The sequence below is a fragment of the Mercenaria mercenaria genome, chromosome 14, assembly GCF_021730395.1.
Source record: "Mercenaria mercenaria strain notata chromosome 14, MADL_Memer_1, whole genome shotgun sequence".
NCBI lineage: Eukaryota > Metazoa > Mollusca > Bivalvia > Venerida > Veneridae > Mercenaria > Mercenaria mercenaria.
In genome coordinates, this window is record NC_069374.1 from 27089868 (window position 1) to 27234046 (window position 144179).

At 35.1% G+C, this 144179-nt stretch overlaps 5 protein-coding genes across 8 annotated transcripts; 2 read left to right on the forward strand and 3 right to left on the reverse strand.

The window, feature by feature from the left end:
- Positions 1–8236: 8236 nt before the first annotated feature.
- Positions 8237–10019, reverse strand: LOC128548419 (protein tilB homolog). The gene is made up of 2 exons (XM_053523111.1): positions 9857–10019; positions 8237–8370 (listed from the first exon to the last, which is right to left on the reverse strand). Exons 1-2 carry the CDS (start codon positions 9994–9996, stop codon positions 8253–8255), a joined length of 258 nt encoding a protein of 85 aa, XP_053379086.1. The 5' UTR covers positions 9997–10019; the 3' UTR covers positions 8237–8252.
- Positions 10020–10045: 26 nt separating this feature from the next.
- LOC123527104 (uncharacterized) lies at positions 10046–30308 on the reverse strand. The gene is made up of 7 exons (XM_053522552.1): positions 30154–30308; positions 27136–27280; positions 24779–24872; positions 17354–17478; positions 14216–14358; positions 10381–10426; positions 10046–10054 (listed from the first exon to the last, which is right to left on the reverse strand). Exons 1-7 carry the CDS (start codon positions 30162–30164, stop codon positions 10046–10048), a joined length of 573 nt encoding a protein of 190 aa, XP_053378527.1. The 5' UTR covers positions 30165–30308.
- Positions 30309–30841: 533 nt separating this feature from the next.
- LOC123527105 (protein immune deficiency-like) lies at positions 30842–44078 on the forward strand. Its single transcript, XM_053523109.1, has 7 exons — positions 30842–30860; positions 31645–31759; positions 32481–32604; positions 34086–34159; positions 37861–38044; positions 42393–42464; positions 43551–44078. Coding segments are annotated over exons 1-7 (768 nt in total). The 5' UTR covers positions 30842–30858; the 3' UTR covers positions 43748–44078.
- A 7582-nt stretch (positions 44079–51660) lies between these two features.
- LOC123527106 (DIS3-like exonuclease 2) lies at positions 51661–103138 on the reverse strand. 3 transcript variants are annotated; one of them, XM_053523114.1, is made up of 31 exons: positions 103053–103138; positions 96434–97174; positions 93597–93697; positions 87505–87585; positions 86868–86957; positions 85785–85961; positions 85216–85311; positions 84044–84133; positions 82172–82295; positions 81565–81668; positions 78989–79468; positions 77751–77819; positions 77035–77088; positions 75944–76045; positions 71820–72294; positions 70753–70840; positions 68107–68206; positions 67001–67154; positions 66181–66293; positions 65185–65292; positions 64059–64127; positions 63436–63543; positions 62901–63037; positions 60852–60975; positions 60333–60392; positions 59147–59233; positions 58289–58436; positions 57587–57717; positions 56451–56555; positions 55416–55580; positions 51661–53765 (listed from the first exon to the last, which is right to left on the reverse strand). In XM_053523114.1, the coding sequence occupies exons 2-31, from the start codon at positions 97155–97157 to the stop codon at positions 53727–53729; spliced, it is 4503 nt and encodes a 1500-aa protein (XP_053379089.1). In that variant the 5' UTR covers positions 97158–97174; positions 103053–103138; the 3' UTR covers positions 51661–53726. The 3 variants fall into 3 exon arrangements, with proteins under 3 accessions (XP_053379089.1, XP_053379087.1, XP_053379088.1); XM_053523112.1 differs by having other exon boundaries at positions 86847–86957; XM_053523113.1 differs by having other exon boundaries at positions 86847–86957; positions 102978–103105.
- LOC123527107 (integrin-linked kinase-associated serine/threonine phosphatase 2C-like) lies at positions 103137–118101 on the forward strand. 2 transcript variants are annotated; one of them, XM_053523115.1, is made up of 11 exons: positions 103137–103236; positions 105887–105943; positions 107145–107408; positions 108001–108118; positions 110476–110582; positions 112525–112618; positions 113361–113448; positions 114348–114469; positions 115226–115345; positions 116271–116352; positions 116743–118101. In XM_053523115.1, exons 2-11 carry the CDS (start codon positions 105913–105915, stop codon positions 116890–116892), a joined length of 1176 nt encoding a protein of 391 aa, XP_053379090.1. In that variant the 5' UTR covers positions 103137–103236; positions 105887–105912; the 3' UTR covers positions 116893–118101. The 2 variants fall into 2 exon arrangements, with proteins under 2 accessions (XP_053379090.1, XP_053379091.1); XM_053523116.1 differs by having other exon boundaries at positions 103138–103194.
- Positions 118102–144179: the final 26078 nt, after the last annotated feature.

Consider the following 144179-nt stretch of genomic DNA (forward strand, 5'->3'; position numbering starts at 1 on the left):
AAGGTCTGCGATTTGAACACAGTTTAAAGTGTCAGATTCGGCAACAGTCACATGTATTAATTGAAGCTAGTCAAGCGCTATTCTGGGACAGTTAATACCGTTCAAAGTTGCTCATCTAAGAAAATAATGAGAAAGCGTATCCAAGTTAAAAGCTAGTGACTTATTAAATAACATATTTTTATGCTTTATGTTTTTGTCGTTTGGTCTCACAATGGTCAAACGTCATAAAATGATTGCCTGTGGTCAGTATATGACCCCCACCCCCCATTGTTTAGGGGTTCAGTAGGTCTAATGTCAAGGTCACAACGACATTGAGATTGAAAATAATAACTAAAGATCGATTTGACCTACAGTTGTCAAATTTTATAGTGTGCCAAAGTCATAGTGACCTTGGGTCTAAATATGGAATATACCATCATAGGCAGGGGGATGCAACCATGTTTTATAAACGTGTCTTATTTAACGACATGAATCTTGTATTACCCAGGTTATTTTTCAAATGTAGTTGAACGGTGGCGGAGAGACGAGCGGCGTCAAACGTGGGGTCAAGGTCACTTACTAAACTGGAAAAATTTGTCCGCTCAATAACTTGGGATGGATTCGCTTTGTACTTTCGTTTACGTTGAGATACTGAAATGAAACTTGTTCTATAGGTAGCTTATATAAAGACTAAGGTTGAGATGGCATATGGGGAAAGTGGGGTCAAGGTCACTGTTACTAAAAATGGAACAAGAGCACTTTTCGACCTTGCTTCTGATCACTGTGAACTGGATAAAGAGCAAAACAATATACCCCTCTTCTTCGTAGTTGCAAAAACTGAAAAAGTTCCATGCCAGGATGCAGGATGTCAATTCTGACCAGTAATTTCAGAAGAGGAAATGTTTAATAAAAATACTGATGCAAGACGATGGTTGACGGAACATCCGCCTGTACTAACAGTTCACCTTGAACAAAGTCCAGGTGACCTAAAAACCTAAACAACCTCTTCTCATGAATGCTTTGTGAATCTTTGCTAAACTTGGTTTGTAGTAGTCTGTATGGATTTTTATAAATTTGTTCAAATGACTCTGCTTGGCCCCTTTAAGTGACGACTAGAGCTGAAAGGATAAAAAACTTTAAAAAAAACTTTCTTCCATAAACAGCTTGATGTAACTTCATAATCCGTGAGTCATATGTATTCAAGGTCACATGGTCATGGTCTGTTAAGCAATTTATGGCGATCTTGTTCCATTTTACAGTTGATAATTATTATTAATCATGGGGCAAATCATGAAGTACATTTTGTAGAGAAATAATTTTATTTGCGTAAAAATAATATAGATGCATTACCAGAATGCCATTTTATAAGTAACAAATATCACATTTTGTTCTTAACATACAATAAATAAAAAGAAATAGAAATATATACAAATAAAATGACTGGTTTCTAAGACAAAAATGTCCTAAATGCTATGTTTCTTTCCAGATTTCCCTTTACTTGAATTACTGAAGTTTTCTGATTTTTCTCTCAAAATATTGCCCAATTATTTAAGCCAACAGATAAACACTTATGTATCAAAATGCATAACTGCCTTAAAAATGAAAAATAAAGCATTCATGGATGAAAAGTAAAGCTCTACAAATATCCATAGAAGGCAGCAATGTTTTGTAAATACACATACCAATTACATACAAGGGAGATAATTGAAAATTTATCCTGTACTCTCCAACGACAGACATCTATTATAATGACACCAAGCTCCTGTATCTTTCCGTAAGTAAACGCAAAGTGCCTTGTGTGGACACGGACAGTTGTTTGCATTTTTTTTTTTAACAAAACAATAATATTTGAAACAGATTCAAGATAGTGCCGATGGTTTCCACATATTGCAATATCCTTTCATTGTCATCTGTCAATACTAAATGCAGTGGTTTTTGAATTAAAGTGAGGAAAACATAAACTATTTGAGCTGCGCCATTAGAAAACCAGTGGCTTTGCGACCAGCATGGATCCAGACCAGCCTGCGCATCAGCGCAGTCTGGCCAGGATCCATGCTGTTCGCTAAGAGTTTCTCCAATAGGCATTAAAAGCGAACAGCATGGATCCTGACCAGACTGCGTGGATGCGCAGGCTGGTCTGGATCCATGCTGGTTTCAAAGCCACTATGTTGGTTTTCCCATGGCACAGCTCATTTAGAGTGAGTTATCTGAAGCTTTTGCTGTGGTTTCATCTTATTTTCGGTGTTCCATTGTGGAATGGAGCACAAACATTTAAGCATAATAGAAACATTTTGCTGCAAAACAAACTGTGATTAAATGAGAAACATGTCAAAAAATCAAAATCAAGACCAGCAAATAATTGTTAAAATATAATTTTACAAACCTTTCAGTTCACATTATATTTTTATCATTTTAAAAAGTAAGAATTGATGTAAAAATTTCACCATCATTCTGTCATTCCAGAGTTCTTTCAATTTTTTGAATGACTTTACATAGCATATGTAACAACTGTTAAAAATATATAATAACTTTCCATGTAAATGTGGTTTGTATTATTGTCTCATATTTAGTTTGTGTAGCCTATTTTAAACAAGTTTATTTGTTTATTTGGGTTTTACGGCGCACCAACAAAGTATAGGTTATATGGCGCCAAACAGGACTACACATTTTGGTTCCACATCTCATTTACATCGAAATAAAAACACGAGTTATGGAATCAAAATATGTATACCTGCTGGAGTTACAGCAAAACCAAGTGTTAAGACCCTATTAATCGCCTTTTACGATCATGCAAGGGTAATGCAGTGGTTCCAATCCTTTTCATACACAGGTCGTCCCAGAACCACATGGGGCTATTTTAAACAAAGGTATTTGGAGACTTGAGGACAACCATATAAATACTAATTTCTGTCACACAAAAGAAAACAACTGTAAATAATGAAAACTTGGACAGACTATCAAATAATCAAGGAGTAATTATTAATAAGTATTAAACAGCTGGACGGATGATCAATTAGTAAAGGAAATATCTACAACAAATACTCTAAACAAATACCGTAAAACAGTTATTATTCACAAGAACTTTATTTTCACAAGTATTTACGATTTTCAACTCTAAAAATTTCCAAATAAAATTTGACAATTTTATAACAGTTTACATTTGGTAAATCCATACTGAATTTCCCGTTCCACTTTTCACAACATTGCAAGTTCAACACTTTACCAATAAAAAAACCCCTAGAAAATCCGTGCAAATTCATGAAATAAAATTTCCACAAATTTTAAGTATTTTACAGTACACAACATTACTATTAACATTAACATAAAAATATACATATTTCAAATACAAAAAGACAGACAGTATGTACCTGACATACAAATGTTATTGCAAAAAAATGTGATAAAATAGATGGAGACAATATGCATACAGAAAATAACAACTGTGCAGAGATAAAAATAAAAATCTACAGATAAAATAAAAACCTGACAAATCAAGCTAAATTTATCACTCAAAATAAAGAATTATATAAATGCAAAAGTAGTTAATTTTAGTCAAAAATTCTAACAAATGACCTAACTTGGCCTTAGTCGCTCACCTGAGGAGGACATTGACCTTTTGACAGAGTCTGGTTAAATATATATTACACAGATTATAAAAGCTTTTACTAGTTTTGCTGTGAGGACCGCAAAACAAGTAGCCGTTACAGCAAACTTGAGAAACTTTTCCAGGACCTCAAAACAGGTAACTGTTATTATAGCAAACTTGAGAATCTTGTTCATAAAGTTCATGAGAAGAAATTAAGGTGAAGATCCATCAAGTGGTTCATGAAATCAAGTCATTTAAAGAATTATTCTACTTTTAGCTATGGCAGCCCCCAAAAGGGGTTAAATTGAACCACACGAAAAAAAAAAAAGAGAGATGACCGTACAACTATGATACACACCAAATTTGGTAAAGATCTATTGAGTATTTCATAAGAAGTAGTTGTTTAAAGGTTTTCCTACTTCTAGCTCTGGCAGTCCCTAAAAGGGGCCAAGCGAAACTATTTGAATAAACTTGATAGAATACTATACAAGGATTAAATTTCTAGCTCTCGAGCCAAGCTGAACTTAACATAAATGATTATAAAATGATACTACAGTCCGAATTTGGTGAAAATCCATCATCTGGTTCATGAGAAAAAGTTGTTTAAACGTTTTTCTATAGTTAGGTCTTGCTGCTCCTAACGAGCCAAAACCATCTGAACGAAATTAAGATTGGACCATACAAGGATGCTTTAGACCAAGTGTGGTGGTTTATCAAAAGAAGTAATTTAAGGAATTTTCTATTTTTACCTCTGGTGGTGACCTAAAAGGGGCCAAGCAGTACTATCTGAACAAATTTGATAGTGGACTATACAAGGATGCTAAGATCAAATTTGGTGTTAATCAGTTTGATCAATGTTGGTAGGTGGATATTTTAAGTAAAAATGTTGACAACGGGCAACAGACAGCAGAAAATGGACGACAGATCAACCACCTGTACTACTAGCTCATATCTGACCATAGTTCATGTGAGCTAAAAACGTAAATGCACTAAAGGAATAAAACCATAATTACAACCATAATTTAAAGCTGCACATCTCCAAATGTATGTCAATTTTTATGAAATTTAGAAAATGCTTTAATTATATAGTAATTATGATAGAAATATGTATGAAAGTGATTTTACATGATTCAACAAGTTTTTACCTAAATAACCCTTTTTATTGATAAAAATATTCTAAATTCATTAAAACGGAAACTTGATATAATATACATAATTCTGATATTACATATAAAATTCTCACATAATGTATATAACAGAAGGAATTTATCTGTATCTTATATCATACACATTAAAATGTTTACTCAAACAAAACTGGCTTATCGTTTTTAATATCCTGTATCTATTGCTCTCTTTTTAATGGAAAGGCAGTTAGAAGATCAATTTTTCAATGAAATGTTGCTATTCAAAAACACAAATAAAGTCTAGTTTAAAGTTACCTTTTAGTACTAAATAAGTAAATAGTGAAACAAGAGATCACAGAGTGATCTTGGCGCCCACCAATGTGCCATTTTTGAGTGTTCCAAATTTCAAGACTTACTGACTAGCTCAAGGTCAAATTTCATTTCCGTACACAACACGAAAGCTGTAGCTTGAAAAATGTGAAAGTAGGTCACTAGATTAATTTCAAGGACAAAGTTCTTTGTACACGAAACTATGCATGTGCATCAAGTTTGAAGGCTGTAGTTTGAGAAATTTGAAAGTAGGTCACTAGGTCAATCTTAAGGTCAAAGTTTATTTCGGTACACAAAACTATGCAAGTGGTCCAAATTTGAAGGCTGTAGCTTGAAAACTGTGGAAGTAGGTCACTAGGTCAATGTCAAGGTCAAAGTTTGTTTCGGTACACAATCCTATGCACGTGGTCTAAATTTGAAGCCTGTAGCTACAGAAATGTGAAAGTAGGTCACTAGGTCAATCTTAAGGTCAAAGTTCATTTCGGTACACAAAACTATGCAAGTGGTCCAAATTTGAAGGCTGTAGCTCAAGAAATGTGAAAGTAGGTCACTAGGTCAAAATCAAGGTCAAATTTTATTTCGGAACAAAGAACTACGCATGTGGTCCAAATTTGAAGCCTGTACCTTCAAAAATGTGAAAGTAGGTCACTAGGTCAATGTAAAGGTCAAAGTTTGTTTCGGTACACAAAACTAGGCAGGTGGTCCAAATTTGAAGGCTGTAGCTTGAGAAATGTGAAAGTAGGTCACTAGGTCAAAATCAAGGTCAAATTTCATTTCGGAACATGAAACTATGCATGTGGTCCAAATTTGAAGCCTGTACCTTCAAAAATGTGAAAGTAGGTCACTAGGTCAATGTCAAGGTCAAAGTTCTTTTCAGTGCACAAAACTATGCATGTGGTCCAAATTTGAAGGCTATAGCTACAGAAATGTGAAAGTAGGTCACCAGGTCAAAATCAAGGTCAATTCATGTCAAGGTTCATCTTGCCACTCGAAACCATACAAATTTGTATGTTGTAGGTTATTGACAAGAAGATTTTAAAAGCTTTTCCCTATATAAGTTTATATGAACCATGTGACCCCCAGGGCGGGGCCATATTTGACCCTAGGGGGATAATTTGAACAAACGTGGTAGAGAACCACTAGATGATGCTACAATACAAATGCCAAAGCCCTAGGCTTTGTGGTTTGGACAAGAAGATTTTCAAAGTTTTTCCCTATATAAGTCTATGTAAACCATGTGACCCCTGGGGCGGAGCCAAATTTGATCCTAGGGGGATAATTTGAACAAACTTAGTAGAAGACCACTAGATGATGTCACATACAAAATATCAAAGCCCTAGGCCCTGTGGTTTTGAACAAGACGTTTTTCGAAGTTTTTCCCTATATGTCTATATAAACCAAGTGACCCCCAGGGCGGGCCATATTAGACCCCAGGGAAATAATTTGAATCATCTTGGTAGTGGACCACTAGATGATGCTTCATACCAAATATCAAAGCCCTAGGCTCTGTGGTTTTGGACAAGAAGATTTTCAAAGTTTTTCCCTATATAAATCTATGTAAATTATAGAAATAAACAAAGGGCCATAACTCACTAAAAAATTGTTGAACCAGTCTGATTTTCTGGGGGACACAACTAGGGTATTAATACATCATTCTGACAAAGTTTGGTCAAAATCCCCCTGGTAGGTTCTGAGGAGATGCGATAACGAGAAATTGTTAACGGACGGAAGGACGACGGACCACAGACGCAGAGTGATTTGAATAGCCCACCATCTGATGATGGTGGGCTAATAAATTGAGTTCACTCTGCAAATCTTGGGCAAGTATGGAGGCTTCCATCTATAATAATCAAGTAATGTATTTTAAATGAACAGAAATATCACAGTCAAACTTTGCAAACTGGAAATATAAAGATAAGAGATACTGGTTCACAATAACCGATAATGGTTTGACTGAATTTATTTTCTCATCTGTGTCATTTAAGTTTACAAACTAAGCTTGAGATAGTTTTTGAGGGGGGAATCTTAACCCAAAAATCTATTTCTTTAAGTTCTCACTGAAAAATGTGTAAGAAAATTGTTATTTTACAATTATTCATAGAAGTCATTGCAAAGAACAAGTATGCCCACAGGCAGAATGTCGAGCCTGCCAGCATCTTTGACCTTTGTGACCTTGACCTTCGACCTAGGGATCTGGTTCTTTTTGCGCATGAAACTGCGTCTCATAATGGTGAACATTCATGCCAAGTTACATTAAAATCCCACCACGCATGAAGAGGAAATGCTCTGGACAAACTTCGATTTGACATCTAACCTCAAACTGTGACCTTGACCTTTGAGATAGGAACATGGGGTTTGCGCACGACACGCCTTTTCATTGAGGTAAACATTCATGCCAAATATAAACAAGATTGGTCCATGCATGTCAAAGTTATGGTCCGGACAAAATTGGACGGACGGATGCACGCATGCATGCAAGCACATACACTGAAAGTGGTGACTATATCGAGTTCACCGCAAGCGGGCTCAACAATAAAATGATTTAAGAAATGATATATCCCTAACAGTGATTTGTCATTGATTAAAATCATTGTTTGGAGTATAGATGCAAAAGAATTATATCACGAGGGCGCAGTCCGAGTGATATAGTAATACGCATCTAAACAACAAACAATGATTTTATTCATGAGCAAATAACTGTTTGAGATATATTATTTTGATTCTAACACGTTATCAAGGATTATTTTGTACATCCTTGACGATATCCATCAAATATGTAACTGATTTCTGCTGATTTCTTTTCCAGCACGCTGTTATGCTGTCTAACGACATGACGTAATAATTGTGACATCAGAAAAATTAATTGTTGAATAATAACACACAGGTTTCAGCCTTCTTTGTTTAACTGGAAAACAAATCAGGTCAGGTTAGAATGTGCTACAACAAGCATCTTAACCTAAATCATGAGGTATATAGTGTCATAACTGATAAGATTACACTAATATATCTTGAAATTTATATGACCCTATCCATTCTCTAAGGAGTGTGTCTACATTTTTTCCAAATAAGATGAAATTAAAATCAGTTTTTGAGACCAGTCTATAAATTTTAACTTCTGATTGGCTGTTTCTGAAATAAACTCTGGAACTGACCAATGGCGATGTTGCTGTCAGCGACTGGTTTACAAACTCAATTTTTATAAAGTTGGATCCAGGTAAGATCATATCACAGGTTTACAGAATTGTACATTTTGAGTTTTCCGCTGGAGTTTCTACATCATCAAAGTTGTTGTCACTAGGTAATCTTGGAATGCCATCAAGAACTTTCAGGTTAGGCAAAGCTGCAAACACCCTGTAATACACAAAGTATCAGTAACATGCTACAAGTAAAAGCGATTCTAGTATCAGTGGTTTTTTTTGTAATGTGAATGCAATATTTTACAAGAGCACAGCAATGCGGAGCAATATAATATTATGCCCGACGGTATGATCTTTGACCCCTAAGTGTGACACTGACATTGAAGCCAGCCATCCAAAACATGCACTCTGCAAGTTGTCTCGATGTGGTGAACATTTGTGTCAAGTTTCTTCGACATCCTTCAAGGGGTTCAAGAGTTACAGAGCGGACACGAAACAAAGTCATATGACCTTTGACCGCTAAGTGTGACCTTGACCTTGAAACGAGCCATCCAAAACTGGCACTCTGCAAGTCACCTCAATGTGATGAACATTTGTGTCAAATTTCTTTGATATCCTTCAAGGGACATAGCGGACACAAAATTAGAGTGGACACAAAATTGCTAACGTACAGACACCAGCGTCATAACATAATACGCCCTTTTATGCGTATAAAAATGTATCAAATTTGTAAAATTTAAGTCTGGGTACAGGCTATCTTTACTTCAGACATCATACCACTTTACTTGCCTTTATTCAACACAAAGGGTATGCAGTGACACTGCAAAAACTGTTATAGTTTGCAACCTGCTTTTACCAGTATGATCCATTGGTCAAGAAAGTGTGCTGGTTTTATTGTACTTTTCAAGGACATTTTTTCTGGAAACATCAACTTAAGTCCAAATAACTTTGATTAACCATATCTAACAGATTATATTCATCATTTATGCTGAAAATAACATAATTCATATCTACACATCATCAAATGATCATGTCACATGAACTTTCATTTGAAACCCTTTAAAACTGTGTACATAGCACATGTCACAATTCATTTGCAATGGACACATTGATGTGCAAGAAACTGAAAATTATCTCCAACAAACCCTTAATGTCATGGGTGTATGTGGGAAGTGAGATAATAACAAGAGCTGTCTGATGACAGCGCGCTCGACTTTTCTCAGTACAGTGCTCGACTCTGAATTAGAGCTTTGCCAGTAAAACCTTATAAAATTTTAACCAAAAAATTCTAAGTGAAAAAGGGGCATACCTCTGTCAAAATTCTAATCAGAGTTATTGGGGTTGTTTCTCCAGGTGTAGACTTTGATAGTAAATACCTATTTTAAGTTTCAAGTCAAAAACTTTGATAGTAACAGAGATATTTGACTTTATCAAAAACTTCAACTATGTAAAAATTCAAATCAGAGTTATGGAGATTGTTTCTCCTGGTGTAGACTTTGATAGTAAATAACTGTTTTAAGTTTCAAGTCAATAGCTTTGATAGTAACAGAGATATTTGACTTTATTAAAAACTTTAACCAATGGCGATGCTGGCACCGATGCAGATGCCGAGGCGAGTGCAATAGCTCTACTTTTTCTTCGAAAAGTTGAGCTAAAAACCAATCTTCAGAGAAGTAAAAACAGCCAGGTTTATGTCCTACCTTTTTCTGTAATTAATCTCAAATGAGCAGTTATTGCCGCTGAGGTAAAGTTCCTCTAATGGAGTCCCTCTAAGACTCTGCAGACCATCCAAACTTCCAATATTGTTTTCTGTGGCAATAATTTTCCTTGCTCTAGGCATGACTGGGAAGTCCTAAAAATTAAAATAAATCTTAACATAAATTCGTTCATTAATTTAGCTGTAAAAAACTGGCACATACTGCTTATACTCAAAAATTACAATGACTTTATTTACTTTTGGTTTTGTCTCTTCATGTTTTAAGTATACCAGTAAAAATAACATGTAGGAAGATCAAAGTTGCTTAAGGCAGTAAGTCAACTTTGGAGCCTAGTAGAACTGCTGAAATCTTTCAAGCCATCATGACTGGCTTGCTGACATTCACAAATAAAGTCAAACCAGTAATGGAACACTCTCCCTACTGAACTAGACTTTTCCAATTATGTAATTTGAATATATATATAAACAAGATGATCCCTGAATTTGTTTTTATTACAAATTACTTACCTTTATTGAACCAAGGTAATTTGCATGCAAGTTGATGTACTCACACCTGCGAAAACAAATACTTCAGTAGCTAGAATTTACAATTCTTGGTTTAAAACTAGAGCTATCACTAAAGGTGATGAATGTACCCCCTGCATGCACTGACACAGTACATTGCAATCTGACGCACACAAGATTGCATAATTATGTGGACTGTATGTATATAGACTGTATGTATACAGTATAGTAACAAAAAACAAAGTCCCATAACTATGCAGAATTTTTATCTAAAAGAATGTAACATACACCATGCACAACTAGGGTTGGTACTGATCACTTGTGTGAAGTTTCATTAAATTGTGTGTAAGGGTTTGGGAGATTAGGCACGCACAAGATTGCATATGCAGACTGTATGTACATAGTATGTTAACAAGAAACAAAGTCCCATAACTCTGCAATTTTTGTCGCTGAAAGAACCTAACATGCCCCATGCACAACTACTGTTGTTACTGATCACTTGTGTGAAGTTTCATTAAACTGTGTCAAGGGGATGAGGAGAGATGGTGCGCACAAGATTGTGTCTATGTATATAGTAAAGTAACAAATAAACAAAGTCCCAAAACTCTGCAAATTTTTTTTCTGAAAGAACCTAACATGCCCCATGCACAACTACTGTTGTTACTGATCACTTGTGTGAAGTTTCATTAAATTGTGTCAAGGTGATGAGGAGAGATGGTGCGCACAAGATTGTGTCTATGTATATAGTATAGTAACAAAAAAACAAAGTCCCATAACTCTGCAAATTTTTTTTCTAAAAGAACCTAACATGCCCCATGCACAACTACTGTTGTTACTGATCACTTGTGTGAAGTTTCATTAAATTGTGTCAAGGGGATGAGGAGAGATGGTGCGCACAAGATTATGTCTATGTATATAGTATAGTAACAAAAAAACAAAGTCCCATAACTCTGCAAATTTTTTTTCTAAAAGAACCTAACATGCCCCATACACAACTACTGTTGGTACTGATCACTTGTGTGAAGTTTCATTAAATTGTGTCAAGGGGATGAGGAGAGATGGTGCGCACAAGATTATGTCTATGTATATAGTATAGTAACAAAAAAACAAAGTCCCATAACTCTGCAAGTTTTTTTTCTAAAAGAACCTAACATGCCCCATGCACAACTACTGTTGGTACTGATCACTTGTGCGAAGTTTCATTAAATTCTGTCAAGGGGATAAGGAGAGATGGTGCGCACAAGATTGCGTCTACGGACAGACAGACAGACGGACTTACAGACAGACAGACAGACAGACAGACAACCTGAAACCAGTATACCCCCCCTTACAACTTTGTTGTCGGGGGGTACAATAATGATATCAAACAAGACAAAGAAATATGACATAACCTTTATTATTTTGTTAGTCGGCTAAATAACTGTAGAACGGTGGCCCTATTTTACGATTTCATTTACAGTTGCTATATTCACATTGTTAAAAATCTGCAAATTGTGACAGTTTCTATTTTCAGACATAATGATGGCAAGTATTCATGATTGTTTTAATTAAAGTCTTGGGTCACACAGCTCGCAAATATAAGTGAAAATCATCATAAATGTTACCCAACGTACAGTACCTATTTGTTGGTCAATTTTTTTTTTAGGTTTTCAATCAAACCAACACTTTTCATTTCATATGGCAATATTTCAGTGGAACTGAGATCCTCCTCCAAGCATAATTTCAGGCAAAGGCTGGCACTTGAGTAGACACTCACATCTTTCACAAGTCAGCTTGATGGCTACCTCTGCGTCTTCTCAAGCAAGACCCAATCTTCCCAAGCAAGACCCAATCTTCCCAAGCAAGACCCAGAACCACAAAAGTGAGGGGCCAGTAACTTTTACCTGGCCCATAAGCAGTGCTCCTGATCTCTGAGTCAGCACTAATATGTTCTCCAGAGATAAATGATAACCTTGCTACAATAATCAGAGGTGCTGGTCAAAGTGACTGTATTGCCCTGGAGAATATACATCTTACACAGGTATAAAGAGTGCAGACTTAGAGACAGTCATATTCTCTATCGCTTTATTTTAGTCTTTAAGTCTCCAGGTCAATGTGACCTTGACTTTTGACTTACTGACCCCATAACAACATATGTCATCTACTGATTGCAGGCAATCATGCCATAAACATTGAAGGCAGTAGGCCAAAGAGTTCTTTATTTACTGAGCTGAAACCGTTTTAAGTGTCAAGGTTGTTGTGACTTTCATCTTTGACCTTATAAGTCCAAGAACAACAAGTGTCATCTACTGACCACGGGCAATCATTATATGAAATTTGAAGGTAGTAGGCAAAAGGTTTCCTTAGCTAGAAAAGGCGAAAATCCATTTATAGCCTCAAGGTTTCTATGACCTTGATATCGGACCTGTAAAAACAATGGGGTCATCTACTAACCACATACAATCATCCTTAAAGTTTGTATTTTGATGGCAGAAGACTGAAAGATTCTTCAGTCATTGAGTGAAAATCAGTTTCAGTTTCAAAGTCACCATGACTTCCAGCCTGCTGACCACCAAAACAATAGGGTCATCTATTGACCAGAGGCAGTCATCTGATGAAGTGTGACTAATGTAGGCCCAAGCATTCTTTAGTTACTGATTAGAGACCAATTGAACTATATCTCTGCACTTCTACTCATTGCCATCTTTTATTAAAGCATAAGATTCCATTGATATAATGTCTACTCTGCAAACTTTATATTCTTTTAGAATTTTTTTTACAATTTTAATTACATGGGCTTAAATTTGAACAAGAGCACCGCCTACGGCTGCCACAGCTCATCTGCAAGTGCTGGACAATATGTAAGAAAGATTTTCTAAGTACAAAAAGGGCCATAATTCTGACAAAATGTAGGTTAAAGTTATGGTTCTTGACCAACATTGTCCCATAATGATGATAAGCAAGTGTGCACAGTTTCAAAGCTGTTTCTCTTATAGATTTTGAGAAAAGGTGACCTAAACAAACACTTTTACCAATAAACTAAAATTTTCTAAGAACAAAAAGGGCCATAATTCTGACAAAATGCAAATAAGAGTTATGGGTATTGGCCTACATTGTCCCCTAATGATGATAAACAAGTGTGCAAAATTTCAGAGCTGTAGCTCTTATAGTTTCTGAGAAAAGGTGGACCTAAACAAAAATTTTAACCAAGAAACTCAAATTTTCTAAGTACAAAAAGGACCATAATTCTGATAAAATGCATATCAGAGTTATGGTTCTTGGCCTGCATTGTCCCCTAATGATGATAACAAGTGTTAAAAATTAACTACTAAAACAGACTCATTGCAATATAATCATCATCTTGACCACATTTATGCATTGGTATTGTCCAGAAAGAAATGAAGTACTAAACTAAGGAAGATAATTAAAAATTATTCAAGGCATGGTTACAGTTATTATGCATTGCATTTCATTTCCTTGCAATCTAACACAAAACTAAGTTTCTGAAAAAGTTGGAAAGTAACTGTCAGCTAGAGCAAACTTTTGAAAACAACAGGTACCAAAAAAGAGAATTAAAACAGTATCTAATGTAGAGTAACAGTTCTTTAACGTTGCACATCTTAAAATATCTTCAAATTTCCTAAATAATTGTCTGTATAAAAAATGTGATGGACAGACAGATTGCCACAGTGTGGCTGTATCCCCTCTTGCTAATGCAGTCAGGAAATACAACAATCCATCTGAGGTTTGGGGCTAAGTATATTGTGCTCTCATTATTAAGCAATTTGTTTCACAAAGGAATTTAGGACTAGGACTGAGTAAATAAGAAGTTTTTAATTAGAAATAAAGACAATCATACCTGGAAAATTTGATTTGTTTCAGAGAGACCATTGTGTTGTATGACAGGTTGATTGTCACAGCTGACTGACATTTTGCAAGAATTCTGTAGAAATTCTTCCACTGGTACTCATGACACAACTCTTGGTAACACAGGTTGATTACCTGAAAAAAATATACCCATTTCAAGAAACTTACTTCAATGTTAGAAGTCGAATAATGGCTTCAACATCTATCAGCACACACTAGCAACATTACTCAACCATAATTTAGGGCACTGTGACCTTTAAGTCCAATATACCAACATGAAAATCAAGCTAGAGTCTTAAATCTAACAAGAGCTCATAGAACACAAAATGCCCCCCTTGATGCATTCAGTAATAGCACAAGGAACAGAAATTATTTGGTCACTGTGCACAAAAGTTCTACTGTTCCTGGTCAAAGTGACCTTTGACCTATTAACCTCAAAATCAATAGGGGTCATCTGCTGGTCATGACCAACCTCCCTATCAAGTTTCGTGATCCTTAGGCTCAAGCATTCTCAAGTTATCGTCCGGACACATTTTAACTGTTCCTGGTCACTGTGCACAAAAGTTCTACTGTTCCTGGTCAAAGTGACCTTTGACCTACTGACCTCAAAATCAATAGGGGTCATTTGCTGGTCATGACCAACCTTCCTATCAACTTTCATGATCCTTGGCCCAAGCATTCTTGAGTTATCATCCGGAAACTGTTTAACTGTTCTGTGTCACTGTGACCCTGACCTTTGACCTTCTAACCTCAAAATCAATAGGGTCATCTGCTGCTCATGACCAACCATCCTATGAACTTTCATGATCCTAGGCCCAAGCGTTCTTGAGTTATCATCCGGAAACCGTTTAACTGTTCTGGGTCACTGTGACCTTGACCTACTTATCTCAAAATCAATAGGAGTCATCTGCTGTTATGACCAACCACCCTATCAACTTTCATGATCCTAGGCCCAAATGTTCTTGAGTTATCATCCGGAAATGGACTGGTCTACATACCGACTGACCGACTGACATCTGAAAAACAATATACCCCTCCTTCTTCGAAGGGGGGCATAATAAAAAGCTTGAGATTTGAATTTAACTGAAGCACATTAATGTCGCAGGGTCAAGTATATATTGTCCATAGTTCATGTTTGTTTATGTGATTATGTCCTGTATTGTCCTCCGTAGTCTTATTCTTATATTTAGTCAATAATCACCTTCCATAGTCTTCTTATTGCATTTAATCATTTAGCATTATCTTCTATCCTTTAAACTTCAGATGAACCATCAGACTTTACCCATACTAATCATTCATACATCACAGTCTAATAATCAACCACATGGATGGGCCTTTCTTTCTATTCTTTGACTTCAAGGCTAATTTGCACAGTGCATGCACACTTGGAATGAAAAAATTTGATTGTGCAGGCCACGGTTTTTGTCTATGACAATGAAGTATTTTGAGTGGCCCATATTTGTGTATTCGTAGACCCTGTTATCCCTGATCCTAAGTCTAGAACTTGTGCAGGTATCCTTTTTGACTGCCACATAAACTGTTATATTCAGTCAAAAAAATGTAAATGACTGTGGCCTTGTCCTAACAATTTACTAATCACTTCTGAATGTGCAATATATGCATGAGAAATGTATGTGATATAATAATTATAACCACACTCACAAGCTGTATGGTAGAAAATGTTTTTAGACTAATGAGTAATCATGTCATTTTTGCTCTAACTGGGCTAACTGTCAGATGATAGGCAATCCTAAAAAGTTTGATGTTTGTATGCTAATAAAGCCTTTTCAATTAGCAAGTAATACAGGACCAAACATACTGAAGAAGCATCAGTAACCATTAACCTTTTACCCTGCTAAATTTCTAAAATGGACTAGTCCATCATTCAATTTGGTCAGTACCATTTTAATATTCGAAGGTGTGTTCACTGAAAATTTACTGACTGAATAGCGAACAGTGCAGACCATGATCAGCCTGCAAGGATGTGCAGGCTGATCTTGGTATGCACTGGTCGCAAAGGTAAAACCACTGGCCGCCAGCAGACTAAAGGTTAAATCAATTTTTAAGGTAACATAAAACACTCTAAATGAATTTTCATTGCTAAAATCTTCAAAAGTTTGTATTTGTTTATTTTAACTGGAAATTATATTAACCTATACATTTCCAAAAAGGAATTTTACATCTCTAAATAGATAATACAACAATGATAATATAGAATGTGACTACAAGGAGACTTAGGTACATAAAGGAAACAAGATGTCCTACACATTACCAATTTTTAACAAGACTAACAGCAACGTGTAACCCTCTGCAGATGGTACTGTATTATACTAGTTCCTGCTTGACATAGCATAGCAATGTGGCAGATTTTTTTTTTAAAAAATTGTTTCAATTTTATGACCCTTTTTGATAAGAGGATATACCCTACGTCACTGCACATATGATTAACCTTTAGCCTGCTGGCGGCAAGTGATTCTGCCTTTGCGACCAGTGCAGACCAAGATCAACCTGCACGTCCGTAGTGGGGTCTCTGTGACTCAGTGTTCGCTATTCAGTCAGTAAATTTTCAGTGAACACCCCATTGAATAATAAATGGTTTTACCCAAATTGAATGATGAACCAGTTCATTTTAGAAATTTATGAGGCTAAAGGTTAAACAGGACAGATTATCAAAATTCTATGACAAAGTTCCCTCTAGCAGGTAGCACTGTGCAGAATGCAGTGAAATGTTTCAGTACAGGAAACCCCAGACCTGTAACGACTTTTGCTACAGCTTCTGATGTAAAATAAGTCATTCCTTTATAATTTTTTATGAATGTAAAGTACTGGGTATCCTACAAATGTTTTTAAAATGTCCTGGTATTGTCATTACTTTTCTTAAACTTTGTTGGGGACAATAACCGAAATTCAAATTTAGTCAAATTTATAGCAGATATTTTTGTTCTTGAGTATCTAACAAGACAAAAGTTACTTCCTCTGATAGTCCAAAGATACATCAATAAACAACTTCAAGCTTCTAGTTGATAAGATCTCTGGTATCAAGGTGGATACATGAGTGGACCTACTAACTGAAATTCTATGATAATCAATTCATTCTACTGAAAGCATCACTAATATCTAGAGTACTGACCTCTGCCCCTTCCCAGTTCTCTAACTGGTTCATATGATTCTGTCTTCTCTTGCCTGTCATATCATGGTGGATAGGTAGGCCATCTTCTATCACACTGTTAAACTGTTTCTCTTTTTCTGGTGGACCTGAAAACCCACAAAAATAATGTTCATACTCACACAAACCAGTAGCACACAGAATAGGTATCAGTAACACTTAATTACTCTAGTCTTTAAAAAGCTAATATTTCAAAAATAATTGTCAACCCACACACTAAAACATAACTTTTACAGAAAAACATTTAACACTTCCTTCCAAATACTGAACAAGAGGGCCATGAAGGCCCTGTATCGCTCACCTGACCTACTGGCCTAAAGATCATCAAGAATAACATTCTGACCAAGTTTCATTAATATATGGTCATAAATGTGGTCTCTAAAGTGTAAACTAGCTTTTCCTTTGATTTGACCTGGTGTCCTAGTTTTTGACCCCACATGACCCAGATTCGAATTTGACCTTAAGATCATCAAGATTAACATTCTGACTAAGTTTCATGAAGATTCAGTCATAAATGTGACCTCTAGAGTGTTAACAAGCTTTTCCTTTGATCTGACCTAGTGACCTAGTTTTTGAACCCATCTGACCCAGATTTGAACTTGACCTATAGATTATCAGGATCAACATTCTGACCAAGTTTCATTAAGATATGGTCATAAATGTGGCCTCTACAGTGTTAACTAGCTTTTCCTTTGATTTAACCTGGTGACCTAGTTTTTGATCCTACATGATACAGATTCAAACCGGACCTTGAGACCATCAAAATTAACATTCTGACCAAGATTCATGAAGATACAGTCATAAATGTGGCCTTTACAGTGTTAGCAAGCTTTACCTTTGATTTGACCTGGTGACCTAGTTTTTGACCCCAGATGACCCAATATCGAACTCATCCAAGATTTTATTGAGGGTAACATTCTGACCAAGTTTCATTAAGATTGGGCCAAAATTGTGACCTCAAGTGTTAACAAGCTTTTCCTTTGATTTGACCTGGTGACCTTGTTTTTTGACCCCAGATGGCCCAATATCAAATTCGTCCCAGATTTTACTGAGGGTAACATTCTGACCAAGTTTCATTAAGATTTGGCCAAAATTGTGACCTCTAGAGTGTTAACAAGCTTTTCCTTTAATTTGACCTGGTGACCTACTTTTTGATCCCAGATGACCCAATATCGAACTCCTCCAAGATTTTATTCAGGGGAACATTCTGACCAAGTTTCATTAAGATTGGGCCAAAATTGTGACCTCTAGTGTTAACAAGCTTTTCCTTTGATTTGATCTGGTGACCTAGTTTTTGATCCCAGATGACTCAATATCAAACTCGTCCAAGATTTTATTCAGGGTAACATTCTGACAAAGTTTCATTAAGATTGGGCCAAAATTGTGACCTCTAGAGTGTTAACAAGCTTTTCCTTTGATTTGACCTGTTGACCTAGTTTTTGACCCCAGATAACCCAATATCGAACTCGTCCAAGATTTTATGAAGGGTAACATTCTGACCAAGTTTCATTAAGATTGGGTCACAAATCGTGGGCTTGGTGCATGAATGTTGTAACTATGATTTTTTGTGAAAATCATTTTTTTACATCAAATGTATTATTTTAGACATGTTCACTATATGACAAAGTATCATAAACATATTCTCAATATTAATGTAACTAACAAAATTCAGAAAATGCATAAAAGTTGTATCTCAAATCGTATTATTTTCGTTGTGCATGAATGTTGTATCTCAACTTACAACATATGCCCACACTGGTACTTCCTGACAGTTCTGTGCATGACTGTTGTAAGTAGGTAAATAGAGTTATAAATAGCACAAAATTCAATATGATAGCACTTGAAGACTATTTTTAAGATACATGAGTGTAGATCATATACATGTATTACTACTTATGACATCATCACTTGGTATGCTTTCCTATACAGAATGGCCTAAAAATAATGGAAAAAGAAGAAAAAAAGTTATATTTTGATATAAACAAGAAACAAGTATTTTCGAAGGATCTGACCTCAGATCAGCCTTGTCTGAACCTTTAAACAATTAAGCTATATCTCTTGCTTATGATTTAAAATCTTATTTAACATTTTAAGAAGACAAGCTTTACTGACAATGCATTTGTTAAATAATACGAGACTAATTTTTATATCCGACACATATTCATAAAAAGTATTTTCAAAATACTGAAACACTTATTTCTCAGCCCTTATGCTGGACATAACAGATTCTGCCTTTGCATCCAGTTTAGATCATGATCAGCCTGCACTTCCATGCAGTCTGATCAAGATCTGCACTGTTCACCATTTAGTCAGTATATTTTTGTTAAGCACCCCTTTTAACAGTTAACGGTACTGTCCAGAATGAAAGACGGACAAGTTCATTATAGAAATTTAGCACGGTAAGTGTTAATTGGGTACCTTAAAGAGCTGACAGAGTTTTCTAAAACGATTTCCTCAAAATTAATTACTTAATTATATTTTTCAATTTTTAATTTAATAAAAAAAAAACTGCCTCCATATCTGACATTCTTTGGCAGTATATACTTATTAAAGCAAACATACAAATAATTGTGTTAAATGCTCGGTAATTTGAATGAAAAAAGTGCATCTTTCTTGTTTTCATGAGTGAGTTTTTTTTTCTTGTAGAATTTCAAGCATTTCAAAAAAGAAATTTTGAGAATTTATACAAGTGCATGTACATGCACATACATTAAGATCCATACGTATATATAAGTGTCTGCTAAACTTTGTCCGAAAAAATGTAGTAAGTTGATTCCAAACTAAAATCTATGTTTTATGACATATTGCACGTCTAAATTGCATGAAAATTTTAAAGGTTTAAATTTGGACTTCTTAGATGCTATTTGAAATAAGGAATTATATCCTTCACGTACAAACCCATACATATATGAAACAGCAACCGTATATTGATACTTACACAGAAATGCACGTGACTCCCAAAATTAATTATGCACCGCAATGATGTGCTGCCGCGAATATATATATCATCAACAAGAGCTCTGCCAAGTGGGCAAATATACACCCGATGGGTTACATCAGAGGATGGGAGCAAAATTTAAAGAATTTGACTGTTGAAGTCCAAAAGACAGGAACTCGGGTTTTTCCCTACGGCCAGTAATAAAAAAGTTTCAAATTAAGCTATTTATAGCCATAAAAGGGAAGTTATTAAAAAAATAATAAATTGTAAGTGAACAAAAAAGGGATCTGCCAAATAAAAACAAGAGCACTGCAATGCAGAGCAATATACACAAAGCACAGTCATATATGACCTTTGACCCTGAGGCGAGTCATCCGAAACGTGCTCTGCACATCGTCTCGGTGTGGTGAACATTTGTGCCAAGTTTCTTAGAAATCCTTCAAGCAGCTCAAGAGTTACAGAGCAGACACGAAATTGCTAACAGACAGACGGACACCGGGTAAAACATAATATTATGTCCATTCGGGCATATAACAACACAAATAGCTTTAGTCTAATAGGGTGAATTACCTTAATATGAACAATATCATAGTCACCTGCATAATATAATTTTATTAAGAACGTTCCATATGGAAACTTCGTTTATCATAGATACAAAAGCCTGAATGACGTTGGATGTAATGTCAAAATGGCGCATAAAGGGATATTTTCGTTTTGATGGTTGGGCTGAATAATATTAAGCGTGAACAATAAGCAATTTTACAGATTTCCCTAAATCTTTTAAAGTTTTACTATTTAAAAGGATAGTATCTTTTGCCATTTTTAGCTTGATTTTTTGAAGAAAAAGTACTAGAGATATTGCACTCCCCGCATTTGCGTTGATTAAAGATTCTGATAAAAAATATCTCTGTTACTATCAAAGCTATTGACTTGAAACTAAACTTATTTATTTACTATCAAAGTCTACACCACTAGAAACAATCCCTATAACTCTGTTTTTTAATTTTGACAGAGTTATGCCCACTTTTTAACATGAATTTTTTTATGAAAGTTTTATAAACTTATTACAGACAAAGCTCAGAGTCAAGCATTGAGAAAAGTCAAGCGTGCTGTCTTATGGACAGGTCTTGAAATTTTAACAATTTACATGAAAGACCATTTTTCAATGTAATCCGTTCCAATGATTTGTTTGTTTTATTGTTCTTTTCATAAGTGCTTTTAGACATAACTAGTTAATATTATACTTTACCATAATTCTTGGAATGAAGAGGCAGACCCTTGTATAGGGTACATGCAACTTACTATTATAGTTACTGGCTGTTCTAAGGATTTTAAGTCAGTCATGACTGCAATTCTTTCTCTTGTCTGAGAAAAATGAAAACTTTCCAGACATTCCTGAATTTTGTCAGATATTGTCTGAAATTTTTATGCTTTTAACGGTGTCTGATGTTTTAGGAATATGACCCTGCCAAGAAACATTTATATAGTTTTCTTTGCCTTGGTTTCCTAAATTTGGTTATTTTTATTGTTGAAAAATAAAAGATAATAGTACGATTGTATCAAAACTGTGCACAAAAGTATTTATGTAACTTTATAAAGATGTTCCTTGAAACGTGAAGTACATTTTGAAGAGCTGAACAAACTTTTTGTCAAAATACATAATTATGTGAATGATCTTAATTAAGTAATTCTTATGTCTAATCTGTTCAAATGTAATTCACTGTGATATTCCTGAAATGATTTAGTTTTAATAATCAGCTTCACTGGAAAAATGCACACTTGATGTTGTCTCGAGTTTTAGTTACAACATTTGTGCACAATATTTTCCATTCGGATTTCAGTGCGCAAATGTTGTATCTAAGTTATATTTAAATATATCAATTTTGGTGGAAATAATTTGTGTTGAACTTCTTTGTTTTCTGCTCATAAGCATTTATCATAAAACAATAAATGAATAAAGGAAACTTTAGTTTTAATTTATATTTCAAAATAAAAATAGTTTTTTCTCTCTCCTGTAAAGTTTTCAAATTATGACTTACAACATTCATGCACCAAGCCCACGAAATGTGGCTTCTAGAGTGTTAACAAGGCAAATGTTGACACACGACGCAAACCGCACGCCGCCAGAGGCCGGACAATGACTGGTCACAATAGCTCACCTTGAGCACTTCATGCTCTAGTGAGCTAAAAATCTCTCTACGGTGAACATTTTATTCAGTCCAAGGTCAAAATAGACCCTAAAATGCAACTTATTTGCCACAAAATCAAATTATGTAACTTAACAGGAAAAACAATCATTGTATTATGACATTGTGATTTTGTTTAAGTTCACCATTTACTCAACACTTCTGCTTACTGCCTAGCAAACCTTTCCTTTAACAAGAGGACCATGATGGTCCTGAATCGCTCACCTCTTCCCACATGACCCAGTTTTGAGTATGACGTCGTTTTTTCTATTATTTGATATAGTGACCTAGTTTTTGAGCTCATGTGACCCAGTTTTGAACTTGACCTAGATATTATCAAGATAAAAATTCTGACCAATTTTCATGAAGATCCATTGAAAAATATGGTCTCTAGGTTTTTCTATTATTTGACCTATTGACCTAGTTTTCAAAGGTACGTGACCCTGTTTTGAACTTTACCTAGATATCATCAAGGTGAACATTCTCACTAATTTTCATGAAGATCTCATGAAAAATATGGCCTCTAGAGAGGTCACAAGGTTTTTCTATTTTTATATCTACTGGCCTAGTTTTTGACCGCACATGACCCAGTTTCGAAACTGATCTAGATATCATCAAGGTGAACATTCAGATCAATTTTCATGAAGATCCATTGAAAAATATGGCCTCTAGAGAGGTCAAAAGATTTTAATAATTTTAGACCTACTGACCTAGTTTTTGACCACAGTTGACTCAGTTTCAAACTTGACCTAGATATCATCAAGATGAACATTCAGACCAACTTTCATACAGATCCCATGAAAAGTATGGCCTCTAGAGAGGTCACAAGGTTTTTTATTATTTGACCTACTGACCTAGTTTTTTATGGCACGTGATCCAGTTTCAAACTTGACCTAGATATCATCAAGGTGAACATTCTGACCAACTTTTATGGAGATCCATTCACAAGTATGGCCTCTAGTGAGGTCACAAGGTTTTTCTATTTTTAGACCTACTGACCTAGTTTTTGACCGCACATGACCCTGTTTCGAACTTGACCTAGATATCATCAAGATGAACATTCAGACCAATTTTCATACAGATCCAATGAAAAATATGGCCTTTAGAGAGGTCACAAGGTTTTTCTATTATTTGACCTACTGACCTAGTTTTTGATGGCACGTGACCTACTTTCGAACTTGACCTAGATATCATCAAGATGAACATTCAGATTAACTTTCATACAGATCCCATGAAAAATATGGCCTCTAGAGAGCTCACAAGGTTTTTCTATTATTTGACCTACTGACCTAGTTTTTGATGGCACGTGACCCACTTTCGAACTTGACCTAGATATCATCAAGGTGAACGTTCTGACCAATTTTCATGAAGATGTCATGAAATATATGGCCTCTAGAGAGGTCACAAGGTTTTTCTATTTTTAGACCTACTGACCTAGTTTTTGATAGCACGTGACCCAGTTTCGAACTTGACCTAGATATCATCAAGATGAACACTCAGACCAACTTTCATACAGATCCCATGAAAAATATGGCCTTTAGAGAGGTCACAAGGTTTTTCTATTATTTGACCTACTGACCTAGTTTTTGATGGCACGTAACCGAGTTTCGAACTTGACCTAGATATCATCAAGGTGAACGTTCTGACCAATTTTCATGAAGATCTTGTGAAATATATGGCCTCTAGAGAGGTCACAAGGTTTTTCTAATTTTAGACCTACTGACCTAGTTTTTGATGGCACGTGACCCAGTTTCGAACTTGACCTAGATATCATCAAGATGAACATTCTGACCAACTTTCATAAAGATCCCATGAAAAATGTGACCTCTAGAGTGGTCACAAGGTTTTTCTATTTTTAGACCTACTGACCTAGTTTTTGACCGCACGTGACCCAGTTTCGAACTTGGCCTAGATATCATCAAGATGAACATTCTGATTAATTTTCATGAAGATCCCATGAAAAATGTGACCTCTAGAGTGGTCACAAGGTTTTTCTATTTTTAGACCTACTGACCTAGTTTTTGACCACACGTGACTCAGTTTCGAACTTGACCTAGATATCATCAAGATGAACATTCTGACCAATTTTCATAAAGATCCCATGAAAAATGTGACCTCTAGAGTGGTCACAAGCAAAAGTTTACGGACGGACGGACGGACGACGGACGACGGACACCGCGCGATCACAAAAGCTCACCTTGTCACTTTGTGACAGGTGAGCTAAAAAATATTATACATGTACTTGATAGTTCTTTTTTTACATACCAGCTCTAACCCGTGGAGCATGTAACTGGTCCCCACTTAAACATGTTTCTCGAAGATCGTGCCATACTGAGTAACGAAACTTGTGGGAGGGTAGCTGAAAAAAATCCAAATGGCTTTCTCAAATAATTATACCTGGCATGTTACAATACATAAATGTTTCAGAATTTAATTAACACAGCCCTTTTTTGGAAAATGAAGCTATTGTGATATCATTACTTGTGGGGGGCATTTTTTTTTGTAATTTTCCACAAAATTTAATCCCAGTAAACAGGTAAAATTCCTGTTAATGTTATCTGCAATATTGAAAATCCAACCATTCATGTTGTTACAAAACTGCAGTTTCTTCTATAACCATGGACTTTGATGCCAACAAATTAAATGACTTCACAGTATTTCATATAAAAATTTATTTTGGTACCAACTTTTCATAAAAGCAAACATTAAGTATAAAATTTCTGAAGTCATGGTGCCATGTAATTTCTAGACCACTATTCTGAAATAAAAGTTTCATGTTGCCCTTGTCTGAAGTCCCACTGACACAAATTAGATAATATTTCAACTGTCCAGCTATGGTTGTGAAAGTTGCTCTTTTACACATTATTTCAGGCATTGAGAGGCACCTTGGTAGAATCACCAACCTTCTGCAAGCCTGCTGGACTGCTTCCTCATATCAAAGAATTCCAATTTCCACATCCCTAATGGACTTCCAAACCCACAGCCTGTGATACTGGCCAGTGACTGAAAGTCAGCTAACTTAACCACTCTGAGTCACAGAGACTCCTGACTTCAGAGGTGATAGCTATAGATCAGTGACCGGAAGTCTGCTAACTTAACCACTCTGAGTCACAGAGACCCCTCTTCAGAGGTGATAGCTAGGCCAGTGACCAGAAGTCTGCTAACTTAACCACTCTGAGTCACAGAGGCCCCATTTCAGAGGTGATAGCTAGGCCAGTGACTGGAAGTCTGCTAACTTAACCACTCTGAGTCACAGAGGCCCCACTTCAGAGGTGATAGCTAGGCCAGTGACCGGAAGTCTGCTAACTTAACCACTCCGAGTCACAGAGGCCCCTCTTCAGAGGTGATAGCTAGGTCAGTGACTGGAAGTCTGCTAACTTAACCATTCCGAGTCACAGAGGCCCCTCTTCAGAGGTGATAGCTAAGTCAGTGACCGGAAGTCTGCTAACTTAATCACTCCGAGTCACAGAGGACCCTCCTCAGAGGTGATAGCTAGGCCAGTGACTGGAAGTCTGCTAATTTAACCACACCGAGTCAGAGAAGCCCCTCTTCAGAGGTGATAGCTAGGTCAGTGACTGGAAGTCTGCTAACTTAACCACTCCGAGTCACAGAGGCCCCTCCTCAGAGGTGATAGCTAAGTCAGTGACTGGAAGTCTGCTAACTTAACCACTCCGAGTCACAGAGGCCCCTCCTCAGAGGTGATAGCTAGGCCAGTGACTGGAAGTCTGCTAACTTTACCACTCTGAGTCACAGAGGCCCCACTTCAGAGGTTTAAGGTATTAGATCACGTATAGAGAACCTCCTTTTTGAAGAGTATTTAATTCCTACCATAAACCTACTTTTACTCTAATTCTTAGGGGTGCGTAGGTTCAAGCCCTACTGGGACCAAATTTTTTTTTCTTTATTTTTCTTTTTTACTTGTAAGTTTTTACTTCTTTCAAGACTTATTATTGATGTTTTGTACAAAAATGGAAAAAGATGAATCTTATAAGCGATTTTTTGGTGTTCAAAGAGAATTTACTACTTAAACAGAAGGGGTAGAGTTACACATCTTTAAAAATATTGAGTTACGCATGGTGAAAGTTCTCTATTTTGCTTTCACTCTTAGATTATATATTGTGGAAGAAATTTAGGTAGGTTTTACGCCTAGGTTATTTTTAAATGGAGTAAGCAAAATTCAAAACAGAAACACATCATTTGACCTTATTTTTTCAATGTTGAAGTATGAATTCTGTCTCATTAAATCTGTTTACTTGAGACACCATAGAAAAAATGATATTAACATTTTTATTTTGTGTTTTATAATTGGTTACCAACAGTTTAATGTTTCTTCTATTGAAATTAATGGTAAAATGAGTTATCTGCAAACGTTTTAAATAGTGGCTATCACTTTGAAATTTGTCTCTACTTGAGCTTGAGGAGATACCGTAAGTTATTCAAAATTTATAAAAAACGGCACGGTAAAAGTTGTTTAAAATTTGCAAAATAGTGCAAAACACGGTTACCTTTCAGAATATACCAAGCAAAGGCCATTTTGTAAACATTACTATTAGTGACCTAATACCTTAAATGACAAAACTTATGTAATAAAAATAATTCATAACAAACCCAAAACTTACTACCTTCGGAAGTATATCACTATTATTGTAGTTCAGATATTTATTGTTGTTGTTGCTGTTGATTTTTCCCAGGGTTCCAGTTATTTCTGATGTATTTGTGTTACTTGTCCCAATGCTGGAGTTAGTGTCATGTCCACTGTCTGCAATGCTGGAAATATATTTGCAAAATCAATTTATGATATTGTAAATTCATAAACCAACACAGTCAAATTCACTGAAATTTATCCTCTGCCAAACAGGATGTTTTGTGAATAAGGGGATACATTTTAAACAACAGCTGTCTGTTGACAGTGCGCTCAACTATTCGAATAACTGATGGAAGTATGGAGTCAAAATATTACCAGAGATTTTCAGTCAAAGAAGAAAAACTGATAAGACATACAATGTACCTGTATTTGTGGATTTGGATAATTTAAGTCTTCCACTGTATGTGGCAATGTGTGACCATGATGGAAAGCAAGTGTATGAATTTTTATGTAGCTTTGCCTGCCACAGAGTTATGTACATTTTGTACTCTTGCCTTAACAGATGGAGATCATGATGATATCATAAGCAAGTGTTCAAAGTTTCAAAGCCACAATGTCAAATAGTAACTTGAAAAAAGTTAAACATGTACTTGTACGATAACTGGACTCAGTCTTATTTCCTAGTCCAAAAAGGTAGCCAAAGGGGTCCGGTACATGTCGAGTGGATTGAGTTTAATGACTTATTTTTGAGTCCTAGAACCATAATTATGAAAAAATCCATACTAATACAGGGAGTAGTTATATTAGTATGTTTTTTTTTTCATAATAATGGCTCTAGGACTAAACAAGAGCTGTCACAGGAGACAGCGCACTCGACTATTCTGATGCTGGGCAGTGAAACTGGGAACATGTGAGGAAACTAGAGCTGTCACTGGAGTGTTTAATGACTCCAATTGTGGATGAAGATATTGCACAATAGCCTGAGTCTAGATGTCAAAAATATCAACTTAAAGTAATAAGAGAGGTAATGATAAAATGTATCAAAACACTATATAAGTATATCCTAAGCAAAAAGGGGCATAATTCATTAAATATTGGTGCCAGAGTTATGCACCTTGTGTCATATGGTGTGGGTGATGATGTTGAACAACTATTTTAAGTTTGAATCAAATCCATTCAGTAATAACAGAGACAGAGTGAAAGTGCATCAAAATTTTAACCTAAAATTCTAAGTAAAAAGGGGAAATAATTCATGAAAAATTGGTCCCAGAGTTATGCACCTTGTGTCATATGATAAGGGTAATGATGCTGAACAATTGTTTAAGTTTGAATCAGATCCATTTAGTAATAACAGTGATAGAGTGAAAGTGCATAAAACTTTAACCTGAAATTCTAAGTAAAAAGGGGAATAATTAATGAAAAATTGTGCCAGAGTTATGTATCTTGTGACATATGATGTGGGTGATGATGCTGAACAACTATTTTAAGTTTGAATCAAATCCATTCAGTAATAACAGAGGTAGAGTGAAAGTGCATCAAAACTTTAACCTGAAATTCTAAGTAAAAAGGGGGAATAATTCATGAAAAAATGGTGCCAGAGTTATGCACCTTGTGTCATATGATGTGGGTGATGATGTTGAACAACTATTTTAAGTTTGAATCAAATCCATTCAGTAATAACAGAGATAGAGTGAAAGTGCATCAAAACTTTAACCTGAAAATCTAAGTGAAAAGGGGGGATAATTCATGAAATAGAGTTATGCACCTTGTGTCATATGATGTGGGTGATGATGTTGAACAACTATTTTAAGTTTGAATCAAATCCATTCAGTAATAACAGAGATAGAGTGAAAGTGCATCAAAACTTTAACCTGAAAATCAAAGTGGAAAGGGGGGATAATTCATGAAATATTGGTGCCAGAGTTATGGCCCTTATGTCAGATGATGTGGATGATGATGAGGAATAAGTATTTCAAGTTTGAATCAAATCCATCAAATAATTACAGAGATAAGTTGAAAAAAGAGAAAGTGTAAAAAAAACTTTAACCAAGGTAGGGACGCGGAAAGACACTGACACGGACGCGAATAGGATAGCTCTCCTTATACTTCGTATAGTCGAGCTAAAAATAAGTCATTAAACTCAATCCACTAAACTCAATCCATGCATATGTGCCGGACCCCTTTGAAGGTATAGCTATAGAGACTGTTATAATAAACAAGTGTTCAAAGTAAATTAAAAGCAAAGTATGTCAAATAGGTTTTAAAAACATGAACTATTACGAAATCTGAACCAATTTCCAAAGCCAAAGAGAGCCGTATAATTCTGACAGCCAAAATACTTGACATTATCCATAATTATGTACTCTTGCCTACACTCACTTGTAGAGACTGTTATAATAAACAAGTGTTCCAAGTTTGAAGTAAATATTTTTGATGGTATACAAGATATTACCATAATTATCATCATAAAAACTGCAAGTTAACCAACACTGCATTGAGTAGAACATTTCTTCATATTCCTCGAATAGTCACGCTAAAAAATGTTAATTGATCCCGATATGTGAAATTAAAGACTTCATCAGTTTCTCATGGGAGCCAGTGTGCAGATGTTGTGGTTCAACCTGGTTATGCTGAACGATTTGAGATTACGCCATCCCTTAATGGACACAACTTCAGCCTCAGACATTCAAGTTATGGTAGCTAGAACTGACTGAATACAGGCCGACTCGGACCATGGCTCTTTCGGCCCAGATTTACTCCTTCAAAACGCACCATGATTTTTAAATACAAGTTTTCAAAGTCAAAAATATCATAAGAAAGCAAAAATGCCTAAAATATTAATAGGGACAAAATTACCAAAAGGGGGACGAACTGACCAAAATGGGGACGAGCTGACCAACTTTTTTGATGTGGGAGACGAAATGACCAATTTTGGGGGACGAAATGACCAAATTGGGGACGAGTTGACAAGGGGACGAGTTGACTTGATACCATAGATCCTCTACTGTAAATGCAATCACAGGGAGCCATTCGGCTAATTAAGATAGCCTGTTACCTGTCCGACATCGTGAAATGCTCTTTGTTTTCTCTTTATTTTTTCTTGATAAGAGCACTTGCTTCCATTTTGTAAATGTAGTCTACGTAATCAGAATTTGTTAAGTACGTAACGGTTGTCATGGAACCGGACGCGGTCTTAAAATGTGTATTTCCCGTACCGCACCGTTTATTGGGAATATAAACAGGATAAAGTTACGGTTTAGTACGGGAACTATGCACAATCATAAAACGAAAGTAGGTTTCCCATGGGTTTTTCCAGTTTCAGTTGTGTAAAGGAAAAGTAGTGGTAGGTGGAAAAATAATTTATTTAACCTGTGTAAAAATCCTAGATTTCCATTTGATTTTTTTTCTTTGCCAAGCTGGTTAAAAACTGTTAATCAGAATTTGGGTACTGTAATGTAATTTTTCAGAAAAAAGTATGTAACAACTCATTAATTTGAGTTCATTAATTTGAGGTCACTAGATCTACATTCTTTTAAAAACAAAGGTTACTGTACAGTAGACATCATAAAATTTGGTTATCCAATGGTTGCCAAGTGCATCTATGTATTTTGCCTAAGGGAAGATATGAATATAACACGTATAAGGACTATTATAATAAAGTTGTCAAAGATTAATATTGACCAATGTATGTAACGTCTATGTTCCCGCAAGGGGTTTGACGTCAACGGCAGATAGATAGATAGATAGTAATTACGTAGAGATGTAAGTTTATAAAATTATTATTACCTCCCTTAGCCTGTCTCGATTGCGCAACCAATGTAGATTAAAAATAGATTATTAATTCCGAAGCTACACACTGTTTTAAAACTTGCCTAAAGTAAAAACATCAATATTCCAGAAAACTTTAACACAGTGTACAGTAGTCCAAAATATTAGACATGTACATGCTCATTTTACCTTCAATATTCATTATTTTGGTATTTTATTTTCAATGGGCATTGTAACCAAAAGATGTCAAAATGTAAAAATATGTTATGGCACTGAGGTCTTATTCGTAGGACTAAGTCACAGTACAGGATACAGTCATTAATACTGTCTATTTGGAGTACTTTAACCTTTAGTGGTTTAGCTTGCTAAATTTCTAAAATGGTCTTGTCCATCATTCAATCTGGATAGAACCATTTGTTATTCAAGGGTGTGCCCACTGAAAAATTGCTGACTGAATAGCAACCAGCACAGACCAAGATCAGACGCCTGCAGGTGCAGACTGATCTTGGTCTGCCTTGGTCTCTGGCATTTTAAGGCAGAATCACTTGCCACCAGCAGGCTAAAAGTTAATCTAAGTTAACATTGGCGGTTTTACTAGATTTAGCTTATTTTGGGAGTATTTTTATGATTTTAAAATTCATCAGCAATGTAAAATTTCATTGATGACCATATCATGGCCCAGTTATTCCTGACTCATCAGCACGTCTTTAACGTAGAATAGTCCGGATAACTCCATATAATGATAATTGATGCAGTAATGTTTTATTTCATATTCTAGGACAATCATGAGTGAAGAGGGTGAAAAACGAAAATCGAAAAAGAAGTCAAAATCTCGCAGAAATGATTATGATGATGATTATGTTGAGAGAGAAGTGGCTAAGGCTATGAAACAGGTACATGTAAATGTATTTGATATAATATTGATTATCTTTATTATTTATAACTTAGGCCAGATCAAAGTTGTCATTGGATTTTTAAGTTGCAGCCCTTCAGTATTAACAAATGATTCACCAGAGATGTAGACCATTAATTTAAAAATGAGTACATTTTGGGTAATGTTTTAATCTGCTAGAGCACAACAGAGAAGAAATGAAATAGCAATTTGGCCTTATGCAATAAAATCAAGTCAGTATTATAAACAAATAATATTATTTTGTGTTGACAGTCTGAGATATTAATTTTAAGTTCAGGATTAATCTTTAGTTTGTTGAAGTTTAACAGTTGTTCGCAGTTGTCAGATAGTTAGTTCGATAATGTGGGAAGATTTCAATTAAACCAATCAAATTGCTTGAACTAAGGTAGAACATTTGAGTTAAAAAGGAATAGTTCTCACGATTTTATGATACAAGGTTCAAGTTATAATAATTATATAATAATAAGAAATATGCACAAGTTGTTAAAAATGACTTACATGCCAGAGAGTCCAAAGAGTTCAAAGAAATCCATTCCATGCTGAACCGTCATGTCCAAAATTTATGCAACTGACCAGTGTCCTCAATTTATTTTATTGTCCTGATTTTAATGATCTTCAAAAAAAAAAACAACAAGGCAAATGTGATCAATTTCAAATGAAAAGAAAAATTGCACTGTAAAATTAACATTTAAATACTGTAGATGGAGAAAGCCATGAAACAAGCAAAAATTGCGGAAAAGGAAGCTAGGCAAGCTCACAAGGAAGGTTCAAGTACTAGACGTAACATCAATGTGGCCGGTGATAGCACAGATGAAGGCAAAACAGGTTAATAAATTTTAGAAATAGTTTGCTTAAAAGTAGTATTGTTATAGTGTCTACAGGCAATAGATGTACAAGAATATTCAGCTAGTTGCAAAGTCAAATATATTACAGGAGCAATTTTATTTTAATAAAGCCAAACAGAACATCCTTGGTCAGCATGAATTATTTGAACACAACATATTTATACTTCATTTAAAAGTATATTTGATGGGCTATAAGAGTTGTCTTTTTAGCCTACCAGGTCAAGGTCACATGCCTGATGTCCTGACTTAATGTCCTAGCAAATAGGTCAAACACTTAACCAGCCATCAGGACTATTACTTACCGGTAACCAGCCATTAGGACTATTACATAACCAGACATTAGGACTATCACGTAAGAAACCAGTAGGACTATTACATTACCAATCATTAGGGCTATCACATAACCAGGCAATAGGACTGTCATGATACCAGCCATATGGAGTACCACATAACCAGACATTAGGACTATCACGTAACCACGGTAACTAAACATTAGGACTATCACATAAGAAACCAGTAGGACTATTACATTACCAGCCATTAGGAATATCACATAACCGGACATAAGGACTATCAGAAAAAATGCCAGTAGGACAAACAAATAACCAATCACTTTTACATGACCAGTTGTTTGGACTATCACATAACAAGCCAATAGGACTATCACATTCATGTCATTAGGACTATCACAGTATCAGCAAATACAGAAAATAGTGCTATCATATGTTGTTTAAGATTATTGATATTGTACAGGTGTCCCCAAAATGTTGATATGCATGATTTATAAATGTAAAAGCATGTAACAAGATTAATATTAAACTATTAATACATAAAAAACTGCCCTTGATCATTTAGTGATTGCCTATAATACATCCATATTTTACATAACATTATGTTGCCTTTAATACATTCATATTTTACATACTGGTATGTTGCCTTTAATACATCCATATTTACAATACTGGTATGTTGCCTTTAATACATCCATATTTTACATACTGTTATGTTGCATTTAATATATCCATATTTTACAAACCAGTATGTTGCCTTTAATACATCCATATTTTACCTACCTGTATGTTGCCTTTAATACATCCATATTTTACATACCGGTATGTTGCCTTTAATACATCCATATTTTACATACCGGTATGTTGCCTTTAATACATCCATATTTTACATACCGGTATGTTGCCTTTAATACATCCATATTTTACATGTCAGTATGTTCAAGATGTAAACAGAATAAAAGATTTAAACAGAAAAAAACTTTATATATTAAATACCATGTTACTGCAAAGAAAATGTACTCATTTCATTGTTTTAATGACTGAGAGTGTTTCTTTATAAATCTGTATAAAATTGTCATCTCCATGCTAGAGGTGGATGAATGATTCTTTTTGTGAATAAAGTTAACCACTGTTTCTTCTGAGGTGAGAAAATGTATAATCTATATTATAGGTATGACGATTATCCACAACACAGTTACACATCCTGGAACATACATACATGTAGAATCTGCTGAAAATATTCAGGTAAATCCTAAAACATATATACATGTAGAATTTGCTGAAAATATTCAGGTAAATCCTAGAACATGTATACACATTGTGTAGAATCTGCTGAAAATATTTAGGTAAATCCTAGAACATGTATACATGTAGAATCTGCTGAAAGTGTTCAGGTAAATCCTAGAACATGTATACACATTGTGTAGAATCTACTGAAAATATTCAGGTAAATCCTAGAACATGTATACATGTAGAATCTGCTGAAAGTGTTCAGGTAAATCCTAGAACATAATTATATACATGCAGAATCTACTGAAAATATTCAGGTAAATCCTAGAACATGTATACATGTGGAATCTGCTGAAAATATTTAGGTAAATCCTAGAACATGTATACAAGTAGAATCTGCTGAAAATATTCAGGTAAATCCTAGAACATGTATACATGTGGAATCTGCTGAAAATATTAAGGTAAATCCTAGAACATAATATACATGTAGAATCTACTGAAAATATTCAGGTAAATCGTAGAACATGTATACAAGTAGAATCTGCATAAAATATTCAGGTAAATCCTAGAACATGTATACATGTAGAATCTGCTGAAAATATTCAGGTAAATCCTAGAACATAATATACATGTAGAATCTGCTGAAAATATTCAGGTAAATCGTAGAACATGTATACAAGTAGAATCTGCATAAAATATTCAGGTAAATCCTAGAACATGTATACATGTAGAATCTGCTGAAAATATTCAGGTAAATCTTAGACCATAATATACATGTAGAATTTACTGAAAATATTCAGGTAAATCGTAGAACATGTATACAAGTAGAATCTGCATAAAATATTCAGGTAAATCCTAGAACATGTATACATGTAGAATCTACTGAAAATATTCAGGTAAATCCTGGAACATAATATACATGTAGAATCTGCTGAAAATATTCAGGTAAATCCTAGAACATGTATACATGTAAAATCTACTGAAAATATTCAGGTAAATCCTAAAACATGTATACATGTAGAATCTGCTGAAAATATTCAGGTAAATCCTAGAACATGTATACATGTAGAATCTGCTGAAAATATTCAGGTAAATCCTAGAAAATGTATACATGTAGAATCTGCTGAAAATATTCAGGTAAATCCTAGAACATAATATACATGTAGAATCTACTGAAAATATTTAGGTGAATCCTAGAACATGTATACACATCATGTAGAATCTACTGAAAATATTCAGGTAAATTCTAGATCATATATACATGTAGAATCTGCTGAAAATATTCAGGTAAATCCTAGAACATAATATACATGTAGAATCTACTGAAAATATTCAGGTAAATCCTAGAACATGTATACATGTAGAATCTACCAAAAATATTCAGGTAAATGCTAGAACATGTATACATGTAAAATCTGCTGAAGATATTTAGGTAAATCCTAGAACATGTATACACATCATGCAGAATCTACTGAAAATATTTAGGTAAATCCTAGACCATCTATACATGTAGAATCTACTGAAAATATTCAGGTAATTCCTAGAACATGTATACATGTAGAATCTACTGAAAATATTCAGGTAAATCCTAGAACATGTATACATGTAGAATCTGCTGAAAATATTCAGGTAAATCCTAGAACATGTATACACATCATGTAGAATCTACTGAAAATATTTAGGTAAATCCTAGATCATCTACATGTAGAATCTACTGAAAATATTCAGGTAAATCCTAGAACATGTATACATGTAGAATCTACTGAAAATATTTAGGTAAATCCTAGAACATGTATTCACGTATGTCATGTACAATCTACTGAAAATATTCAGGTAAATCCTAGAACATGTATACATGTAGAATCTGCTAAAAATATTCAGGTAAATCCTTTAATATGTATACTTGTAGAATCTGCTGAAAATGTTTAGGTAAATCCTAGATCATCTATACATGTAGAATCTACTGAAAATATTCAGGTAAATCCTAGAACATGTATACATGTAGAATCTACTGAAAATATTTAGGTAAATCCTAGAACATGTATTCACGTATGTCATGTAGAATCTACTGAAAATATTCAGGTAAATCCTAGAACATGTATACATGTAGAATCTGCTGAAAATATTCAGGTAAATCCTAGAACATGTATACATGTAGAAAATATTCAGGTAAATCCTAGAACATGTATACATGTAGAATCTGCTGAAAATATTCAGGTAAATCCTAGAACATGTATACATGTAGAATCTACTGAAAATATTCAGGTAAATCCTAGAACATGTATACATGTAGAATCTACTGAAAATATTTAGGTAAATCCTAGATCATCTATACATGTAGAATCTACTGAAAATATTTAGGTAACTCCTAGAACATGTATAATACATATACGTCATGTAGAATCTACTGAAAATATTCAGGTAAATCCTAGATCATGTATACATGTAGAATCTGCTGAAAATATTTAGGTAAATCCTAGAACATGTATACACATCATGTAGTATCTACTGAAAATATTTAGGTAAATCCTAGATCATGTATACATGTAGAATCTGCTGAAAGTGTTCAGGTAAATCCTAGAACATAATTATATACATGTAGAATCTGCTGAAAATATTTAAGTAAATCCTAGAACATGTATACATGTAGAATCTGCTGAAAGTGTTCAGGTAAATCCTAGAACATAATTATATACATGTAGAATCTACTGAAAATATTCAGGTAAATCCTAGAACATGCATACATGTAGAATCTGCTGAAAATATTCAGGTAAATCCTAGAACATGTATATATGTAAAATCTGCTGAAAATGTTTAGGTAAATTTTAGAACATGTATACATGTAGAATCTGCTGAAAATATTAAGGTAAATCCTAGAACATAATATACATGTAGAATCTGCTGAAAATGTTTAGGTAAATCCTAGAACATGTATACATGTAGAATCTGCTGAAAATATTAAGGTAAATCCTAGAACATAATATACAGTCTTGTAAAATTCTTCTGGAAATATTTAGGTAAATACAATCTTTTATAATACTGTAATTTTGAATGACTAAAAGTAGACTTCTGATTTTCATTCTCTTCAGACTGTACATTGTGGTAATTCGAAATGTAACTATTTTACAATCTTCTGTACTGTTATTTTGATAAAGGTTGTAAACGAAAATTATGTATGGATTTGTTTTAAATTGATCTTTCTTTCAAAGTTTGGTCATACTATGAACATTAAAGCATGAGGTTTTGTTTCTAAACTGTCTTAAAAATCAAGACAAAAAAGAACATACTGGAGTTGGGAATCGAACCCAGGTTGCCGCGACAATATAAACATTTTCCTGCTGTGTTGACCAATACAACACGGAGGAATATGTACTTGAAGTCTGTTAAATATAAAGCTTTATAATTAAGGCAGTTTACCTCCAGTACCCTGTTACAAACGCTTTTTGATTTTGAATCGAAAAAAATTAGTAAAAACAACTAATTCTTATGTGTTTACATAACTTATAATCTGTCAGTTTACATAACTTATAATCTGTCAGTATAACTAAGTTTCATGGCTTTCTTACAAAATATATAATAATTTTTTGCTATCTAATTAAAAACATTTTTCTTTGAAAGATGTGATTTTGAAGTTTTAGTGTTGTATTTAATAAAAAAAAAATAATTTAGATAACTTTGATTAAATGTGTATGAACCTAAATTTCCACTGTTTGCAGGTTGGTTCCCATAACACCATGCATATCTATAAAGACAAAAAGAAGGGCCGGAAATCATCCAAAAGGGATTCATCTTCAGATAGTGATGATGGTGCTGCACTAGTCAGACAGGCAACAGTTCCAGTACAAGAGAAAGATCCCAGTGAAATGACAGAAGCTGAAAGAAGGATTTTCATTGTATTAGGTAATTTAATGTATCCCTTGATAGATTTTCACTCAGTTTAGGCCAGTACTGTCATTGCTTCAAAGTTTTGCTAATATCAAACTTCTGCATGGCCCTCATATCAGCTGTACTCCATTTCACTTCTGAAGTCTATGATAATCAGATTGATGACAACTTTTCCTCCTGATGTATATGATAAACTAATTGATAACAGTTTCCAATCCTGAAGTCTATGATAACACAGTTGATAACAGCTTTCAATCCTGAAGTCTATGATAACACAGTTGATAACAGTTTCCAATCCTGATGTCTATGATAACACAGTTGATAACAGCTTTCAATCCTGAAGTCTATGATAACACAGTTGATAACAGCTTCCAATCCTGAAGTCTATGATAACACAGTTGATAACAGTTTTCAATCCTGAAGTCTATGATAACACAGTTGATGACAGCTTCCAGTCCTGAAGTCTGTGATAACACAGTTGATGACAGCTTCCAGTCCTGAAGTCTATGATAACACAAGTGATGACAGCTTTCAGTCCTGAAGTCTATGATAACACAGTTGATGCGAAGTCCATGATAACACAGTTGATAACAGCTTCCAGTCCTGAAGTCCATGATAACACAGTTGATAACAGCTTCCAGTCCTGAAGTCCATGATAACACAGTTGATAACAGCTTCCAGTCCTGAAGTCCATGATAACACAGTTGATAACAGCTTCCAGTCCTGAAGTCCATGATAACACAGTTGATAACAGCTTCCAGGCCTGAAGTCCATGTTAACACAGTTGATAACAGCTTCCAGTCCTGAAGTCCATGATAACACAATTGATAACAGCTTCCAGTCCTGAAGTCCATGATAACCCAGTTGACAACAGCTTCCAATCCTGACATCTATGATAACACAGTTGATAACAACTTCCAATCCTGAAGTCCATGATAACACAGTTGATTACAGCTTGCAATCCTGAAGTCCATGATAACACAGTTGATTACAGCTTGCAATCCTGAAGTCCATGATAACACAGTTGATAAAAGCTTCCAATCCTGAAGTCTGTGACAACGCAGTTGATAACAGCTTCCAATCCTGAAGTCTATGATAACACAGTTGATTGATAACAGCTTCCAATCCTGAAGTCCATGATAACACAGTTGATAACAGCTTCCAATCCTGAAGTCTATGATAACACAGTTGATAACAGCTTCCAATCCTGAAGTCTATGATAATGTAGTTGATAACAGCTTCCAATCCTGAAGTCTATGATAATGCAGTTGATAACAGCTTCCAATCCTGAAGTCTATGATAACACAGTTGATAACAGTTTATGGTGACCAAATTGATAACAACATCCAGTCCTCAAGATTATGATAACCAAATTGATACCATTGTCCACTCCTGATATATATCATTACCGAATTAGTAAGAATGTCTACTACTAAAGTCTATGATAAACAAATTGATATCACCGTCCACTCAAGATTTATATATGATAACCAAACTGATGAGCCCACTCCTGAGGTCTGTGATAACCAAATTGAAAAAACTGTCTACACCGTCCACTCCTGATGTACATGATAACCAAATTGATGAGAACATCCACACCTCAAGTTTGTGATAACCAAATTGATGAGAACATCCACACATCCACACCTCAAATCTGTGATAACCAAATTGATGAGAACATCCACACCTCAAGTCTGTGATAACCAAATTGATATAAGCTTTCTTTACTCGAGTCTATGATAACTAAATTGATAACAGCTTCCATTCATGAAGTGAAAATTATGTTCAAGAATCTGGACTGCAGACCTACTTACTAAGATTTATGCAGAATTTGAGATAATTGCCTTTAAACTAGTACTGAATACACGTTTTACTGTAAAGAATGGCTGCTGGATCTGTAATAAGAAAATAACTGTTTATTAACTTCTTTGTTTAAAAAACTTGCTTGAATTCTATAAGACCTAGTTCTTCTTGTATTTACTTTGGTAGACCTATTAATGGTTGTTGTCAGATGGTACAAGTATTTCAACATTATACCATACCAAGAGGTTGCCAGAGATAGAGATTTAAAACAAGACATATATAAATGACTTCATTTGCTTTGCTCAACAGATTTGTGTGAAAAATTAATGTTAAGTACTTTATAAATTGATAGTTTATATAGCACTGATACACGCAAGGATTGCCTGGGTTCCTGTCAGATAGCTTAACTTTGTGTCCACTCAAATATCTTCTTAACTGCTGGGAAGATTTTCTTCAAACATACTTCAGTTGTTAATCTGATCAAGATGACATGCAGAGAGCAGAACCCCAGGCCACTATGTCCAAGGTCTACAGTCCTATGCACAAGGTACAATGTTCCTGAAAATATCTCTTTCCCAGCATTAAATCAGGATTTCACGGTACTGAGAAGATTATGATAAATCTAATTAATAAGGGTCATACATTAATTGGTATCACATGGTCCATACAGTATATTATAGACATCAGTTTGCTGACACATCTCATTTCATATCTATATAACATATTGCCATGCAGTTTTGATACTGGAGAAATAGTATATCTGTGGGACATGTTAGAAAATTTTTTACATTATATAAATACAAAGAGTTTGAATAATATGTAATGAAGAAAAAGTATAATAATGATTAATATTTTTGCAGCCCGTATATATTAATAAACATTAACTTTTAAAATGTGAAAGATGTGCAAAGTGTTTTATAATTTGGCCTAGTACCTAATAGAAATGACCCTAAACCCTAGAGGGCGTGGACAGTAGCATGTGACATTTCCACTACCATCAATGAACGGGCTCGATTAAACCGAGCCTGCAACATTTTCATTTTTGTCATGTTGAGTAACATGTGGAGTTTCCACTCCTTCTATTTCTTTATATGAGTTATTTTGTGGAAAGTAATGAAACCTGGTATTTTTAATCATGTTTTGCACTATTTAATTACGTAAATGTGTGGAAGTGAAGTATTTGAATGTTTGTGTTTCTTTAAAGATACTATAAGAGAGATGGGGGTCAATTTAATATAATGTTTACATCAAATGAATAGCTTTCAATCAGTTAGTAAAATGATTGTTAGGGGATGAAAATCGCGTATGTGGACAGCGGCAGAAAAGTTAGCTAATATTCTAGCTCCAGCATGACAACAGTTTTGAGAAAAAATCCAGCAAAATGAATTCTCTAAATTTTACTAGAGGATACTTTAAATTTGTAATGCATTTGAATGCCTATCAAAAAACTTGAAAAAAAAGTTTTAAAGTAATATAATTGAATGAAAAACACAATTTACTTGATACTTTTTCCCCAGTTTTGACAATTCGGCATGTAGAAAATTTCCAATTTAGCCAGGCGCCGTTTCCCCAAAAAAACCCTAGAAAAAGCCCTGGTTATGCTGTTGCGAATTATTCCATAAGCGTGTAACTTTTTTATCATGTTTAAATAAATCAAAAATGGTTCTGCTAAATATCATTTCTTTTATAACACTTATTTATACATTTGATATTTAGATGATTAGGCATTTTTTTATTTCATAAAAAATACTGAATTGTGTCTTGGACATGCTGAGGAAGGTGAAAAGCAAATGTGCAACAAATATATTATTACTTCACTTTGTGGCTCAAATAACTTGAACAGTATGAATTATATACAGAATATTTCTTTATTTTATTGTAAGATTGAAATAAATAAAGTGTATGCTCTGTTCTGTTCAACCAGATGCAAAATTTTAAAACTATATATTAAAACTAATAACCAGTGAATGCTATTTTGATCATACATGTAAAACAAATTTTCTTTAATTTTCTTCTTTTAACTAAATTTTACACACACTGTATCTATAGTTTCTTATGGGGAAAAGTTACAATGATATTTTTACTATATCCACAGTAAGAACTGAAAACATACAAATTAACATAAATGTGGCAGTTAATAGTAAAAGCAGTAGGGTAAACAGTTTCACAACTTTCCATAATCCATACCCAGTGGGAGATCATTGATCTGCAACTGTTTTGTTGCCTGTTCATTATTAATCCCTTATTATCAGTTATTTTGCACATTAGTTACACTTGCTATTTTTTAGCAAGACAGTGTACCTTGTGCAAAGGGGTATCTAGTTCACACTTGGAGGTCAAAAGATGAATAGATTAACTGTGTGTTTGCTCCATATTGTCTAAACCACCTGAAAGATTTTCATAAAAATAATATCAGTTGTTTATATCACCAAGGTGACATGCAGAGTCACAACATTTTACATTCCCTATATCAAAGCAGTGCCTAGAGGTATTAATTGTCTTTAGTGATAGCTCTAGTTTCAGAATGGTTGTCTTCCATATGTATACAATATGTTTTCAGAGTCTAAGAGAGAAGTAGCACATGATGATATGACTGTCTGCTCTGAACATGTTGGGAACTGGAGAAGATTTTGTAAGTACATGAATGTAGTGTCAAATCATCTTTTTAAATGGCATACCACTAAGGTGAAAGTCATAATTTGAGCCGTGCCATGAGAAAACCAACATAGTGGGTTTGCAACCAGCATGGATCAAGACCAGCCTGCGCATCTGCGCAGTCTGGTCAGGATCCATGCTGTTCGCTTTTAAAGCCTATTGGAATTGGAGAAACTGTTAGTGAACAGCATGGATCCTGGCCAGACCCAATGAGGTTATAAACAGAACATGGAGACCAGTCTCAGAATATGGCCTTGCCATTGGTCAGTTTCAAAATTGGGTTGTGCATGAAGCAACCAATCAGATGCTTGGTTGATTTTGAACTCAGTCTTGGTTGATTTTGAAGTCAATCATGGTTGATTTTGAACTCGATTGTCATGGTTGAATTTGAACTCAATCATGGTTGATTTTGAACTCAATTTAAGTTGATTTTGAACTCAGTCAGGATTGATTTTGAACTCAGTCATAGTTGATTTTGAACTCAGTTTTGGAACTGATCAGTGACAAAGACTGGTATAATGCTTGTGTTTTGAGACTGGTCCCAAGCCTTGAGTCCTGGTAAGGTCATTTGTGCATCTCCTCATATAACAGCATTTATTAATTGACCTGTTTACCCAGAATGTTTACATGGACAAGATATATATAAATAAACCATAATACAGCTAGTAAGTATTGGACCAATTTCCTTGGTTAGAAATTTATAACCAATTACCCACCATTAAATACTTGAATCCAATTTTGAAATGGCCAGGCATCAAGGATTTTTTGTCCACACAGGAAATAATTATTCCATATTTTGTTCAATCCATTCTGACAGTACTGTATGCACGTTCTGACCAAAATATGATTAAGAGTGTAAAACTCTCCTTGCACATCCAAATGTATACCTTGAGTTTCTTTTTATATAGCTACAATATGAAAAGAATACCTAAATCTAAAATATCTACATTTGCCTAAGAAATCCTCTTATTACTACAACAGAAGATGTAAGATCTGTCTCTACAGTGTGAAACAAATAACTTAAAAGTTAAATTAAACAATGACCTTTTGTTCATTTTTATAGTGCGTCACCTTGGACTAGAAGAAAGTTTACTGGAGCAGTTACACCAGGATTATTATGTTGAAGGTGTTCGTCAGATTATATATCAGGGAGTTTTAGAATGGACTAGGAAAGAAGGAAGGAAGGCTACTGTAGGTGTTCTAGCTAGAACATTACAAAAAGTTGATTACACAGATGCTATTTTTCATTTACAGCCTTGATGCATGTAATCACATGGAATAAAATGTGAACTGTAGCATAAAAGTGACCATATCATTATGATTAGGATTTTTCAGTAACTGAAACTTTAGAAATTCTTTTCTAGTTCAGAAAATATATATTGAGGTATACATCGGTGTCCGATGTTGTAACTTAACAGATTGGAGACCAGTCTCAAGACACAAGTATCTGATTGGTTGTTTTGAGCTCAGTGTTAAAATTAACCAATGACAGAGCTGAATTTTGAGACTGGTTTCCAAACTCCTAGTTTTATAACCTTGATACTTCAGTAATCAATATGGCAAAATGTGCCAATGAGATTCAATAAAAAGTTAAAAACAAGAAATGAATGACAGATGTGGTGTTGAAATATATGGCCAGTTTAGCTTCCACATTTATTTATCTGATTAACAACTGACATAATAAACTACTTGTTTATCATTTCCATAGCATTCATTGTTATCGTAAGTTGTTCTATAGAAAAATGTTCCTTTATCTGTTTACTAAAAAATGCAAAGTAAAACTTTTTGAAGCAGCCTGCTTGGTATAGTTCCAACAGTCTATTTAAGTTTATTGAATGCTTAAGAGAACATTGCCAAGCCTAGTTGTGCTTGTCGGTTCAGTGATTTTCAGTGGAGTTATGGCCTTTGATTCGTCAATTTTTATGATGTTTTGCACTTACTTTTAATTATTGGGCTGATTTCTACTAAATCTTACAGGTGTTATCAGAGCCAAGCCTCATTTTGCATATTTTCAGCATGTTCTGGTTCAGTGGACTTATGACCCTTGATTAGTCGTATTTTACCTTGAACGCGCAAATGCTCTGATACCTCCTGGAAGAATTACACCAAACTTCACAGCAGTGGTCATTGCCAAGCGTAGTTGTGCATTTTGTTGTCAAGTTTTGGTTCCTTGATTTTCAATAGAGTTATAGCCCTTTATTCGTCAAAATTTATGAATTCAATGATGTTTTTGGCCACTTAACTTATTGGGCAGATTTCCACAGTTGTGTATATTGTTGGAATGTTATGTTTCAGTGATATTCACTGGAGTTATGGCCCTTAATTTGTGGTGTGCATGATACACAAACCATATGTACAATGGAATGCATGATGTACTATATGAATGGTGGCATTTCATGTAATTTGACCGACAATGACCGGTTTACAAAATTGTACACATTTCACACTTACTGTAAAATCATTTAATTTCGTTGGCATGGTAAAGGATATGACTAAACTAAAATCTACTTTTGACAACTATAAAAAGGATTTTACTAAAACTTCACAGAATGACAGAGGTCATTGAGAGGAAATGCTCTGTATAAGAACCATAACTCCGTTGCTCACTTTTTATGCCCTTGAAGGTGGGTATATTAAAATCGCAGTCCGTCCGTGCATGCGTCTGTAAATTCTTGTACGGGCTGTACCTCTGCCATCCATAAAGAGATTTTGAAATAACTTGGCATAAATGTTTACCATAATGAGACGATGTGTCATGCACAAGATCCATACCCCTAGCTCCAAGGTCTAGGTCACACTTAGAGGTCAGAGGTTAACAGGGTCTGTTTCTTGTCCTGTCCATAACTCTGCCATCGATGAAGAAATTTTAAAATTACTTGGCACAAATGTTCCCTATAATGAGATGAAGTGACGTGTGCAAGATCCAGTCCCCTAGCTCCAAGGTCAAAGTCACACTTAGAAGTCAAAGGTTAACATGGTCTGTTTCTTGTCTGGTCCATAACTGCCATTTATCAAGAGATTTTAAAATTACTTGACACAAATGTTAACCATATTGAGGTGTGTCGCGCTTATGACCCAGGCCTCTCGGATCAAGGTCAAGGTCACGGTCAAGATGATTCATACCTAAACTATTCTGGTATATATTGCGCAAACAACTGTAGCATTGATTTCTTGGGCACACTTTGGGGGCATTTCTCGCTAAAAGTGACAGCTCTTGTTTTTATTTATCTCCCGTTCTATGATTTGCTCAGAACACCTTTGTCCAGAGCATAACATGCTTATTGAAAAGATATTGTTGAAACTTCATTTAATGACATGCAGGAACCATTGAGAGTAGGTGCACTGTAGAAGAACCATAACTATGTTTGTTAATTTTTTGAATTATTTCCTTTTTTAGCTTTGGTCACATTACACTTTTGCCTGGAGCATAACTACAGAATTGTTGAAGGGCTTAAAATTTAATGACAGAGGCCATTGAGATGAAGTGCACTGTACAAGAACTTTGCTTGCTTTGAACTACTTCCCTTTATTTTATTTACTCATTATACTCTCTAAAACTATTAAAATTCAGGCAATGACAGAGGCCATTAAGAGGAAGTGCAGTAACAAGAACTATAACTGTAGTTTGCTCATTTTTAATTATCTCCCTTTATTAATCAAAGCTCTTTAAGTGATGAAGGGATTATGTTGAACCTGCCATCCCTCTACTTGCTTACTTTTTGAATTATCTTCCTTTATTTTACTCACAAAAACTTTGTCTGCAGCACAACTCCAAAACTATTGAAGAAATTTTTCTAGAATTTATCATAATGACAGAGAACATTTAGAGGAAGTGCATTTACACTAATCATAACTTTGCATTCTTTATTTCTTAAATTATCTTGATTATCTCCATTTAGTAAATTTCTTTGGAAACCTTTGAAAGAGATTTGATACCTTTATGAGCACGGCAAAGAGAAGTTAATGAACTGCACCCTGTATAATCTTAGCAACACTATCTTTTCCATTATTACATACTCGTTTCTATTCCATGTGAAGTTACAATGGTACCAGAAATGTCAATACTTTTCCATACATTGGCGCTTGAATTTCATATCAGGTGTGTGACTTAATTTAATGTGTGTCGTTGCATTAATTCTATTATTCAGTTCAGTACTGTCAATTTCATTCAGGCTATTGAATAGATTCATAATATTTACATTACACTTATACGTGTAGATACCTTTGCATCGGGAAATAGGCACTCATTCTTTAATGGAAGAATATTGTGCTCTAAAGTCCCACAATATTTCCACTGCAGAACTCGTGCATATTTCCTGAAACAAAGCTAATAACCTACAATTACTAACTAATATTTAGCCTGCCCGCTAAGCTCAATAGGGAGAGCACAGATCTACGGATCTCGGAGTCCTGATTTCCATCCCCTGGCGGGGCGTATGTTCTTCGTGACAATTTGATATTAATGACATTGTGTCTGATATCATTCGTATTCCACCTCTTATTCATGTGGGGAAGTTGGCAGTTACTTGTGGAGAACTGATACTAAGGTTTGTACTTGTACAGAAACCAGGAACACTGGTTAGGTTAACTGCCCGCCGTTACATAACTAAAATACTGTTGAAAAACGGCGTTAAACCCAAAACAAACTAACTAATATGCATATAATTCAATTTTCCACTTCTTGGCCACCATTTTACAACAAACATTTGCTTTGTTGGGGGGATTGCAATGGCCAACATGGCTCTTCAAGTTTTGAGGCGTTGTGACCTTGACCTGGAAAACAGTATGTTATCTGCTGACCACAGGCAATCATTTTACCACTGTAATCCAAAGCATTCATTTTTACCAAGTGGATGCCAATTAGTTTATACTAATTTGTTTTAGCTCGATTGTGCTGAAAGCATAAAGCTTATTTGAACCACTCTCGAGTCCGCTTCCTTGAAACATGAGGAGTCATGGTCGTGACCCCAGTGGGGCTCTAACCCATGACCCCCCCGGTTGAGTGGCTGACACCTTAACCACGGCTCCCCTTTGCCGATGCCGATTTCAGTCTGAAAGTAATTGTGGCATTGACCTTTGACCACCTGACCTCTGCATAAATTCTAGATTCTCACAAAGAAATATGGAGTAAAACATGATTTGTACCTTGTGACACATACTGGTTGCACTGCACCAGAAGTGTCCACCTAAGAGGACTGGTATCTTTCCTCTGGATATGAGAAAAACTAAAGCACATGTAAAATTGATATCTTTTTATTGACAGTCAGTATAGAAAATGATACTGGTGGAAGTATTCATATGAAAAATTCTTATTTTAAATCAATCATACTGCCAGAAATGATCCAGAAAAATGTACTCCAGACTGTAAAACTGTATAATTTGAGTCAAATCATGTGTGCAAACCAGTGATGTGAACTCCATTCACACTAAAAGCTGCTTACATCTGAAAGACTGACAAAAGGAAAAATAGAAAAACTTGTCTATGTGTGTGAAAACCAAACTGGAAAGGTTCCCTTCATGTATTGTAGCTGTTACGTAACTGGAATGTTGTATACATGTCAGTGGAGTTTATCAACTGCTACAACATAAATTATTGAAATATGTCGACATCTGCTGTACTCTCTGTATTCGCCAACAATTTCTTATTATACTCAACAACAGCTTTGGTGGAAATAAAAATAACAACACGACCAGTATTGCACTGTTCAGAAATATGTAGCACTTATATATATATACATATCATTTAATATTAACAAAATAAATATCAACCAAACCACGCTCTTCCATCTCAATCATATGCAGGAGTTTCACAAATTTTTATAAGCTACATTCATTACAACTAGTTCATAAGTGTCCTGTCTTTCTGTTTGTTTTTGATTGAGGAGTTTCTGTTTTTCAACATTGTGGTATTTTTAGTGCAATGGTGGCCTCTTATTCCTGGACTCTCTACCAGTACTGACTTATCACCTGCAACAAGAGCTGTCAGGTGACAGTGCGCTCGACTATTCTCAGTGCTTGATAGTATAATATAAGCTATGAGTAAAACTTTAACATTACAATAAGCATATTCTAAGTCGAAAAGGGGCCATAATTCAGTCAAAATGCTTGATAGAGTTGTCTGCTCCTGTTTACAGAATGGGGTCATGATGGTAAACAAGTATGCAAAATATAAAAGCAATATCTCAATGGACTTTGAAAATATTTGGGGTGGTACGCAAACTTTAACATTTGTGTGACGCTCACGCTAATGCCGATGCCGGGGCGAGTAGGATAGCTCCCCTATTCTTTGAATAGTCGAGCTAAAAATGACAACTTCTTTACATGACTATGACTCAAAGGTGGAGGACAAATGACATCAGAAATGTCCTCTGTCAAAGTACTGCTGAACATAATGTCACCCTGAAAAACAAACTTGCTAGCCCGTGATTCCATCCTGAGATCTAACTTAGTAAGCTAACAATTATATAATCCAATAAATGAATTTCATATTTTTACAACTTTTGGAGAAAATCACTGAAAAGCAAAATATGTTCAATTGGTATTCCCCATCAAAAACTGATTTTTTTCACATACTTTTAATAATATCAATAGATTGTACACCTCGAATTAACTGTAAAAGCTTTTTCATACATTTTCCCATGTCAGTTTAATGTACATATCCCACAAAGAAACCTGTTAAGAAAAAAAAATGCATTAAGCAATGTAAACCCTTAGAAATATACAAAAATTCAGACCAAAAAAAACCCCATCATAGAATCAAAGCTATATATAGCAGAAAGGTGGTTTAACTAAATTAAATGTAAACAGGCAGTCAGTTTTATGCCATCAGAAAAGTTCGCTCGGAAGAGGGGATTAGGGAGCTATGCCTTAGTGAAATTATTCCATAGAACATGTACTAACCTCTTTGTCATATCTAAATCTATTTTAACAAGCTTCTGCTATACTTTTTAGCTCACCTGTCACAAAGTGACAAGGTGAGCTTTTGTGATCGCGCGGTGTCCGTCGTCCGTCCGTCCGTGCGTGCGTCAGTACGTAAACTTTTGCTTGTGACCACTCTAGAGGTCACATTTTTCATGGGATCTTTATGAAAGTTGGTCAGAATGTTCAACTTGATGATATCTAGGTCAAGTTCGAAACTGGGTCACGTGCCGATAAAAACTAGGTCAGTAGGTCTAAAAATAGAAAAACCTTGTGACCTCTTTAGAGGCCATATATTTCAAAAGATCTTCATGAAAATTGGTCAGAATGTTCATCTTGATGATATCTAGGTCAAGTTCGAAACTGGGTCACGTGCCGTCAAAAACTAGGTCAGTAGGTCTAAAAATAGAAAAACCTTGTGACCTCTCTAGAGGCCATATATTTCACAAGATCTTCATGAAAATTGGTCAGAACATTCAACTTGATGATATCTAGGTCAAGTTCGAAACTGGGTCACGTGCCTTCAAAAACTAGGTCAGTAGGTCAAATAATAGAAAAACCTTGTGACCTCTCTAAAGGCCATATTTTTCATGGGATCTGTATGAAAGTTGGTCTGAATGTTCATCTTGATGATATCTAGGTCAAGTTCGAAACTGGGTCAGGTGCGGTCAGAAACTAGGTCAGTAGGTCTAAAAATAGAAAAACCTTGTGACCTCTCTAGAGGCCATATATTTCATGAGATCTTCATGAAAATTAGTCAGAATGTTCACCTTGATGGTATCTAGATCAAGTTCGAAAGTGGGTCACATGCTATCAAAAACTAGGTCAGTAGGTCAAATAATAGAAAAACCTTGTGACCTCTCTAGAAGCCATTTTTTTCATGGGATCTGTATGAAAGTTGGTCTGAATGTTCATCTTGATGATATCTAGGTCAAGTTCGAAAGTGGGTCACGTGCCTTCAAAAACTAGGTCAGTAGGTCAAATAATAGAAAAACCTTGTGACCTCTCTAAAGGCCATATTTTTCATGGGATCTGTATGAAAGTTGGTCTGAATGTTCATCTTGATGATATCTAGGTCAAGTTCGAAACAGGGTCATGTGCGGTCAAAAACTAGGTCAGTAGGTCTAGAAATAGAAAAACCTTGTGACCTCTCTATAGGCCATACTTGTGAATGGATCTCCATAAAAATTGGTCAGAATGTTCATCTTGATGATATCTAGGTCAAGTTCGAAAGTGGGTCACGTGCCTTCAAAAAGTAGGTCAGTAGGTCAAATAATGAAAAACGTTGTGACCTCTCTAGAGGCCATATTTTTCATGGGATCTGTATGAAAGTTGGTCTGAATGTTTATCTTGATGATGTATAGGTCAAGTTTGAAACTGGGTCAACTGCGATCAAAAACTAGGTCAGTAGGTCTTGAAATAGAAAAACCTTGTGACCTCTCTAGAGGCCATACCCTTGAATGGATCTTCATGAAAATTGGTCAGAATGTTCACCTTGATGATATCTAGGTCAAGTTTGAAACTGGGTCACGTGCCTTAAAAAACTAGGTCAGTAGGTCAAATAATAAAAAAACCTTGTGACCTCTCTAGAGGCCATACTTTTCATGGGATCTGTATGAAAGTTAGTCTGAATGTTCATCTTGATGATATCTAGGTCAAGTTTGAAACTGGGTCAACTGCGGTCAAAAACTAGGTCAGTAGGTCTAAAATTAGAAAAATCTTTTGACCTCTGTAGAGGCCATATTTTTCAATGGATCTTCATGAAAATTGATCTTAATGTTCACCTTGATGATATCTAGATCAGTTTCGAAACTGGGTCACGTGCGGTCAAAAACTAGGCCAGTAGGTATAAAAATAGAAAAACCTTGTGACCTCTCTAGAGGCCATATTTTTCATGAGATGTTCATGAAAATTAGTGAGAATGTTCACCTTGAGGATATCTAGGTAAAGTTCAAAACAGGGTCATGTACCTTTGAAAACTAGGTCAATAGGTCAAATAATAGAAAAACCTTGTGACTTCTCTAGAGACCATATTTTTCAATGGATCTTCATGAAAATTGGTCAGAATTTTTATCTTGATATCTAGGTCAAGTTCAAAACTGGGTCACATGAGCTCAAAAACTAGGTCACTATGTCAGAAAATAGAAAAAACGATGTCATACTCAAAACTGGGTCATGTGGGAAGAGGTGAGCGATTCAGGACCATCATGGTCCTCTTGTTTTCTTTAGTGTTCAAAAGAATATGTACTACAAACTTCTAAATATCTGTTTAATATATAAAGTAATACAAATTATTGTGCCTTACCTTTTAAGGTATCTGAACACATTTATTACACCAAATTATGCCTTCTTTCACAAAATCAGCAAAATACAAAAGCCGACATTAATTTCTGTTAAACAGTCAAACCCAGATTTAAGACCCCCTCACATCCAATAAAAACAAAAACTACAGGTGCACTCATGGCATTATTTGGTTAATTGTCACGCACCTGGGTAGAACCACGTACCTCCCATAAGCCAGCTGGATGGCTTTCTCGCATAAAAAATTCTACACCTTAAGTGAGATTTTGAACCAACATAGGTGAGTGGCAAGTGATTCAGTCAGCGACCATAACCACTCAGCCATGGAGGCAACTGTCTGCTACATAACCTATAAATATATGCTACCTTTTCCCCTTCCTGTTTATCATACAAATACAGTCCAACTTTGTCCTTTTGCTGGAACTTGAGTTTGAGTGAATTAAGTTGGAGTGAAGTACATTGTTATCTATTATGAGAACTCGAAAAGATCATTTTTTCCACTTTCCAATAGTGGTCTTTACACATTGGTCAAAATAAATAGTCTTCAGATTTTATCATTTCAACAGGCTTACAGCCAACATCTTAACTTCATCAATCATGCAATATAAAAAGAGAAATTTTAATATTTACTGCTCAAAACATTTTGCTCAATAAATACCACACATCAAATATTTACATATGAATTTCTCGTGCCCTCGTTGACATGTATTTATTAACAACCACACATAAAATAGAATAATACTTGAAAAATGATATGAGCCATGCCATGAGAAAACCAACATAGTGGCTTTGTGACCAGCATGGATCCAGACCAGCCTGCGCATCCGCGCAGTCTGGTCAGGATCCATGCTGTTCACTAACGGTTTCTCTAATTGTAATAGGCTTTGAAAGCGAACAGCATGGATCCTGACCAGACTGTGCGGATGCGCAGGCTGGTCTGGATCCATGCTGGTCGCAAACCCACTATGTTGGTTTTCTCATGGCGCGGCTCATATTAAAGCTGAAAGACTCGACACTTTATAAAAGAGCTAGCATTTCATTAACAACAATGAAGATGAAGTATAAAATACAGGCAAATTTAATGACAAATCGTATTTTTTTCAAAAATACGGTCATATCAACTAACTCGGCGTCACCAAGAAACAGTGGTACAATATTTGATCTACTATTACAATTGTATAATGTAAGACATACTAGAATCAAAACAATAAAATTTAGCATAAGCACATTTTAGTTTAACACACCAAGTCACCTGCAAGAAATTAATCCGCTAAATGTCGAAACCTCTTTCTCATGTTAAAATTAATTAAAACATGCTTCTTTCTTAAACATTAGCACAGGTGTCTCTCATATGTTTGTCAACCCATAATGGATTGCCTGTGTTTTACTGTACGTGTAGGTCATATTATAATAATGAGGATGTAAACTGCTTTTAGACTGTAACGACCAAAAACAAGCAATTTTTTTCAACAAGGCCATACCAAGCAAATCATTCTGTTTAATTCTTAAGCCATGAAGGCAAATTTCTATTCTCACTCATTTTTACCTTTTAAATTTTTGTATAAATCCAGTTCAACTGCAAGAGTATCGAACTTTAACATTTAACATCAGGTAAAAAGTTAATGTATTTTAAAAGTAAAACCTAAGAGATATATTCGGTAAATTGTTCAACTTTCAAAAATTACAGGAGCCCCCCTTCTACTGATCAGCTCTTTGTGGTCTTACAGGCTATTTCACTTATTAACTTTTTCTTCTCCGATTTTAAGACCATGCCTAGAATAATAAATAATAGTTGAGATCCTGTCAAATAACATACAAAACTACTATCTATAGTCTTAATATACTCCACATTATCATAGAGCTTTTATTCACTTGGCAACAGTTTTGTTCTAGTATTTATTTGGTCAAGATGAAGAATATTAGGTCATGGTTGTGTCTAACAGCTTATCTCTTCTGAGCCGCTGTCTTTCCAAAATGTCTGCAAAACAGTATCACCTAGAAAATTGTCTCAAATTTTCCTTCACGTACACTGGAGTGGTTGAGGTCTCTTTATCACAGCCTGAAATAAACATTTTGTTTAATGATTAATGGTAGTCAGTTTGTTTTGCTCTTTCCAACATTAGACGCAGATATTCTGTTTGTCCCAACCAGGAATATTCACAAAATCCTAACTCCTTTTAGTAAAAAAAAATGTGGCTTGGGGGTAAAATTACAGAGGGTTTGAGGAATACTAAAATACTACGCGAGATTAAGTTAGTGACATTCTTTACCCATCATGTTTTATCATGTTTTTATGCCCCCGAAGGGAGGCATATAGTTTTTGAACCGTCTGTCCGTCTGTCGGTCTGTCCGCAATTTTCGTGTCCGGTCCATATCTTTGTCATCCATGGATGGATTTTCAAATAACTTGGCATGAATGTGTACCACAGTAAGACGACGTGTCACGCGCAAGACCCAGGTCCTTAGCTCAAAGGTCAAGGTCACACTTAGACGTTAAAGGTCATTTTTCATGATAGTGCATTGATGGGCGTGTCCAGACCATATCTTTGTCATCCATGGACGGATTTTCAAGTAACTACGCATAAATGTGTGGCACAGTAAGACGACGTGTCGCGCGCAAGACCCAGGTCTGTAGCTCAAAGGTCAAGGTCACACTTAAGGGACGTTAAAGGTCATATTTCATGATAGTGCATTGATGGGCGTGTCCAGTCCATATCTTTGTCATTCATGCATGGATTTTAAAATTATTGGGCATGAATGTGTACCACATTAAGACAACGTGTCGCGCGCAAGACCCAGGTCCGTAGTTCAAAAGTCAAGGTCACACTTAGACGTTAAATGTCATATTTCATGATAGTGCAATGATGGGCGTGTCCGGTCCATATCTTTGTCATTCATGCATGAATTTTAAAATAACTACGCATGAATGTGTGGCACAGTAAGACAACGTGTCGCGCGCAAGACCCAGGTCCGTAGGTCAAAGGTCCTAAACTCTAACATCGGCCATAACTATTCATTCAAAGTGCCATCGGGGGCATGTGTCATCCTATGGAGACAGCTCTTGTTTTTTTCTGTTTGCAACAATTTTAAGAATTTGGAAAATTCCAAAACACTATTATAGTTCATAATCCTTGTGTTATCCCAGTTCTATTGACCTTCAGCCTGCTGATGGCAAGTGGTTTTGCCTTTGCGACCAGTGCAGACCAAGATTAGCCTGCACATCCGTGCAGGCTGATCATGGTCTGCACTGTTCGCTATTCAGTCAGTAAATTTTCAGTGAACACCCCTTTGAATAAGAAATGGTATTACCGAAATTGATAGATGGACCAGTCCATTTTAGAAAATTAGCAGGGTAAAGGTTAAGGTATGATGCATGCAACAAATACTTTTGAAACATGCCTTAATGTTTGAATAAATTCAAGTTAGATAAAATCATACATAATTATTTTCCTAAACCGAGGCATATGGCAGTAAATCTGAATGTGAATAGCCATTCAATGTCACATGATACTGTTCAAAGATTATCAAAAATTCACCTGCTACATTAATGCATCATTTGTAATACACCTTCCAAACATCTCTAAATCTCTCAAAGGGTTAGTTTAAACATATTTTTATTCCGAAAAGCATGAAATATATAATTACAACACAACATTTCAGGAATTGGACAGAAAGCTCAAAGGGTTACAAGGAAATAATTGGTACTTACAGTCCATTGTAAGGGTTGCTCTCCTTCTTCCAATATACAGTCTACTGAAGAGAAAATTGTAATTTCTTGTCTGATTTCTGGCTCATCCCCTTCACTGTTCCACACCAGTACCAGACTGGGAACCTTCCGTTCACGCTTGAAAATCTTTTCCTTTATTGGCAGTTTCTAAATTTAAGTAAAGTTAAATGAACTTAAAATGTGGAATATAAACTGTTTTAAGGTAATTCTCACGTTTGGATCGAAATATTTTCTACAATGTAGAATTTGATTAAACTCTGATTTTTCAAAACTTCAAAATATACTGAGAAAATTCAGCAAATAAAAAAGATAGGGTCGTGTGCTTGATTTTTTTCTAGGCTGATTTGAAAAAAATGGACCTCACGAAATTTTTCGTAAGGGGAGCCTATGGGCAAACAGTTGTAAATGTACATATGGCCTATGAATTGGTGAAATAAAATGTATGTTCCGTGTGCTTATTTTCGAGATATTTGACCATGATTAAAGTGAACCGCACATTTCATGCTAATTTCAAGACATTATTTTGAATTATTTAGTGTGTCAGATGTTTTAATATCATATTTTAACTTTAGAAAGATAGTAGCAGTGCCAATGTAATACATTAACTCACATGTTGCCATTTATTCATAAAATGATTTTTATTTCCGTACGACGAATCCAGGTTTTATTCTACGTTTTCCGGATAAATGACGCTACGCCATCGCTTCCGGTTTATCAAACATGCAGAACTACCTTAAAGTGTGTTTAAAATGTATAAAGGTGGAATATTATCCTGTATGGAACTTTTTATTTGCTAAAATGTTCAAACCTTACTATTTTTGCTAATATCTTCATATTTAAACAGGACTGGCTTTTAAAACTTCTAAACAGATAAACTAGAACAATCAGTGTTTTGCCAAAGTCCATGCACCAGTTCTTTTTTGTTTGAACAGAAGTAAAATGACGCTCAATGCCTGTGAAATAATCCTACACTGAAACATTAGAACAATCCACTGAAATGATTGAGTGGATACTTACATCACAGTATACACGTTTTGTCACTCCAAGTTTCAACACAAATATATCAAATGCTTTATCCAGGACTCCCATAACCATAGCTTTCTCTTCTAGTGGTCCAGCAGTCTGTTCGGATGTAAAGGCAGAATTACAAAGAAATACAATCCTTCAATATTGCCAACTTGACAAACAGTCAGGTCAATCAAGATTGAGACTTTAAAATTGAGGAGAAAGTAAGAGCAGACATAATATTACATATTGAAGGTTTTCATCTAAGACTATTAACAAGAACTGTCGGAGGACAGCAACGCTCGACTATTCAACAGCCTTGTCAACTGAATGAATACAAAAGTCGAAAAAGGGGCATAAACAGGGTTATGGAACCTGCACAGTGCTTATCAGCTCATGACAGTGGACAAGTCCATTCCCATTAGTAGGTACTGAGATACCAGCTTACATATAGGAATTTCACAAAAAACCGCTAAGTTGAAAAAGGGGCATAATTTTGTAAAATGCACAGTAGAGTTATTGAACATTTGCACTGCATGTCATATCATGACAGTGAACAAGTGTGTGAAGTTTCAATCCTTTCCCATTAGTGGATACTGAGATACCAGCTTACATACAAAAACTTAACCAAAACTGCTAAGTCCAAAAAGGGGCATAATGTTGAAAAAAAAATGCAAAGTAGAGTTATGGGACCTGCACACTGCATGTAAGATAATGACAGTGAACAAGAGTGTGAAGTTACAATCCATTCCCATTAGTGGATACTGAGATACCAGCTTACATACAAAAACTTAACCAAAAACTGCTAAGTGGAAAAAGGGGCATAAGTTTGAAAAAAACAAGTAGAGTTATGGGACCTGCTTAGTGCATTTCAGATCATGACAGTGAACAAGTGTGTGAGGTTTCAATCCATTCCCATTCGTGAGTACTGAGATACCAGCTTACATACAAAACCTTAACCAAAAATTTCAAAGTCAAAAAAGGAGCATAATTTTGTAAAAAAGCAAAATAGAGTTAAGAAACCTGTGCAATGTAAGTCAGTTTATCACAGTGAATAAGTGTGTGAAGTTTCAATCCATTCCCACATGTTTTATTGTAATTACAGAAGAGTTTCACAGTTTCTAAAAAGGCTTTAAGACAAATTTTACCTTAACAAAAACAGAAAAGAAGAGTTCACTGCTAAGTTCTCCGACTCTTTTGGCAGCTGTTTTCTTGTCATTGCTGTGGTCTGCAAGCTTCTGGATCTCTCCTGGACTCCTTGATGGCTCTCTGATGTAACCTGAATGTCAACAACAAAATGCATAATCTAGTCTCACTAACCTACTTTGTTACTTGGAAATTTAACCCTTACCCTGTTAAACTTCTATAATGAACCTGTCCATCTTTTAATTTGGACAGTACCATTAACTGTTAAAAGGGGTGCTTACCAAAAAGATACCGACTGAATGGCAAACAGTGCAGGCCATGATCAGACTGCACGGATGTGCAGGCTGATCTTGGTCTGCACTAGTCGCAAAGGCAGAATCACTAGCCGCCAGCAGGCTAAGGGTTAAAGATGTGGGTCAAAAGTTAAAAAAAACTTTGTTTGGAGAACAGTTCACAGAGTGAAATCTTGCAACTGGTCAATTTCAAGTTTGAGATTAGTATCAACCATTCATCTTCTTCAGCAGGACACTCAGTACATATAAATTGCAAATCAATTAATAAATTAGCATATTTCTTTACAGTAACTTCATCACTTTTCACTCATTTTTTAAGAGAATGGACTATTACAGGATACAAATTCAGACCAACTTTAAATGTACAGAATGATGCAGAAGTTATTTTTTCATTGTGCTCTGCCAACTTACCAAATGAAGCACCCAGTAATCTATGAACCAAAACATCAGGATATCTTCTGATAGGACTAGTAAAATGTGTATACAATGGTACATTGAGTGCGTAGTGATGATACAGGCTTTCATCATCTATACATCCTGTACAGAAATACTTTGCATTCTGAAACGGTACCAACTGTAATTATTATCAAGAAAAATTAAGATCATTCAAAACAATTGGATTCCCATATTCTGACATTTTCTGCTCTACTGCTTTGTTTCCAACAATTTTTTTTATAAATTTCTACTGATGCATGATATACATGTAATACAAGAAAAAATCTTTTAAGGAAATAAGTCATTGGGTTTGCGATTCAATACTCTCTGAGTACAGAAACAAGAAACTGCGTTCAATAAACGCTTGATGCCCCCGGTGGCATCCTTGTCGATACAAAGCAACCCAAGTCCAAAACGAGGTCAAACTGAGGTCAGGTGATGTCTGAAGATGAGGAATGGTCACAGGTTACACCTGCATTAGTATCAAGTCATTCTAGTAAGGGGTATTGATGCTAGATGAAACGAGCCCATTTGGTTAACCTCGTATGGACGGACGGACGACCGAAATGGAAGAGAGGGCCGTTTCTTTTGTTATTTTCTTTTTTTTGAATAGGGGGCCCTGGCCCTTTAATCTATTGTTAACGGACTGAAGCTATTGTTCTCTTTACCGTTAGATGGCCCTCTGTTTCTTTTCAGTTGCCTGGACAGAGGGACAAACGGACAGATGGACAGACAGGACAATCACTATATGCCTCCCACATCAGTAGATGCCGGGGGCATAAAAACTGCCTAAAGATTTATTTCTGCTGATAAGAGCATAATTAATCTAGTTACCTGCATTGGTTTAGAACACAATGCAACTAAAACTTGCATCCTGGCCTTAGAATCATCATCATCCCCACAGTAACTACGCAGTGATCTCTGAAAACACATAATATACTTCTAGATACCTGGCACCTGGCAAGCCCAGAACCATACAATAAACACAGGTTTAAAACAAATCTGTTTATACATGTATTGATAAATACAGTAGTTTACATTTACGATATGTATTTTACACTTTTTCATGCTTTACAATACTAAGCAGCTGATGTAAGTCTTAAAGCTAATACATCTAAGAATATTATACACATTTTTGTTAGGTCTAGGTCATATGGCAACTTTCCAGCTTCTGATGGTGAAGGAAGACCCCAAAGTGTCCCTCCGAGCAATATTTCAAGCTAGGCAGGCACCTGGGTAGAACTGACCTTCTGTAAGTCAGCTAGATAGCTTTCTCACATAACGTCATAATGACCCAAGCAAGACCTAACCCAATGAGGTGAGGGGTAAATGATTCCAGGTCAGCAACCTTATCCTTTTGACTACAGAGGCCCTAAATAAGTATTTGAGCCGTGCCATGAGAAAACTAACATATTGGGTTTGCGACCAGCATGAATCCAGTCCAGCCTGCGCATCCGCGCAGTCTGGTCAGGATCCATGCTGTTCGTTTTTAAAGCCTATTGGAATTTGAGAAACTGTTAGTGAACAGCATGGATCCTGACCAGACTGCGCGAATGCGCAGGCTGGTCTGGATCCATGCTGGTCGCAAACCCACTATGTTGGTAACTACATGTGTAAGGCTTCTATCTGTCTTACTATTATTGTCTATAATCTTCAGTTTTCTACCTACTAAGCGTACTTAAGTATGTAAAACAGAGTGAAACAACATTCTGCTTGAGCACCCAGGCTTGTTTGAGCAATTCATGTTGTCCCTAACTGGTTTCCTTATATTTTCTATGTTTGGATCACCTGAAATCATGTATTACTTGAGAATTCCGCAATTCATAAACACGCATCTAAATGTGCACAATTAAACCTGTATATAATGCAATTCTTTGGAAATACCAAATACATTCTTTGTTAAAATACCTTGGAAATATAAGAATGGAAAATGAAGCAAGTGGACTTTACAGCCAATGACCTCTGTTCACAGGTGACCTTAAATAAAATTTTGGCTATCAGAATTCTAAACAAGATTTACCTGTATTGCTCCAGCACTTGAAGTGTCTATATGAATTCCTAGAGCGCTACATTGATCTCTCTGAAATATACACACAATAATGATAATGCAGGTTGAATTAATTTATTACTGACAGGGTACCATCAACTACCAAGTCTTAACAGCTAATCTGGCAGAGAAATTAGGAATGAAGTCAGCTGTTCTCACTGGTTTCATAAGCAAGTTGTAAAACCTGGGAGTTACTTACTGTGATAAATAACACTTCAATATAACAGTTAATTCTAAATACAGTTTTATGTAAAATATATATACCCTCTCACACACAAAAAAAAATCTGATAATACACATCATGCCTTTGATGGAATACAAACTGGTGTTTTGGTCTAGAATAATGTCATTCTACATTAAAGTTGGAAGAATTTCTTCTGCAGTTACAAGACTTCATAGATAGAGGTTCAGCTGTAGCAGATGCACAAATTATAGACAGTCATACAAGTTTGTGCAAACTGTATTAAATAAAACACATAGAAATTGACTTACCAGATTTTCCACCATTTTCTCTTGCGGTGGTGGATGTCTTCTAAGTAATGCTTTATCAGGGAACTCTCTGTTGATCTTGTCAGCCACTGCCATATTAGCCAACAACATAAACTCTTCAATTAACCTTAAACAGAAAACATCACAATGTACTACATGTACAATAATATACAAGTACCATTAATTAATGTTTGTTTTTGAAAAGCTTTGATACATGGCTGAGGATTCATTATCACATTTTAAGGTATCAGGTCCTCAAATAAGCAAGCTCTATATAACAGTGGTATTAAAATATTATATCAAATATTGAAGCCTGGTAAGCTCATATAATTTTGGCATCATTTGCAAGTTATTGTCTACTGAAAAAGAAAATATGAATTACATGACAAAAATATGTTAAGGAATTTATATTTTTTTACTTCATGGTTTTCAATGATATTTCAACAAAAACCCATTTATTACAGTGTAAGATTGATCATTTCACAGTCAAAAAACATGACTGTAGTGAAGCATGCATATTATTATGGTAATCTTATTTACTAATTCTTGTTCAGCAGACACACCTCATTCAATTGATACAAAAAAACAAGTAGCTGCGTTCAATACCCCCGGTGGCATCCTTGTCGATACAAAGCAACCTAAGTCCAAAACGAGGTCAAGTTTAAGGTCAAGGTCAAACTGAGGTCAGGTGATGTCTGAAGATGAGGAATGGTCACAGGTTACATCTGCATTAGTATCAAGTCATTCTAGTTAGGGGTATTGATGCTAGATGAAACTGTCCCATTTGGTTAACCTTGTACGGACGGACGGGACAATCACTATATGCCTCCCGCATCAGTAGATGCCGGGGGCATAAAAAACATGAGGTCAACAGGCATCAAAATGTTACCATCTGTGGAACTTAAACAAAGCAGTGTTTTTTTTTAAATTCTTGTGTAAGAGTGTCATCTAAATGGTTGGGGTGGGGTGGGGGTAATACAGCATAAACAGGAGGTTGAAGAATTTTGAATGGTTAAAGTTATAACAATCCAAGACATTTTTCTGAAGTAGTCTAGTCACTCCTGATTATACAAGCTACCAGCATGCACCTTAAATAAGATGACCCTGCAAAATATGCAAACATCACTGTCACACAATTTGGCATCTTTAGGGGAGGGGAAAGCATACTACATTTAGATTTAAGAGGGCAAATTCCTTCCAATATCATAAAAAACTAGAGCTATCACTAAAGGTGATGAATGCACCCCCTGCATGCACTTACACAGTACATTGCAATTTGATGCACACAAGACTGCATAATTATGTGGACTGTATGTATATAGACTGTATGTATACAGTATAGTAACAAAAAACAAAGTCCCATAACTATGCAGAATATTTATCTAAAAGAACGTAACATGCACCATGCACAACTAGGGTTGGTACTGATCACTTGAATGTGTGAAGTTTCATTAAATTGTGTGCAAGGGTTCGGAAGATTAGGCGCGCACTAGACTGCATATGCAGACTGTATGTACGTAGTATGTTAACAAGAAACAAAGTCCCATAACCCTGCAATTTTTGTTGCTGAAAGAACCTAACATGCCCCATGCACAACTACTGTTGTTACTGATCAGTTGTGTGAAGTTTCATTAAACTGTGTCATGGGGATGAGGAGAGATGGTGCGCACAAGATTGTGTCTATGTATATAGAATAGTAACAAAAAACAAAGTCCCATAACTCTGCAAATTTTTTTCTAAAAGAACCTAACATGCCCCATGCACAACTACTGTTGTTACTGATCACTTGTGTGAAGTTTCATTAAATTGTGTCAAGGGGGATGAGGAGAGATGGTGCGCACAAGATTGTGTCTACAGACAGACAGACAACCTGAAACCAGTATACCCCATCTTACAATTTGTTGTCGGGGGGTACAACTAGATGCGTGTGCATAGGCCACTGATGCCCCTACATCCTACCACTGTACATCGTTCCATGAGTGTGGGGGGGGGGGCGGGTAATTACAGCCAGACTTCTTTAAGCTCTTGACATGTTTTTTATTTCTAAATTACCTGTTACTATCCCTCTGTTCATAAACCCAGTAACCATTAGGTAATCCAGAATCAGCATCTAGACTGTACTGTAGCTTCAACTGGTCTAGCCTCAGTGCACCTCCATCCATCCGTGCCTTTCTAAGGTTTACAGCTATCTGTCAAGTAAAGTTTACAGTTAATTACATCTGCTTGTTTTGTTGAGAATAAAGTCAAACTAACGTAGTTCAGGCCATATGGCGTCTTTCCATATTTAAAACCAGAAGACCCTCCTGGCATTATTTCATGCCAAACATTTAACTTCCACAAACCATCTGGATGGCTTCCTTAAAAGATGGGATTTAAACTCACAGAGTAGAATGGAAAATGATTTAATGTCAACTATCTTAACAACTTGCTATCTTAACCAGCCACTATCTAAAAACTTAGCTTCACTTGCCTCTGTAATTATATCTGAAGTGTTTATTCAAACTCATATACTAGTTTCAACTGGTGTGAAGCTGACAGAATGCCACTCACTTATCTGGCTGCTTAACACAGATCAGACTGCACCTACCTTTTGAAGATTAAGCACTCTAGATTTGATATCATCTACCGTGAAGCCTTCCGATATAGGGGGAAGCTCTTCCTGTGTCCAATTACGTTCTGGCTCCTCAATGAAACCCTAACATATATAAAATGGCAAAAGCAACTTTTGAATAACTGAACAGTGTGTAAATTTGGACAGTCATATAAAAATTTACATTTTAACACAGGTTAACACAAAGAAAACCATACTGGATAAATATTGGAAACAATCTTCTTTTATCACACTCTCACAATTTACTTGTGATATGTTGTGAAAAGTTTTACAGCATATCTGAAACAACCTCTAGTACACCTACTGAAACAGGCAATACTGAAGTGGTTAAGACATGACCCAGCTATGCTCAAGTAATACTGTGTTCAAAAAATATTAATAAGTTTGTTTTAATGACTTGACCATCCATTATTGTATTTCTGTCATATAAAGGCAGTAAACTAAACCAAGTTCCTGGATTTCTTCCCAGTAATAACTGGATCTTTCCAAATGAATTTGTTTACTGAGGTTCCCACGTACTTCAAATCCCTATTGACTAAGCAAAGTCCCTTACACATATCCTAACACTGAAATGAAAGATAACAAAACAGAATTATTACCTGGGCATGGTCATAGGCCAGTTTGGCACAAGATCTAATAACTGATCTGCCAAACCATTCCTCTTCTATCTGAAACACAAATAAAGTATAATGTATATCTAAACAACTAAATCATAATCTTGTCTTTTCAGTAAACAATGAAACACTGCTCTCTCTAGTATAGACAGCCGGAGTAACCAGGCTAGCTCGAGCAATTTGAGTTGTCCACAGCTGCTTTCCCAATATTTTCTGTTTGAATGACACTTGAAACCATAGAGAACTTGATAATTTTACTGATCCCTTTGCAACTTTGAGAGACTGAGTTTCACTGTAACTATAAAAATCACCCATCAATGCTGCTGGTCAAATCATCTACCCATCCTTCAGAAGCAGACATGTTTACATGAAAAATCTTTCAAACTCAATCATGATCAAACAAGATAAAACACTCCGACTTAAATCAAGCATAGTTTTGAATCAGCCAATGACATAAGCCATTAAGTCTGTTTAAGTCCTAAAAAGGCAAAGGCATTATGTCTGATGTGTAAAATAGGGTTATTATAACAGTAGCTCGATCTGGGATGCTGTATTCGGCTCGAGTGGATTTTTGCCAGATCAGATCTCACGAGGCACACAAGCGCCAAGTGTGATCCAACTTTGCAAAATCCACGAGAGCCGAATACAAAATCCCAGATCTAGCTACTGTTAATATAATGACCCTTTTATTATATACCTCTACCTTTTTGTTTGTTGTTTTGTTTTGAACGAAATCTTCAAATGGCAATGTTCCTCGATATTAAAATGGAACTAAGTGAAGTTGTAAGTGCGCTATTTATAGAACTGTGTCAGGTCATGCATATTAATGAAAATAGTCCCGCAGCATACCATACGGAAGGTACAATACGAAATTTAAAAGGTACAATACGGAATTTTTTTCTGCCTGTTCACATTTAATTGTGAAATACAATGCAAATTTTTTACAGAATTTATTATAGGTACATGTATATAATAAAACAAATTATTTACCAAACGGCTGGAACAGCAATGTCCCAGTGAGTTGTAAGAAATGCAGATTATAGTTACCAAAATTAGAAAATTACCATGTTCACCATAGAAAGGTTTTATTTAACAAAACTGCACTGATTACCTCTCCTTCTCCTGTAATGACCCATTCCACTGAGAAAGTGAGTCGGTCTACATCAGGATTTAAACTACACAGCTGCTCACACAGTAACCTTGGTAACATTGGAATAACCTAGAAAATAAGCATGTACTTTTAACTCTTAGCCTGATAAATTTCTATAATGAACTTGTCCATATTTCAATTTGGACAGTGAGTGTTAAAAGGGGTGCTTACCAAAAAGATACTGCTTAAATGGCAAACAGTACATATCTTGATCAGACTGCACCAATGTGCAGACTGATCAAGATCTACATTGGTCGCACAGGCAGAATCAGTTGTATCCAGTATGATAAAGGTTAAAATGGTATATTTGATGATTTCTTGGTAACAAGAAGGACACTGTGGTCCTATGTCACTAACCTGACTGATGGGCTAAAATAATTCATCTCAAATTTGTTTAAAAACTGTATCCACTGAAGTCCCCTCTCCTTTAACTAAAATTGCTAAGTTAAACACGGTTTTGGATAAAATCCCAGTGTAGGGGTGCTTTACATTTGGAATACTGAAGAGTCAAGAGATGCTTCAGGAAATGCAGCATGTTCTGAAACATGCACTATACTCTAATTCAAAATTACAAATATTCTTCTGGAGGAATCATCCATATGGGTAACCTATGACATGCATGCACACACCCAAACAAATATATCTTAAATGGTCAGAGAATGCTTCTAAATTTTGAGCAAATCTATATTCTACATGTTAAACATCAATATTCATGGGTGAGTAACCTTAATGGATTTGGTTGATGCAATAAACATGGAAACTGAATCCCAATTGTCATAAGTTGAAATCCACAGAGTCATATTCTACAATGCCATTTTGACTAAAACCAAGATATATCTTAAAAGGTATTTTTCAACTATTTTCACTTCTTTCCTTATTCTTTATGCCAAAGAGTATGTTAGTATGACAGTTAAGAATGTATATTTATCTTGAATTAGAAACTTTAACATAAAGTACCTTATGCACCAGATAGACACTTGTGGATCTAAGGGCAGCAACTCTGTCAAGAACTGAGTTCTCCTCCAGGAAATAACTAACATCTGCTATATGAACACCAACTCTGAACCTTCCTGCAAGTAAATATCAACTAATGAAACATGCAAGAGAATTTTTCTTGAAAAAAAAAAAGCACCTATTTGCAGTCTTCCATTTGAGTGCCAAACTTTTTGACTTCAATTCAGGACTAGAAAGAAAACTGTCATAAAATGATATTTACGCAAAGTTTAGACAGAATTATTTGCAAAGAAAGGAACAGATATGAGACAAAAACTTTTACATTCTTAAGTAAAGGTTTAAATTGCACTGCACCTACATTATCACCATATCTTATTCATTCATACATAAGCATAAAATTCACTACTTTGAAATCATTAATATTCGTGGGGGAGTATATTTGGTGAATTTCAACGTTGGATCAATCCATGAAAACTTCCCTTTTATTTTGTCTTTATGATCTGACAACCACAAATTCAAGCACTCATGAAACTACCATTTTGGAAGAAACTACGACATTTCGTGCCAACAAAATAACACAATTTTACAATATCTGAATTCCGCAGACTCAATAAAATTTATGATGGATTTATTTTTGCTTATATTTTCAAATACGGCTACATTGCATACAAAAACCAGTTTTGCAAGAAACCAACCACATAATAGGAATTCTCAACACTAATATTGTTCATTAAATAGAGAAATAAAAGCTACGGTAACCTCAATCTTCAGTATACAGCAAAACGATTTTAGCAATATGTTTAACAAATTTTCCCAGTCTTACCATCTCCGAGATCTTCACACGACACAGCATCGTCAAGATCTCTGGCTGTGGCAGGATCTATCGTGAACACGCAAGATGAACGGAAATCTTTCCTGTACTCAAACTCTTCCTCTGGTATCTGCCATGGACTTTCTTGTGGGAGGCAGTCCAAAGCCTGATAGAAATATACAAATTTTCTTATGCATATTCATTACTAACATTATGCGACACTAAAAATTCAATATACATCTATCAGTGGTGGTTTAACAAGAACTGTCCACAAGACAGCACACTTGACTATTCAACAACTTCCAAAATGAACACTATCCATAACTTGGCTAGACTTATTCAACTGAATTATTTCATTACAATTTATAAAAAATTAAAACTTTATCATGGCAATGGTAACAACTTACAGGTAAAACTTCAACCAAATTTTCTAGGTCAAGTAAGAGCCATAATTTGAATTAATTGCAACTTGTGTATGTAAGTATGCTTGATGAAAAAGATGTCTTAATAACATGTGAAGTTTCAACTGTTATTTGTGTCAGCTGCATGTAAAACTTTAACTGAAGTTGAAAAGGGGCCATAATTTGTATTAAATTCAAAGCAGAGTTATCTCAATGTGGTTATTTTAGTATATTTGATGACTGGGGAGCATTGTGTGAAGTTTCAATCAAACATGTATTTGTTGCTAAGATACAGCTTAATAGTTAGTTGCACAGAATTTTTTAAGTCGAAAAATGTCCTTTTGTTTTCTATTCAACCAAAAGTTACCTAACTTGATTATTTCAGTAGGTCTGATGACTGTGAAGCATTGTATGAAGTTTCATTCCAATAATTGTAGCAGTTAAATTCCCCTGTACATGTAGATATATATGTGTTTGAACACCAATGATAGGTTTACAAGTACTAGTACATTTAATATATAACATCAAAACTTAATTGTTCTGAATTCACATTTCCTTGGGAACTTACATTTATTTCACAATGCTTTGCTACAGCATCAACCTTTTGTAGCTGTATACAGTATAACAGTTTTGCACTGAGGTAATGAATTTTGAACATTTCACATAGCTTTAGGTCATCAAGTTATACAATATAATACTGAGAGGTTGGTAATTTACCTCCTGTGGGAAATCGTCAAAGTCAACACCATTTTCAATAAGCATTCCCTCAGTTTCTGGTTCTATCTCTCCTGCTTCACCTAAACTCTTTGCTAAGCATCTGAAATGGAATGTTTCATTTAAACTTTTTAACCAGACATCTGAAAATTGTAAATCACTGAACAGCTAATCAATTTTTATTGTTTACAAGATAGAATTTAATTTAAAGGTCCATTACTAAAACCCGAACGAGTATTATATGAAAACCAGAGTTTGTAGCTGAGACTTCCTATTTACTGAAAATATGGCCCACTGCATCGGTTCTGACCAAATAGTCATGAATATGTTCAAGAATAACTAACAAATAAACAAAAACTGTTGCCTATGTCAAACCGAAAGTATGCTTTCCGACTGCTTACGAATCCGTCGAGCATCTTCGGACTTTTTCGGAAGAACCCTCCGAAATGAGGCTATAATTTATAAATAGATGCAAAATATATCATATGCCCAAACGATAACGTGATTTTTACAAACTTGGCACATGGAATTCAACAATTTTGTAACTCACAAAAACTTCATGAAAATCATTCTTATAATACAGGTAATATACAGCTATACTACAAGTTTTCATAAGGACAATTCAGGCCCTTCCCGAATAAAAGTGTTTTTACAACTTCGTCTGTAAACTTTTTCAGTTAATCTCTTCTCAGTATAATTTTAAGAATATAAATGAGTAACTATCTTACACTGCAGAAACAAAGTATGATTGAAATTTACCTAAATACACTTATTTATGGACACATGGCTACATTAATTTAATAAGATTTTAGACATTAAACACATTGTCTTGGCCTAATATATGTCACTGTCAATTTTAAATTTAAATTTTGTACATCTCATATTTTTCGTGCAAGTAGTGCATAATTACCATCATGAAAAGAGTTATTTTGTTGCTCGTCTTAAATGGATATTCATTTGAAACAATTTTAAAATCACGTGATCCCGAAGAATTTCCCACCGATTACGGAAAAGCGATAAACACGAAAGTAGGATAAAATGACCCCCCATGTCAGTCTAAGAAAATACAGAAACAATCATTTGTTTCTCTGTACATGTGTTGATTTCAAGGGAATATTGCATGGCTATCGTAATGTTTAGTACTATATTTCAAAATGTGTAGTCTTTTTTTAAGATTTATGTCTATTCATTTGTCTTTATTTTGCACCTTTAATGGATATGTTTTGTTACATATTTTATCTTTTTATTTCTTTGGTATGAACATTAAATAATGTATTGAAAAGAACAGTTCTGTTCATATGTAAGCCGTGATGCCAAAGCTCGGGCAAGTAGAGCCACACTAAAGCCTTTTACAATAATTACTTATAACACAATGTTCTACAGCAAGTAAATAAGTGCCAGAACCATGAATAGGCAGTAATCTGTCTTTAAAAGCACTGGCCTGCAGATCGCACAACAGTAATGTTTTTTTTAGATTAGGTATCAGGAAATTAATGCTACATTTCTTCAGACTGCTTTGAAACTTAATTACTGACAGACTGTATGTTATGGAAACATATGAGAATTAGTTGTTTTTACTAATTTTTACAAAGAAAATAGAAAAGCATGTGCAACACTTTATTCGAGGTAAACTGCCTTAATTATAAATATCTATACTTGACGCCTGTTAAACACAAAATCTTGTCACAGCGGCAGTTTTGGTAACAACAGTGGAAAAGTTTTTATTGCTGCAGCAGCCCGGGTTCGATCAGTGATGCGGGCATCTTTTTTTCCCTTGATATACCATTTTTGTGACAGTTTAAAAACAAAAACTCATATTCTAATGTTCATAATATGACCAAAAAAGATCATTTTTAGCCAAAGTCTGGAGATCAGTGCCTTTAAATAAGAGAGAGCATGTTTTGCCACAAGTGGGTACTATGTAATTTTGTATGCTGTGAGACTGACCTTTGACCAAATGACCTCGAAAATAATAGGGGTCATCTACAGACTACCAGCAACCATCCTATGAAGACTGACAGCCAAAGCTAAATCCCGAAACAAAAGAGAACATCTACTGACCACAGGCAATCATTCCGATATTTGATAACTGTGGGCCAAAGTGGTCTTTAGTTAATGACTGTTTTTCAGAACTGTTTTCAGTCCCACGGTTACTGTGACCTAGACCTTTGCCCACTGATCCAAAAAAATAGTGGTCATCTACTGCCCACAGGCAATCATCCCTGTATCAAATGTAGCAACTTTAGACTAAAGCATTCTTTAGTAACTTTCAGTCGCTGCCACCTTAACCTTTGTCCCCAAAATGATAGGGATATCTACTGACAACATATCATCCTATGAAGGCTGATGAATTCTGGTCAAAGTCAGTGGAAACTGTTTTCAATCTAAATGCCCCAGTGACCTTAACCTTTGACCTATTGCCCTCAAAACAATAGGAGTCATATACTGACCACAGGCAATCAACCTGTGAATTTTTAAAATTGCGAGACCAACAATTCTCTAATTTTTTTTTATTGGAAATCGAATGGTGTACTGACTGACGGACACACTCGCATACAATGAGCAACATAATATATCCCAAGTCCTTATAAGTGGGGAAAATTTAACATGGTTTTCATAAGCTTAATAATACAAATCATAATTTCATACCCTTCAGCATAGAAGCTGTCTTGTTTCCAGTCTGTTATTCTACAAACATACAGTGTTTTGCCATAGTCATCAGGTCTCTCCAAGAAATCTGCAACAAACAAAGCATTTCTTCCGATCAAAACTTGTATTTCAAAGAAACTAATTTATTAGCAGTTTTTAAGTTACATAACCACCATATTTCAGAATTGTTTCAATAAAAAATAAATTTCCTAACAGTGGCACATATACAACAATTTTCTATATATTTGCAACAACTTCATTGCAACACATACAATACACATCTCAGCTACATTTTATTCTGCTTTAAGTTGCTTTCATTTCATTGCAGCATCTATAGGATTAAAACAAAAGACATAGCAGCTCAAAATGTCTGCTATTCAAATCTTTATTCAGGTGTAATAATTTTTAGTTCCATGTCCGCTTCAGCTGACAGCCTAAAAAAATATTACTACTATGTAACTACGTATACATATTTTTTGTACCTGTTTCTTTCTTCAGAACTAACTTTTAAATCTTATCCGTTATCCTGGTGACAAAAGAAAGGTAATATTTATATTTTTTTTAAATGTTTACACTTACCAATCTGTGAAAATTGCTATACAACCTTTCAAAAATTCCTAGAATTCTTAAATCAAACTCACACATGTTTATCAAAATTACATTTATATCTGAAGATTGTATTTTGTCTGGGCAGCCAGGTTAGGAAACTCTAAATTCTATTTCCTGTTGTTGTCTGTTACTGTGAAATCATTTTTATTCGCGTAGGACGAATTTTCGCGTATTTCGCGCTAGGACTGATGCGCGGATTTAAGACTGCGTTAATATTATTTCTTTATTTTAATTTTTCATTTCTAAAATTGAAAATGCGCGAATTAAAGCCCACGCGAAACAGTCCTTTTTCACGTCTGCGTGAAATTTCATGCCAGCGAATTTAAATGATTTCACAGTATTAGTCAAATGCTCTCAGAATCTGAATATGTCTTCATGGTTATTCCTAAATGTTTCAAACACAGATATATGACATAATTATGAAAACCTTATTTACTACCTTAAAAGCAGGAACAAACCTTTTGGGCAGTTGTCAGTGGGAATCATAATTCTAGGTATTCTATGGTCTATGGGTGAGAACAGTGCCCTCTCTACACTCTTATCTTGCATGGGTTTTATAAACCCTGTACAAGCCCTGGAATGTTTCCTCTCTATGATTGCCACAACTTTCCCCGTCCTCTGCAACAGTTTCTTGATCTCGTCCCTGCCTTCCTCGGTTTGTAGTTTGTGTCTAGCCGGACTCTGTCCAGTCATCATATCACTCAGACTTGTGTATCTCTTTGCTGGAGATCTGTTCCCCTTTTTCTCAATTTGTGACTTATCATTTTGGTTGCCTCCCTTGGATGCTTCTGTCTGGTTGTTCCCCTTAGTTCCAGTTATTTCAACAATTTCCTCACTTTCAATGACAACTTCAGGATCAGAATCCTGAGACGATCCCCCATTTTTTTCACCTGTCACCGTGTTTTCAAGGTCTTCTAGCTCTTGTTTATTAAACTGTTCAATAAATAAAAGACCTCAATATATAAAGAAGACAAACAAGAGGGTCATGATGACCCTGGATCGCTCACCTGATTAATATGAGCTACATAGACAAGTGTAAGAGATCACGTAAGAATGTCAAATATTAAGTAAGCACTGAAATCTTTTCTCAGTTGTGTGAACATGTTTCAATTGTCAAACTGATGCTAAAATATTAAGAAAGTAGGTCAGTATGTCACACTCATGGTCACTGAATGTCAGTTTTAAGATTGGTGTGCAAAACTGTACATGTCATCCAAATTTCAAGGCTGTATCTAAAAAATAATCTAAAAAATCAAGAAAGTAGGTCAGTAGGTCAAGGTCACAGTCAAGTGACCCCTAATTACTTGGGATCATCAGGTGATTATAATTACAGTAAACCTCGCTTATAAGGAACAGCTTGGGACCTCTAAAAATTGTTCCTTATAACCGAGGTTCCTTATATCCGTATAGCCAGTATATATATCCTTGTATCCAAGGTTTGTATAACGGACACAATTTGTATAGCGAACACTATTTGACTGACGTTTGAAAAGGGCTATGTGTTCACACTCCGGGCCGGCTATGAATCTTTATGTGAGAAAGTTGCGAGTCTAGTACCTGTCCTTTCCTGGAGATATGGTAAGGTAAACTTAGTAACATGCATGTATTTTACTGAAATAGTGTTGTAACACGGCGTTAAACCTAAACTAAGCCAAAATGTATGTCGGTAAGAATGACCGTAATTTGTGTTTATTTTTTGTCGGTTATTTCTATCTTCTTTTTTTTAGAGAGCGCTACATATGACTATAAGGTATTTACTCCCCTTACCCTGCTCGACTGCATGATATGTGAAATGTGTGTGTGTTTGTGTTCGGGTTTAACGTCTTTTTCAACAATTTTTCAGTCATATAAACGACGGTGTCTACTTGTAGCAGTGAGCACAATGCCCAACTTTATAGTGCTGCCTTACTGGAATATCACGCCGTAGACACGTGGCATGATACCCCACTCAGTCACATTATACTGACACCGGGCTGACCAGTCCTAGCACTATCCTCTTAATGCTGAGCGTCAAGCGAGGAAGCTACTAGTACCATTTTTTACGTCTTTGGTATGACGCGGCCGTGGATCGAACCCACGACCTCCCACACTCGAAGCGGACGCTCTACCACTAGGCTACCGAGGCGGTGATATGTGAAATAGGCATCAATACTAATATAAAATAGATGTTCAAATTTTTATTATGCACACACTAGACAACGGCGTCATACATACGGATTAAAGTGTAAATTATACCTTTAGTTTTGCTATTGTCTATTTTAGCACCTGCTATATTTTTTACAATTGGAAATTTGGTAAACTGGACTGTTTGCCATTGTTAATCACTCATAATTAGCATAATCACTCATAATTAGCACATTTATTAAGGATATTTCCATCGTGACGAAACTAAACTAATAATGACCAATATTAAAATCCTAAGGTTTGGTGACCGTGACCGTGATTGGTTTTCGTTCACTATTGTTAGCATGAAATATCTAATACATGTAGCTCTCGAACATAATCTTTAGTAAATATAAGTGTACTATCGTCTTGTATTTGGTAAATGTTAATGATATATATTTTCTTTTTATCGTATCTGTGAATTAACAAACTAAAGATAATAGAAATGAAATAATTTGTGTTGTTTACTCATGTGCATGAAAGCGCGCGAAAGTGCCGATGTTACTCTGACGTCATCAGCGATTATCCTGTTTATTTCCGGTTTTCAATAATTTTTATTCTTTATGTCTGTTCGCTATAACCGAGGGGTTTTCCATTGAATTTCATACTTTGGGACTGGAAAAAGTGTTCCTTATAACCGAGTGTTCCTTATAACCGAGTTCCCTATAACCGAGGATTTTTACATTGAATAAAGAAGGAATTAGATCGGGGAATTGAAAACTGTTCCTTATAACCGAGTGTTCCTTATATCCGAGTTCCTTATAAGTGAGGTTTACTGTAAACAGTATAGGAAATATGATCAGATAATTTTTGAAGTATTTTTTCCTATTAATCTCATATAAAAAACAAGGCAGTCTGAAAGACAGCTAAATCCCCCGCCACTGGTATGGATAGTGAAAGGGTAAACCTTTGACCTTGAGCTGTGACCTTGACCTTGAACTGACATGGCTGACCCATGAATTCTGCACAACGTCTAGATGAGGTGATCATTAGACCCAAGTTTCATGAAAATCCTAAAATTGGTTTAGGAGATACAGAGCTCAAACCTTTGACCTTGAGTTGTGACCTTGACCTTGAGTTGACATAGCTGACTCATGAGTTCTTGATGAGGTGATCATTTGACCCAAGTTTAATGTAAATCCTTCAAGGGGTTTAGGAGATACAGAATGGACACAAAATGGAAGGCTCAAACCTTTGACTCTAAGTTGTGACCTTGACCTTGAGCCGGCATGGCTGACTCATCAATTCTGCATATCACCTTGATGAGGTGATCATTTGACCCAAGTTTGATGAAAATTCTTCAAGTGGTTAAGGAGATACAGAGCGGATACAAAATGGAAGGCTCAAACCTTTGACCTTGAGTTGTGACCTTGACCTTAAGCCGACATGGCTGACTCATGAGTTCTGCACATCGTCTTGATGAGGTGATCATTTAATCCAAGTTTCATAATTATCCTTCAAGAGGTTTAAGAGATACAGAGCGGACACGAAATGGTAGGCTCAAACCTTTGACCTTGAGTTGTGACCTTGACCTTGAGCCGACATGGCTGACTCATGGGTTCTGCACATCGTCTTGATGAGGTGATAATTTGATTCAAGTTTCATGATTATCCTTCAAGGGGTTTAAGAGATACAGAGCGGACACAATATGGAAGGCTCAAACCTTTGACCTTGAGTTGTGACCTTGACCTTGAACCGACATGGCTGACTCATGGGTTCTGCACATCGTCTTGATGAGGTGATCATTTGACCCAAGTTTCATGAAAATCCTTCAAGGGTTTTAGGAGATACAGAGCAGACACAAAATGTTACGGAAGAACGGAAGGAGACCATTTCTATAACCCCCCATCACTTGTGGCGGGGGATTAATAAGTGGCCGCGGGGTGGGGCTTTAACTAAACGGACCCTGGGTCATGATTTGAACAACCTTAGTAAAGGACCACTAGATAATGCCACATGTAAAATATCTAAGCTCTGTGCCTTTATGTTTTTCCTATAGAACTCCATGTAAATTCAAGGGACCACTGGCGGGACCAATATTGACCCTGGGATCATAACTTGAACAATCTTGGTAAAAGTGCACTAGACAATGCCACATACCAAATATATAAGCTCTAGGTCTTCAGGTTTCAGAGAAGAGGAGTTTTGAAATTTACAATATAATCATATAGGGAAAATAAGCCCCGCCCCCTGGCGGCCATGTGTTTTAACCAATTAAAATGGCTTAAGCAATTTTGGTAGAAAGTCACTACGAGATCATTTCTATTAAATATTTTTGAAATCCGGCTAACATTTTCTGAGAAGAAGATTTTTAAAGATTTTCCTTCTGGTTGCCATGGCAAGTTTTCCTATAAAAAAAATATCAATTGGTTAAATTGGTAAATTAAATTTTGATTTAATCTAATAAGGGCACAATTACCTTCCAGTCGCCTTCATCACTCAGTTGCACAGCTACAATATCACCATTGAGTGCACGATTTCTACTCTTTGTCCCACATATCAAGATATCAGATTTACCATCCTTAAAAGAAAACAAAGTGTTACTGCATTTACCACGATATAACTGTTATCAGGGTTAAAATAATAGGACTGGATTACAGTCTAGGTCAGGTACTGTAAAACCATTAACCATTTCCATGCTATATTTCTAAAATGGACTGGTTTATCATTCAGTTTGTTTGGTACCATTTATTATTCGAAGGGGTGTTCACTGAAAATATACTGACTGAAAAGCGAACAATGCAGACCATGATCAGCCTGCACATCTGTGTAGGCTGATCTTGGTCTGCACTGGTCGCAAAGGCAGAATCACTTGCCGCCAGTAGGCTAAAGGTAAATATTTGTTGGGGACTAAATGAGACTCAATTCATAAAATTAAATTCCAATGAACAAGTTAAATTCCCATAAAATTATTTTTGTTTTCTGTTCAATGTTTGAAATCCACCAAATCATATCCATAATAGTTAATTAATAATGTAGCGTTCCATGTTGTAAATGTACATGTATATACATGAATAAAATATTGTTTAAACCAAGAAATAGTTGTTTTGGCAAAAACAACAAAACTCTGTATACACAAAATTAATAAATAATTAAATATGATTTTACAATTGAGTTCAGACACATTAAAACTTGCAGAAACCAGCCACAAGTTTTAGTCTATAACTTTATCATATGCAACTCCTACATTACAAATAATAGATTTTTTAAAGAATTTAAGCCATACCAAAACAATTTTAATCACATGATAAAATTCCTGCTTTATTTTTGGAGGCATATTTAAGTCATGGTAGGTGACCTACGTAGAACCACTGAGCTTCAGCGAGCCAGCAGGAGCTTCCTAACACAGAATGTTAAATCCCAAATGGGGTTTCAAACCCATCAGGGGAAGAGGAAAATGGTTCGAAGTCAGCCACCTTAACCACAAACTCACAGTGGCCCCTGGATATACTGGTATGAAATCTATTTAACTGTGTCCAAATACTAAGAAATGGGGAAATATATACATACTGGATGCGGGACATATGCCTCTTCAAAGTTCTTTGGATTTATACGTATAGGGCCCTGAAATACAAACCATAAACTTTAAAACATCCTGTAACAAATCTATGCATTTGATGATTTTTTTTCTCTTAACCCTTAGCCTGCTAAATTTCTAAAATGGACTGGTCCATCATTCAATGGCAGTACCATTTATTATTCAAAGGGGTGTCCACTGAAAATTTACTGTCTGAATAGGGAACAGTGCAGACCATGATCAGCCTGCACGGATGTGCAGGCTGATCTTGGTCTGCACTGGTCGCAAAGGCAGAATCACTTGCCGCCAGCAGCCTAAAGGTTAAACACATAATTATTTATTATTGCTAATCGTGAGCATTACCAGTATTTCTTAAACCTCCATGGTAAGAAAGACAAAGTATAAAAAACTTAAGAATAAAAGGACAAAAACACACAAGACCCTTTATAAAGTGGAGACAAACCATTTATTATATAAATAAAATCTGACAGGGTCCATGCAAGGATGCCACGTATCTAGCTTGATAATGATCCAGCTAAAAGTTTACAACAATAAGTCATATCTCTGATAGCACCATTTGCAAATCTAAGCGGTTTTGATGCAAAAGTTTGGCAAAATTTTGACCACCTGATTTAGAGGAGATGTTGTTTGAATCTGCCTGGTAATGACAGACATAGAAGATGGACAAAGCACCAACACAACAACTTACCTCAACTAAAATTCCCCGCTTCAACCCCTGTGAGACCTCTTCTATGGGCAAGTAATCAGCATACAAATTCTGCAAACACACAGTATCAGTAAATTTGTTTGTTTTAGACTTAGCGCCATTTTCCAACAGTATTTCAGTTATGTAATGGCGGGCACTTAACCTAACCAGTGTTCCTGGATTCTGTACCAGTACTATCCAGGTCCTGTTCTCCCCAAAAAACTACCAACTTCTCCACATGAGTCAAATGTGGAGGATAAAAGGTATCAGACAAACAATCTTTTATCAAACTGTTACAGAGAACATACACTGCACACGAAGATCAAAGTCTGGATCCCCGTATTCTGTAGCTATGCACTATCCCTACTGACATAAGCGGGCAGGCTTAGTATTACTAAGACGTTACTCCTGCACAGTATCAACAAATTTTACTTTTACTGACATAATTCTCTGACCTTAGTTTGTTCAAGCAAATCAAGCATTACTTAGATGACTGTTGTTGTACTTTAAATCAGCAAATAGCTACATTTAAACAGGATCTACAAACAATTATTTTGTAGCCTAAAACTTTCAACTAAAAATAAAAATCGACATATATCACTGCTGGTTATAGAGAAGAAGCAGTAGCCTATTCTGGCTATATCTTTAGTATGAAGCTATTTCAAATGGTTACAAAAACCATCCAAAACACAACTTTTTTCTCACAGCATTCAGATAACAGTAAAGCAGAAGTATGATTAGATGGCCACCTATGCCTACAAGGAAACATAGTATGTTTATTTTGTACATATTTCAGATTTATTTATTTTGTTTGGTTTAACTTCGCACCAGCACAATTATTATAGGTCATATGGCGACTTTCCAGCTTTGATGATGAAGGAAGACCCCAGGTGCCCCTCCGTGCATTATTTCATCACGAGCGGGCACCTGGGTAGAACCACCGACCTTCCTTAAGCCAGCTGGATGGCTTCCTCACATGTAGAATTCAATGCCCTGAGTGAGGCTCGAAGCCACATCGATGAGGGACAAGTGAATTAAAGTCAGCAACCATAACCACTCAGCCATGGAGGCCCTTCATATTTTAGAAATTACAAAATTTCTACTGTTTGTGTCAGATGAATAAGTTATTTTTAAAGCTCTTTGACCCAATTTTTCTTTTTGACTCAGTTTTATTTTATAAATGTAAGTAACTTTAAATCATATATTTCTGTATAAACAGTAAAAAAAAAAGTAATATTTACCTTCTTTTTCCTCTGTCTTCTGCCCTGACTTTTAACCAGGCCCTGATCCTGCTGGTGTAAATGACCTTGACCTTGCATGTGCTTACCCTGACCTTGTTGCCCATGCGGATGTAAATGTTGACCTTTGACCGGTCTCTGACTAGGATGCACTGGTGTTGAGATCACATGATGTTGATGATGCTGATGATGTCCTTGTTGTTGGTGATGACCTTGATGGGCAGAGGTCACATGTCGTTCATGTTGAACTTTATGATCTTTGGTATTCTGTGTAAAATTCACATTTATACTAAAGTTTTTATCATCACACTCATACTGAGATTCCCTTTGAAATTCTCTTTTCCTATTTCCCTGACCTTTCTGACCTTGCTGAATATGACCTTGACCTCCAGCTTTAGCATTCTGATACTGACTTTGACCCTGAACAAGAGGTGATACTGGCATTCCCATTCTTGCATAAGCCTCATTCTGAGCCAACTGACTCTGCAAAAATAAACATTATTTAGTATTTTCTTCTGACCAATTTCTATAATTATAATAATACACATTTTTAAAATGGCCCTGCAACAGATCCCAGCTCTATTTTATCTACCAAAGAATCTTTAACCTTACAATTGTGATAAAAACAAGTCCATTTACAATTTCATTACATCAACTACACATCATCTGAAAAGAAAAAAACGCAAGACCGTTTGTGTTATGACCTATTTCATGTCATCATGAATGATGTAGAAAAAAATATTCAATTGTTCTTAAACACTCAATTAATTAATTTATTTATTCTGTTGGGTTTAACGTCGCACTGACACAAGTATAGGTCATATGGTGACTTTCCAGCTTTGATAATTGATGGAAGATCCCAGATGCCCCTCCTTGCATCATTTCATCACGAGCAGGCACCTGGGTAGAACTACTGACCTTCCGTAAGCCAGCTTGATGGCTTCCTAACAAACACTCAATTAAGCAGAGGTTTATGAAATAAATGCCACAAAGAAAAGGTTTGTAAATGTGTCATTTTTTTAACCGTGAAAGTTTTCATTCATTAATAAATGTAAAATATAAAAGTTAAACCGTGGTTATCTAATGAACTCCAGGAAGTATTACTGTGAAATCATTTAATTTCGTCAGCAGGAAATTTTGTGGTTTTGGCCAAACGGCTGTTTCGTGGGGACATAAATTCGTGGATTTTCAATGTTTGAAAAAAAATTTTTTTTTCATAATTTCAACAGAGTTAGATCTAGTATATCATTTTGTTCTTACATGTGAAACCTACATGTGTCAAACAGTGCTACCATGGTTACCGAATTTGGAATCTACGCCGCAGGAGATTAAAGAGTGATCATGTGCCAATTAACGACCGTGTTATCTATAATTATAGGACCCCTAATTTGCAAAACTTAATGAAACTGTGAAATATTCAGAAATAAAAGTTGGTGCCAATTAAAAAGTGTCAAAACCGTAGAACCTGGGATATAGTCTTGCACAATAAGCGTTCATAATCGAAACAAATATAAAGTTCATCACATTGATCATTTGATCGTGTTTCAAACAAGAACTAGTAATTGTATAGCAATTTAAAAAAAAAAAACTATTATAGATTTACTGATGTTATGTTGCTAAAAATGTGTTTCTGTACACGACTGCTAGACTTTCATCCGACTATTTGTTTGCAAAATGAATGCGCGTCTGCATCTAAAATTACAAGCTGCTGAACTTGTGCATGTTATTTCCTGCCGAGAAACGTGTATTGTGAATTGGGTAATAATGCATCGGATGCAAATCTAGCAATTAATTTATAATATTTAATAGTCTCAAAGTAGTAATTGTTTATTACATGTCAGTAAATATAAACATTGTACAGCGGGGCCGAAAAAATTCAAATAGCAGCCGCAGCAGTGCGGTTGGCATGTGATGCTACGTCAAACTTCTATTTTTTAGTGTTTACTTTTACTTTGACAAGCATGTTGTAAACAAACCACGGGTAAATATCTGAATAAAATAGTCGATTTTGTTCTGACGCATACCTATGTTTATCGCTGATGGAGCCTCCATAATCTACACAAAAGCTGCAGGTCAGTACTGCACACAACTACGGACCAGATCGGATGACTATGGTGTCTTTTTTGGCAACATTGAGTACAATTTACATTATTGTGGGCATAATTTGTTCATTGGGACTTAATTTCGTGGTTGAGCTGAACCACAAAATCCAGGAAAATAAATCCCCCACAAATAATAATGATTTCACAGTATATAACAGTAGCAGTTAATCTAGCCAGTGTTCCTGGATTCTGTACCAGTACAAACCTGTTCTCCGCAAGTAACTGCCAACTTCTGCACATGAATCAGAGGTGGAGGACGAATGATTTCAGACACAATGTCTTATATCAAATCACCACAAAGAATATAAACGCCCCACCCGAGGATTCTATTCACGACCCCGAGATCCATAAATCTGGTCTCTCCCTATTGAGCTAAGCGGGCGGGTTGAAAAATTGAGAAATAAAGAAATAAAGTAAAATAAAGACACAGTGAGAAATGATAAATGACAAAATAAAGCCCAAGTTTTTTTTACTTACTTTAGAGAACATCATGGCAACAGCTGGTCCTAGCTGCATCTTATCTCCCCTTAACACAATCTCATCTCCCTGTGAGTTCAGTGGTGGAACAGATACTGCAACACCTTTAATCAAATTGTATAAAATAAAAATACAAGCTACATATTTAGAGCAAACAATTTCAATGAGTTCAGTTGCAGAACAGACAAAATGCTATAAGACAGAAACAGTGCAAAGTCTTTCATTTTCTCATAGCAATAACAGTATTGAGTAAATATATGCAAGAACTTCAGCACAATAGCTGTTCAGTATAAAAGCACTGAACCACCCAAGGTTCAAAACTTGTCAATGGTCACTTTTTCCAAGACTGACAACTTTTATCTGCTGACTTGTGCATGCATGTACCATAATACTCAAACGGGTCCTCAACTGAACCTGGAAAACACCAGAAGACTACAGCTTTCAACCAAACAAAGTAAAACATAACTTTTCTTGTGACCATTACTATCTCCTGTAACTGTCACTGTGGTCTCCAACCAAACAAAACAAAACTGTGACCATGAGGATCTTTAATTTGTATATGTCACTATTATAGCCTTCTATCCAACGAAATGAAACATTACTGTACCTGTGACCATCATGATCTCGTGCAGATGTCGGCTCTGAGGTCCAATGATGTACATGTGTTCAGGTTTTGGCACTCTCACTGTCATCTCAGTGTAAGAATCTGTTGTATCTGTTACTGGTACATGCTGAAACAAAATGCAACCTTTAAACCTTTAAAAATATACATACTTAACGTCTTCAAACTTAAACAAAATTCTTGCACACTGGTGGTTTTTGTTTGTTTGATAATTGTGGGTTTAATGCATTTTCTTCAACAGCATTTCAGGTATGCATGGTAGTAAGTTAACCTAACAAGTGTTCCTGGATTCTGTATGGTAATGATATTTTACTGTAATTAACTAGTACTTTCCACACACAAATAAGCAGCAGATGACAAATGAGCCGTGCCATGAGAAAACCAACATAGTTGGTTTGCGACCAGCATGGATCCAGACCAGCCTGCACATCCGCGCAGTCTGGTCAGGATCCATGCTGTTCGCTTTTACAGCCTATTGGAACTGGAGAAACTGTTAGCGAACTGCATGGATCCTGACCAGACTGTGCGGATGCGCAGCCTGGTCTGGATCCATGCTGGTCGCAAACCCACTATGTTGGTTTTCTCATGGCACGGCTCAAATGAATTCAGACATATTGTCTTCTGTCAAATACCTGTCTATCTAGGTTCTTCAAGCATCAATACTGGGTATCTGATGAATCAGAATGTACCCATTTGAAACTATTACTTTTATAAAATAAAGACTATTTCACGCCTATATAATTCAATACAAGTAATTCAATTCAAACAGGTTACATATTAAGGAGAAATAAGCTTTAGTTTGATTTTAAGAACAGCTTGATCTACAACTGCTAGGAACATCATGTCTTTCTCCAAGAGTCTTTTTGTACTTGAATTTGGGTTAAATGCCATTTTTCAACAGTACTGAAGTTATGTAACTGTGGCTAGTAAACAGACAGTATTCCTTTATCCCGTTACTATACTAACCAAAACTGATAACTTTCCAACACATGTCAGAGGTTGAGGAGAAATGCCTTAAGACACAATGTCTATGTCAAATTATCACAGAAGACATTCGCTTTAACATTCCATTTGTGTGAAGTTTCAATTCAATATTTGCATTAGTTTTTAAGATAGTAACTTGCATGCAAAACTTTAACCACGATTTTCAGGAAGTCCAAAAGGGGGTAAAATTTGGCCAAAATACATGCCAGACTTATGGGACTTGACCCAGTGAGGTTGATAATTGACCTAGAAAAAGAAAAAAGTAAGTTTGAAAGCCATATGCCTTTAAATAATAGCTATATGTACTTGCACGCAAAACTTTAACCATGATTATCTAAGCTCAGAAGGGGGCTTAATTTGGCCAAAATGCATGTCAAGAGTTATGGGACTTAATGCTATCACCTAGCTTTATAACCCTGAAGACACATGTGAAGTTTCAATTCAATATCTGCATTAGTGTTGGAGATAGTAACTTGCATGCAAAATTTTAACCAGGATTTTCAAAGCTATATGCCTTTAAATAATAGCTATATGACTGTACTTACATGCAAAACTGTAACCAAGGTGTGATGCAGACCTGAGTAGAATAGCTTGGACTATTCTTGGATTAGTCAAGCTAAAAAGCCTTTTAACTGAAACGGTGGATCAAACATAACGGTAGGTTCCCATCCAGACAGTACTTCAGGCAGGGCTGGCACTAGGGTAACATGACTGACCAAGCCAGCTGGACTGATTCCTCAGATTCCTTATGATGATAACAAAAGCTGGGCTTAAACTAACAACAGCATTTAAAATCCAGTCACCTTAAGCACTTTTAAAAATTTCTGACATAAATCATGAAGCATGCCCCTACAAAGGATAAATGTAACTAACCTGCTGTCTTTGTTCAGGCCTACCCTGTCTGATGTATGCTGGTTGACCACTCTTCTGTTTGTTTGCACTGACAGGTCTGTCATTACCTGGCTACAATTTTAAAAAACAAAATGAAAATCTTGGCTATAAAGACAACTTAGTTCTATGTGCATAATTATAAAGAACAAGGAGATGAGAAGGAGAACAAGTCCAAAACAAGGTCAAGGTCAAACTGAGGTCAGGTGATGTTTGAAGATGAGGAATGGTCACAGTTTACATCTGTATTAGTATCAATTCATTCTTTTAAGGGGTATTGATGATAGACGAAATGGTCCCATTTGGTTAACCAAGAGATGGCTCATATAAAGCAACCTAAGTCCAAAATAAGGTCAAAGTCAAGGTCAAACTGAGGTCAGGTGATGTCTGAAAATGGGGAATGGTCACAGGTTACATCTGCATTAGTATCAAGTCATTCTAGTAAGGGGTACTGATGCTAGATGAAACAGTCCTATTAAGTTAACCTCGTTAACGGACGAACGGACGAACAAACGAACGAACGGACAGGACAATCACTATATGCCTCCCGCATCAGTTGATGCTGGGGGCATAAAAAGCAGACCAGTCTCATATCTAACCTCCAGTTGACGTTGAGGTAAAAGATTAATTTAACATTTCAAAAGCTGCCAAGAAGACTGAAATTTGAAGTCGGTGCTCTAGCGTGCCTGTTTTACTACAGAAACAGAGTTAACTATTAAAAAGAAAATGTCTGTATTTCAAGGGAGGCAACTGTTATTCAAGAGCTTCTAAGCATTTTTTGTAAAGTTATTACTATTCACACAGGATTAATGTATTTATAGACTTCAAACTTATGCAAAAATAGCAGTTTGGCTAAAACCATGAATTTTACCTCAGTGACATTAAATCAAGTCACAATATACTGTATGGTTCAACATTTAACATCTACATATTGAACATTTAACATTAATTTTGCATATTGAACATTTAATATGTACATAATTATTCAATATTTAACATCTGCATATTGAACATTAAATATTTGCATAACTTCAAGTTTTCAAATATTCACTTTCTTTTTCTGTCTTAACTGAAGTTGTACAGTATTAGAACATTAATACTAGTAACTATCAAATAATAATTTAATCTTGACATGCACTATGTGATAATGAGCTGACCTGGAATTTATCAGCAGAATCCTGACTGCCTTGCCTGTTTTTCTTTTTCTGCTTGTTTGACCCTTGAGCACTAGGGGGTCGATCTATCTGTATATCCTTGAAGAAAAAAATGCTATTTTGCTACTTCACATTTATTACCATACATTCCTACATTAATCAAAGTATAAAGTCCTACACAATGGGTAACTGCATTTATTGACTTTACAACAAGTTTTCATGTATCAGTAAACCAGCTGAATATTTTAATTTACAATTTCAAAATGTTCATTTTATCATGTTTATACAAAATAGGATTAAGCTAATTCTAAATTAAAAGCTGTTGCCAATGCCAAACCCCGGGTGAGTTACTAATAACAGTCCTCGTTATTCTTCAAGAAGTTGAGCTAAAAATTATGTGACACTTCTCCACTGTAGATATTAGCATTTTACTATTTAGCGAACATATGACAAAATTTTCAATATGAAGTAACAAAATCAAACATATTGTCTCTCTAGGAAATGCCAAGAAAATGACTTACAATTTCTGTTGATCATTGTATAAACACTTCAGTGAAGAGAAAATAAAGCACCTTATCCTGGGTAGGTTTTGGTGAGCCTTTCCCCTTCTTTTTGCCTTTGCCCGCAGACTGCGCTTGCTCTATGTTTGACGGTGTGAGTCTACCTTTGTCAGCATCACTACTTGCTGACAGCGGCCTCTCTCTGTTCCCACCTTTCTTAGCAGACTGTGGTCTGTCCATCTTCTCTTCCTGTCAACATACAGTGACAAAATATAACTGCAGATAACAGAAATTATTTTGGATGAAAAACATGTATTTCTTCAGATATGGGTTCATTATGGACTTTTGAGTGTTAATATGGTTTTTCTATGATTTTACCTAGTGACTTAGTGTTTGACCACATATCACCTAGTTTCAAACTTGACCTAGATTTTATAAAGACATGTATTTTAAGACCAGACTTCAAAGATCGGATAGGAAATGTGGTCTCTGTAGTGTTAGCAAAGCATTAAAGGATTTGACTTCAAAAGACCTAGTTTCTAATTTAACCTAAATGTACCATAGACATATATTCTGACCAAATTTCATGAGAATCTGGTAGTGATTACCATGAGTGTTTAACAAGGTTTTTCTAAAAGTTAACCAGAAACCCAGAAACCTGGTCTTATTACCTTGATGAGCCAGTTTGTTTTAACTTGCCATACAATTTACTGAGACAAACATCCTGAAGATCAAGTCGACAGTGTGTTCTCTAGAATGTTAACAGGGTTTTTTCCATGATCTGACTTTGTGATCTTGTCTTAACTCAAGATGACCATATTTAGAAACTGACCTAGATGCCATAACACAACATATATTCTCACAAAGTTTCATGATGATCAGGTTAAAATGTGGCTTTTGTAGGGTTGATAAGGATTTACTATTTGACCTAGAGACCTAGGTTTTGATCCCCCATTGCTCAATATTAATGTCTGTTACTGAGGAAAACATTATGATCATGTTTTATTAAGATTGGGCCAAAATTGATTCCTCTAGAGTGTTAACAGTAAAATGTTGATGACAATGTATGCAGGGGTATCATAATAGGTCACCTTGAGCACTTGTGCTCAGGAGATCTAAACAAGGAAGAAATACCTCTAAAAAAGAAAGAAATACCTCTACATTTTGATGCTGGAGTGGCCCAGCCTGCTGGTTCCCTTTCTGCTTCTTGTTCTTCTTTTTCTTCCCCTGACCTTCACCTTGAGGCTGTCAAAGAGCCAAAATATTCATTAAATATCATGAAATATTACCTTTTTAACAGAGCCCATATAGTTATCTAAATAAGCATTTGACTTGCAGTCAGAAGGTGGTTGGTTTGGATCTCAGACGGAGAATTTATTTTCCATAATGGTTGACTGAAGACAACACATGCCAATGGCAATAGGTCAAATTTCCTCAACCTATGATTTGTTGGGTGAATACGGAGAACAAAAATCTAACATAAATATTGTTGAAAAATTGCTTAACACAACACAAACATCTTCAACAAACTGAGGCAGCTGGGTCCCTGGACAAATAATGAATGGAATGACAGTTGTAATATAAATGGCAAGAAAATCAAACATAGTAAGTTTCCTTTACCTGTGTTTTGTCTGCTAATTTTTTGTTCAGAATTACTGCCCCAAAACTAATATGATCGCTCAAAAGTGTAATTAAAAGAACGCCTTCCTACACCAATGAAGTCTAATACCATACATTCTTTTTGTGCACAGAGGAAAGGCTGTACAATAATAGAACAATACTGAAGAGTTACCTGCATGCCTTCTGTTTTCTGACCTTTAGCTTTGCCTAAGAACTGGTCGGTATTTTGGTCTGTGTCATTCATATCCTCAACCTAACAAAGCGGAGAAAAAATAACAAATATATTAATTCTTTCTAACTTGAAACAAACAAGAGCTGTCCATAAGACATCATGCTCAACTACTAGTATTTGACAGCTTCTAAGACAACAAGGGCTTTAACTTGGTAAAACTGATATAACAGTTATTTTATCATAATTTGTTACAAATGGCAATTATATTTACCTGCATAAAAAACTTCAGCTGAATTTTATAAGTCAAATAAGGACAATAATTTGAATTAATTTCAACCAAGAATTATCTAACTAGGTTTGATAAGTCTTGTTCAGTGTTTCAATCCAATATATGTAGTTTCTACAGAGACAGTTTGACAATTTGTTACAATCATGCAAAACTTTAACTGAATTAACTGAAGTCCAAAAAGCGCCATAATTTACACTAAATTCAACGAAGACTAACGGTAACCTAACTTGGTTATTTCAGTAGGTTTGATGACTGAGAAGCATTGTCTGAAGTTCAATCCAGTACTAATGGTTGTTACTGAGATACAACTTGATAGATAGCGGCACGCAAAATTTTAACTGAATTTTCTAACTGTAAAAACTGTAAACTTGCATTTAATTCGATCAATAGTTAAAAAGGCTGGTTATATTCAGTAGGATTCAACCAAGAGTTATGGGCACTTTCAGAAAAAATGGCTAAAAACGTGACATAGGGGGTCAAAAATAAAGTTCAGATGCATTGTTATGCATTGCCTTCATTGATAAGTATATACATTGAATTTTTTATCTTTAAAATTTCAGGACTGAAATACAAGCCGTTTTGTTTTTATGAAACTTTAATGAATTAAAAAAACTGAAAAAATTACAAAATAACACATAAAAATAATAGTATTCTTCTGTCTTTTTAAAGTACTTATATTTCATTTTTCTTCAACATGTGTGTTGGATTAGGTCTAAAACAAATTAGAAAAACTACTTTCTTAACATTCCCTTTCCATTATTTTTTTTCTACCTTTTAATGTCAAAAAAGTACTTTCTATAAAATAAATGGTGACAAAAGTTTTCATTGTTTTCTTCCATCAATAGCTAAGTTTGAAAATTTATGCCAGATTTTAAGTTTAGATCCGCAGTAGCAAACATGAAAAATTTCAGCATAATCGGTCACTCTTTGGTATCAAATCACTTTCATTTCCGAAAGCAGTATTTTCAGCTCAAAATCTTACACTCCTGACATAATAATAAGTCTAATATAACAACTAAGTTCTTAGTTCCTGGTGCTTAATGCAACAAGTTTCTGTCACTTATAACTCTAAATATAAAAATCATTAACATGTAAGCATTATTTCTTGGCAGAATTTATTACTGAGGCTAAAACCATCAATTTGTTTATATCAACCAATATGGAAGTTTAACTTTGTTAATTTTTGTAATAAAATATCAGCAAAACCATACTACTTTAACCAACAAACACCTTTGCAACAAATAATGAAAACAAACTGTTTTAACTGTCAGATCTCATTTCAAGAACAATGGTCATAACTTTTAAAGAAAGAACAAAATCTTACACTCCTGACTTAATAATAACGAAGTCTACTATTACAACTATATTCTTAGTTTCTGTTGCTTAATGTAACAAGTTTCTGTCAGTTATAACTCTAAATATAAAAGTCATTAACTTGTAAGCTATATTTCATGGCAAACTTTTTAACTGAGGCTAAAACCATCAATTTGCTTATATCATCCAATATGAAAGTTTTATGAGCAAAACCATAGTATTTTAAACAACAAATACCTTTGCAACAAATAATGAAAACAAACTGTTTCACTGATCTCATTTCAAGAACAATGGTCATAACTTTAAAGAAAGAACAAAATCTTACACTCCTGACTTAAGAGCAAGTCCAAAGAATTCTGACATACTAATGTTTCTAATTTATATGTAAAAACAGCATCTTTTACCAAAATTCTAAATTGCAAATCTTACACTTCGAGTCATTTTTATATTTTTGTAAAGTAAGTCACCTTTTAGATAGAACAGCAATATATTTTCAGTGTTAAAAATAGCTGCAAGATATCTGCCACAATAACAAAGTTTAAAATACTCGAGATGACTTTCAAGTTAAAGTGTCACAGTATACAACAAACAAACTGAACACTGACAGGGCTCTCGTTTGCTTTTTGGGACAGGGTCCAGGGTCCAAAAATGGGGGGAATTTTGCATGATTTTTCAAAAAAATCCTTTGAGGGGGAATTTCAAACAAAAAAAGAAATGCAAACAAATATAATCATGCTTTTCAATTTTGCTGACCCAAACCTGAATTCTGTTAATTATAAACTCTGCTGTATGAATTCTGCCAATTATAAACAACCTTATTCAGGCATCACACTTTGTATTTTTTTCTCTGAGCTACTGAATTTTCGGAAACAATAAAATTTCAAGGCCAACAAGTCCACTGCAAATCGCTTAGCACTGATGTTCTTGGACTCGAGGGGGAATTTTTTTGAATAGGGGGGAAAAAAACATATTATTTTGAGGGGGAAATGGGGTCGATATTTGGCCCCAATTTTTGCCAAACGAGAGCCCTGACTGAACGCGAAACATAAAACTGTCCAAAGTGTATCACTCCATAGTTTGTTCAGTCAGTTTGCACTGAGAACATCTGGCATCGAGATGAGCTCCTCGATTCATCCAAATCAGGACATATGGCAGGCGTTTTATGATACTAAAATGTGGCTATTTTACGTTTCTGATCCTGAAATGATTGTACACTCTGGCTTGTTGTACAATCAGCATTATTACTGAGATCTGTATCTTGCGGTTCATTAGTAGCTGCTATGAGTTAAGATTTTATAACTTGAATTTTCATTGATAAGGCAAATAGTAAAACCACCTTGGACTTGTACTGAACAGCACAATTATCTGTAAACCTATGCAGGACCTTGATTTTGCATGGGCCAGGATTCTTCATGAGGTGGATAAACAGCTGATCTGTGAAAGCATGGACAGCCTTAGCATTATGTACTAATTCATCTGAGAGAATAATAAGTGATTCCTTTATAATCACAGGATTCTCCACTGTACTATTTTGGCCATGCCTGACTACAAAATATTTTTTCTTGTAGGCAAGGTTCTGTTCCTTTTTCTGTTTTTTTTATACTTTTCATTTGTCTCTCTCCTGGTGGGATCAGACTTTAATTTTTTTCTGAATTTTTTTACATAAAAATTATTCACGATTCTTGATTCTCTTGTCCAGTGCATCATGATTTTTAGACAGTTTACTTTTCTTATTTATCTGAATATTGTTTATTGATCTGAAATTACAGGTAATGCAGGACATTACAAATTTGTAAATTATTTACTATACATATATAAATATAGTACCATTACCATTTACATAATGGTACATCGTTGTGTTTTGTATTTAATTTCTCATGTAAATAGTAAATTGTTGATTTTATAATCAAAATATATTGATGTGCTCAGTCAAAAATGTGGAACATACACTTTAAATTTAAACATTTCATATATGTCAGGAGTGTAAGATTTAAACAAAGCCCTAATATAGGTCTTTATATTAAAAATCCTAAAAAGGCATGACTTCTAATGGTTTACATATTCAACATGGACCAATATAGCATTATCTTAAGCCATATACTGTTCTGTAGTTACACAATGGTTTGATTTTTATAGCTTATGAACACAATTAATTTCATTTTGATATTAATACAAGCTTTTTAACATTTTAAAACCTTTGTAACTTGTCTGAATCAGTTTTAGTATAATATTTAGAAACATAAATTCTACTTACATTCATTTCATGCAGCCACTATACATGACAGTACCAAGCTTTCATAATGACATAATTCTTACACTCCTGACATATTTTTAAATTTTTTATACTTGACACCAGTCCTGTCAATCAAGTGTCATCAGTGAACTTACATGACCTTGCATGTGTAGCAGTCCACTCAATTTCTTACAAAATGTACACATAAGTTGGTTCTTACAGTGTTTTTCAAAATTAGGGGTGTTAAATCACAAATCTTACACTCCTGACCATTTAGTAGTCCTGTTTTTGATAAGGTCCCCACCACTCACACATATAAACATATTGGGTTCAGTAAAAGGCAGTTTGCTTAAATACTCTTCTGAAAATGTTTATGTACAAATAAAATGCTATAAAACTAACAGTGCCATTAACTGTATTGTTTTCTTTGATGACAAAGCCCTTTTTAGTATTTTTTTTTCAATCAAGGGGTGCATAACTTCTTGGGCGCACAAAATGTCTTTAGTCACTCACAATATGCATGTATGTTCAACCAAAATTTAGTCAAGTGTCTGTATTTTTATATAAGGTAGACATTTAAAGGGTTCCTCTTCATTTTTTTCTTCAATATTGCTATGAAGCAAGATGTACTTCAGAAATGTCACGCTAAAATCTTACACTCCTGACAATTTTTGGCCTAAAAATCAAGGTAACTTTTTTATTATAAAAGATATCACTCTAAAATTTTGATACAATATATTCACCTACAAAACGCATTGTTCAATATGCAAATCTGTTTGTTTGGGTAAGACATGAACAAAATATGAGCTTTATAAAAAATTAGCCATTTTTTTTGAAAGTGCCCTTATTTGACTTGGTTATTTCAATACGTTTGATGACTAGAAAGCCTTGTGTGAAGCTTTAATCCAATACATGCAATAATTAATTGAGATATCATTTTGCACCTAAAACTTTTACCAAAGTATGATGCAGACACCACCTCCAATGCCAAGGTGAGTAGAATAACTCTCCCTATTTGTCAAATAGTTAAGCCAGATTTGAAGCCTGTAGCTTCAGAAATGTGAAAGTAGGTCACTAGGTCAATCTCAAGATCGAAGTTCATCTCGGCACACAAAACTATGCATGTGGTCCAAATTTGAAGGCTGTAGCTTGAGAAATGTGAAAGTAGGTCACTAGGTCTAAATCAAGGTCAAATTTCATTTCTGAACACAAAACTATGCATGTAGTCCAAGTTTGAAGCCTGTACCTTCAAAAATGTGTAAGTAGGTCACTAGGTCAATGTCAAGGTCGAAGTTTTTTTTTGGTGCACAAAAGTATGCATGCGTACCAAATTTGAAGGCTGTAGCTACAGTAATGTGAAAGTAGGTCACTAGGTCAAAATCAAGGTCAACTCATGTCAAGGTTCATCTTGCCACTCAAAACTATACATGTGGTCCAAACTTGAATGTTGTAGGTTATTGGCAAGAAGATTTTAAAAGCTTTTCCCTATATAAGTCTATATGAACCATGTGACCCCCGGGGCGGGGCCATATTTGACCCTAGGGGGATAATTTGAACAAACTTGGTCGAGAACCACTAGATCATTCTACATTAAAAATATCAAAGCCCTACGCTTTGTGGTTTGGACAAGAAGATTTTCAAAGTTTTTCCCTATATAAATCTATGTAAACCATGTGACCCCCAGGGCGGGGCCATATTTGACCCTAGGGGAATGATTTGAATAATCTTAGTAGAAGACCACTAGATGATGTCACATACAAAATATCAAAGCCCTAGGCCCTGTGGTTTTGGACGAGAGATCTTTCAAAGTTTTCCCCTATATAAGTCTATATAAACCATGTGACCCCCGGGGTGGGGCCATATTTGACCCCAGGGAAATAATTTGAATCATCTTGGTTGAGGACCACTAGATGATGCTACATACCAAATATCAAAGCCCTAGGCTCTGTGGTTTTGGACAAGAAGATTTTCAAAGTTTTTCCCTATATAAATCTATGTAAATTATAAAAATAAACAAAGGGCCATAACTCACTCAAAAATTGTTGAACCAGTCTGATTTTCAGGGGGACAAACTAGGGTACCAATTCATCATTCTGACAAAGTTTGGTCAAAATTCCTCCAGTAGTTTCTGAGAAGATGCGATAACGAGAAATTGTTAACGGACGGACGGAGGGACGACAGACCACGGACGCAGAGTAATTTGAATCTGATGATGGTGGGCTAATAAAACAAAATGACAGTAAATAAAAGACTCACTATTTCAATCCGCCTCTGTGGAGATCTTTTCCCCATAGAAATCAGCAGTTGAGAGTAGGAACCCAGCTCCTGGTTGCCCGCCTGACTTTGACCTTGATTCCCTGCAATATGCCAAGTCTAAGGTCATTCATGTTTCTTTATAAGTACATTTTTAATTCACTGGTAACAGTACTATATTATTTCAATTACTCTCTACAGCCTGCATCAAATTCATCTGATATAACTAACATTACAAGAGGGCCATGATGGCCCTATATCGCTCACCTGTTATCATTGCACTTGAGGACAAGAAGGTCCTCAGAAAAAATATCTAAGTCCAAAGGACAGGAACAACAAAGGGAAGAAATTTAACCAAAAAGAAAAAAATCTTACAAAGTATAGATATGTTAAAATACACCTAAAAAGTGGAGGTACCATCCATGTTGTACCACAGAAAACTGGTTTCGTGTTTTCCCTATGGCCAATAATAAAAAAAGTTACTAAAAATAAGCTATTTATAGTAATATAAAAGGGAAGTAATTAAAAAAAATAAATATTGTAAGTGGACAAAAGAAGGAACTGCCAAATAAATCTGTTGACATAAATGAAATTTCAGATCAGTATCTTCATTAGTTATGGAGATATAACAATTTTAATTTGAAATAAAGGGAGGTAATTTGACATAAAATCAGTCCATAGTTATCTACCCTGATTGTCTCAGTCCAACTAATAACAATAATGAAATTTAAAATAAGTCCTGTAAGTACTTACTGATATAAATCCATTTTGATTACAATCAAGGGACGGTAATCAGATATAAAATAACTCTGGAACCTATGACTGGATCTGATTTGTCATGGAATCCAAGATTTCTTGTTGTTGAAGGTATTTTGGAAGTTTGTATCAAATAAAACCATAAATGAAGTCTCTATATGGCTGCAAAAGCCAAAATAGCCAATTTTAGACCTTCAAGGGGCCATAACTCTGGAACCCATGATGGAATCTGGCCAGTTGAAGAAAGGAAGCAAGATCTTGTGGTGATACAAATTGTGTGCAAGTTTGGTTAAAATCAAATCATGAATGAAGCTGCTATTGTGCAGACAAGGTCAAAATAGCTAATTTTGGCCCGTTCAGGGACCATAACTCTGGAACCCATTATGGGATCTGGCCGGTTCAAGAAAGGAACCGAGATCTTATGGTGACACAAGTTTTGTGCAAGTTTGATTAAATTCAAATCATAAATGAAGCTGCTATTGTGCAGACAAGGTCAAAATAGCTAATTCTGGCCCTTTCAGGGGCCATAACTCTGGAACCCATAATGGAATTTCGCCAGTTCAAAAAAGGAACCGAGATCTTATGGTGATACAAGTTGTGTGCAAATCTGGTTAAAATAAAATCATAAATGAAGCTGCTTAGTTGTGCAGACAAGGTCAAAATAGCTAATTTTGGCCCTTTCAGGGGCCATAACTCTAGAAGTCATAATGGAATCTGGCCAGTTCAAGAAAGGAACTAAGATCTTATGGTGATACAAGTTGTGTGCCAGTTTGGTAAAAATCAAATCATAAATAAAGCTGCTATTGTGCAGACAAGGTCAAAATAGCTAATTTTGGCCCTTTCAGGGGCCATAACTCTGGAACCCATAATGGGATCTGGCCAGTTCAAGAAAGGAACCGTGATCTTATGGTGATGCAAGTTGTGTGCAAGTTTGGTTAAAATAAAATCATAAATGAAACCACTATCGTGCAGACAAGAAATTGTTGACGGACGGACGAACGGATGCACGGACACACGACGGACGAAGGATGATCACAAAAAGAATAGGACACACGACGGACGAAGGATGATCACAAAAAGAATAGAAACATACCATTTCAACATCTACAAACAAATTTTAAACTTTTTCAGGACCCTAACTTCTTGTTTGGTTCATTTAGTGGGGGGATCAAATTACGGGTACTCCCTCCAACATTTGTCCAAGAAATATATACTTTTGACCTCTACCCATTTTTGTTAGAAATGCCGTCTTCAGAGATCATAAAATCAAATTTTCAACTTACAGTTTTAAGATATAAAAATTCATCCTTTGGCAAATTGCTGTCCAAGGATTTAATGTATTATAATTATATTATGTCTTTTTATATCTATATTGAATTCATCAAACAAGCTGAATATAATAATGAAAAGTAGCAAGGCCCTGTCACATGACAATCGAGAAAATCAATGTGAACAGTGCACAATTTATATCAGTTTTGGTGTAAAATCATATGATAAATTGGTATTGTTTAATGCATTCAATCTTTTTTATCAACAGAGTATGACAGTTCTCTGATAATGTATCAACCTTTGTGCGTTTCTGGTCCACATTTTACTACTGTTTGACACATTCAAGCTTTTTGTGAATTTTCGCTATATTTAGCAAGATCTCAATATCATTTATACCTTATTTTATGTCCATCACTGTCTTGAATGAACTAAACAGACCTAACAGAGTGAACATTAGAAGGAAGTTGCCTTTCTCTTAAACAGGTCAATATTTTTTGTCAAATTATTTCAAATTTATGAAGTACAACAAAATATACTCTAATTTAAATTGCTATGAATTGTAAATAAAAGTAAAAACAACCTAACGGATAAATCACACATTTTGTCTGTAAAATATACCGGTATATAGAAAAGCTATTCTGAAAAAATTAGATGTTAATTAAAATGGGATGATTTTAGCATTACTATTTTTTATATCAGCCTCATAAAGAATTGACTTAGATAATACCAAAATACTGATAAGCTATCTGTTTTAAACTTTTTAAACTGTCAGGTACATCATGAGTCATACCCCACTTTAACAATGTTAAAATTACCTTTTTTCTTTGGTGATTTCTTTTCACCTTTCTTTTTTGGACTTCCTTTTATCTGTTCCTCTTTTTGTTTTTGCTGATTACTAACACTCTTAGTCTGCTGTGTATCAACTGTTTCAGTTTCAACTTTCACTTTAGGCTGGGCACCAGTCGAGATATTTAGTTCCTCTACACCAACAGTGGCTGATACAAGATCCTCCTTTAACATTGATTCAAACTGCAACTGTTTCTCAGCTGACACACTAGCAACATGCACACCAGTCTTGTGAGGCTTTTTATCATCTTTAGCCTGAGACCTATCATTTTTGTCTCCTCCATCACTAGGATGCAGACTGGCAAGTTCTGAATCTATAAATTGACTAAGTGAGCTAGACTCTTGAATTCCTTGTGATTTACGTGGTGATTTCCCTTTCTTCTGCTTTGAGGGAATCTTTAAATTAGAGTCCGGAAACTCCTCCTCGCAGTCGTTATACTTCGCTAATCCTGCAACCATTTCAGATATTTTTGAAATTTCTTCTTCTGACATTTTCTTAGAATTTTTGCCAATTTGAAAATTAAATTTGAACTGTTCTGATGTTTTAACTAACGCTGCGTCCAACATGTCACTGACCACTGAAGGTGCTGGTTCTGTCACAGTGACTTTTGAAGGTTCTATGTTCTCGTTTGATACCGTCTCATCCTTACCAACTGAACTCAAGTTGGGCTCTGTATTTTCTTCACTATCCATGTTGTAGTCTTATTAACCTTAGAACAACAAAACAAACAGAAAGGTAGTATTTGTGATTGAAAATCCGCAACAAATTTACTACGTAGTATAGTTCTACCAACTAACACATATTGTAATGTGAGGACGTTTTAGCAGAATGTTTGGGGCTGAGTTTATAGAAGATGCCTATCTATCATTGTGACAACTGACAAGTTTCTTTAAATTTTCTTTTGTAGCTATAAAATCTGTTTCTGCACAAAAGTCTGAAATTAAGTACAAAAATGAAGTAAACTTACTCTGGTAATAATTTGAGTGTAAATACCTGATAATCGACAATGTTTTTAATCTAAACTGACTTTTGTATTTAACAAGTTTTTACTTGTACCTGGTGTTCTAAAAATTACCTTTAGGCTTTAAGAAAACAAGAGCTCGTCGAACACGAAATGCCCCCCTTGATGCATTTAGTAATTGCACAAGGAACAAATTATATGCTCACTTATGCATGTGGTTCAAATTTGAAGGCTGCAGCTTGAAAAATGTGAAAGTAGGTCACTAGGTCAAAATCAAGGTCAAATTTTATTTCGGAACACAAAACTATGCAAGTGATCCAAATTTGAAGCCTGTACCTTCAGAAATGTGAAAGTAGGTCACTAGGTCAATCTCAAGATCAAAGTTAATTTCAGTACACAAAACTATGCTTGTGGTTCAAATTTGAAGGCTGTAGCTTGAGAAATGTGAAACTAGGTCACTAGGTCAAAATCAAGGTCAAATTTTATTTTGGAACAAAAAACTATGCATGTGGTCCAAATTTGAAGTCTGTATCTTCAAAAATGTGAAAGTAGGTCACTAGGTCAATAACAAGGTCAAAGTTTGTTTCAGTATGCAAACTTATGCAAGTGGTCCAAATTTGAAGGCTGTAGCTAAAGAAATGTGAAAGTAGGTCACTAGGTCAAGATCAAGGTCAACTGATGTCAAGGTTCATCTTGCCACTCAAAACTATACATGTGGTCCAAATTTGAATGATGTAAGTTATGGACATGAATATTCTAAGTTTTTCCCTATATAAGTCTATATGAACCATGTGACCCCTGAGGCGGGGCCTATTTGACCCTAGAGGGATAATTTGAACAACCGTGGTAGAGAACCACTAGATGATGTTACATTACAAAATATCAAAGCCATAGTCTTTGTGGTTTGGACAAGAAGATTTTCAAAGTTTTTCCCTATATAAGTCTATGTAAACCATGTGACCCCCAGGGCGGGGCCATATTTGACCCTTGGGGAAAAATTTGAACAATATTAGTAGAGGACCACTAGATGATGTCATATACAAAATATCAAAGCCCTAGGCCCTGTGGTTTTGGACAAGAGGTTTTTCAAAAAATTTTCCTATATAAGTCTATATAAACCATGTGACCCCCGGGATGGGGCCATATTTGACCCCAGGGAAATAATCTGAACAATCATGGTAGAGGACCACTAGATTTTGCTACATACCCAATATCAAAGCCCTAGGCCCTATGGTTTTGGACAAGAAGATCAGAAACTGTTTAACTGTTCCTGGCCAATGCGACCTTGACCTTTGACCTAATGACCTCAAAATCAATAGGGGTCTTCTGCTGGTCATGGCCAACCTAACTATCAATTTTCCTGAAACTAGGCCCAAGCGTTCTAGAGTTATTGCTTGGAAAACATTTAACTGTTCCTGTTCACTGTGACCTTGACCTTTGACATACTGACCTCAAAATCAATAGGGGTCATCTGCTGGTCATGACCAACCTGCCTATCAACTTTCGTGACCCTAGGCTGAAGCGTTCTTGAGTTATCATCCGGAAACCGCTTAATTGTTCAGGGTCACTGTGACCTTGACCTTAAACACACTGACCTCAAAATCAATAGGGGTCATCTGCTGGTCATGACCAACCTGCCTATCAACTTTCGTGACCCTAGGCTGAAGCGTTCTTGAGTTATCATCTGGAAACCGTTTAATTGTTCAGGGTCACTGTGACCTTGACCTTAAACATATTGACCTCAAAATCAATAGGGGTCATCTGCTGGTGATGACCAACCTCCCTATCAACTTTCATGATCCTAGGCCCAAGCGTTCTTGAGTTATCATCTGGAAACCGTTTTACTATTCAGGGTCACTGTGACCTTGACCTTTGACATACAGACCTCAAAATTAATAGGGGTCATCTGCTGGTGATGACCAACCTCCCTATCAACTTTCATGATCCTAGGCCCAAGCGTTCTTGAGTTATCATCCGGAAACGGATTGGTCTACATTCCGACCGACCGACCGACAGACCGACCGACCGACCTACATCTGCAAAACAATATACCCCTCCTTCTTCGAAGGGGGGCATAAAAATGGCCTTAAATGCATCAAGTTAGCTTGCTGTCTTGAGTTTCAAATGTTTAAGGTTTCATAGCCTAGCAAGGATTCTATGGTATTCTACTGTATAGCTACAGTCTTGGTTGAAAATGTAAAAAAGAAAAAAAAAATTAACTGGTAATTTCAACTTTGGAATTTGGAAAATGTAACTATTTGCAATGGGATTGGGGACAAATTTTGGCCCGAAAAATGGAAATTTAACACCTGGGACTTTGGATATTTTATTTTGATATAGGAGGTCCCCAAGAGTAGCAGCATAGGCTTCAAGACGTCCAAGTTGAGGGGTTCTCGAAATGTGTAGTCCAGGTTGTAGATTCCATACTGGCCAGGTAGATACTTAATTGTCTCACACCGAGATGAGACTGGCAGCCATGATGTATCGTCAGGCTGAGAGGAACATGAAAATTATACTTATCTGCGATGGTTAGCTGTATAGTCCAACTAATTTGACGCGATCCTAGGAAATATCGAGTTATTTTCTTATGGGCAATATCTCCACTATAATATGATCACGTCAAACACTCGAAAGACCAAAATAGTGGAGGAAATTTCCGATGAAATTATTGTCATCGCTGCCGATTTGGGTTTAAATGCTGATTTTGTTGCGAATATGAGATAAATTCCAATAAGGCTTACATGTGTCAAAACAGGATTAAATTCCTCATTGATTTATGTAAAAATTATCAAATAATTTCCAAAATTACGAATTTTCTGACAAATTTCAGTTGAATTTTGCAGACAGGTAGAAATAGAGCATAGACTGATATAATAATGAACATATATCAGTTGAATTAGCAGACAAGTAAGAATAAAGAATAAACCTATGCATTTCTATCATATATCAGTTGAATTTTGCAGACAAGTAGGAATAAAGAATAAAGTTATGGAATATTGTACATATATCAACAGTAACTGCATTTTACAGACAAGTAGAAATAAAGCATGCACTTGAATTTTGCAGACAAGTAAGAATATTAAAAGAATAAACCTATGTATTTCTATCATATATCAGTTGAATTTTGTAGACAAGTAAGAATAAAGAATAAACCTATGTATTTCTATCATATATCTGTTGAATTTTGCAGACAAGTAGATATATGAATAAATTGACATAATAAAACCGCAACATTAACTGCATTTTGCAGACAGACTGTTGTTGAATTTTGCAGACATGTAAGAATAAAGAATAAAGTTATGGAATACTGTACATATATCAACAGTAACTGCATTTTGCAGACAGATTTCAATTGAATTTTGCAGACAAGTAGAAATAGAGCATAGACTGATATAATAATGTACATATATCAGTTGAATTTTGCAGACAAGTAAGAATAAAGAATAAACGTTAACTTATGTAATACTGTGCATATATGATATCAGTTGAATTTTGCAGACAAGTAGAAATAAAGCATAGACTGATATAATAATGCACATGATATATCAGTAGAACTTTGCAGACAAGTAAGAATAAAGAATAAACCTATGGAGAATTATATTTATAAAATATTCAGAATGTTATTTTAAATAATACAATCAATAATAAAAACCATTAATAATAAGAATAAATAATAACTATAATAATAATTATTATTATTAGATCTAATATCAGATTTCTATCATTATTACTATCTATCATTATTATCATTAATTGTAAATAATATTTTGAATATTTTATAAACTATAAATAATTCTCATTTAAATCTTGGTCTTAAAATATAGTACAAAATCAGTGAATTTGAAATAATAAAAACATTATCAGTTCACTCAACCATCCCTTTATACATTCACACCTTTTGTTCTTTACATATATATATAGTGTCTGCAAAATCCAATATCCTTCTTTACCTATGTTGTCTGCAAAATCCTTCTTTGTGTATAGTGTCTGCTTTGTTTTTTGTTTTTATTCATTTTTATTTGTTTACGCTGCGCTGCGTAGTTATGACTGTTTCCAGTCTAACTAATCAATCGTAGGCCCAGCGAGATTTGAATTTTGAGACCCGTTGCCAGATACAGGTCAGCGCCTGGATCGATTCCAAAGAATTAGATTCATATGATATAATTAAAAAGGGGCCTTAATTCAAGGCCCGGGTGTTAATTTTGGAACATGTCTGGGTCTTGGCTGGAGTATTTATTGTTATTGTAATGTTTTTTAAAAGTTATACCCCCCTAAATTGTGTCTAAATTTCCAAAATAATAGATAGATTATGAAATATATATTTAAATTTATTAAATTTTGTCATCCAGGGTAAGAGCCGCGATTACCTTGCTTACACTCCTGAAACGCCTGAGAAAAACTGCCACTGACCATGAACTACATCTATACTCTTAAGCTTTATTTAATTAATATTAAAACTTTAAAAACTTTAAAACTTTAAAAACACACATGTATTTAAAAAGATCATTTATATACGTCCGATAATTGTCAGTACACAGGTTATTTATAGATTACATGCCACGCCTACTGCATAATTGTGTCATATCGATAAATATGCTTACTCTATATGCGCTAAACATTCAATGTGCTTTAACGATACTGTTTTATTCTATATTTTTAAATTGCTGTCATTTTGTCATTTTTTAATGTTTTTCCGATCTGTTTTTTGCACTTTCTAGTCTAGGGTCTAAATTTAATGATTATATCGATATTAATTACTTTACGTGTTGTATAGAAAATATATTTACGATCGCGCTGTATGAAATTTTGCGGATGATTTGATCAAAATTCGACCGTTTCTAGGTGATTTTGCTTATTTTAATTATATTATCTTACTATAAATGCTCTAGCCATATAGCTATATGTATTCTTCAGCGATTCTGAAAATTCGAAGATAATGTATGAATTAATAAATGTTTTACACGCGAATCCTGTGTACAGTGTCTGCAGTACTTGTCTGCAAAGTATACCATCCCCAAGCATAAAACCAATAACTTTACAGGACTGTGTACTGTGATTTATCCTCCATTATTTTGGTCCTTCAAAGTTTTGATGTTTAGATTGCCCGTCACAAATATATAACAATCTGAACGTTGAATTATTTTGACTACACAGCAATATGCGAAAGCAATAAAACCAATAACTTGACACGACTGTGTATATATACTGTGATTTATCCTCCATTATTTTGGTCCTTCGAAGTTTTGACAGAAAGATTGCACGTCACAAATATAAAACAATCTGACCGTCAAATTATTTCGACTAGTTACACGAGTTAGGTGTGTACGTGAATTATGCAAGGATGAAGGACTATTGAACAGGACAGAGTAATTCAAAACTAATATTTAATGATCAAGACATATGCTCAGTGTGTTCTAAAAGGCTAAAACATTGGCTGAAATTCGGCAGGGGCGGAGAGGGGAGGGGACCTGACATCCAAATATCTGTGCCTGTGCAAAGTTGTGGAGCAAGAAAAACCCGTAGACATTTAATTTTTCTAACTTATACAAACCAAATTATAACTGTCCTCGTGAAAACAGAAGTAAGAAAATGCCGTGAAGTTTAGATGTAATCAAAAGTTACATACAAATGTTTTGATTGTAACAAATTGTGCAACTTTCAATCTGTCGCAACGCTCGGAACTGATTAAAAGTTCTCCACTATGAAGAGCTCTTCAAGGGAGACTACTCATTCCGGAACGTAAATTTGAGTTATTTTGTGTTAAACTGGTATTTTTCCTGTTTTTCTTGCACTAAGAGTCTTACAAAACAGTCAGTATTTGATAATTATTTCTTAAATGTATTTGACTTGACAATTTGTGAATGCCGTCTATTCGTTGTTGAATATAAATGTATTATCATGCAATTTCGCGATCTAATTTTTAACTATTGACATAAAACATGCAGAGATGAGGATTCTGTTGGTCGAAATCATGTAAATAGAGTATGGAATCTGCAGCTAGTCCTTTAGAGCAAATCTGACTTATTTCAGACACATCCGCAACACAAGTATTCAGACTGAGGCTATCCGCACGATGGTCATTTGTATCATGACGATATGTTTCTTTATTCGCACGACCATTACGGATATATATCATTGCATACCGCGAATATCAGGCGAAAATTGCCGCGAACACTTGTGAAACAATTGATATAATGGTCGCGCATTGTTCGTTTGGTGTTCACTTTTCACATGCAAATTAAATTTGCCGCGAACAAGTTGCCGCAAACTTCCCGTGAACAAGTAGCTGTGAGCTTCCTGCGAACAAGTTGCTGCAATCATCCCGCGAACTAGTTGCTGCGATCATCCCGCGAACTAGTTGCTGCGAACACGCTGCGAACTAGCTGAAAACCATGACTATACCAAGCAAAACCTGGCGAAGGCCTTTATAAGCTTAGCTTTCGGATCTTATCCTTTTTCAACATGTATAATATTGATATTGTAAATTGTAAAATATAATATGCACATATGTTTAAAATAAAATATGTTTAAATCAAAACCTGGCCAGAAATTGCCCACAAAATAGCATGCACAAAAAAAGTGCAAAAACAAATTGGGGATTCAATAAATATTCATGCAAAACTTGAATCTAAAATTGTTCACAGATACCAGTTTTCATAGATCTGAATGTTCACATTTTCTATTTATAACAGACTGAAACTATTTCAGCCCTGATCGGGAATCAAACCCGGGACCTCTCACACCTAAGGCTGACACTCTACTGAGTCACTATAAAAGCTAGCTCTTTAGCAAGGAAGTATAAGCTAGTGCACCTTTATAATCTACCCTACTATATACACCGGGCCTTCCCATGTCCATTTTAGAATTTGTCCTCGAATCACAGGAGTTTGAACCGCTGTGGGAGGTTCCAAGGTGTCCATTCATATCTACTCGTGAGTTATTTACGTTGGGCGCCAAATGTAACAGACTGAAAATATTTCAGCCCTGATTGGGAATCGAACCCAGGACCTCTCACACCTAAGGCAGACATCGCTATAAAAGCTAGCTCTTTAGCAAGGAAGTATAAGTGCACCTTTATAATCTACCCTACTACATATTGAAACTTATTTAAATATATCTTGAAAACTCCCTGGCTTTGAGACATAGGAGGCCAAAACAGAGTTTGGGAAAGGGTTTCAGGGAGAAAATTCCTCCTAATAATATATTTATTAGATGGACATCAGCCTAGAAACATTATTGAAAATAAGGCTGTAAAGTGCTATAAGCTGGTAGATTGTGATGGCATTTAGTGGACACATATATGCAACTGAATTAACATTTTTGTGTGGGTTGGGCTGTGGCTGAAGCCCCACTCATGCACACACAATACTGGCACAACTGCACATAAAGGGAAGTTTGTTGACAGTTGAGTGTTAAAGTAACATTTTCATGATTATACGTTATTAAAGAAGAAAAACTCTTAATTAAATGTAAAATATTGGATATCGTCAATAGTAGGGTCATAGTATGACATGATTTAAAAATATTTTCATAGCTAATTTAATTGAGCAACTTAAAAACAATTATAGATGATTAAAGAAGTTTTCATTAGGATACTACTGGATTGTTGTGTACATACTACAAAGTTGAAGAATATTAGTGGTAGTTACATGGTAATTGAAAATGCTTTACAAAGTAGGCTGCAGGCTGTATTTGGCTTAATTTTCATCTTATATATCGTTTGAACTCTGGGCATTGTCATTGGCATAGTTGACCTGGTGTTTGGAATTCACAGGGTAATAAATTGCCTACTGCTGACTACTTTCTTACTTGGCAAAATATTAGGTATGCAGCTGTGAACATGAAGTAATCACCAGTTTCTGTTGCCAAATTCAAAAATAGATGCAAATGTCGATAGTACTGACTGAGAGCATGAGCCTTGCTGACCTTTTAGAGTTCATACATTTTCATATATCACACAGAATTTATCACAAAACTCCAAAATTATTTGATCAGTCTTCAAAACTGAGACTCTTTTAGAGGTTAATGGAACATTTATGATTATGGTCACAACTTTAACCCAAGTTTGACCATTTTCTTCCAAAAGCTGTATCATAATAGAATAAAAGTAATCGCAGATTTCATCAAATTACATAAGTAAGACTTGATGCAAACATTTTAATTATTTTGTATCTGCTTTATTTTATTTGAGTTATGTTTTTTGAACATGTCTTTCCCTATTAAATATTTATTCTTGTTTTTCCTCTTTCTTTACCAGTTCCCCATTTTTATATCTTTTGTATTTTATAATTAAAATGTACTTATGAATTACTGAGTGGTATAGTTTTATATGAATTTCATTAAAATGATATCTGTAATACTTAATATTGCAGGGAAAAAGATAATGGCCACCATAGTTTTCTCAGTAGCATAAGGTGATCCTATTCGTCAGTCATTTCAAATCTTAATTTTGTTTTGTAGTTTGTGAGGACTGAGTCACATCAGTAATGGATATTTTTGGGGACCTTCCAGAGCCAGGTAATTGAATAAATGATTGAAGGTTGTTGAGGGTGATTTAATAAATTCTGTCACTAATGGTCTTCCATAGAATCCATTTTTCGTAACAGCATAGGAGTTTCATGTACTTGATAATAGATGTTTACTCAGCATACCTGTGAAGTACCGATTTAATCCAGTTATAATCAGTCAGGGGTGTAACTGTTTTAAGTTATCACATTTTATAACCCATTTAAGTTATTGCGTTTACTTTCATAACTTGTTTCAGTTATCGTAAAATATAACAAAGCCCTCCTGTATCAATTCCTTATTTTGAATGTGACTAATGCAATCATTTCCTGAATCCTTGGCCTTTTATCTTTCCAGCTATGCAGTAAATTTTTTCGCAAGGCTGAGTGATAAATTCTTACGCAAATGGTTTTAAAGCTATAAAACTCTTTAACATCCCATTATGCTCATCAGGTCATGATCAGACTAAAAGAGAATTTGATTAACCACAGTTTGCTACTAATTACACTTTAAAGGTCACTTTGTGAGAACAGCAGAAAGGCTTTTTTTTTTAATAACTTACCTGGGTTATCTATATTTTATAACTAATACAGGTTATAAAATGCTTGAAAAAGTAACTGAAATAGGTTACATAACTTAAATCAGTTACACCCCTGACTGATAATTGACCAAGTTATTCGTTGTCGAAGTATACACATTTATACAGTGGCTATATTTCAATGCTATAATGAAACGTAATCAGGGCTTACATTAAACCAAGGGTTTCTTTGTGGGTATATCCAAAAGAGGTATTTTCTGATTTATGTTGTACTCCTGGTAGTTCTGTTACCTCATCATGAGGGTGCTCTCCAACTTAGCTCAATAGGGAGAGTGCAGATCTACTGAGGGGGGTGGGGGGTGGTCGTGAGTCCGATCCCTGGGCAAGATGTACATTCTCTGTGACCATTTGATAAAGGACATTGTGTCTAAAATCATTCATCCTCCACCTCTGATTCATTTTTGGAAGTGCACAGTTACTTACGGAGAACATGTTTGTACTGGTATAGAATCTAGGAACACTGGTTTGGTTAACTGCCCACCATTACATAACTGAAATAATGTTGAAAAAAAAGCAATAAACCAAAAAAAACAATCGACAAACAAATCATCATAGGGGTTTAATTATGTGTTTTACAAGCAGCTGTTGTTTCAAATGAAATTGTACTGTTTTCAGGTGACAACAAATCAGCAAAGTCTAGTTTATACGATGAGCTCCCAACACAGGCTAAATCTGCTGCAGCATGGTCGGCCAACAACACATCCCTGTCACTATATGATGGCATACCAACACAGTCTGTAATCAGTGCAACACAGTCTATTCCTAAAGAAACACCATCAGGTACCAAAGCAGCACAGTCGCACATAACTTTTGATACTGGAAAACGAAAGCTGAATGAGCAAAGTAGCAATGGCAATGTACAGAAGAAACAGAAGTCAGGTAAGTAATTATGAAATTATCTACAGCTAAACCTGTGTTAAGGTAGTGCTTCACATTTGGATCAAAATTTTTTCTACCATGTTGATTTTTACTAAACCCTGAATTTTCAAAACTTCAGAATATACTTAGAACATTTGACAAAGGTAGGGACATTTTCCCCCTGCCCTCATGCAGGAGTGATTACGGTCACTGGCTTCAAATCACTTGCCCCTTACAGCTGTGAGTTTGAAACCTTGTTTGCAGTGTAGAATTCTGTCATGTGAAAAAAAAACATCCAGCTGGTTTAAAGAAGGAAGGTGGTTCTACCCAATGCTCAACAGTGCCTGCAATAATACCAAGAGGGGCACCTCGGGTATCTTCCACCAACAAAAGCAGGAAAGATGCTGTGTGACCTTTAATTCTGTCAGTGTGATGTTAAATCCAACAAAAACAACCATCATGATGATCCCCAAGAAATAGTTTATTGATGAAAATTTAATTAATATCTAATAACATAAAGGTGTTCAGCAAATAATACTTAATAGTCTGTGATTTTGAGAATGAAGATGCATAGACTTTCTGTATACATACATATTTCATTGATTACTTACAGTTATTTATGAGATAGACAGTTACATTGTGGAGAGACAGGGAGAACGAGAGGACATGCAAGATGCACATACCATCATTGCAGACTTTACATCACACATACCTAATCTACATCCCTCTATGTAAGTACAGACTTTACATCACACATACCTAATCTACATGCCTCTATGTAAGTACAGACTTTACATCACACATACCTGATCTACATCCCTCTATGTAAGTATGGACTTTACACCACACATACCTGATCTACACCCCTCTATGTAAGTACAGACTTTACACCACACATACCTGATCTACACCCCTCTATGTAAAAACAGACTTTACATCACACATACCTGATCTACATCCCTCTATGTAAAAACAGACTTTACATCACACATACCTAATCTACACCCCTCTATGTAAGTACAGACTTTACACCACACATACCTGATCTACACCCCTCTATGTAAAAACAGACTTTACACCACACATACCTGATCTACACCCCTCTATGTAAGTACAGACTTTACACCACACATACCTGATCTACACCCCTCTATGTAAGTACAGACTTTACACCACACATACCTGATCTACACCCCTCTATGTAAAAACAGACTTTACATCACACATACCTAATCTACATCCCTCTATGTAAGTACAGACTTTACACCACACATACCTGATCTACACCCCTGTATGTAAAAACAGACTTTACATCACACATACCTGATCTACATCCCTCTATGTAAGTACAGACTTTACATCACACATACCTAATCTACACCCCTCTATGTAAAAACAGACTTTAAATCACACATACCTGATCTACATCCCTCTATGTAAGTACAGACTTTACATCACACATACCTGATCTACACCCCTCTATGTAAAAACATACTTTACATCACATATACCTGATCTACATCCCTCTATGTAAGTACAGACTTTACATCACACATACCTAATCTACATCCTTCTGTGTAAGTACAGACTTTACATCACACCTACCTAATCTACATCCTTCTGTGTAAGTACAGACTTTACATCACACCTACCTAATCTACATCCTTCTGTGTATGTACAGACTTTACATCACACCTACCTAATCTACATCTCTCTGTGTAAGTACAGACTTTACATCACACATACCTAATCTACATCTCTCTATGTAAGTACAGACTTTACATCACACATACCTAATCTACATCTCTCTATGTAAGTACAGACTTTACATCACACCTACCTAATCTACATCCTTCTGTGTAAGTACAGACTTTACATCACACATACCTAATCTACATCCTTCTGTGTAAGTACAGACTTTACATCACACCTACCTAATCTACATCCGGGGCCTCCGTGGCTGAGTGGTTAAGGTCGCTGACTTCAAATCACTTGCCCCTCATCGATGTGGGTTCGAGCCTCACTCGGGGCGTTGAATTCTTCATGTGAGGAAGCCATCCAGCTGGCTTACGGAAGGTCGGTGGTTCTATCCAGGTGCCCGCTCGTGTTGAAATAATGCACGGAGGGGCACCTGGGGTCTTCCTCCACCATTAAAGCTGGAAAGTCGCCATATGACCTATTATGTGTCGGTGCGACGTTAAATCCAACAAAACAATAATCTACATCCTTCTGTGTATGTACAGACTTTACATCACACCTACCTAATCTACATCCTTCTGTGTAAGTACAGACTTTGCATCACACATACTTGATCTACATCCCTCTGTGTAAGTACAGACTTTACATCACACATACCTGATCTACATCCCTCTATTAAGTACAGACTTTACATCACACATACCTGATCTACATCCCTCTATTAAGTACAGACTTTACATCACACCTACCTAATCTACATCCTTCTGTGTAAGTACAGACTTTACATCACACATACCTAATCTACATCCTTCTGTGTAAGTATGGACTTTACATCAAACATACCTGATATACATCCCTCTATGTAAGTACAGACTTTACATCACACATACCTATCTACAACCCTCTATGTAAGTACAGACTTACAGACATGAATAGACCATTTTGAACCAGCTTCTTATACAGTTTATACAAGATTATGTCACTTGTTTTACATACAGTAAAGTTTTGTATGTAAGATAGTATCATGTGGTTAACTTAGCTGACTTCAAATCACTTGCGACTAACTGATGTGGGTTTGAGCCTTGCTTGGGGCGTTAAATTCTTCATTTAAGGAAGCCATCCAGCTGGCTTATGGAACGGAAGGTTGGTGGTTCTACCCAGGTGCCTGCTCATGGTGAATTTATACACTGAAGGGCAGCTGGAATCTTCCTCCACAATATGGTCAAAAGCTGGAATGACCTATAATTGTGTCAGTGTGACATTAAACCGTACAAAGAAAAAATTATTATATGGAAGGGTTTTGAAATAGTTGTGTGCATTGTTATTAGACAGCCCATGTTTCTCATGTAGTCTGTGATGTTGTATGACAATGATACCATTCTGATTACAGCTACCGAGTGTCTCTCTATGGTGTGTTTGACGGGCATGGAGGAGTAAGAGCCTCGAGGTTTGCATCAGAGAATTTGCATAAAAATCTCCGAGATAAATTTCCTAAGGGTAATCTCTCAAACAATAAGATAAATTCGTGATATCTTTGTTCTGTAGCATACACAGTGACATTATTGAAACAGCCATAATATTCCAGTTAAAGGTGGCTGTAAATAGCCAAATGCCTATCTCTCTTTTCCAATTTTATCTTCCAAAGAAAAAACCTACCATTCAAATGGAGTTTAGAGATTTTTAGCTTGACATTTCAAAGTATAGGTACTAGGTAGAACTATTGGACTCACACATGCATCAGCATCTGCATTGGCGTCAATGTCCCGGTTTGGTTAAGTTTTTGTATGTAAGCTGGTATCTCAGTAACCACTTGTGGGAATGGATTGAAACTTCACACTCTTATTCACTGGGATAAACTGCACAGTAAGCGGTTCAATTCTGATAGTATAACCAATGTTTGAAGTTTGAAACATGTAGAGTTACCATTAAGTTAAACAAGCAACTGGATTAAAATCAAACATTTTTAACTTGAGTCTTGGAAGAATAGGTAGAGCTATTGCAGTCACCAGTCTTTCGGTGCCCTGATATGTAAACTGGTATCTCAGTAACCACTCTTGTGGGAATGGATTGGAACTTCTACCACTTTTTCACTGTGATGATCTGACTTGCATTGCACAGGTTCTTAAACCCTATTTTGCAACATTACGAAATTATACCCCTTTTTTGACTTTTTAGCTCATCTGATTTTTTGAAAAAAAATGATGAGTTATTGTCATCACTTGAGCGGTTGTCGGCGTCGGCGTCTGCGTCGGCGTTGCCTGGTTAAGTTTTATGTTTAGGTCAGCTTTTCTCCTAAACTATCAAAGCTATTGCTTTGAAACTTGGAATACTTGTTCACCATCATAAGCTGACCCTGTATAGCAAGAAACATAACTCCATCTTGCTTTTTGCAAGATTTATGGCCCCTTTTGTACTTAGAAAATATCAGATTTCTTGGTTAAGTTTTATGTTTAGGTCAACTTTTCTCCTAAACTATCAAAGCTATTGCTTTGAAACTTGGAATACTTGTTCACCATCATAAGCAGACCCTGTACATCAAGAAACATAACTCCATCTTGCTTTTTGCAAGAATTATTGCCCCTTTTGGACTTAGAAAATCAGTTTTCTTGGTTAAGTTTTATGTTTAGGTCAGCTTTTATCCTAAACTATCAAAGCTATTCCTTTAAAACTTGCAACACTTGTTCACCATCATAAGCTGACCCTGTACAACAAGAAACATAACTCCATCCTGCTTTTTGCAAGATTTATGGCCCCTTTTGTACTTAGAAAATATCAGATTTCTTGGTTAAGTTTTATGTTTAGGTCAACTTTTTCTCTTAAACTATCGAAGCTATTGCTTTAAAACTTGCAACTCTTGTTCACCATCATAAGCTGACCCTGTACAGCAAGCAACATAACTCCATCCTGCTTTTTGCAATAATTATTGCCCTTTTTGGACTTAGAAAAATCATTTTCTTGGTTGAATATTATGTTTAAGTCAACTTTTCTCATAAACTATCAAAGCTGTTGCTTTAAAACTTGCAACAGTTTTTCACCATCATAAGTGGACACTGTACATCAAGAAACATAACTCTATCCTGCTTTTTGCAAGAGTGATGGCCCTTTTTAGACTTAGAAAATCATGGGTAGGACAATATTTCTATTATACAAAAAAAATCAGATGAGCGTCAGCACCCGCAAGGCGGTGCTCTTGTTCATATTTCTGTTGAATAGTTGAGCATTACTGTCCTCCGACAGCTCTTGTTGAGCAGACCTTTACTGTTACTTTTAAGGATTTACTGTACACATACAGTACCATGTACATCACCATTATATATCACAGATTATAGCCTCTCAAATGATAAATGATTGACTATAACTTTTTCAAAGCACTATATGGTAGTTAAAATCTTATTAATTTTGTATGATGTTTATATAAATTTACTATTTGATATTTCAGGTGATATCACTGTAGTAGAGAAAGATATCAGGAAAGCATTTATTGATGCATTTAAAAAGACTGATGATGATTTTCTGAAGTTGGCCACCAAATCGTAAGTTTTGTTGATAGTCAAAGTCTGTTCATTGATATAAAACACTGTACAGCCTGGTCTAGTAGTTAAGGCATCTGCCTTTTTAACAGGTCTAAGGTTTGACAACCCTCCGGCTTAGCTCAATAGGGAGAGCGCAGATCTACGGTTGTGAGTTCCGTGACGATTTGATAAAAGACATTGTGTCTGACATCATTCGTCCTCCACCGCTGATTCATGTGGGGAAGTTGTCAGTTACTTGCGAAGAACAGGTTTATACTGGTACAGAATCCAGGATCACTGGTTAGGTTAAATGCCCGCCGCTATATAACTGATATGCTGTTGAAAAATGGCATCAAACCAAAAAAAAAAAACAAATAAAATAAGGTTTGAGCCCTCTGTTGGCTCTAGACAGGTGTTTAGGGGTTGTCACTGTTACATTCTGTCATTATTTTACTTAGTATTACATCAGATGGTATTATAAATCTGTAACCATAAAATGTTCTCAATTTCTATGACCAAAATAGTACAATGAATGCGTTTAAATACACAAAGAAATTGCATCTGATGCATAGCTGCTTTTATGATATTTTAGAATGACATTCAAAGTTTTGAATGTCTCTAAATTAAATATGAACTTGTCATTGTGAATTATTCTGTTGAAATATTTTTATATACATTCTATTTTTTATAAAAAATGATTCATAAAATATATTTTGACTAATTTTACTTGCAAGTATAACTGACTTTCTATGGTATATTACAGGAAGCCTGTATGGAAGGATGGTACCACAGCCATCCTGGTTCTCCTAATCAATGAGAGCATGTACATTGCTAATATTGGAGACAGCCAGGTACCATTGATCGAGATATTTTTTAGTTTTATCTTTTAAAGCTTCTCATTGAAATATAACAACAACATTTTCCCATGGATTATGTCATGTTCTCTTTGACATCAACGGGATTTGAATTTCTGTCTGCGGGTTAAGTGGCTGACTAATGGTTTACAATACTGGACATACTGTAGAGAAATCAATAAGAAAAAAGGAAGAGATTTTTTAGCATTACATTTACCAGAAAGTTCATGTCTGTTTGGATAAACCTGAAGGTTTTCTGTGTAGGAAAATATTTCTTGCATCTAAGATCAAAGTTGCATCAGCTGTGTTGTTTGTATTTTAAACGATTCTGCTTATCTTGATTAAATTAAATGAGCCACACAATGAGAAAACCAATATAATGGCTTTGCGTCCAGCATGGATCCAGACTGGCCTGCACATCTGTGCAGTCTTGTCAGGACCCATGCTGTTCGCTTTCAAAACCTATTGCAATTAGAGAAACCGTCAGCGAACAGCATGGATCCTGACCAGACTGCGCAGATGCATAGGCTGGTCTGGATCCATGCTGGTCGCAAATGCACTATGTTGGTTTTCTCATGGTGTGGCTAATTTAAATGTGGTTTCAGTGAGAAATATAAAAGAAGGCATTTCTGTGCCAGCCTCTGCCTCTCTGTGTTACCATGGTTACCAAACAGTTCCTTCCTTTTACTCAAGTGAAAATGTTAATTTGTAATTTTAGGCTGACTATTATTTCGAGTATACAAAGATGTGTGCCATTCCACCTCAGTATTCACCGCAATCCTACCTTTTACATGAGATGAAATTGTTGTTTTAGGCTGTGTTATGTTGTTACAAAGTGTGTCCATGTGCCCCTCGGTAGTACATGAAGAGAGGAAAATGTTTATTTGAAATTTTAGGCTGTGTTATGTCGTTACAAAGAGGATACAAAGACGTGTGTGCCAGTGCCCCTCAGTGTGCCTCACAATCCCTCTTTATATGACGAGAGGATGAGAATACAAAAACAAGGTGGACATGTTAAGTAAGTCTGTCATTTCCTCTATCGTTGAAGGGAGACACTAAAATCTTTATTCTTATAAAATACTTTTATCTGTTTTTACTTGTTTTGATGTTTTACGGACATTTCTGATAGAGGTATAAGATTGATATTATCAGTTTATGCTTTTATAAGTTATGGGTAGCTATCATGCTATGTCCTGGGTTTGTCATTCTTCTATTGTTCATATTGACCTTATTTCTTGCAATTCATTTCTCTGATTTTCTTTAAATGTACTGTGAAACATCATTGCATGAAGCTTGTCAAGTTTTTACAAATTTGACCCATGCAATGGGCTTTCTAGTAGAGCCTCAACAGTCAATGTTCGACATGTTCATAAGAAATACTTTTAAGAACATTTTTCTCCAAAAGTGCAGGGCTTAAATAGTAGGCATCTTACAGTCATGTAGTGTTGACTATAGCACTTGCCAAGGTTTTTCAGGCTAAATACTTTGGGCCAAATTATTTGCTACTTACATGAGAACCCATTGAAATTTCTGTTCTAAAAGTACAAGGGTTTTCATCAAATAAATTTTGAGCAAGGCAAAATTTTTTTGGCTAACTCTCCAATTGAGCAACTTAGGCTCATTTAGACCTCTTGTTAATTCTTACTTTAAGGTATTGGTTTTGTATTATAAATAATTGTGTTAAAAATATTAAAACACCCAGAGCAGACTTGTGTTTTTTATACACATTTCTAATTTATTCCTTTATGATTCATAAGAATGTATATGTTTGTAGAGATGGTCGAGTGATGGGAGTGCTAGAAGTGTCAAGGTCAATAGGAGATGGACAATATAAGAAATTGGGGGTAACATGTACTCCAGATGTGAAAAAATGTGCTCTCACAGACAATGACAGGTAATACTTTAAAATTTACGTTACTCTTTAACTGTCCGATAGACAATGATATGTAAAGCGTTGGAATTAACATGGGTCTGAAATTGTCTCCGGACATTGACAGGTAAAGTGTTTGAATTTACGTGATTCTAAAACTGTCTCACAAACATGGGCAGGTAAAGTGTTTAAATTTACATTATTCGTCAGCTGTCTCACAGACAGTAGCAGGTAAAGTCTTTCAGACAGTGGCAGGTAAAGTGTTTCAGACAGTGACAGGTAAAATGCTTCAGACATGGCAGGTAAAGTGTTTCAGACAGTGGCAGGTAAAGTGTTTCAGACAGTGGCAGGTAAAGTATTTCAGCCAGTGGCAGGTAAAGTATTTCAGACAGTGGCAGGTAAAGTGTTTCAGACAGCAACAGGTAAAGTGTTTCAAACAGTGACAGGTAAAGTGCTTCAGCCAGTGGCAGGTAAAGCGTTTCAAGACGGCGGCAGGTGAAGTGTTTCAGACAGTTTTCAATCTTCATGGTTTTACACTTCAGTTCCTTAATAACTTAATAATAACTTGAGAATTGTTTGAAAATTGATAACCTTGTCATCTAATTCATTTGTTAGCCCACATGGTCACCATAATAGAGTGTTTAACTTGGAACTTTGAAAGTTAGCAAGTGTGATTTCTGGGTGAGGCTTGACATGGCAATTTGACAGAAGGCAATGTCTGATGTCATAAATCCTCTTACCCTGTACTCTGATTCATGTGGCACAGTTTAATACTGAACTTGCAAAATTGTTTATAACATAGAAATAATTGTATGTACAAAAGTGAGGAAAGTGAGTCAAATAGGCAAGTTTATTTCGTCCTAAAATATATGCTTCTTGTAAAGAAACCATTTTCGTTGGTGCGTTGAGTCAGTATATTGTACTGTGCATGACTGTTTTATTTGAGCAGGTATGTGATAATAGCCTGTGATGGTCTGTGGAAATGTTTTGAACCAGTGGATAGTATCAAGTTTACAAACAATATTTTAGAGGTAAGTGTAAGATATTGACAAATAAATAACCTTTATAATTTATTATTTAAGGTTTTTTAAGTTTGCTAGCCCAGGCTGATTATTTGGGTATATTATTCTTAGAGCTTTTGAATCAGAGCAATCATCCACATGTTTGGTTTCTTACCAGGACTGTATGTCCTGTGTTGACTGAAGCAGTTCTGTTTATAGGTTAATGTGAAATCATTTCACCTTTAGCCTGCTAAATTTGGATCTTCCTCCAATGTTAAAGCTGGAAAATATCTATATGCCCTACAACGATGTTGATATGACTTAAAATCCAATAAATGCAAAAATACTTTGCAAGATTTCCTTAAGTTTATTCTGTTTTTGAAAAATATGTTAATAATCATTAACTATTTTGTTTTTCAGGAAGACTGTCCCAAAGATACAGAGGAAAATAAATCAGGAAAAAACAATAAATATGAAACTGCTTGTAATAAATTAGCCAATGAGGCGGTACTAAGGTTCAGTGGAGACAATGTTACGGTGCTATTATTGGCCATAAGGAAGTGTAGATGATACTATCGAACACATTAATTTTGGGAAAATAGAAAAGTGGTTTCAACTTGCTGTGAAATCATTTAATTTCGTGCCCATAAAATTTATTGGATATGAGTTTATGGAAATCAACTTTGAACATAAAATGAATGTGATTTTTTTCTTGTTCCCTCAAGGTTTAATTTTGTGGATTCACCCAACCGTGAAATTCATAAAAATTAGTTTCCCACAAATATTAATGATCTACAGTATTTGTTAAAGGGGATTATCTCCAGATTTATGTTAGTTTTTTCAATGTTATTTGTTAGTAATTGTAAAATTTAAGTGATTTTATGAGTTCTAGGCAGGATTTATTGATGAAAAACAATGTGGAATTTATTGCAACAAGTAGGAAAGCTATTTAAATATAAATGTGTTAGCTTCACTGTAAGAACTTTTTTTGATACACTTTAAAACATATGAAAGTAATGAATGTTTTTCTAATATTTTGTTGAAGTTGCATAATTATTGTGATATAACTCAGGAGGAAATAATAGTCATTTCATCGGGCGTACAGTTGTAATATTGACAGTTTTGCAAACTAAGCAGCTGAATTACTCCATCCTTTAATTACAAACTAGTTTAATATAGTAAATAAAGGTCTGTTAGATATTGCTCTGTGTTGGAAGTCAAATTCATACTTAAAGGTATTGGTGTACTTGCAGACATAATTTTTACATGAGGCCTGAAATATTTAATATTCTTGCATACAAACTACTTTTTTCACTGGATCTGGGCAATATTGTACTAATGGAAGAAACATTGCATATTTGGGATTTTTTATTTTTGAAATGCTGTGTCAATGTTGAATATTTATTCTTATACCACAAAAACACATACGTTGGTTGGAATCGGGTGTTTGGAAAAAGTTTGTCGATAACCATGAATGTATTGAATCACATGTAATTTGGGCAGTTGTTTATTTTTAGGAATCATACATGTATTAATGATTTTGGCAAGTATGTAGGTATGCTTTTATTTAATATCTGACAGATACAATAAAATTCATATATAAATCTTGGAAGGAGGTCAACCGTTTTGTACTCAGAATAACTCCTATGTAAAATTATTCTGAAATTGTGTTACTGTTTGCTAAATTTTTAAGGGATATGCAAAAATATGGTTAATGTCATGCTTGTAATAACAATAAATAAAAAGAATGGCTTAAAAACCATGAATTATTATACATGATTATGGTAGTGTTGTTGATTTGTGTGCCCTGGTTATGGATATTTAAAACATGTTGACCGTCTCCAAGAATAACCGAATGGTAATTAAAATTGCACCAGAATTGTTAAATCATTGCCTATGAAAACAATACATTTAGTCTTCGTGTTTTAATGCTACGATAATTAATGTCTGCAGAAGCCTTTGGGATATGGTGTAGACCTCGACCTTCGGACTTGGTCACCAACATTCCCCTGGGCTTCTGCAGACATTTATACACACAAAAAAACATGTGTTATCCCTATATTCAGACTTCAGGAATTGGCTGTTGACCAGCAAGCCATCACATAAGTGTTTTATTACACGAAGTTAGAAATAAATTTGACGGCTTTTGTTTCTCAAATTTGTCTTTAACCCAGCAAATCTGTATTAAATATAGAATGGTAATATAAAAAAACTACGGACTGGTGATTTATATAAGAAATCCTGTTATAATAATCTATTGAATTCCTTAAGGTTTTAACTATACATACTTTTCTCTTAATGTGCAGAGATAGCCTGCCTACTTAGCTCAAAAGGGAGAGCGCAGATCTATTAATCACGGGACAATGATTTTGGTCCCAGGGCAAGTGTTGCGTTCTCTGTGATGATTTGATAAAAGATATGTCTGAAATCATTTTCTTTACCTCTGATTCTTGTGGAAAAGTTGACATTTACTTGCAGAGAACCAGATAGTTCAGGTACACATTCCAGGATCACTGTTTTTGTTTAATGACCATTATTATATAACTGAAAAAAACTCCTGAAAAACTGCTAAAGCTAAAAGAAACAAACGTGTTTAGCAGTGAACTTTAGTTTGTAACATCATTATAAGGTCTTCTTCAAATTTTGTTCAAATGGGGGCAATTTACCCCTTTTAGGGGCCACTACAGTTAAAAATAGAAATACCTTTAAATGACTTCTGCTCATGAACCGCTTCTTGGGTCTTCAAACTTTGTCTGCTATATCATAAGAAGGTCCTCTCTAAAATTTGTTCAATTGAGGGTACGGGCTACTAGAGTTAAATTAGAAATTTCTTTGAATGATTTCTCATGAACCACTTTAATTGTTGGTCTTTATCAGACTTGCTTTGTAGCATTGTCATTAGGCCCTTGCCCACATTCATTCAAATGGAGGCACTCGGTCTCATTTTGGGGGTGCTAAAGCTTCTCGAGAACTGTTTCAGACTTCCGGAAAGTCGTCGGTCCGACGGACATGACCGGAAAAATTTGATCCGGTCCGACTGACCGGCATTTATCGTACCACGAGAACTGCAACATCTCGGACAACATATCAAAATGGCGTCACTTACATATTATGCCGGGGCATAACCGGGAAAGAAACGTAAATTAACGCCAAACAATCGTAGTGAAAGGAAACAAATGTATGAAAATAAGAGGGTTGACCGAACATTTAATGAGAAATGGACTGAAAATCACACCTGGCTTGAATATGATGGAGAAAAGCAACATATGCGGTACACTGACAATTTCTTCGGTCCGGCATATTTTTTTTCAGTCCGGCAGATTTTTAGGCATTGCTGGACCAAATGCCATTTTTTCCAACTTTCCTGAAGTCTGCTGTTTGATGGATCTTCTTCAAACTTGGTGTGATCTTCATCAAACCGTGGTCTGAAGCAGCCCCATGTGGTTCTGGTACGATCTGTGTATGACAAGAATTGGAACCACTGTCTTGCCCTTGCATGATCGTAAGAGGCGACTAATAGGGTCTTAACACTTGGTGTTGCTGTAACTCTGTGATTCGAGCAGGTATGCAAATTTTGATTCCATACCTCATGTTTTTATTTCGATATAAATGAGATTTGAAACCAAAATTTGTAGTCCTGTTTGGCGCCAAATAACCTATACTGTGTTGGTGCGCCGTAAAACCCAAATAAATAAATGGTCTGAAGCATTGGTAAAAGGTCCATTCCCAGTTTTATTCAAATAGGGGTGCTGGGCCTTTTTAGGGCCACTTTACCTAAAACAGAAATACCTTTAAACGATTTCTTCTCAAGATCTGCTTAATGGATCTTCATCAGACTTGGTCTGTAGTATCATTATAAAATCCTCTACCAAATTTGTTTAAATTAGGGCGCTTGGTCCCTTTTAATGTCCGCTAGAGCTAAACGTAGAAATAGTCTAAACAATATTTCATGAACCTCTGGATGGATCTTGATCAAACTTGGTCTGTAAAACCACTACTAGTAAACCACATGCTGACATGCATTTGCTAAAACATGAGAGAATAAAGTAAAATACTATACCAAATCAAAGTCCTGAACTGAGGACTGATAGCTAGTGCTTATTGAGTGATATTTCAACCGGTGCAATTGAAGAATCTATATATGAGCCGTGCCATGGGAAAACCAACATAGTGGGTTTGCGACCAGCATGGATCCAGACCAGCCTGCGCATCCGCGCAGTCTGGTCAGGATCCATGCTGTTCGCTAACAGTTTCTCCAATTCCAATAGGCTTTAAAAGCGAACAGCATGGAGCCTGACCAGACTGCGCGGATGCGCAGGCTGGTCTGGATCCATACTGGTCGCAAACCCACTATGTTGGTTTTCCCATGGCACGGCTCAATTTCATTGTGCATAGACCGGTCATGATTTGAACAATATTGGTAGAGGTCCACTTGACAATGCTACATGCCAAATATCTAAGCTCTGTGCATTGTGTTTCAAGACAAGAAGATTTTTTAATGTTTTCCCTATACAACTCTATGTAAAACGATAAGTCTTGTATCACAGAAGTGTCCTTCACTGTGTCTGTATAATTTTTTATATTTTTTCAAAGATATATTTAATTGTTTCAATTCTGCACTAGTATAAAGATAAATTTCTTAAGAATTTGTCGGGTTTCCAAAAAAAAAAAAAAAAAACAAAAAAATATTATGTCGTTTTTATGGAAACAACAGTAGTCGTTGTGCATGGATTCACCAGACAATAGAAGTCCTTTTGTTATAAACTTAAGACAGTTTAACAATCACTAAATTCCAAACAATCCTTAGTATATATTTCAAAAGAACGAAATATGATAGTCTGAAAAGATAATTTGAACATATCAATGATATTTGTTGTCATTCCTTTATGAGAGGAGGTGTGGCACGTCACTGTTCCAGTCAGTCAGTATTTAAGAATAATTACTGTCCATACGCCATTTCAGACACAACGAAGCATATATTTATAGACCGCCGGTCACTGTTTCCATACCCAGATTTCGTTTTTCAATATGACAAAACCGTTAATGTAAAAGTGAGTGCAAAACCGACCGACTTATAAGCGTAGCTAGCAGTTTCCTGAAATTTTGAAAATGGATGACTACTTGTAAACTAACTTTCTTTCAATGCTTGGGTGTCTTATCTAATAAAAATGTCACATAAAACATGGGCATCCTTGTAACAATTTCAAATTATCATAGGTATTAATTAGTACAAAACCGAAAAACAGAGTTTCATTTTCAGAAATATTTGAAAAGGAACCCCACTTCATCAAATGTAATTTATTTATCAAAATAATAATTCTAAATACATGACTGGGGCGAGGGGGTTGGGTCACTGAAACGAATGATGAAGATAAATATTTGATTCTCTGTGTTTGTAACACCAAAATGCTTATACTTTGGCACTTCGAAAACGATTAACTACGATTTTCATGTCTTAGTGGATTTGATACCAATGTAATAAAGCAATTTTTTTTACAGGTTATCGTTAACATGGTAAAGTATACATTTTCGTGCGTAAATCTTATGTACCCACTTCTAAAAACTGAATCACCAAAAAAGTTAAAGAATTATATCGAAACAAAATACATAATATTAAATTCAAATGCTTTAGGTAATCATTATGGTCAGAGAATAGACTGTTCATATTGCGTTTAACTGAGCATCGTTGTCGGGACCTTATTATACAATAGTTTACTAACACGATAATGTTTCTTTCCAACCTTCAGTAGTTTCTTAATCGCATGGTACATTGTTTCGTTGTTTTAACAAATAGGTATTCTTGATTTTCAAGTGTCAATAAAATTGACTACACAGGTATTGTTATGATATAATGTTCTGTTTAAAAACAGCACATTTTACTTTAATCAGTCTTAGATAAGGGTCACTTAAAACGTTTCACAGCTAATGGCAATAAATACTTTGGCAAAACTTTGAAAAAAGTCACTCTTATGACCTTTTTTTAACTTTATAACACTTACCTATTTCTTCAAGCGATAAACACAATATAGGAATGTCATATACTGCATGACTCGATATGCCAATTTTGCCGTCTGTTCTCTTCAAGAGATGCTCACTTCATTTTCCGGTGATTCAAACAAAAAAATAAAACGTGGATATAAACTACATTATGTGCTTATCAGACTACAAGGATATAAATTTCACAAAAAAAACGAGGTTCATTTTACACACCATTAAATATTGGGCACTCCGTCTAACCATACGATTTTCTGTTTTATACCGAATACTTGTTTATTCATAACTAAATCTTGTGGTTCAGGTCTCTTTCATCATCCTTGAATATTCACTAAAATGATACCCCATCTATTTGAAAATATCTTGAACTCATGATAGTATTCAGTCCGGACCGTTGTACGTGCTACTACGGGTTACATTGAAAAAATGGTTTGTTTCATTGTTGAAATTACAAGTCTTATTTATTTTTCAATGCAAACTGATTTGAACAATCATACAGCTGATAACATTCCGAAGTTCATTTAAAAAACTAGTGTCCGGGTTGACATTTACTGCAAGGAATGAATAGCAGCACTTGTGATTAAACATTTATCTCCGCAAAATAGTTAGGTAACAATTTGATAATGTTATGTCAGCGTGCGTTCCATCACAAAGTCCAATGATATGTTATCTAACTAATTTGACCTGAATTTACAGAATATTTGATAATCTTATTTTAAAATAAAGGCCATCTTAGTCAAAGCTGGAATAACCACATTTGCATATCCGTGCCTTATCCCAGTATATAATAGTAATCACTGAAGCATATTTGAGATATATTCGACTAAAGGTGTAAGGATAACCATGGCAGAAAGTGAATGTTTATTATATAGTAGGACAAGAGAGGCAGAAAATGATTGTTTAATATATAGTAAGGGAGGGGTGGCAGAAAGTGAATGTATAATATATAGTAGGAGCGGAGAAACCGCGACTGAATCCATTCAAAAGAACGATCTGGACAAGTATTTAGACGACGCTTTTGAACATGAGGCTAAGTTTAAAACTGACGATAAGTTGACACACTTTATTCAGCTGAGTGTTGAACAAACTGTCGCTGAAATTATTCTATTTCTTCAGACCTGTGAGGTCGATGCTATCCAGAAGGAAACGAAAAAACTTTTGGAAACATTTCCATATTTAAGGAAAAGTAACAAACATGGATCAAAAAGTATGCTGAAAGTAGGAAGCTATTATGAAGGTACGAAAATCGGGTTTCCTGATGAATTTGACTTTATTTTTGTTCTTGGTGAATTTGAGTCTGACAGGCACGTTTCAAGCGTTATGCGTTATCGTGAAGACGATGGTTTTCTTCAAAACGCGATAATAAATGGACTTTCCAGCAAATCTAATAACATGTCGAAAGAACGTCGTACTAAAATCTTTGAAAAATATTCTGTATTTGATTCCGTTAATGAAACTTTACACAGTGTATATCTTTGTAGTTTTTATCGAAGTCAAAGAGGACCATCAATTAAACTGGGTTTTCATTATACTAACTGTTCAGGTTACGAAAGAAACATTTTTGTAGATTTAGTTCTGGCATTTAAAGTTTACGAAAGTAGTAGTTTAATACTTTCTGATCAAAAATGGCATTACCCACATGGATTTCTGGAAGAAATCGCAGACACCGGAAGTATTTTGCTTGTCGAAGGTCAAATATCCTTCTCACAGACTGAAGTTCATTTCATGAAAAACGTTTTATCGCCTAAACACCGGATGGTGTACAAAATTGTGAAATATCTGATAAATGGACATGACTGTCCCGAATTAATTCTGGAAAAACTAGTAAAGTTTGGATTAAAGCGCTACAATTTTGGCTTAGTTTCCTCATACATGATAAAACATGTAGTAATATTCCATCATTTCGAATGTACATACAATGAAAATAAGAGCGTTGCAGATTGTGTTATAACTCTTCTTGAGACAATAGAGAATATTGAATCAATCAAACCTCTTTACCAAAATGGACAGATGTGCAATGCTTTGAGAGATATGATACTATCATTTGAGATCATGAAAACTTCTTTCACGGATAAAAAAGTTTCGTTTACCCCAATCAACAAAACATTTTTGGAGCAAGAAAACAATGATATGCAAGTAGAAACACCGACAATGTCGTTTGAGATTATGAAAACTTCTTTCACGGATCAGCAAGTTTCGTTTACCCCAATCAACAAAACGTTTTTGGAGCAAGAAAACAATGATATACAAGTAGAAATGCCAACAATGTCGTTTGAGTTCATGAAAACTTCTTTCACGGATCAGCAAGTTTCGTTTACCCCAATCAACAAAACGTTTTTGGAGCAAGAAAACAATGATATACAAGTAGAAATGCCGACAATAGACAATACTGCGCAGACTGAATATTTTCAGTGCATATGTTTGGCATTCAGATGTGTATCACTAATTATTGTAATATGCATGCTTATATTTTTAGTTTCACATTTTGTCTTCGGGCTGGAAAAATGAATGAACTGTTAAGTATATATTTTTCTGTTTGTTTTAAAAATCATAGATTGAATCTATTCAATGATATTATTTGTTTCATAGACGTTAGAGGCCACTTTTCAATACTGTAAACGTTATATCAGTCAATGTTCACGTGAAATACTATGCTACCAGATAATGATGCAACTCCCCAGATGTGATAGACCATTGCACCTTCTAATCACATGTATCTATCAAATTGTTGAAAAATTTATAACTGATGTCTTAGAAAATATATAAAACAAATATGCTACTTAGATCGAAAGCGTATGCATTAAAGATATAAAACTGTTTTCTGCTTTCTTAATTATATATTCTACCCTGGTCCTGAACTTAGGACATAAAAAATCTAACATTTGCCATTTGCGAATTACAGGAAAATGAACGTGATAAGTTTCAAGGGGCCTGTTTGACCAAGTAATCTACGTGTCTGGCTTACTTCCAGTTATTTACCCATACAGCTCCGTGGGTTGGAGCCCAGCTCAAATCGACATGTGAAGAATCCATCTAGCTTCTTTGTGAAAATCCTATGATACTACGTAGGTACCTTGGGTGTTAGTTTAAACATATTTTATTGCTTATAATACATGTATTTATATCATTACATCAACATATGGATATTAACAATCGATTGAATTATAGCAATAGGGTCGGACCACAAGTTCTGCCAACATTAGTAAACGGCCCTTCCCTCGAAAATTAACTATTGCATAAAATTCATTACTTTTACGAAAAAAACAATTATAACATGTATTACAAAAGTTTGAATGAAGAAAAGACCAAAGTATGACTGAAACTAAAATAGAAAAAAAATAGAATAGCTAGTTTAATGTTATATATGATGTTGATATTGCTATTTTTCATCATGGATCTGTTTCCCAGAAGCTAGGCAAGGGCAGGAGTAACTGTATTCGTTTGCGATAAGTTGAGGTTTGATTAATAATCAATATCAAATGTTAGGTACTGGTAGAAATTACAAGTCAAAGCTATTCTCACTGAAAACGATTAGAATTTATGATAAATTTATACACCGCCAAAGTAATTATTGTATTGGTTTCGTCTGAGTACATGTCAGATCCAAATAATAGCAGTGTGTCATTTAAAGGATGAAAAGTTCTGGTTTCGTGAAATAAGTCGATTCTTTGTTCTCTAAATTTCATACACTGAAAGAAATAATGTTCAGCATTCTCGATGGGATACCCGCAGTCACAACTGGGATTATCTCTTAAATGATTCCTGTATAAATCGTTATTCAGATTACTGCAACGGTTTCTTAACCTTGCATGTAATATTGAGGGCAGTCTTTTACCAATCAAAAAGTGTTTGGGGATTATTGGTGCTTTGAACAAATCTTTTAGCCTTGATTTAAATATATTAAGGGATTCAGAATTTCTAATATTTATATCAAGTGAATTCCATTGATCGGTAGATGACGGTATAAATGAGTTACTATAAATCTGAGTTCTTCGAGCTATTGTTACATAGTTATCATTGTTTCTCAAAGGGTAATTAGATATATATCTGCTACAACAGGAGGAAAAATATTTGACAATAATTCAGGGAGTAGACTATTTTAAGCTTTATAAACTGTAATAAGCTTTTGAATATTTCGTCTGTCCTCTAAGGAGACCCATCCTATTTCTTGAACTAAATTTTGTATTGAGACAGACCTGGTTAATCCCGTAACTATACGCGCCGCTTCATATTGTAATTTTTTAATCGTTTTTGTTGTACAGTGCATCCATCCCAAACGATAGATGCATACTCTTATATAGGTCTCATATATGAAATATAAATTTGATTTAGAGTAGATCTTTTTAACTTGAATTTTAGTGCTCTCATAGAACTCAAAACTTTCGATGCAGACTTTTCTATGTGGCTAATATGCTCGTGCCATTTAAGATCGGACGATAAAGTTAAACCTAAATGTTTATAAAAATCAACATAATCTAGTAAAATACCATTAAAATAAAGAGATGGCTTTACTTGTAGATTAGAAAAAAACATTACTTCAGTTTTGTTAGAATTAAAATCAACTAACCACTGTTTGGACCACTGGAAAATTGTAGTTAGATCACTATTTAATACAGATTCTATGTAATTCACATCATAAGAAGTTACAGCTAAGGAGCTGTCATCTGCAAACAAACGGGTAATGCTTAAAAGATTTTCAGCTATGTCGTTTACATAGATTAAAAAAAGTAGAGGTCCAAGGACCGAGCCCTGTGGAACGCCAGCATTTAGTGGGAGTATCCTCGAGATTTCACTACCAACAAAGACAGACTGTTTGTGATTCAAAAGATAATGCTCAAACCAACTAAGTAGAGTATCATCTAGTCCGTATTGCTTAAGTTTAAAAAGAAGACCACGGTGCCAAACTCTATCAAATGCCTTAGATATATCACAGAAAAAACAATGCAAGTTGATTTTCTCTCGCAAAAAGATTCACATAGTTGGTGATACATATCTACTAGCTGAAAGACAATTGAATGACCAGGTAAAAAGCCAGATTGTAGGGAATAGATCAAATTATTGGAGTATAAATGGTTATAGATATGTTTAAAAATTACTCTTTCCATGACTTTTCCGACACAACTTATTAAGGAAATAGGTCTGTAATTCGATGGATTATTTTTTATTCCTTTTTTTGAAAAGGGGAATTACTTTAGCAAGTTTCCAAGTACTGGGATAAACACCTTCATGAACAGATCTGTTAAATATGATACTAAGAGGTTTTGCAACTGTTAAACGTGTTTCTTTAAGTAACCTATGACTTATATGTCCGGACCTACAGCTTTATTAGTTAATAATGAAGATATAATGTCAGCAATTTCACTTTCAGTTATAGGAGATATATGTAAGGTAGAATTTGTTTTTAACATAAAGTTAGGTAAATGTGCATTAGAATCATCAACTCTTGACACAGAGGAAAAATACTCATTAAAACAGTTTGCCTTTTCGTTATCAGTGGTATAGAAAATATCATCTCCATTATTTTCGACAACTAATGTTGGTATATTATTGTTGCTAGCACTACTATTGTTTTTAATAAGCGTTTTTACTGTTTTCCAATAAAACTTCGGACTGGTCGATTTTGTTTCCTCCAAAGAAACTTCTAAATTGTTATAAAAACTTTCCTTAGCATGATGCTTTAAGTTGTTTACCTTGTTTCTAATGCGCTTAAAAGAATTCCAATCAGATACACTATTAGTCTGCAGAGCTTTTTTCTTGAAACGGTCACGTTTTCTTGAAGCTCTGCGAAATTCGGAATCATACCATGGTCGTATGGTCATATCGTGTGGTCTTATTGTAACAAGAGATGTCGGAATACATTGTTTAGCTAATTCGATAAAAACGTTTGTAAAAGATTCACATGCCACATCTATCGAATTCGAATTTTAAAATGACCAGTCATTACTTTGAATCAAATTATTAAGTTCATCAAAATTACCGCGATTATAGTTCCAAACCTCTGGTTTATACGCTAAAGGTATATTATTAGGGTATTTTATATATGCATAAGTTCCAAAATGGTCACTTATTTCTGCCGGAGTTAAAAAGACACCGGAATTGTAAACTTCAATAGTATTAGAACAGCAATAGGATCAATAAGGGTCGATGTATGATTTGAAATTCTTGTTGGTTCTTTAATTATGTTATGTAAATCATTGATTAGAAGAATATCTTTAAATTTGTGATTGTTGATGTTCAGTTGGTCCTCATTTATATCTCCTACTAACATTAATCTATCACACATATCAAGAGCTTTTTCTAAGGAATTGTTCAGTTTTATCCAGAAGTCTTTAGATGCTTGAGGTTGTCTGTACAAATTACAAATGAGATATTTCGTATGTTTAGTTTTTAACTCTACCCATAGCGAATCTTTCAAAATGTTCTCAAGTTCATGTATACGTTTTGAAATAAGATTGTCTGATATATACATAAGTAAACCCCCGGAGTGACATGAAACATCTTTACGATAAATTGTTGAATGAAAATCTAGACTGATACTGTCATTGCTTACATTTTCATCTAGAAGACTTTCAGTAAAACATAAAACATCGAAATCGAGCCAGTTGTTTTTTAGCTTACTTTATGTCTTATGCTCCTTACGTTTTGACTATAAATCGATAGACAGTTGCAGTCAGATTCACTTCCCGGGCCTGGATTTAATTCAATATTACCACTTAAAATTAACACCTTGGGTGTTCATCCTCCATTAAAGCTGAAAGTTGCCATACGAGCGAAATTGTGTTAAAATATAACTTCAAATAAGTCAAGAACATGGATGCCTCTGCTATATAATGTGTCTGTCCTCTGACTAAAATTCGAACCACGGAGACCGCTGTTTTATATTATAAATCTCGCGATATGCTCCTGAAAAATATTCCTAATAAAGATTTTGTTTTCGTGTGTTATAAATCAAACGGTTTTGTACATAACGTGGGCCGAGTGCGAAAGAGGTCCAAGGGCATATAAATAAAGGAGCATTAAGACCCTCTTTCGCAGTCACCCCTCGATTATAACTGAAGCCATGATTAGATAACAGTATGCTTGGAAGGCTATGTAAATGACATCGGAAATGTGAATGTTTCTTTGCTGAAGATTGTATGTTAACTGTTTACATTAATCAGAATAAATGATTGTAAAACAATCACAAATTCATATTCATTTATCTGTATGTTCAAAATTTCAAACTTTGGCTATAACAGGTGAATACGTTGTCATATTCTGAAACTCGTCTCCTCTGACACGTACCTATATAAGTATGAAATTGCAACCTTTCTCTGATCAATAACTAAGTCTTATATTTAGACAGGAAATATACACCAGTTTATGTCAATTTTGATAATTCAATCATCACATTAAAATAAGTACATGTACATAAGCATTCAATAACAAGAATCTCCGTTCCAATTTCTAGAATTAAATAATCAAAAAGATAAACTCCCCTAATCCTTATGTTTATTTGTTGCATGTACGATATTCACAGTACATGTGCAATACTATCAGTTTTAATAGATTGATCATACACATTTTTCAGTGTCCTTGACAATAGACAATCATCTATTCGCATGCTATTGTGACCCAAATGTCAAAATGAGTCATCTATTAACTGCATGAAATTTCTATAAAATTTGACGTGATGCGCCTTATTGAAAAAAAAAACACACATTTTTCAGTCTCTATGGTTTAACGTCTTTAAGATATCAAAAACAGTTTTTGTCATACAACTGAAGCGTAATCTGCCCAAAGCAAAAATCATGTAGATGCTTGTGCACAGGTATTGCCTGAAAGTTTTGAATGTGATAAAAGATTTTAACTGATAAGTGTTATCAACTTACCTTGATGTCATAAATGTCCACACATTAGGGTGGAAATTCCCGTATTCTTTTATTGAATGTTTGCAGTGTTGACATTATGACGATAACGCACCCTACGACACTACAATCAAGGACTTTTACACACACATATGGCAATTATTCAATTTTTGCAACACGTATTCAAATATTTTGATATTCATTTAATATAATCCATTAAATCTGATCTAATATGCTGGTTTCTTTTATGATACATGAAGTGTGAATTTGGTCACGCGTGCACGTGCAGCACGTGCTGTAATTCACTTCATACAAAAGTTCTTATTAAATGTTTTGAAAAGTCAATTACAAACCAATGTACAGCCATTTTATTTCAAAATTCCCCGATATTTATTTCAGTAAATCATATCCATTAAAATTGATATTGACTTTATTTCTTCTCATACGTAGTCATTTCTAAGAACCTTTTACTGAAACCCTTTAAAGCGACAATATCAAACACTTTCCACTTACTTCGGTATGGAGAGTCAAATTTATTATTTTAGATAAGCTGCGATTCCAGGGTTCGTTGCCATAGCGGAAATGTGGTATTTTTTTTCATTATTACATAAATTGATATCCCATTCAATACTTCTACACCAACGTTGGCTTTGAGGCTTCGGTTACTTAAGACCAAGATTTGCCGTAAAGTTTAAGCGTGTATGTATGTTTATCGCGTTGTGTTGTTTTGGTATTGTGTGTGTATCAATTTTCAAACAATTTTCCTAAACGACGGTGTCTACTTGCAGCGGTGAGAGCAATGTCCTACCTTAAAGTGCCGCCTCAGTTGAATGTCACGCCGTAGACACGTGACATGATACCTATCCAACCACATTATATTGACACCAGGCTGGCCAGTCTTAAAGCTAGGCGCCAATCGAGGAAGCTACTAGTACCATTTTTCACCTGTTTGGTAAGTCTCGGCCAGGGAGCGAACTCACAACCTCCCATATTTGAAGTAGGTGCTCTACTACTATGCAACTGTGAGTGGTTTGTTTTATAGAACATTGTATGTGCAGCGGTTAAAATTTCGTTTTGCGACAATTACAATATTCTTTGTCCCATCCCAAAGCCCCGCTATTTATCTCACCCATGATGTTCAATCATAAACATCAAAGTACATTTGAAGTATTGTTTTTATGATGTGCACATCAACTTCAATTGCATGTAGATCTATATGTTGTACACTGTCTTGCCATATATATTATGTATTATATGTCCTCATGGGCTATTTGGCCTAATGGAATATTGAAAATAAACTATCAAACTTGTAATTCAAATTGATGATACACTGTTTATGACTATTTAATAACGCATTAGGCACAATTACTTATCAGTCACATTACAATTGTATGTTAACTGTATATGAATAATCAATTCTTACATTAATTTATTTCTTATCAAAAATCATGTCCTACCTCAGCCTTCACGGGAAGGGAGACGATGACCTACAATATTGACGTAGTGTTGAAGGGTGGGTTCTTATGATTAAATTACGGTCAATATGTCGACACGTTTGATAAAAGTAAACTGGAATTTCCACCGTAAAGTTTAGGGTATTTTTATGAACGAAACCAGTGTTGATTTATTATATCAATAAGAGGTTATTCAGACTAAGCGATAAAACTGATTGTCCAAACTTAATATTGTTTTAAGCACTGCGTTTTAAACATTGACATACTAAATGCAGGTAAAAGTCAATTACTAAGTACATTGTAACTACAATATCCAAGGCTTTTCCTATTATTTTTTAATTGTTTACGGATAAGAATGGGATGCGTTTAGTATCTGACACAAGTACAAAGGAGGCAGCTTTAGACCTAATATATATAAAAGATTTTTACGGAAACAAGTCATAAGTATACAAGGCGTTTCGTAATATCTGTAACCTTTATACAAAATTTAGCAACTCATTTAAACTCTGTTATCTCATATTGAACATGCATGCATTGTATTTCTCACATGGAAGATCTAGAGCAAACAGAAGTTTTAGAAAATGGTAAAAAATCATTGTAAAGCATCCGCTTTGTTACATATCAAAATTCATCAGCATACTAAAATATACTGTCAGTTGCATTATGGTATTTAAAAAGTTCTTTATCTTTTAAATAGTAACAGTCATAAGTCATGATTAGTGCATTCTTTACAGGAATTGTCGTTTTGAAGTTAAATGTATATTTGACATAGCGGAATTTGCTATGAATCGGACTTTCGAGATCCAACATGTATCTAAGAATTCCAGAATGAGATGATTAAAAAAGAGGGAAAACCTGATTTCAGTTATCGCGTCAAATTAAATGTTAGTTTACTCAAACGTTATTATTATCAATTTACCTGTACCCTAGTACTAAATTCACTAATATAAGACAAACTGAACTGTAAGTCCGACTTAACATAGTTTTTGTTAAAGCGGGAAAGTGAAGTTAGGATTAAGTCCACTTTCTAAGCTGATGAATCCGGTCTTACAAGAATGTACCCTACAATTTAAAACTGGATTTAAACTCAAGTCTTTCCAATGAGAAAGTTGTCCCAAGTGGACAAACAGCAAATACAAGTGTATACTTCTATATTGTCCCAGAATAACGTAAATAACACTGCCTTAGTTACTCGATATACCAATTGTTTGGTCAAAATAATTTGACACATGGACATGTTTGAAATTCTTTGGAGCAAAACTGCTACTTTACATGAATTCCTATATCGCCTGAGTAGTTTTAGATTTCGTGTTTAAAATTTTATCTTTATACAGGTTACCCAATTTAAAAAAACTTTCTGAAATATTAACGTTATATGTAAATTTTTCTAAATGTACGTTATATGTATATTCAAGAAATAAACCTAAGAAGTCACGTGTGTTGACCTTTTCAATGATTTTCTTCTCGAAATTGAAAAAAAAAATCCTGTTAATTAACGCATTCGTATTTTTAATGCGAGGTTAGCATTATTACACTGGACAAAAATGACATTTCTTTCAAGTTTTGTAAATGACAGTTTTGTTTGTTGAGTATTTGATGATAGAGGTGTTAAGGTTTCTAACTTGTATGCATGTCTGAGATGGCATATTCCAGAACACTGCTAGTCATTTATTTACACAATATAGAAGTTCATGTTGAAACAGACTTGTTCAAGGACATTTAGATTTTTTTATTCGTAATTAATGAAAACAAATGTGTGATGATTTCAGAACCATTTATTCCAAATTAATGTAAATAGTTAACGAACTGTACGCAGCAAAATGGCGATCCTCATTTACGTGTATGATGTAATTCGCATCGTCTTTCGAAAATATTTCCAAAAATATGGAATAAGAATGTTTTACACAATACTTATGAACTTAAATGTATGATCTGTACAACAAGAAATGAATACCTTTAGAAGGAACATTTTTCTGCAGAATGCCACCAGATGTATTAAGCAAGACAACTTTTTAAAACTACATATCCAAAACATAACTCAGTATTGCCAATCATTTATGTTACGTACATAATTGAAATCTTATTTCTCTTCTACATATGATAATACTGCTTAAAACCAACGCAATAATTACTACATATTCAACATACAGAGGTCTTATTAACAAATAGATAAAGCATTTGATTTATTTAATCCATATGTACCTTTTATTTCCATGTCAGATACTATTTCAGTCTGACACAATCCATAGGCATTTGCTCATATTTAAATGAGTCTGAGAAAAACATCAAACATTTACTGTGCATACATATTGCCAACTTTGAACTGTTACAGTATGCATATAAACGACATCTATGTTGTAAAAATCACAATGATGACAATGGTAACAATTAGCACTATCAAACCAAAAGTAAACTTTAAAATAGCAGGACTACATTTCAACCGTCCACCCCCTTGGTCCGTTTCATCGTCTAGTTCTTCACTGGGTATTCCGATTTGACCCTTTTCATAACTTCTCTCACTCTGAAAGTTTTCAAAATGTTTGAGAAGAGCTTTGTTTATTGGGCAAACAGAAACATTCTCGTAGGCGTAAGAAGCAGACGATAATTGCATTGACTCGAACAGTTGGATCATATCGCGAAGCTTGGTGTATCTATCAACGCTTCTAAAGAAGTTCGGTCTATACACAGTATCCGTAAGTCCTTTTAAATAGCCGTCAGATTTGATATTTTTCAGGTAGTTTAGAATGTCAAGAACACAGGCAGCTTCTCTCTCACTTTCAAGATGTTTGCAATCGTAATGATGAAATATGACGCCAACTTTTATCATGTATGACGTCATCAGTCCCATATTGTAACGCCAAAGTCCCGTTTCGACAAATTTTCTCCGTAACGCATCGATGTCTGTTTTCTCACCAACAAGATATTTGACAATTCTATAGACATTTTTATGTTTATGAGATATGACATTGTTCATGAAGTTAACCTCTGTTTGTGCAAACCAAACTAAACCGTCAACTACCAAAACATTCCCGGTCTTACTCACTTCATCTTTAACGAACGTAGATGAACATCTTGTATCTGCCTTTCTGCTTAACTGCGATTCTAAAATCTTAAACGCGGGTGTTATGTGGACATTTATAACTCTGTGTTTTCCAAATTCATTAATGTATATACAACGCAGTTTTGCGGAACTATTGCGCACATGTATACGCTTCTCAAATACGACTTTCCTCTCCAATCGAATACCTGTCGTTCTATTTTCTCTGTGTTGTACATTATCAGCAGCGTCATATGACTTCGCAATGTACCTGTCCTTTAGTAATTGTGACGCTACACGAATCACCTTATGTATGTGATAATCTCTATCTATTTTGTCGAAATGGAATTGGTAAGTATATCGCTGATCGTTGAAACGCGTAACACTCCGAGTTGGTAAATCATTCTTATAGGTTCCCAACACAAAAATAAAATCAAACTCATTCGGAAATCCATTTAATGTTCCTTCATAAAAGCTACCAATTTCTATTAGGTTGTTCGTTGCTGAGTTATCACCCTCTACAGCGTTAAGGCTAGGAAAAGCACGCTTGAATCTGCAAGTCTCCTGCTCGACTGCCTTTTGGCCAAGTGATAATGTCAGTTCAATGAGTTCTTTTGCTAATGTTTTAACTCCATGCTCTATGAATTCTTCCTCTTCGTGGTTAATTTTAGAAAGTATTTCGTTTCTGTAAATGTCAACTAGAAATTTATCAAAATTAGTTTTATCTGGCTCTCCAGTTCGGTCAAGTAATTTGACTTTTTCTGTTTCTTTATTTTCCAATGCGGTGTTTTTACTTACTTCAAATTCGTCAAGTTCCATTTATAATCATTAAATAAATGCAACAATATAGCAAGATACTTTTCCCTTTTTAAGTGTTATAAAATTCATTTATGAAAACTATTAATACATAACCTGGCGTTCACAATACATAACCGAATGTGACGGCAACTGTTTTATTTATTGGCTTTAAATATGTAATGGTAATCATTTAGGGATTGTTTTATCTCCGTGACCTCTTTAGATAAAATCAATATCTTTCGAACTACAAAGATAAAGTGTAAGCAATGTTATTTGTAGAAATACTAAAATATGTCTGATATCATAGTTAAAGTTTTAAGCAAGATATTGTAACTAAAGTTCAATATACATCTGTGTTCACTTAATAATAGACCGTTGTACTATTTCAAAATAATTTAACACCAAGACCATTTTCTAATTTTAAGCGATGTATCAACAACCAGGGAAAGTAAATGTTTAAATCAATTATTTCTTTAATGGCAATCCAGTACATGAGATTTTTCATCTGTTTATAACATTTTAAAGAATGATAAATGTGGAACTGAGGCCAGGAAAACATTTATTACCTTAAATAAAACGAATATTCAAGTTTACGCACATTATGGGGAGAGTCATGTTGAAATTACATTACAAAGCCATATTCTTTTATATCTAAAATTAGAACAGCAACGGTGTTTATTTCTATTTTCTATATATTTTATAACCCATTTTCCTAACTTTCACAAGAAAATAACACTTCGTACTATTGTTGCATTCTTCTATAAATTATAATTGTATAAATTGATTGTGTTTGCATAATATTTGCTTAAGGGAAACAGGTTAAGACGTTATAGCTTTCAAATCAATCAATTTAATTGCATCGAGAAAACACCTACACACAGTGTCTGAGAAACATGTACATGCCTTTCTTATTTCATAAATTAACAAACAAGATTACTGCATATAAATTCGTTCTTTGATTCTTCTGTGGTAGGTAACAAGACATCCACAACCGTTGGTGTTTCTATAGTTTAGACATTATAAAATATAGACAAATATCTTTTTTCACACCTTTACAACTTGGCACATCTTACCAAGGGTGTAATAACAAAATTCCGTTTTTGTTTAGGTAACCACAAAACAGTTTTGTTTAGCCTCAATACCATAGCAAATTCAGCAGGATTATCAATGTTTTTAATACATTGTATCGCTTTCGTAGAAATTATCCACTTTTAACAGTTCATATTTCTGAATATATCTAAGTAGTACCATAGAACTTCTTCAAGGCAACTAGATAGCTTTCCAACAAGTCGATCTGAACTGGGCTCGAACTCATAAAACGAAAGGAAAGTGATTCGAAGGAAGCAATTGACATTGATCAATCGGTTGCGGAGGTCCCTTGAGACATTATGCATTCATTTTCCACCTTAACTGACAAAGAGTAGTGCTAGAGCATTGTTCTGGACAAGGATAGAATGTAAATGAATTAAGAAAGCAGAAACCATTAAGATATCGCCAAGGAAAGCTGGTCATATATCAGTAACGTAATTAATTATATATAGCAAATCATACATTTTCAAAGACAAAAACAATAACACAACAATAAGACTTGGGAGGAGCATCATTATAACTTAACATATGTATTAAAAGCTAAGGATACATTTCACGGAAGCATAACGCACAGCAAGCAAGTTCAAACAAATACAATGCAGACTTGATTGTCAGGGAAGGATCGCGTCAGGCCGCGATAGTTAAACATACCATCTAATCTAAAGACTGACAGTCTAACGGTAGCGACATAAATGAAAGCAAAAGATTGTATTAGGAGCTCCTTAATAAACGCTTACGGCAGAGCGGTCAAGTAAAGATTCTAGAACCCACATTTGTTAGAGGTGTGTAGCAAAGTTGAACCACACAATGTCATAAAGTTTTGTACTGCCCTACCGATACTTACTGTATATACGAATCTAAAATTCTAACTCCCTCTCGATATTTTGGAAATAGCTGTCATAATTGTTGGAGTATATTAATTTTTAATTTATGAAATTTCTTATATCTTTAGCATAGCATAATATGTTCTTGATAGCATCTAAAAACTCCAGCAAACTCGAGTGATGCGATGATATAATTTTATGTATTTTACGACTTCAATCAATCTTTAAAAATTCAAGAAATGTATTATTTTTGTTGGGATTAACGTCGCACCCACACAGTTATAGGTCATATGGCGACTTTCCAGCTTTGATGGTGGAGGAAGACTTCAGGTGCCCCTCAGTGCATCATTTCAACGCGAGTGGGCACGACAATCCATTATAAATCCAAACTATTCTAAAATCCAGTCGACAACTATCGACCGATGTCAATCTGATGTTCTCTTTTGTCCCCGTTTAACATATTTTGTTTAAAAATGTAGGGAAGAACGCAGCAAATGATTCATCTATTCGTAATGAATAATACCATCAAGTAAATAGAAAAGTAGAAATTCCACAGGTTGACCAACAAAACAAAGATGATTGAGCCTATTCATGGCTTATGGGCGATAGTGTAAAAGCCTGCTACCATTTTTATCTCCATATTGTTTTGTGTGCCTTTAGCAACATTACACACGCTCCATAAGTGAAATAAGCAAGAAATAAACATTATTTCAATACGCAGCAAGAGGACACTTCTGGAGACTTTTTCATAATTGTTGTCAAAATTTAGTAAGACCCACCGATATGCAATCCTTAAAACAAGTCGAGGGCTTGGCGCAAAACTATTGTATCTTGTTCTTTATTTATATACACTTACAATAGTTTTGCACCAAGCCCTCGAAGTATGAATATCCAACAAATAAATGTTCCAAAATCGCAAGATGTTTAACGGGGGTCAGGAGTTGAACATCGAATTGACGTTGGTCTATATTTATCGACTGGATTTTAGAATAATTGGATTTATAAAGGATTGTCAATGAATTGACATTGTATGGCCGGCAGATGTAGTAAACAGCTGTTTATTTGAAAAATCAAGTAGCGCTATGTCCTGAAAACAATTCATCAGGGTTTGCCTTTGCATGATCGTGGACGTGTGTACGCATTACAGCTGAACTACTTCTGTTGTGTTGGCATAGACGGTGTTCCTGGATTCTGTACAGTCGTACGTAACACCTGAATCAGGGGTATAGGACGAATGATTTGAGACACTGTTTCTTTATCAACTGGTCTCGGAGAACAAACGCCTCGCCCGGGAATCTAATTCACTACCCAGCGATCCGTGGATTGACGCTCAATCCTAATTTAGCTGAACAAGGTGGGCACAGATTAACATAATAAAGAATTAATAGAATATACACCAGAAAACATGTCAGTTACACGATATTACAAAAACAACCAATTTACTATATCAAGAACAAAGTAGATGTTAGTACGCTTTAGGCGAACAACTACACAAGTGTCCTAAACTTGTATAAATGTTGTATTTATTAAATAAAAATGGAACAGTTTATAACCATAAAAATGAAAACGTTTAACTACTCTTTGTAAATTATTACATTAATATACATTAGATATTAATGTGAATTAAACCTCACTCTGGATCTGCATGCCTGTAAATAGTAAGTTGTCTGTCAAAATTTTGCCAATTTTGCCAACTATGTTATTACTATGGCGATCGCACCTGCAGCATCAACACTTGAATTTGCAAACTACAGGCCTGTTAGTAACCTCTCGTTTTTGTCAAATCTAATTGAAAAAGCAGCTCTGTTCAGGATCAACGATCATGTAAACAAACACAATCTTCTACCCAAAAACCAATCTGCTTACAGGAAAAACCAGTCTTGCGAGTCAGCATTGTTACGTCTAGTAAATGATTTGCTGGATGCTATGGAGATGAAAGAAGTTAAGGCTTTAATTGCCATACATCTCAGTGCCGCCTTTGATACTGTAGAGCATGTCATTCTCGTTGATGTGTTGAACAAGCAGTATGGCGTATGTGGAACAGCACTGAGCTGGGTTGATTCCTATCTGCGGCCCAGAAGTTGCCGTGTAAATGTAAATTCAGCCATGTCCCTTACACGCCAATTACATTGTAGCGTTCCACAAGGGAGTTGCTTAGGACCGTGGCTCTAATTCACATATGCGGGGACACTGTTTGATGTTATTCCGTCGTCGATTTCAGTTTACGGCTTTGCGGTTGACCACACTGCTAATAAACGCTTTAAACCATCATCTCCAACAGTCGAATCCCAGGCAATACAAGAACTTGAACAATGTGCTATAACAATCAACAACTGGATGAATGAAAATAAGCTCAAAATGAACACTTCCAAAACCGAGTTCCTCTTGTTTGGTAGTAGGCAACAGCTCTCTAAGTGTGCAACTTACAAAATATGCATTGTAGGTGATGAAGTGAATTCAGTGATCTTTATTCGATATCTAGGTGCATACCTGGATGAAAACTTTAATCTAAAAGAGCATGTAAAACGAAAGTGTAGAACAGCAATGCTGAACTACTTCAGAATAAAATGTATCCGGAAATATCTTACCAAAGAGGCTGCCGACACTCTTGTGCTGTCATTGGTGATATCCCATTTAGGTTATTGCAATGTCATTTTGTATGGTATTGCTCAAAGCGAGGTAAACAAAATGCAACGAATTCAGAACATGTGTGCAAAACTTGTCCTAAATCGAAGAAAATATGACAGTTCCAAGCAAGCGCTCTATGATCTTCGCTGGCTATCCATCAAAGCCAGAATCACATTTAAAATGCTCACCTACATTTATAATTGTTCAGTTGGAAATTCTCCGGAATATCTTTCAGAACTTCTCATAAAACAAACACAGACAAGGAACCTGCGTTCTTCAAATTCCGTTTCTGTTCTTTTCAACAAGCGCAAAACGTTCAGCGACAGAAGTTTTGGTACTGTTGGAACTCGGACACATTAGATGTTTTCAAAAAGAAGTTGAAAACTTATTATTTTGGAAATTACTATGCACTCTTTTAGAGAATATGACTGTGATTTTTAAGGTATTGTGGTTAAATAAACTGGATGATTTTTACTGTGTAAATACATTCGAATATGAACAATTTTATCACAAATACAAAAATACAGTTGTTTGTAATAACTTATGGACATGTCACAATAACTCACTTTTACTTACTTACTAACAAAACATCTTACTGTATCTTAATATTCTAATATTTTATTAATCTTATCTGATGCCTGATCTTTTGTTTAATACTTACTGAATAGTTTATTCACAATGATATTTATGTCCATTTATTTCATACATCTTTAAAATGTCTAATTTGTAGACGTAAATTTTTTAATGTGTCTGTAAAACGCCATTGAATATGCTTTACGTAGGCGTTTAATCAAATAAAAGAGTTTCAAGTGTTTCGTCATAGCTGTTCTCCCCTTAATTCGCAGACATTAATTACGGAAACTATAAAAATGACATTTTGTAAAAGTTGTCGCCGCTTTCATAAGTATCCAGAACATGTAGAGTACATGTACAAACAATTCTTTCCTATATACGTGTCATCTTCAAATGTTCATGTGAAAAAAAAACATGTAAAATTTGTTGAAGTAATCAGCGTTTTAAAACCTACAAATGACTATTTTGTCATACCGATGTACAGGTGATACATGTGTTATTCTTTGTATATACGCTCAAACTTTTATTCTTTAATGCCAATGTCCACGGAGCCGCCTTGAAGAAAAAGCGCGTACGATGTTGGACATTTAAATGGGGAATCTCGTTCTAAAACGAATTGTTTTGGAGACTGATATTGTGTCGTTTTGTCTTTACGCCCCGCAATTCCGCAAATAGAAAAAGAAGTTGAAGTTGCGGGGTAATGGAGCGAAAAAACCGTAACGAAACCCCGTCAATCAGAGGGTTGCAGGGCAAAAGGCTAAGATGTAAGAGCTCAAACGGCGATGCCGTGTATATATAGAGCACTATTTAACATCTGCATTGCCTTGCGATCCCATCAGCTTTATATTTCGACTCGAGCCACGGGCCCAAATTCAGACTTTGACGTCAAGGTACTTTATTTTGATTTTGTTTAAGTCAACGAATCTGATGACCTTTCAGCAGTAGCTATAGAGTATTAAACATACGGCATAGACAGTATAACCCGTAACATAAGATTTCCATTCGTAAATAAACGATCTATTGATATATGATATTATAACTGAAATGCTTAATAATATGTAATATAATGATTAGATTCATGCAATCCAGTTTTAAATTTAGCTAGTCTAAAGTTTTACAATGCCGCTTAATAGAGGAAAAACATGATATATGTATATCTCAAACGCTGGTGGCGTTATTTCGTTTCTTGTGTTGGTAAAATTGTCAAAAAAAAATACTGCGTCATACAGTACATCAATCTTTCTTTCATCTACTTGTCAATGTCATTTCAATTTCTGCAAAAACAAAACAACAGCAAAAAAAAAAAAAGAAAAAAAGCAACAACAAAAAATAAAACAACATTACATTGATGTTAACATTCATGTTGTTCACACATTTAAATGAAGACCAGAATTAAATCAACAATATATGTTTTTGTTCATTAGATGAAGCAAGAAATTAAAATTTTATTACAAACTAGCCGCGCTACGTTATGCGACCTATATGGACATTATAAGACCCTTTCCATGTTCTCGACGCATTTGAAAAACGTATCGTCTCTTGGTAAAGCAGGCGTAACAGAACATGCACTTGAACCAAATTTTATAGAGAAACATTATATGTTGACTGTATGCTCATGGGTATACTTCGGTTAACACTACAGAAAACATTGTCACGTCTAATCTACTGAAGTTGATCAATAGGTTCAGCACTAAACACTTTCCCTAAATGTTCTGTATAAAATAGACGATGTTACAGAGTTGTAACAGATAGCTAGACCCATTTCAAGGTACCAACCATTTTTAAGGATAACTATTAAACAGACAGGAATGACTAGTAAGGACCATATATCTTCTAAACGAGTTTTTTTTCGGTCATATATGGCCGAAATCGAGTTTCAGTACAAATACAGCTGCCACACAGTACAAATACAGCTGCCACATTTTTTGCTACCAAAGTGCTAAAACGTACACTCACATTGAAATGTAAACAATACCGGAACCGATATCAAAGGAAAAGATATTGTGCTATAACCTTTTAGAACAGACAAACCTCGCGCTATTTTTTTCACCTGCTTTAAACTTAAAAGCTATATCTATACAAAACTTTAAATGTAAATATGTTGTTTCACAACATCATTGAGACAATGGTTCTGATTTAGGCGAATCATCTCGAGTGGTACTTTCCTTGAAACATAGATATTTAATGCAAGAAGGTACTTGTACTTAATTAAAATACTTTACATCCTTTGAACAAACCGTCCATGTTAAATGATTAAATGTTTTTGCTAAGAAAAAAAAAGATTAACATAAGTATAGTATTTTACTACAAACTGAGGCATGTAAACGTGATTTTGACTTTGTAACATTATTTTAATATACTTACCTTCAAAGATTCGCTCTACTTTTACCTTGTTATATGTTCAAACTTTCAATTGCCATCGATCTCAGTGCCGCCTTTGATACTGTAGACCATGTCATTCTCGTTGATGTGTTGAACAAGCAGTATGGCGTATGTGGAACAGCACTGAGCTGGGTTGATTCCTATCTGCGGCCCAGAAGTTGCCGTGTAAATGTCAATTCAGCCATGTCCCTTCCACGCCAATTACATTGTAGCGTTCCACAAGTTGCTTAGGACCGTGGCTCTATTTCACATATACGGGGACACTGTTTGATGTTATTCCGCCGTCGATTTCAGTTTACGGCTTTGCGGATGACCACACTGCTAATAAACGCTTTAAACCATCATCTCCAACAGTCGAATCCCAGGCAATACAAGAACTTGAACAATGTGCTATAACAATCAACAACTGGATGAATGAAAATAAGCTCAAAATGAACACTTCCAAAACCGAGTTCATCCTGTTTGGTAGTAGGAAACAGCTCTCTAAGTGTGCAACTTACAAAATATGCATTGTAGGTGATGAAGTGAAATCAGTGAGCTTTATTCGATATCTAGGTGCATACCTGGATGAAAACTTGAATCTGAAAGAGCATATAAAACGAAAGTGTAGAACAGCAATGCTCAACTACTTCAGAATAAAGTGTATCCGGAAATATCTTACCAAAGAGGCTGCCGACACTCTTGTGCTGTCATTGGTGATATCCCATTTAGGTTATTGCAATGTCATTTTGTATGGTATTGCTCAAAGCGGGATAAACAAAATGCAACGAATTCAGAACATGTGTGCAAAACTTGTCCTAAATCGAAGAAAATATGGCAGTTCCAAGCAAGCGCTCTATGATCTTCACTGGCTATCCATCAAAGCCAGAATCACATTTAAAATGCTCACCTACATGTATAATTGTTCAGTTGGAAATTCTCCGGAATATCTTTCAGAACTTCTCATAAAACAAACACAGACAAGGAACTTGCGTTCTTCAAATTCTGTTTCTGTTCTTTCAACAAGCGCAAAACGTTCAGCGACAGAAGTTTCGGTACTGTTGGAACTCGGACACATTAGATGTTTTCAAAAAGAAGTTGAAAACTCATTATTTTGGAAATTACTATGCGCTCTTTTAGAGACTATGACTGTGATTTTTAAGGTATTGTGGTAACATAAACTGAATGATTTGAACTGTGTAAATACATTCGAATATGAACAATTTTATCACAAATACAAAAATACAGTTGT

Coding starts and splice junctions, on each gene's coding strand:
- LOC128548419 (XM_053523111.1), bottom strand. CDS start 9,996: ATGCCTAGAGCAAGGAAAATTATTGCCACAGAAAACAATATTGGAAGT. Junction 8,371..9,856: donor GAGATTAATTACAGAAAAAG/GTAGGACATAAA, acceptor TGTGTATTACAG/GGTGTTTGCAGCTTTGCCTA.
- LOC123527104 (XM_053522552.1), bottom strand. Junction 14,359..17,353: donor AGAACTGGGAAGGGGCAGAG/GTCAGTACTCTA, acceptor TATTTTTTTCAG/GTAATCAACCTGTGTTACCA. Junction 10,427..14,215: donor AAACAAATCAAATTTTCCAG/GTATGATTGTCT, acceptor TTGTTTTCGCAG/GTGTGAGTACATCAACTTGC.
- LOC123527105 (XM_053523109.1), top strand. Junction 31,760..32,480: donor TGGCTAAGGCTATGAAACAG/GTACATGTAAAT, acceptor TAAATACTGTAG/ATGGAGAAAGCCATGAAACA. Junction 42,465..43,550: donor TGGGAACTGGAGAAGATTTT/GTAAGTACATGA, acceptor TCATTTTTATAG/TGCGTCACCTTGGACTAGAA.
- LOC123527106 (XM_053523112.1), bottom strand. CDS start 97,157: ATGGATAGTGAAGAAAATACAGAGCCCAACTTGAGTTCAGTTGGTAAG. Junction 63,038..63,435: donor GAGTGCTTAATCTTCAAAAG/GTAGGTGCAGTC, acceptor TTTACTTGACAG/ATAGCTGTAAACCTTAGAAA. Junction 57,718..58,288: donor ATTACTGGGTGCTTCATTTG/GTAAGTTGGCAG, acceptor GTTGACATTCAG/GTTACATCAGAGAGCCATCA.
- LOC123527107 (XM_053523115.1), top strand. CDS start 105,913: ATGGATATTTTTGGGGACCTTCCAGAGCCAG. Junction 107,409..108,000: donor ACAGAAGAAACAGAAGTCAG/GTAAGTAATTAT, acceptor GATTACTTACAG/TTATTTATGAGATAGACAGT. Junction 114,470..115,225: donor AAACAAGGTGGACATGTTAA/GTAAGTCTGTCA, acceptor ATATGTTTGTAG/AGATGGTCGAGTGATGGGAG.